The following is a 144,179-nucleotide window of genomic DNA, read 5'->3' as shown; positions in this document are numbered from 1 at the left end:
CATGTCGTGTAACTGCTCAGTAAGGGCATGTTAGAAAAACAATGAATAACCTTTTCATAATGCATTATAAACATATGTATAACACCTTAAACTATATATAATGCATTATAAATGTATGTTCATGCAATTATGACAGGGTATTCATAGAAACCTCTACATTGACACTAGACTGAGCTGTGCTGGCAATAAATAGCTATGTAATTGGTGATAATAATTGTGTGTGTGTGTGTGCGTGCGTGCGTGCGTGCGTGTGTGTGTGTGTGTGTGTGTGTGTGTGTGTGTGTGTGTGTGTGTGTGTGTGTGTGTGTGTGTGTGTGTGTATGTGTGTATGTGTGTGTGTGTGTGTGTGTGTGTGTGTGTGTGTGTGTGTGTGTGTGTGTGTGTGTGTGTCTGTGTGTGTCTGTGTGTGTGTGTGTGTGTGTGTGTGTGTGTGTTGCCAGTGGAGGTCAATAATTGATGGAGAGGGGGAGGGGGATAAGGAGGGGTGTTGGGGTTGACTGGAGGGTTGCCAGCCACCCAGTCCTGTCGATTCTGTAGATAAAACCAATGGGAGAAATCAAAAGCCGGATCTCATTGGGCAGAGCGGGAGGAGAAGGCCATAAAGAGTGAAATGAAGACTAATGGGGATATTATTGGCCCTGGAGATGGGACACAAATGAGAGGCTGCTGGGTGGGGTAAGAGGAGGCCGCGGGGCTGAGAGGAACAGGTAGGGACAGTGTAGGGGACAATGACTAATGACAGTCCTGTCCTATATTCAGGATACCCTCCTCCCTCAGTGAGCTACTGTAGGACGACCTCTCAGTCTGCTCCTCAGCTCGGATGGCCAACCCATCAACCACAGGCTCCACTAGCCTCCACAACAAGGCGGAGCACAAGGAGAAACCTCAGACGCAATGCTGTATATACACACACACGTTTTTACATTTACATTTTAGTCATTTAGCAGATTCTCTTATCCAGAGTGGCTTACAGTTAGTGCATTCATCTTAGCATAGATAGGTGGGACAACCACATACAGTCATAGAGAAAGTACATTTGTCCAAAAGTAGCTATCAGCAAAGTCAGAGGTAGTAAGAGGCAAAGTCAAGTGCAAGTGTTAGTTTGAGGGAGGTGCTGTGGGATTATTTTAGAGGGTCTTTGCAGTCGGAGGGTATCAGATATTTTCATATGATGGGCAGGGACTCTGCTTTCCTAGCTTCACACACAAACACACACACACACACACACACACACACACACACACACACACACACACACACACACACACACACACACAGAGACACACACACACACACATACACACACACACACACACACACACACACACACCTTCAAATGAGTCTGTAGGCACGCAACACACACTCTCTCAGAAATCTGTGGGACTGAAAGTGGCATTGTTTGAGACTGTGGCCTGGTCAGTGAGGACTATTATTGTCAGCTCAGGGTACTAGTCTGTTCTAACACAGAGAACCAGCCAGTGATCAGTACACTGAACACACCTCCACTCAGTCTCTCCAACCCACTGTTTTCATCACACTACTTAATTCTCCCCATCTGATGCAAATGCCCACAGTAAAATACCAACAAATGAATCTGAAATTGAGATTGTATTTTTCATTATGCCTTTCTACTCTACACGCAGATGGAAGGGCAAACGGCACTTAGTGTTTTCCAAGCGTTCATTCTGTTTTTACTCTTCATTATGGGTATATTTGTTTGAAAGGTACAATTCCAGTGTTTTGAGCGGTATGTGTTTCTGTCTCTGTTCTCAATAGTGTCTGTGCTCTGAGGGGAATAAAACACCACACACAGACAGAATGAACTAGGAGTGGCACATCAATCTGCAGTGAAAACTTGAGGTCAATAGAAGTGGCCCTCATACATAAATTACCTCGTTAATGTACAGCTAATCATCCAGGCAGACTAAGAGCCGGGCCGTGAGGCCGGTGGGGATGAGGATTTGGATACATAAACAATCAGCGTACAGTGATAGAGGTGTCTGTCTCTCAAGAGAAAGAGAGGCTGCCACAGCTGAAGACTGAGAGCTCAAACCAAATGCATGACAATGTACACACTTAAACAACAGGTGATTATGCACGGACACGCACACGTATCTACACATAGCACAAACGTGTGCAAACACTCTCCTTTCTTATTCTGTGTGCGAACAGGCACAGGGATAAGCACAGGCAAACGCACAGGCAAACACACAGGGGTGCACACAAACTATATCCCCACAGGGATAATACAGTCTTTATATTACACTTCATCATGCAGTGTGTGAATTCAGTGATGTATTCTGGATTCCTTATTGAGGATGACGTGTGCTGTAGATTTCATGTGGACCAATTTTGTTGAGGAAAAACACAGTGTAAATCAAGTGTGCAGGGCAAATTCCCAAAGTGCCTTCCCAACCCGCTGACACTGCAGTAAAGGGATGAGGTGCAGAGAGAGCCCCGGGGTACAGTGAAGGGATGAGGTACAGAGAGAGCCCCGGGGTGCAGTGGAGGGATGAGGTACAGAGAGAGCCACGGGGTGTAGTGAAGGGATGAGGTACTGAGAGAGCCCCGGGGTGCAGTGAAGGGATGAGGTACAGAGAGAGCCACGGGTGCAGTGAAGGGATGAGGTACAGAGAGAGCCCCGGGGTGCAGTGAAGGGATGAGGTACAGAGAGAGCCCCGGTGTGCAGTGAAGGGATGAGGTACAGAGAGAGCCCCGGGGTGCTTGGCAGACTGTCAATAGCAGTGTCAAACTCTCTTATTGGGGAGTTTTTACCACCAATCTGACGCGATGCAGACTCTCAACAGAGGAACTCAAAAGCCCAGATAGATGAGGCAGAGCCACAAAACTGCAACTGTAAATCTCTCACAGCTCTCTCTCTCTCACAGCTCTCTCTCTCTCTCTCACAGTTCGCTCTCTCTCTCACAGCTCACTCGCTCTCTCTCTCACAGCTCTCTCTCACAGCTCGCTCGCTCTCTCTCTCTCACATTCAAATATTTGGTGATTTGGACAATCAGTTGATGTTCACTAAATATGTTTTGGAAGAGAGGGTTTCAGAATCACCTACATTTTTTCACCTTATGCTTTCTGGTCACATAGCCAGGTAACCTGAGTGAAACACGGGCCTCAGGGTGAATGGGTTGTGTAGAAGCAACATCCAATCACAAAACCAATGTTTCACACAAAAAAATGCCATTATGATTCCTCCTCTCTAGACTCTCTTCTCTGAAATGGAGGTTTGATAACACATACACACTCACTCTCATACTCACATAAACACACGCACACACACACGCACACACACACAAACACATTCACACACACATTTCTCTGCGTCTCTCGTCCCATTTCCATGAATTATAATACTTAATCCAAAATGGAATAGAAATTGGTCAATGAAGCGATTATATAATGTATCATAAACGAAGGTAGAGAGAATAAATGATAATGAAAACATGAAAAACAACGGTGAGGCTGATCAAATTCATTCTGCTTTTTACATTAATGCATACATGTATTTACATAAACAACCAAGGCTTTCCATTCTATTATATTCTATAGAAGGATTTCAATTCAGGCACATCAGCATGCTCCAGTTCAAGGGCATTTCTGTCGTTGTTTTTAGAGAATGCATAAGTGGAATATTTCAATCTCTACTGATTTGTATACACATTTAGCCATCCACTCTACCCATCCATTTAGCCATCCACTCTACCCATCCATTTACCCATCCACTCTACCCATCCATTTACCCATCCACTCTACCCATCCATTTACCCATCCACTCTACCCATCCATTTAGCCATCCACTCTACCCATCCATTTACCCATCCACTCTATCAATCCACTCTACCCATCCACTCTACCCATCCACTCTATCCATCAACTCTACCCATCAATTTAGCCATCCACTCTACCCATCCATTTACCCATCCACTCTACCCATCCATTTACCCATCCACTCTACCCATCCACTCTACCCATCCACTCTACCCATCCATTTACCCATCCACTCTACCCATCCATTTACCCATACACTCTACCCATCCATTTACCCATCCACTCTACACATCCACTCTACCAATCCATTTAACCATCCACTCTACCCATCCATTTCCCCATCCACTCTACACATCCACTCTACCCATCCATTTAGCCATCCACTCTACCCATTAATTTAGCAATCCACTCTACCCATCCACTCTACCCAACCACTCTAGCCATCCACTCTAGCCAACCACTCTACCCATCCACTCTACACATCCACGCTACCCATCCATTTAGCCATCCACTCTACCCATCCACTCTACCCATCCATTCTAGCCATCCACTCTAGCCATCCACTCTACCCATCCATTTAGCCATCCACTCTACCATCCACTCTACCCATCCACTCTACCCATCCATTTAGCCATCCACTCTACCCATCCATTTAGCAATCCACTCTACCCATCCACTCTACCCAACCACTCTAGCCATCCACTCTAGCCAACCACTCTAGCCATCCACTCTACCCATCCACTCTACCCATCAATTTAGCCATCAATTCAGCCATCCACTCTACCCATCCACTCCACCTATCCATTTAGCCATCCACTCTACCCATCCATTTAGCCATCCACTCTACCCATCAATTCTACCCATCCACTCTACTTATCCACTCTACCCATCCATTAAGCCATCCAATCTACCCATCGACTCTACCCATCCATTTAGCAATCCACTCTTCCGATCCATTCTACCCATCCACTCTACTCATCCACTCTACCCATCCATTCTACCCATCCACTCTACTCATCCACTCTACCCATCCATTCTACCCATCCACTCTACTCATCCACTCTACCCATCCAATCTACCCATCCACTCTACCCATCCACTCTACCCATCCACTCTACCCATCCACTCTACCCATCCATTTAGCCATCCACTCTACCCATCCATACTACCCATCCACTCTACCCATCCACTCATCCACTCTACCCATCCATTTAGCCATCCACTCTACCCATCCACTCCACCTATCCATTTAGCCATCCACTCTACCCATCCATTTAGCAATCCACTCAACCATCAACTCTACCATCCACTCTACCCATCCACTCTACCCATCCATTCTACCCATCCAATCTACTCATCCACTCTACCCATCCAATCTACCCATCCACTCTACCCATCCACTCTACCCATCCACTCTACCCATCCATTTAGCCATCCACTCTACCCATCCATACTACCCATCCACTCTACCCATCCACTCATCCACTCTACCCATCCATTTAGCCATCCACTCTACCCATCCATTTAGCCATCCACTCTACCCATCCACTCCACCTATCCATTTAGCCATCCACTCTACCCATCCATTTAGCAATCCACTCTACCATCAACTCAACCATCCACTCTACCCATCCACTCTACCCATCCATTTAGACATCCAGTCTACCCATCCACTCTACCCATCCACTCTACCCATCCATTTAGCCATCCACTCTACCCATCAACTCTACCCATCCACTCTACACATCCACTATACCCATCCATTTAGCCATCCATTTAGCCATCCACTCTACCCATCCACTCCACCTATCCATTAAGCCATCCACTCTACCCATCCACTCTACCAATCCACTCTAGCCATCCACTCTAGCCATCCACTCTACACATCCACTCTAGCCATCCACTCTACCCATCCATTTAGCCATCCACTCTACTCATCCACTCTACCCATCCATTTAGACATCCAGTCTACCCATCCACTCTACCCATCCACTCTACCCATCCATTTAGCCATCCACTCTACCCATCAACTCTACCCATCCACTCTACACATCCACTATAAAATCCACTCTACCTATCCACTCTACCCATCCAATTAGCCATCCACTCTACCCATTCATTTAGCCATTCACTCTACCCATCCACTCTACCCATCCATTCAGCCATCCACTCTACCATCCACTCTACTCATCCACTCTACTAATCCACTCTACCCATCCATTTAGCCATCCATTCTACCCATCCACTCTAACCCATCCAGTCTACCCATCCACTCTAGCCATCCATTTAGCCATCCACTAAACCCATCCACTCTACCCATCCACTCTACTCATCCATTTAGACATCCACTCTACCCATCCACTCTACCCATCCATTTAGCCATCCACTCTACCCATCCAATCCACCTATCCATTTAGCCATCCACTCTACCCATCCACTCTACCATCCACTCTACCCACCCACTCTACCCATCCATTTACCCATCCACTCTACCCATCCATTTAGCCATCCACTCTACCCATTCACTCTACCCATCCATTTAGCCATCCACTGTACCCATCCAATCTACCCATCCATTTACCCATCCACTCTACCCATCCACTCTACCTATCCACTCTACCATCCACTCTACCCATCCATTTAGCCATCCACTCTACCATCCACTCTACCCATCCACTCTACCCATCCATTTACCCATCCACTCTACCCATCCATTTAGCCATCCACTCTACCATCCACTCTACCCATCCACTCTACCCATCCATTTACCCATCCACTCTACCCATCCATTTAGCCATCCACTCTACCATCCACTCTACCCGTCCACTCTACCCATCCATTTACCCATCCATTTACCCATCCACTCTACCCATTCATTTAGCCATCCACTCTACCCATCCACTCTACCCATCCATTTAGCCATCCACTCTACCCATACACTCTACCCATCCACTCTACCCATCCACTCTACCCATCCATTTAGCCATCCACTCTACCATCCATTTAGCCATCCACTCTACCCATCCACTCCACCTATCCATTTAGCCATCCACTCTACCCATCCACTCTACCCATCCATTTAGCCGTACACTGTACCCATCCAATCTACCCATCCATTTACCCATCCACTCTACCCATCCACCCATCCACTCTACCCATCCACTCTACCCATCCATTTAGCCATCCACTCTACCATCCACTCTACCCATCCACTCTACCCATCCATTTACCCATCCACTCTACCCATCCATTTAGCCATCCACTCTACCATCCACTCTACCCATCCACTCTACCCATCCATTTACCCATCCACTCTACCCATCCATTTAGCCATCCACTCTACCATCCACTCTACCCGTCCACTCTACCCATCCATTTACCCATCCATTTACCCATCCACTCTACCCATCCATTTAGCCATCCACTCTACCATCCACTCTACCATCAACTCTACCCATCCACTCTACGCATCCACTCTACCCCTCCATTTAGCCATCCACTCTACCCATCCACTCTACCCATCCATTTAGCCATCCACTCTACCCATACACTCTACCCATCCACTCTACCCATCCACTCTTCCCATCCATTTAGCCATCCACTCTACCCATCCATTTAGCCATCCACTCTACCCATCCACTCCACCTATCCATTTAGCCATCCACTCTACCCATCCACTCTACCCATCCATTTAGCCGTACACTGTACCCATCCAATCTACCCATCCATTTACCCATCCACTCTACCCATCCACCCATCCACTCTACCCATCCATTTAGCCATCCACTCTACCCATCCACTCCACCCATCCATTTAGCCATACACTGTACCCATCCATTTACCCATCCACTTTACCTATCCATTCTACACACCCATTCTACCCATCCATTTGCCCATTCACTCTACCTATCCATTTAGCCATCCACTCTACCCATCCATTTAGCCATCCACTCTACCCATCCATTTACCCATCCACTCTACCCATCCATTTAGCCATCCATTTATTATTAATCTGCTGTGCCCTCAACTTTGGAAGTATGGTAGGGATAATATATTTCTTATAGGCTATATGATAAATGGTATAGGGAAGCAAATACAGGAGAGAGAGAGAGAGATCAACACTCATCCATACACACAGTAAAGACATCAGTCGTTGTTCCCTTTCATGTTTGTGTCAAAGGAGATTAACACTGGTAGCCTACTATAGCAATCTAAGCCCTGACATTCATTCACACAGCTGCACCGAACGTGTTACATAACATCATCACAAAGTACACCATGTAACTATGTTATTCTATGCTAACATTTAGAGCTCTGTTTCACCATGTCAATATAGCAGAACATCATCTCCTTATTGCAGCCTGCCTGGCTGTCTCCTTCAGAGAACCGCAGCTGATCCAGTGTAGTGATGTGTAACCTAGCAGAGTGGAGAGAGCTAGGCACTGCCTGGAGTCACGTGAACACATTCCATTTGAATCAAAGACAGCTCTAAGTAGTGCAGAGCACTGAGCAGCAGCATAGCCTGTTGCCGTGGAGATTCGCTGTGCGGGCCCCTTCACTAGCGGATCAACGCAGAAGGGTAACATGGTTAAAGAAATAAAGAAATAAACGCAGCAAAAAGAAACACAATTTTCTGTTAAATCTTTGCAGATGAAATGACTAATGCCTCCCTCTCTGTCCTTCTCCCTCTATGTCTCTCTCTCTATTTATCCCTCTCTTCCTCCTTCTCCCTCTCCCTCTCTCTACCCTCTCTCTAAGAGAAGTACTTGTTTGTACCGCTGGGATCATTTAAAAGTATAATTTATTGATAATGAAGTGGGGAAAGCTTTGATATCGCAGAGCAAGGCGGATTAAGCAGACAGAGGAGAGCATGCTGTGCCACATTTTCAGCGGCTCCAAGTGTTTACTATACTAAATCTCTCTCTCTCTCTCCCTCTCTCCCCTCTCTCCCCCTCTCTCTCTCCCTTCTTCACACTCTCACTTCGTCCCTTTGGGATATTCATTCAGCTTTATGTCAAAATGTAATAATAGAGAGAAACACAAGATATTTAATGAATAAAGTAAACAAGATAGTAATACAATGTCTGCAAGGAGACCATACGTAGATTCCAGTACACAAGGCAATGCAGGTTAGCATGCAGTGATTGCTTAATGTCAGACGTGCTCACTCACCAACCCCAGTCATGTTCTCTGTCCCCAGGGGAAAGTAGAATGCTACTCTCAGCCAGGTTGTTATGTGTTATCCAGTCTCACTGTTATCCACACTAACACATTTGTTTATTAATTAATAAATAAAATGCAAATTAGGAGGCCTATTATCAAGCCAAACAAACACAAATACAAACACGGGGCTGAATAAAACGCGATATTCACAAAGTCAATTCTAATCCCGTAGAATGGTACTTTGCCAGTAGTGTATAATTCCTCCAGGCCTTTGAAGGTGTTAGACAAAATGGAGTATGGCACCTGGAGAATGGGAGTGATTATACAGTAACAGAATGAAATGTCACTCATGAAAACCTGTAATCCACAGAATGGCTTTTTACTCTTTTCATCTATTATAACTGTTATGGACACAGTCATAGGCCTACAGTACTATACACACTAGGCTACTCTGTTTCTACACATTAGGCTACTCTGTTTCTACACACTAGGCTACTCTGTTTCTACACACTAGGCTACTCTGTTTCTACACACTAGGCTACTCTGTTTCTACACACTAGGCTACTCTGTTTCTACACACTAGACTACTCTGTTTCTACACACTAGGCTACTCTGTTTCTACACACTAGGCTACTCTGTTTCTACACACTAGGCTACTTTCTTTCTACACACTAATCTACTCTGTTTCTACACACTAGCGTACTCTGTTTCTACACACTAGGGTACTCTGTTTCTACACACTAGGCTACTCTGTTTCTACACACTAGGCTACTCTGTTTCTACACACTAGGCTACTCTGTTTCTACGCACTAGGCAACTCTGTTTCTACACACTAGGCTACTCTGTTTCTACACACTAGGCTACTTTGTTTCTACACACTAATCTACTCTGTTTCTACACACTAGGGTACTCTGTTTCTACACACTAGGGTACTCTGTTTCTACACACTAGGCTACTCTGTTTCTACACACTAGGCTACTCTGTTTCTACACACTAGGCTACTCTGTTTCTACACACTAGGCTACTCTGTTTCTACACACTAGGCTACTCTGTTTCTACACACTAGGCTACTCTGTTTCTACACACTAGGCTACTCTGTTTCTACACACTAGGCTACTCTGTTTCTACGCACTAGGCAACTCTGTTTCTACACACTAGGCTACTCTGTTTCTACACACTAGGCTACTCTGTTTCTACACACTAGGCTACTCTGTTTCTACACACTAGGCTACTCTGTTTCTACACACTAGGCTACTCTGTTTCTACACACTAGGCTACTCTGTTTCTACGCACTAGGCAACTCTGTTTCTACACACTAGGCTACTCTGTTTCTACACACTAGGCTACTCTGTTTCTACACACTAGGCTACTCTGTTTCTACACACTAGGCTACTCTGTTTCTACACACTAGGCTACTCTGTTTCTACACACTAGGCTACTCTGTTTCTACGCACTAGGCAACTCTGTTTCTACACACTAGGCTACTCTGTTTCTACACACTAGGCTACTCTGTTTCTACACACTAGGCTACTCTGTATCTACTCTTCTCACTCTCTCTGCGTTAACCCCTTGAGTCCTTTCAAATAGAGAATGCTTATCAGTAGAAGTGAAAGGGGAAGTCCTGTAAAGTTTGCGAATGCATCCTGTGCCTTGATTTTCAACTCTTCTTAATAGACCCGGGTTCAAATGCTGTTAGAAATCATTTCAAATATTTTAGATGTGCTTGATTGAGCTTGCCTGGCGCAATGGAACCAATAGAGTAGTCGCAAAAGTGCAAACCCTGCCCACCCAGCAATCCAGGCAGGCTTAAGCAAACTCTCATAATATTTGAAAGATTTTAATAGTATTTGAACTAGAGGTCGACCGATTAATCGGAATGGCCGATTAATTAGGGACGATTTCAAGTTTTCATAACAACCGGAAATCGGTATATTTGGACACAGATTTTTTTTTTACACCTTTATTTAATCTTTATTTAGCTAGGCAAGTCAGTTAAGAACACATTCTTATTTTCAATGACGGCCTAGGAAAGGTGGGTTAACTGCCTCATTCAGGGGCAGAACGACAGATTTTCACCTTGTCAGCTCGGGGGATCCAATCTTGCAAAATTACAGTTAACTAGTCCAATGCTATAACCACCTGCCTCTCATTGCACTCCACAAGGAGACTGCCTGTTACGCGAATGCAGTAAGCCAAGGTAAGTTGCTAGCTAGCATTAAACTTATCTTATAAAAAACAAACAAACAATCAATCAATCATAATCACTAGTTAACTACACATGGTTGATGATATTACTAGTTTATCTAGCGTGTCCTGCGTTGCATATAATCTGACTGAGTATACAAGCATACAAGCATACAAGTATCTGACTGAATGGTGGTAGACAGCAGCAGGCTCGTAAGCATTCATTCAAACAGCACTTTCGTACGTTTTGCCAGCAGCTCTTCATTGTGCGTCAAGCATTGAGCTGTTTATGACTTCAAGCCTATCAACTCCCGAGATGAGGCTGGTGTAACTGATGTGAAATGGCTAGCTAGTTAGCGGGGTGCGCGCTAATAGCATTTCAAAAGTCAGCCGCTCTGAGACTTGGAGTGGTTGTTCCCCTTGCTCTGCATGGGTAACGCTGCTTCGAGGGTGGCTGTTGTCGAGCCCATGGAGGAGCGAGGAAAGGGACGGAAGCTATACTGTTACACTGGCAATACTAAAGTGCCTATAAGAACATCCAATAGTCAAAGGTTAATGAAAAACAAATGGTATAGAGGGAAATAGTCCTAGAATTGCTGTAATAACTACAACCTAAAACTTCTTACCTGGGAATATTAAAGACTCATGTTTAAAGGAACCACCAGCTTTCATATGTTCTCATGTTCTGAGCAAGGAACTTAAACATTAGCTTTCTTACGTGGCACATATTGCACTTTTACTTTCTTCTCCAACACTTTGTTTTTGCATTATTTAAACCAAATTGAACATGTTTCATTATTTGTTGGAGGCTAAATTGATTTTATTGATGTATTATATTAAGTTAAAATAAGTGTTAATTCAGCATTGTTGTAATTGTCATTATTACAAATAAATAAAAAATTTAAATCGGCCGATTAATCGGTATCTGCCTTTTTTGGTCCTCCAATAATCGGTATCGGCATTGAAAAATCATACTCGGTTGACCTCTAATTTGAACCCAGGTCTGCTTCTCATACAGTTAACATATTCATGCACTGTAAACATGAGCCCTGCCTCAAACACTCATGACAGAACCCGGTCTTACTCTGCTACAGTAAGGGTCAGGTGCAACATTGCAACCAACACAGGCTTGTACCACAGCCTTTGAGCAGAGACCTGCAAGTTAAACCTACAGACTCATCCTATAGTGACATTGCAGGGTAAGGAGATTCTAGTGAACTTACTAGAGCAATAAGGAGATTCTAGTGAACTTACTAGAGCAATAAGGAGATTCTAGTGAATTTACTAGAGCAATAAGGAGATTCTAGTGAACTTACTAGAGCAATAAGGAGTTTCTAGTGAACTTACTAGAGCAATAAGGAGATTCTAGTGAACTTACTAGAGCAATAAGGAGATTCTAGTGAACTTACTAGAGCAATAAGGCGATTCTAGCGAACTTACTAGAGCAATAGGGAGATTCTAGTGAACTTACTAGAGCAATAAGGAGATTCTAGGGAACTTACTAGAGCAATAAGGAGATTCTAGTGAACTTGCTAGAGCAATAAGGAGATTCTAGTGAACTTACTAGAGCAATAAGGAGATTCTAATGAACTTACTAGAGCAATAAGGAGATTCTAGTGAACTTATTAGAGCAATAAGGAGATTCTAGTGAACTTACTAGAGCAATTGATACATTTTAGCGCTGAATAAAAAACAGATGGAGATTTTTGGGGAAATATATTTTGTAGATAATCAAATGTTATCCATTTTATGTATGATAAGCTGATTTTGTTACAATGTTTAGAAAGAATGTATAATATTCTACATGTAATCACTTGTCATAGATAACCCTTAACTGGTGTTCAGCATGGCCAATCACATCAGTGTCCTGAGATGCATCCTGCTGTTGCTTTTGGCCATCGCTCTAGCCTCGGCTTTGAGAACATTGGATACGACCAAAGAGATGGAGGGACCCCACCCCCTCGCCACGGCCTAGAAGTCCTCCTCTGTTATGTCCAGACCTGCATCGACAACAACATTGTGTCTCTCTGTGACCCCAGGGAGGGAACATACGGGTTCCATATGTTCAAGAACTACAAACTGTTACTCCCCAAACTGAAAGACCAGAACCTGTACACCTACTACACCATTGGTAACCTCCATTCCCACGGTGCAGAGAACCTGCCCTATGAAGTGAGGCGGTACTACGACAAGGACAACCTCCTCAGCAACCAGGACAGGGTGTTGGTGAAGTACAACCAGAACAACAATCACATCGACAAGATCTACATCTGAGAGCACTACAAGGAATGCAAGACGTACATGATTGGGCCCAATCTTCTCTCCTCTCTCAGACAGCCCAGCTGGCTTGCATTGATATGATAGTATGAATATCAAATCTGAACATTATGCTATTGACTGTTGTTTTTATTGACACAAACCTGATGGCATTACTAAACCTGTAATACAGTGCCTTGCGAAAGTATTCGGCCCCCTTGAACTTTGCGACCTTTTGCCACATTTCAGGCTTCAAACATAAATATATAAAACTGTATTTTTTTGTGAAGAATCAACAACAAGTGGGACACAATCATGAAGTGGAACGACATTTATTGGATATTTCAAACTTTTTTAACAAATCAAAAACTGAAAAATTGGGCGTGCAAAATTATTCAGCCCCCTTAAGTTAATACTTTGTAGCGTCACCTTTTGCTGTGATTACAGCTGTAAGTCGCTTCGGGTATGTCTCTATCAGTTTTGCACATCGACAGACTGAATTTTTTTCCCATTCCTCCTTGCAAAACAGCTCGAGCTCAGTGAGGTTGGATGGAGAGCATTTGTGAACAGCAGTTTTAAGTTCTTTCCAAAGATTCTCAATTGGATTCAGGTCTGGACTTTGACTTGGCCATTCTAACGCCTGGATATGTTTATTATTGAACCATTCCATTGTAGATTTTGCTTTATGTTTTGGATCATTGTCTTGTTGGAAGACAAATCTCCGTCCCAGTCTCAGGTCTTTTGCAGACTCCATCAGGTTTTCTTCCAGAATGGTCCTGTATTTGGCTCCATCCATCTTCCCATCAATTTTAACCATCTTCCCTGTTCCTCTTGAAGAAAAGCAGGCCCAAACCATGATGCTGCCACCACCATGTTTGACAGTGGGGATGGTGTGTTCAGGGTGATGAGCTGTGTTGCTTTTACGCCAAACAACGTTTTGCATTGTTGCCAAAAAGTTCAATTTTGGTTTCATCTGACCAGAGCACCTTCTTCCACATGTTTGGTGTGTCTCCCAGGTGGCTTGTGGCAAACTTTTTATGGATATTTTTAAGAAACGGCTTTCTTCTTGCCACTCTTCCATAAAGGCCAGATTTGTGCAATATACGACTCATTGTTGTCCTATGGACAGAGTCTCCCACCTCAGCTGTAGATCTCTGCAGTTCATCCAGAGTGATCATGGGCCTCTTGGCTGCATCTCTGATCAGTCTTCTCCTTGTATGAGCTGAAAGTTTAGCGGGACGGCCAGGTCTTGGTAGATTTGCAGTGGTCTGATACTCCTTCCATTTCAATATTATCGCTTGCACAGATGTTTAAAGCTTGGGAAATCTTTTTGTATCCAAATCCGGCTTTAAACTTCTTCACAACAGTATCTCGGACCTGCCTGGTGTGTTCCTTGTTCTTCATGATGCTCTCTGCGCTTTTAACGGACCTCTGAGACTATCACAGTGCAGGTGCATTTATACGGAGACTTGATTACACACAGGTGGATTGTATTTATCATCATTAGTCATTTAGGTCAACATTGGATCATTCAGAGATCCTAACTGAACTTCTGGAGAGAGTTTGCTGCACTGAAAGTAAAGGGGCTGAATAATTTTGCACGCCCAATTTTTTCAGTTTTTGATTTGTTAAAAAAGTTTGAAATATCCAATAAATGTCGTTCCACTTCATGATTGTGTCCCACTTGTTGTTGATTCTTCACAAAAAAATACAGTTTTATATCTTTATGTTTGAAGCCTGAAATGTGGCAAAAGGTCGCAAAGTTCAAGGGGGCCGAATACTTTTGCAAGGCACTGTATGTCAACCAGATTTTATTGGTGATGTGTTTACTGTAACTTTCTGTTTCCTTTACAGACACGCTAGAGAAATACATTTTTACAGATAGAACATTGTGATTCTGAGTGCACTGAAATCAAGTTAAATTAGGTATGCTATAATGCAGGTCAGTTCAGCACATTGACCAATGTCCTTGTTCAATCATTCCTATTGATGTTGATACAAATGATGACTTACATGACTATAGAATGTAAACGTAATGTAACAGGGGGTATATTTTTATTGCTGTTGCTTTCTAGATTGTTTCGTACTAGTTCTTTACTTATACAATTTTAGAAGTGTTGATCACAGAGTGACAGTGGCGGTCGGTGCCTTTTAAGATGAGGGAGGACAATACTTATTTCTATTAAAGCATATTGAATGACTGTCATTCATATTCCATTCACCCAGCTCAATGTAAAATCGATAGGTTTAGGCTACGTACTACATGATACTCAAATTTTCCTTATACCCATCATGAGGTTGCTACAACCTAGCCTGTGAATGAAAGTTTACAACGTAGGTGCACAGGTCGAGAGAAATTTGAATATTCAAGGTGACAGACATTGACACATTCAATACCGCCTTCCACAATCTTGCCTGCATCTAGCTGATCTAGGGTGTAACCATTAGTCCAACAGTTGCAAATGAGAGTTTCTATTGGACAAATTCAGGTATGTTTATCCCTTCGTTTGTTTCCGTTTAAGAAATGTTTTTCAACAGAATCGGCAGAATGAATAAACCCCCGATCACACGCAAAAGCAGTTCACTTTCATAGCAGCCAGATCGTTGTATAAAGATCGTTGTATAATTCCCTTTCTCCTCCGCTCACCTTTTCCCTTCTCTTGTGTACTTCAGTGCACAACACATCAGCTGTCTGTGACCAGGTAAAAAAGCCTTTCCAAGCCAAACCTTCATGTTATAAAAGCTAACCACGACACACAGCCTACATCGTTGTCGCCATATTAGCTAATGTCAAGTCAACACCATAGCTACTAGAACTAATGCATTTGTAAACCCACTACAATCATGAAGTACAGTGTAGCAAGACGTTTAGCAGTTACACCGGCGGGCCCTGGTGGCAATAAATTAATACAACCAAAAGCTAACCTTGACTTAGCCATAGCCAGCTAGTTAACATAGCATCCTCCGAGTGTTTGAGTAGGCTAATCTAGCTAGCTAGATGATTTTCTAGCAAACTAAGTGAAAGTGAAAGTGAACAAAAATACTAAATATAGCTCTCTCTCTCTCACTTGCTTCTCCTTCATTTTTGAAGGAATTAATTCATTCAAAACTGTTCAACTATTGTCTTTCTCTCTCTTATGGGGTCAACTACTCACCACATTTTATGCAGTGCAGTGCTAGCTAGCTGTAGCTTCTGCTTTTAGTGCTAGATTCATTCTTTGATCCTTTGATTTGGTGGACAACATGTCAGTTCATGCTGAAAAAGCTCAGATAGTTTGGAGGATATCCTCTGGAAGTTGTCATAATTACTGTGTAAGTCTATGGAAGGGGGTGAGAACCACAAACCTCCTAGGTTTTGTATTGAAGTCAATGTACCCAGAGGAGGACAGAAATTATCTGTCCTCTGGCTACACCATGGTGCTACCCTATAGAGTGCTGTTGAGGCTACTGTAGTGTTTCAATCAATTATTTGGTGCCGCGAATATATGTAGTATATTTGTATCTAAAAAGGATGACTTTTTAAATATTTCACTGTTTTTATTTTTATGAAATTCACTGAGGACGGCGGTCCCCCCCATCCTCCTCTGAGGAGCCTCCACTGCTCTGTGCTCACCCAAGCCTGACACCACCCTGAAGGGGAAGTTTTAGTGGTGTTGTCTTTTGCAGTATAATACCAGCTCCTTTTACATATACCACTTAAGTTTAAAATAAACACTTCTCTATTCACCACTTTCTCCACTCACCCTAAGAATAATGGTCTTTCCCCAACATAGCTTAGAAAATCATCTTCGTGTGGCATTAGTTTCTGTTGTACAGAGAGAGAGAGAAGGATATAACAATTACTTGTTTATAGAGGATGAGAAATAGCAAGTTTACTGAAATGAATAAGGATAGCAGGAGATACAACCATGAGTAATGGTTTTAGTGTGAGACCACATGTCCATATGACTGTTTTAATGTCCCAGTACACAATATGTAGTGTAATAGTCTACTCAGGTCTGTGGATTGCTATCATAATCTCAGTACAGACCTTTGACCATTATCCAAACAGATATTGGCACAACTCTACATTTAACGTATTTCTGTATTTTACTAATAGACAACATTTGAGTTGAAAATGCTATCCTAGTTTTATAGACTGCTATTACACAATACAAGAAAGACTGTAATTTGATAAATTGTAGAACGAGGGAGAAACAGCCTTCTCTCTCTTGTAACCCTCTCTCTCTCTCTCTCCTACCAAGCTCCCTACACTCCTACAGTATCTCCAGACCTGAGAAAGCCAAGCTAAGCCAAGCCTCTACTTCTACTCATTCATCTTGAGCTCTGCTCTGTTGCCACAGGGAGGACAGCAATTTTGCAGGTGTACTTTTCCTTCAGGCCAAATTCAGATTTGATTTGATACTCCCACTGAGAATGTTATGGCGCTCCTGAAAAGAGCCATGGGAAAATAAGTCCAGTGTGGCCAGATAAGATAGATTTATAGGGGCTTCAGTGTATACAAAATGTTGAGGTGTTGTTGGGGCAGTGTGTGTGTGTGTGTGTGTGTGTGTGTGTGTGTGTGTGTGTGTGTGTGTGTGTGTGTGTGTGTGTGTGTGTGTGTGTGTGTGTGTGTGTGTGTGTGTGTGTGTGTGTGTGTGTGTGTGTGTGTGTGTGTGCTTGCCTGTGTGCTCCTATAAATGCATTGTGAATTATATTTATTGGTGAGATGTAAGAGTCCACACCATAAACAAACCCGACAGAATTAAATACACACACACACACACACACACGAGACAGATCAGTGATGTACTACATATTATATTCTTCTCTCATCGTCCCTGTGCCTCTGTCTCCCTTTTTGTTCTCTCTAAATGAGAATTAAATCAAGTCAGATTAAAGGCAGCGCTTGGAGGAGCTCTGATGTGTCTGTCCGTGCTTAACAGGAGACAGGTTTTTCTCTTTCTGCACTAGCTGCCTGGGCGGATGGGGGGAGTCCGTCTGACTCCGAGCAGCTCTTTGACAGAATTCTAAAGCGGCGGAATGAACAGATGTCTCCCAATGATTAATGTGCCTTTCTTCTTCTCCTCTGAAGAGCAGCGTGCCCGTGCATCTCTTACCCTCCTCTCTCTTCTCTATCTCTCTCTCCTCCTTCTTATAGTCACTCTGTAAAGCTAGTTTGCTCACTTACTTCTCTCTCTCTTTCTCTGCCCCCCTCTTGCTCTGTCTTTCCCCAAGTTCATCCTTCATAGAACTCTTATGCCTCTCTTTCTCTTAATCTTGTCTCACAGATATGAGGCCTATCAGAGGTGGGGTTATAGGGCCATGGAGTGATATAAATGTTTTTTTAATAGGTTAAATCATGGGTTACAGTCTTGGAGAGTTAGGAGATGTGTGGTAGGATGATATGAGGTGAGAGAATAACATGGCCTGAGATGGCTGTGGATAGTCATGTAGGTTGAGACTGCTTTGTTGAATAGAAATACACTGGGATGATGGTATGTCAGATCTGCATACATTTCCATAGGAAGGGGCAAATTACATAATGGTGAGAGAGCTATCCCAAAGCTTCCAGAGAGAACAGCACTGGACTGCTTCACTTCATAGATTTAGTTATATGCACATAGCGTGTTGGGGATATGGGGGTAGGCAGGACGTGAAGGACAGAGGATGGGTGAGGGCTCTTGGAATAAGACTGGTTAGTGTGTACTGACGATTAGACACGAAATCCAAGAAACAGAAACAAAAGAGGTAAGTCAGGCACTTCTCTCCTCAGAAAATAAAGTGCAGATTACCGGTGCAGGTAGGTTTGATGAGAGACTCACAGTGTAACCCTGTCCCCTACTGATTGTAGAGCAGACCTCCTAGTAATTGGATCGCCATCTCTAAGACAGTTCCCTTTTTCATCTCTGTTTCTTCACAAACCACATGACAACTTTTTCCATTTTCCAACCTTTTCCATTTTACAAGATGGCGCTGCAGTAGGATGTGTGTATCTGTCTTTGTCTTATCCCGTGTCTTATCCCATGTAAATAGCCAGTCTTTTTCGTATGTATCTTAATCTCACTTTCTATCTACAAACTAAATATACTTTCCTGCAACCCGCCTTACCCAATATGGTACGGATCTGCTATATTTATTCCTTATAACTGGATCTTCCATCAGGAGCTAGCCAGCTAACTAGCTACTAGTTTTGTTTGCAACGGCTAGCGGTCCTCTCCTTTTTCCCCCGTCATCAGCCAGCCTTAGCTCGGACAACACCTGCCAGTCTGCACAGCGCGATATCAAGCCAGAACATATCGGACTGCTTCTCTCTACCATATCACCAGATTCCTGCCGCTCTGGATCGTTACACCGGATCATTACTCCAGATCATCGCAGCTAGCTAGCTGCAAACAAGTGGCTACTGTTAGCTAACGCCTCTGTCCTGAAGCAAGCACCAGCTAGCTTGAGCTAGCCTTGAGCTAGGCCCATATACCTGCTAATTCTAGAGCTACAATACCTCCTTTGCCAATTGGCCTGGACCCTTTATTGTCGACATGGAGCTCCGCCATCACGACTGGACTGCTGACGTGATCGCCCGATGTGGTCTCAACAGGCTATTCTGTTACGATGTCGCCAAAGAATCATCTACTAGCCCCGGCCCACTAGCTTTTCTGAACGTTATGTCCCCTGCTCGCCTTGCATAGTAGTGACTACCGAACGGCCTCCTGACTCACCTATTGCTGCTATTTTTTATTTACTTGGCTACACAGCTGATGCCCCCTGGACTGTTTCAATAACACGGTACCTCATTTTGTTTACCTGTCGGCCCCAGCCTCGAACTCAGGTCCTAACTGACCCGCTCTGCCCATTCATCGCCATTTACCTGTTGTTGTCTTAGCTCTCCTGATCAAATCCATGATTGCTTTTTGCCTCTCTCTAATCTCAATATGCCTTGTCTACTGCTGTCTTGGCTAGTTTTTACTGTTTTATTTCACTGTAGAGCCTTCAGTCTCGCTCAAAATGCCTCAGATAGCTCTTTCGTCCCACCCTACACACATGCAGAGACCTCACCTGTCTTAACTTCCTCTCTAACTTCCTCTCTCCTCGTCACTCAACGCCTAGGTTTACCTCCACTGTACTCACATCCTACCATACCCTTGTCTGTACATTATACCTTGAATCTATTCTACCACACCCAGAAATCTGCTCCTTTTATTCTCTGTCCCCAACGCACTAGACGACCAGTTCTTATAGCTTTTAGTCATACCTTTATCCTACTCCTCCTCTGTTCCTCTGCTGATGTAGATGTTAACCCAGGCCCTGAAGCCCCCAGTTCCACTCCTATTCCTCAGGCGCTATCATTTGTTGAATTCTGTAACCGTAAAAGCCTTGGTTTCATGGATGTTATCATCAGAAGCCTCCTCCCTAAGTTTGTTTTATTCACTGCTTTAGCACACTCCGCCAACCCTGATGTCCTAGCCGTGTCTAAATCCTGGCTTAGCAAGGCCACCAAAAATTCAGAAATTTCCATCCCCAACTATACCTTTTTCCCGCAAAGATAGAAATGCCAAAGGGGGTGAAGTTGCAATCTACAGCAGAGATAGACTGCAGAGTTCTGTCATGCTATCCAGGTCTGTGCCCAAACTGTTCAAGCTTCTACTTTTAAAAATCCACCTTTCCAGAAATAAGTATCTCACTGTTGCCTCTTGTTATAGACCCCCCTCAGACCCCAGCTGAGCCCTGGACACCATATGTGAATTAATTGCCCCCCCATCTATCTTCAGAGATTGTACTGTTAGGTGACCTAAACTGGGATATGCTTAACACCCCAGTCGTCCTAAAATCGAAGCTAGATGCCCTCAATCTCACACAAATAATCATGGAACCTATCAGGTACAACCCTAAATCCGTAAACACGGGCACCCTCATAGATATCATCCTGACCAACCTGCCCTCTAAATACACCTCTACTGTCTTCAACCAGGATCTCAGCGATCACTGCCTCATTGCCTGCGTACGTAATGGGTCTGCAGTCAAACGACCACCCCTCCTCACTGTCAAATGCTCCCTAAAACACTTCAGCGAGCAGGCCTTTCTAATTGACCTGGCCCGGGTATCCTGGAAGGATATTGACCTCATTCTGTCAGTAGAGGATGCCTGGTTATTCTTTAAAAGTGCTTTCCTCGCCATCTTAAATAAGCATGTCCCATTCAAAAAATGTAGAACTAAGAACAGATATAGCCCTTCACTCCTTCACTCCAGATCTGACTGCCCATGACCACTACAAAAACATCCAGTGGTGTACTGCATTAGCCTTGAATAGCCCCCGCGATATGAAACTTTTCAGGGAAGTTAAGAACCAATACACACAGGCAGTTAGGAAAGCAAAGGCTAGCTTTTTCAAACAGAAATGTGCATCCTGTAGCACAAACTCCAAAAGGTTCTGGGGCAATGTAATGTCCATGGAGAATAAGAGCACCTACTCCCAGCTGCCCACTACACCGAGGCTAGGAAACACTGTCACCACTGATAAATCCATGATAATTCATAATTTCAATAAGCATTTTTCTATAGCTGGCCATGCTTTCCACCAGACTACCCCTACCCCAGTCAACAGCTCTGCACCCTCCACAGCAGCTTGCCCAAGCCTCCCCCATTTCTCCTTCACAAAAATCCAGATAGCTGATGTTCTGAAAGAGCTGCAAAATCTGGACCCCTACAAAACAACTGGGCTAGACAATCTGGACACTCTCTTTCTAAAATTATCCATCGGAATTGTTGCAACCCCTATTACTAGCCTGTTCAACCTCTCTTTCGCATTGTCTGAGATCCCTAAAGACTGGAAAGCTGCCGCGGTCATCCCCCTCTTCAAAGGGGGTGACACTCTAGACCCAAACTCATGCTGCCAAACATACCCTCGTAAAACTGACTATCCTACTGATCCTTGACTTTGGCGATGTCATTTACAAAATGCCTCCAACACTCTACTCAGCAAATTGGATGTAGTCTATCACAGTGCCATCCGTTTTGTCACCAAAGCCCCATATACTACCCACCACTGCGACCTGTATGCTCTCGTTGGCTGGCCCTCGCTTCATATTCATCGCCAAACCAACTGGCTCCAGGTCATCTATAAGTCTTTGCTAGGTAAAGCCCTGCCTTATCTCAGCTCACTGGTCACCATAGCAGCACCCACCCGTAGCACACGCTCCAGAAGGTATATTTCACTGGTCATCCCCAAAGCCAAATCCTCCTTTGGCCACCTTTCCTTCCAGTTCTCTGCTGCTAATGACTGGAACGAATTGCAAAAAGCACTGAAGCTGGAGACTTATATCTCCCTCACTAACTTTAAGCATCAGCTGTCAGAACAGCTTACTGATCATTGCACCTGTACACAGCCCATCTGTAAATAGCCCACCCTACTACCTCATCCCCATATTGTTATTTACTTTTTTGCTCCTTTGCACCCCAGTATCTCTACTTGCACATTCATCTTCTGCACATCTATCACTCCAGTGTTTAATTGCTCAATTGCAATTATTTCGCCACTAGGGCCTATTTATTGCCTTACCTCCCTAATCTTACTACATTTGCACACACAGTATGTAGACTTTTCTATTGTGATATTGACTGTGCGTTTGTTTATCCCATGTGTAACTCTGTGTTGTTGTTTGTGTCACATTGCTTTGCTCTTGGCCAGGTCGCAGTTGTAAATGAGAACTTCTTCTCAACTTGCCTACATGGTTAAATAAAGGTCAAATAAAAAAGGTCAAATAAAAAAATAATAATAATAACAATGGAGCATTACTCAAACATGTTCTTTTTTTAAAGGGGTTCAGACCTATTCAAATATTGTTATAATTTATAAGACCAAAACACACATAGAGAGACACACACAGAAAGATGCACACATTGTAGCCTATTCTACACTTTACATCTCTCTCTCTCTTTCTCCCGTTTCACTTTCTATCCATCTCTTTTGAGGCAGGCCTCTCGCAGCAGACATTTGTTTCCCCCTGCAGGTCAGTCTGAGTACGAGAATGTCAACTACACCGTCTCCTGGGGTAAAGACCATTAAAACGCATACTGCTTGGTAATTAATACCAGCCTATGGTAAAGGGCTCACATTAAATATTTACACTGTGGTTAATATTTTATATGGCAATTTTGTATTTAAATTGGATTGAATATTTAATATAAATACAGTGCTAAGTGAGGATGACTATTTTCTAAATATCCGTCCAGACATCCTACATATGGTTGCAGGAGTAAATAGAGGTATGACGGGCATACTGCACAGGGGTGGAACACACACAGACATTCACACACGCACTCACATGGACATACACACACTGTGCAGGTGAGTGAATGTTTAGTTTCACAGTCCACTCGCTTTGAATGAAATGTGCCTATAGACACTGACAGATACATAGCGCCATAAAACAAAGCTCAGCGGTTCCTCAAATATTAAATACTAAGACCGGGTTTTCCGCTCAGAGCTTTCTTCTGGCCCTGTAACAAACAGCGGGAGACAATTGCTAAATCCTTTGATGAGATTCCAAAGACAGTTTTCTTGGAAAATGTACAAATGAGGGTGATTCTAGATATACAGTCGTGGCCGAAAGTTTTGAGAATGACACAAATATTAGTTTTCACCAAGTCTGCTGCCTCAGTTTGTATGATGGCAATTTGCATATACTCCAGACTTTTATGAAGTGATCAGATGAATTGCAATTAATTGCAAAGTCCCTCTTTGCCATTCTAAATTAACTGAATACCAACAAAAAAAATTCCACTGCATTTCAGCCCTGCCACATAAGGAACAGCTGACATTATGTCAGTGATTCTCTCTTTAACACAAGTGTGAGTGTTGACTAGGTCAAGGCTGTGGATCACTCCGTCATGCTGATTAAGTTCGAATAACAGACTGGAAGCTTCAAAAGGCGGGTGGTGCTTGGAATCATTCTTCCTCTGTCAACCATGGTTACCTGCAAGGAAACACGTGCAGTCATCATTGCTTTGCACAAAAAGGGCTTCACAGGCAAGGATATTGCTGCCAGTAAGATTGCACCTAAATCAACCATTTATCGGATCATCAAGAACTTCAAGGAGAGCAGTTCAATTGTTGTGAACAAGGCTTCAGGGCGCCCAAGAATGTCCAGCAAGCGCCAGGACCGTCTCCTAAAGTTGATTCAGCTGCGTGATCGGGGCACCACCAGTACAGAGCTTGCTCAGGAATGGCAGCAGGCAGGTGTGAGTGCATCTGCACGCACAGTGAGACAAAGACTTTTGGAGGATGGCCTGGCATCAAGAAGGGCAGCAAAGAAGCCACTTCTCTCCAGGAAAAATATCAGGGACAGACTGATATTCTGCAAAAGGTACAGGGATTGAACTGCTGAGGACTGGGGTAAAGTAATTTTCTCTGATGAATCCCCTTTCAGATTGTTTGGGGCATCCGGAAACAAACTTGACCAGAGAAGACAAGGTGAGCGCTACCATCAGTTCTGTGTCATGCCAACAGTAAAGCATCCTGAGACCATTCATGTGTGGGGTTGCTTCCCAGCCAAGGGAGTGGGCTCACTCACAATTTTGCCTAAGAACACAGCCATGAATAAAGAACGGTACCAACACATCCTCCGAGAGCAACTATTGCCAACCATCCAGGAACAGTTTGGTGACGAACAATGCCTTTTCCAGCATGATGGAGCACCTTGCCATAAGGCAAAAGTGATAACTAAGTGGCTCGGGGAACAAAACATTGATATTTTGGGTCCATGGCCAGGAAACTCCCCAGACCTAAATCCCATTGAGAACTTGTGGTCAATCCTCAAGAGGCGGGTGGACAAACAAAACACCACAAATTCTGACAAACTCCAAGCATTGATTATGCAAGAATGGGCTGCCATCAGTCAGGATGTGGACCAGAAGTTAATTGACAGCATGCAAGGGCGGATTGCAGAGGGCTTGAAAAAGAAGGGTCAACAATGCAAATATTGACTCTTTGCATCAACTTCATGTAATTGTCAATAATAGCATTTGACACTTATGAAATGCTTGTAATTATAGTTCAGTTTTCCATAGTTACATCTGACAAAAATATCTAAAGACACTGAGGCAGCAGACTTTTTGAAAAAGTATATTTGTGTCATTCTCAAAACTTTTGGCCACGACTGTACAGTATAGACTGTAGAGATTAGTACAGATTTATCTGAAGAAAAATGTCAGGAATCCAGAGATTGTCCTGGATTTGTGTGTGTGGCGATGGGGAGATGTGAAGGAGTGAGTAATGTGAGGATCTCTCATCATTACTATGTGGGTTGTAGAGTACAGTAGCAGTGGCTCAAACCTCTCCCCAGGGACCTGAGGACCCCGGAACTAACTCACCTGATTCACCTAGTCAAGGGCTTGATGATTAGTTGACAATTTGTTTCAGGTGTGCTAGCTATGGAATAAGTCAAATATATGGAAAAGCTGGTGGTAGATGTTTGAGAACTCTTGCAGTACAGTGCAGGGGCAGGGGACGCCTGCCCTGTAGATATACAGTAGGTAGGTGTGTGGGGCCCGGCTGTCTCTCCTACGTTTTGACCCTCTGTCATTACAAAGCTGGAGGGAGATCTCCATCTATTTATCACACCGGATCATCAGCCAGTCCTTTGTGTTTTCCTATACCCATCTTCTTCACAGTGATAGCAGTAGGCAGACATTATGCGGTGTGCCCAGAGGGAAAATGATGAAGAGAATCCGCCAGGCTTGAGTGTTCTCTGCCAAAGTGGATGGGCAGAGAGAGCTAATCAATCATGGCTTGTTCAGTTAGAACGAGGATAAAGGAGGTGACGTCTGGAGGGACCGTTAGCCTTCTCACTCTGACGAGGCTCATTACTCCACAGCACATGTGGCGGGTGTCACATGTTCCTCTTTACTCTTTTTTCAAAGCTCTATGTACATTACAATGTGAATATTAACATGCTGGCTTAATGTCTGCCTTCATTTACATTTAACTAGATTCCATGACATTCTGTATAAACCCATCCTGGAGAGTTTGGTTCTGGAATTTTGCTGATATGTTCTCTCTGATACTATGACAGGAGAGCAGATACAGACCTCACATATAGACGTTGTAATCATGAGTCATTTTAAATGTATCATTCCAACGATGATATGATGGCTGCTATCAATATATGAGGGTTTTGATTTGTTAGAAAACACTTAAACCTCTCTGGGATATGTGGGACGGTAGCGTCCCACTTGGCCAAAAGCAAGAGAAAATGCAGAGCGCCAAATTCAAATAAATTCCTATTAAAATCAAACTTTCATTAAATTACACATGTAAGATGCCAAATTAAAGCTACACGTCTTGTGAATCCAGCCAACATGTCAGATTTCAAAAAGGCTTTTCGGCAAAAGCAAACGATGCTATTATCTGAGGATAGCACCTCCATAAACAAAAGAGAGAAAACATATTTCAACCCTGCAGGCACGACACAAAACTCCAATATGTCCCATAAACATCACAAATGGTCCTTTTGTTCGATTAATTCCGTCCATATATATCCAAAATGTCAATTTATTTGGCGCGTTTGATCCAGAAAAACACTGGTTCCAACTTGCACAACGTGACAACAAAATATCTCAAAAGTTACCTGTAAACTTTGCCAAAACATTTCAAACTAGTTTTGTAATACAACTTTAGGTATTTTTTAAAGTAAATAATCAATAAAATTTAAGACGGGATGATCTGTGTTCAATACAGGAAGAAAACAAACTAGCTTTCTGGTCATGCGCCTCTATCAAACAGTACACATGAAGTGACCCTCGTTCAAGATGGCAAAGAAATAACCTCAACCAATTTCTAAAGACTGGTGACATCCAGTGGAAGCGGTAGGAACTGCAAGAAGGTCCCTTAGAAATCTGGATTCCCAATGAAACCCATTGAAAAGAGAGTGACCTTAAAAAAAATTATCTGAATGGTTTGTCCTCTGGGTTTCGCCTGCTACATAAATTCTGTTATACGCACAGACATGATTCAAACAGTTATAGAAACTTCAGAGTGTTGTCTATCCAAATCTACTAATAATACGCATATCTTATCTTTTGAGGATGAGTAGCTGGCAGTTGAATTTGGGCATGCTTTTCATCCAAAATTCCAAATACTGCCCCCTATCCTAGAGAAGTTTAACAAACAATACAACAAGGTGTGCTTGTATACCTTTGTAGGAGCGGAAGAAAGGAAATCCAATCTGTTTCCCTCTTTCTGGGATGACCACTGCAAAGTCTCTCCCTCTCCCTCTCACTCTTTGCTCATAGGTGATTCTCACACTATCATTGTCTGGCAAACCTGGGGAAGTAACCAAAAGCCATCTCATTAATCAAATGTGCTCTGACCAGGGACAATCATGCAGGATTGAGGCATTGTAATCTCTCAAACTACAAAGTTCTGGGGAAGCTAATAGATTCTCTGTGAATTGTAATTCCATAAGACAAAAACAGGAAGTGGGGGTAGAGAAAAATGACACTCTTAAAATGTAAGTGAAGGTCATTCCAATTATCTGTGATGGAACTAGTCCCTTACAACGCCTCACACCCTTCACATCCCCTTATCTAAAGAATCAACAGACTATGTATGAATCAGAATTAATATGGGTGGGGGGCATAGGGTGGCATGGGAGGGCAGTAGAAACGGTTGTGCAGTTAGTAGTGTGACTCAGAGATGGAGAGAGAGATCCCAATGTCACCCAGTGACAGGAGAGGACAGCGCCTTCATTAGGGCGGTGAGTTGGCCTCGCATTTACATCAGAACCAGGGCAGACAAGAAGAGAGGAGAGCAGCCTCAGTAGTGCGCTAACCAGCATTCCCCTCCTAATCACTCACTCAGTTATCATAGTGAGACAGGTCCGGTGATTGTACTGAAGGCACTTGGGATGTCTATGTCTGTGCATTAAGCATTCATTTAACTGACCAGGGGGAAAGTGATGAGCGTCACATACTCGCTTGGATGTTTACTTTCCCCTAATTTCTGGTCTGTTCTCTTCTTACCCCTCCCTCTCAGTATTTATCAGGGCTGTCACGCAGCAGAGATGGCATGGCTGACGAGCGGGCTGAGAGGGAGGGACATGCCATGCGTCTCTGATTGCCTCCGGGGTTGCTAAGGTCATGTGTTATTGCATTGTTACCATAATATCATCTCTAATGTGACTCCCGGCCCCAGCCTCTATAGTGAAACTCATCATTCAGGGCCACTTGATATTTGCACTCATGTCTATAGCCAAAGAGCAATATTATGACCTGATTCAAGTGCTGAAGCTTGAGTACCATCCTGTAAATCAACCATGTCACTTAAGCATTAATATGTCCCTTTAATAGGGACAAAAAATAACATAGATCACACGGTATATACCTCTATTATACTAAATAAACCACTCCTAAGACTCTTTAGTTCTCTCCTCCTCAGAGTCCTCATTTGAGCACTGAGTTATCTCATCTACATGCAGAGACAGTATCCCCATCCCCAAAACCTTGCCATTCAAAGGCCCCAACTGCACTTAGCAATTTTAATTAAAAGTTATTTAATCCTTTCGGGACGTAATCACCTCAAATTAAGCTCTGCTTTTCTTTGTCTGAAATTGTCTTTGTCTCTGTTGGGTTGAGCAGTGAGAATACTTTGCCTCAGTAGAAGTATGTGTCAGGGAACCGTGGTGGGAGGGGAGGTGGTCCTGCCTTTCTCTCAGAAGACCTGTGTGTTAAGCATGGAAATGTCACTGAAACTAGAACAGGAAACGTGAAGGTTAGCATTTGCTATGGAATGACACATGTCATCCTGAAACACAACACCTGGTATCCTTGACAAAAGCTGATGAGAGAGAGAGAGAGAGAGAGAGAGAGAGAGAGAGAGAGAGAGAGAGAGAGAGAGAGAGAGAGAGAGATTAAATGGATCTGTCCTGACCTCTGAGAGAGAAAGGACAGTGAGGCGAGGAGGAAGGTGAGAACAGAGTTTAAATGGATCTGTCCTGACCTCTAAGGGAGTCTATTAGATTACCACTGATCTCTCATGGCGACAGCCCAGCCCATTCACAACTTCAGAGGACACGCAGAGAAGTATTCATAGCTCAACACTGCCCTCCAATGGAGTGAACTAAGATCAAATACCTGGAAACATAGTAGACCTTTTTTCCCCACTGACATTTAGGCTGGACTGCAATTTAGTAATCACTTTTCATTTATGATGCCAAGGGAGGCCTATGTATTTACTTACAATAGGCCTACCAGAGATTTGATTAAAAAAAAGTTCAACTCTATCCATTAATGCCTTGTTTCCGGGACAAATTTAATTCAGAATAGTCATCAAATATAACGTTTGTTGCTCCAACATACCTGTATCGGTGAGTTAATTTTCATTGCTTTGGTTAATTGTTTGGCCAGTGTCTGTTTCGCCTTTGGTTCAGACATGTTCTTAGATGCCACTGTTGAAATGAATGCTGTTTGCCGTTCATATTGTAGCGACCTTAACCCAACACCTAGCAACCTCATCAAGAAATTCAGACCTCTTGCCGTAATGGTTAAGGTGTTGGCTTGACAGTTGTTAGACTAGGGTTCAAGTCCCATTTGGGGCTACCTCTGATTTTGCTATATTGGTGTTAGAAGTGGGATGGTGCAATTGAGGCCATCGGAGAAGTGTGTAGAATTGGTATAGAGAAGTGTGCGGACACGCTCTCCCAAAGGAAAGGGGGTAATGTAGAGACCTTAACCCAACAACTAGCAAAGAGAAATGACGTCCATCATTATTTTAACACATGTAGATCAGTCAATCCGGAACATTTTAAGAAAAAATATGCAGTCGCAAAAACCATCAAACGCTATGATGAAATTGGCTGTCATGAGGAACGCCACAGGAAAGGAAGACCCAGAGTTACCTCTGCTGCAGAAGAACATTTCATTAGAGTGACCAGCCTCAGAAACTGCAACCCAAATGCTTCACAGAGTTCAAGTAACAGGCACATCTCAACATCAACTGTTCAGAGGAGACTGCGTGAATCAGGCCTTCTTGGTCGAATTGCTGCAAAGAAGCCACTACTAAAGAACACTGATAATAAGAAGAGACTTGCTTGGGCCAAGAAAAACGAGCAACGGACATTAGACCGGGGGGAAATCTGTCCTTTGGTCTGATGATTTTGGTCTGAGATTTTTGGTTCCAACTGCTGTGTCTTTGTGAGACGCAGAGTAGGTGGACGGATGATCTCCACGCGTGTGGTTCCCATCGCGGAGCATGGAGGAGGAAGTGGGATGGTGTGGGGGTGCCTTGCTAGTGACTGTCAGTGATTTATTTAGAATTGAAGGCTTACTTAACTAGCATGGCTACCACAGCATTCTGCAGAGATACGCCATCCCATCTGGTTTGAGCTTAGTGGGACAATCATTTGTTTTTCTGCTGTATCAGAGGACCTGGCCTCCACAATCACCTGATCTCAACCCAATTGAGATGGTTTGGGATGAATTGGACCGCAGAGTGAAGGAAAAGCAGCCAACAAGTGCATATATATAGAGAGAGTGTGAATATACAGTATATACATACATTTTCCTTAATAATGTTACTGTCCCCACTACACCAACAAATACTTAAATACATGTAATTTTGGACTTGAAACATTTAATTCAAATACTGTAGTATTCTATTAATTCCCGTGGAGGGTTTCCTGCTATGGAGGGAGTGCCAATATGGCCGACCGGTGGCTTCAAATCTGTTTTTAATACGATATAGACCTTTTGCACAATGTTAGCAACGCCCACTTCCACTCTACTTCCTACCGGATACATAACTTTCTGTCAGCCTGATTGAAGCCATACTAACCTCGAAGTCGATCGTTTTATCATTATCTCAGTATATTAATATAATCATATTTCGATAGCATTTTTTATCATTCTTGTTGAAAATTCTGTTTATGCGTTCAGTTAGGGATTTTTGTAATTTGATTATTGTCTTCTGTGTCTTTTCCTTGCCTCTTAGCTAGCTAGCTATTAACGTGCTAGCCTGTAAGGTGGCTAGCAATTAGCCAACGCCCCCCTCCCTTACCAACCATGACACTGTTTTACTCAATGCGCCTACAAGAGCTGCCAAAGATAACAGTGACGGATGTACATCGTCTGGCCAAGACAAGTAGCAAAGCACGACCTCCAAGTTGGAAAAGGAATTCAAACTTTGTCTCCAGTTACCTTTTCGACTATGAAGGCAGGCAACTTGGCTATACCTATCAGACCAGACAAGGACGTTTACTCAAAGCTGTAACGTAGTTTAAGACATGCTTTTTACAGTAGTTAGCTGACATTATGATTGCTCATTCTTTTTATTCCAAGCAGTTTCGAACAGGGACAAAGTGACAGGAGAGGTAAGCATAAGGGCTTGCTGCTACAGGTCCATGAGGAAAAATGAGAAACCACACAGTTTGAGTGTAGGGTGAAAAGTCAGCTGTTTGTGACACTACATGCTGGTTACACAGTCAGAGATTAAGCATAGTCTACATTGACAAGAAGTTCCTGTCAATGTAGATCTGCATTAAGAGGCATTGCTTAGTCTAGGACAAGGCTTAACCCATGTCTATGAAACCGTTCTTTGTGTAGTATTTGTAGAGATACTGGGGTGCAAAATAGCAAAAACATAAATAACAATATGGGGATGAAGTAGTTGGGTGTGCTATTTACAGATGGGCTGTGTATATGGACAGTGATCGGTAAGCTGCTCTGACAGCTGGTGCTTAAAGTTAGTGAGGGAGATATGAGTCTCCAGCTTCAGTGATTTTTTTTGGGCAATTTGTTCCAGTCATTGGCAGCAGAGAACTGGAAGGAAAGGCGGGCAAATGAGGTGTTGGCTTTGGGGATGACCAGTGAAATATACCTTTCTGGAGCGCGAGCTACGGGTGGGTGCTGCTATGGTGACGAGTGAGCTGAGATAAGGTGGGGCTTTACCTAGCAAAGACTTATAGAGGACCTGGAGCCAGTGGGTTTGGCGACAAATTTGTAGCAAGGTCCAGCCACGAGAGCATACAGGTCGCAGTGGTGGGTAGTATATGGGGCTTTGGTGACAAAATGGATGGCACTGTGATAGACTACATCCAATTTGCTGAGTAGAGTGTTGGAGGCATTTTGTAAATGACATCGCCAAAGTCAAGGATTGGTAGGATAGTCAGTTTTACCCACTCCAATTTGCATACCGCCCAAACAGAGACACAGATGATGCAATCTCTATTGCACTCCACACTGCCCTTTCCCACCTGGACAAAAGGAACACCTATGTGAGAATGCTGTTCATTGACTACAGCTCAGCGTTCAACACCATAGTACCCTCAAAGCTCATCACCAAGCTAAGGAACCTGGGACTAAACACCTCCCTCTGCAACTGGATCCTGGACTTCCTGACAGGCCGCCCCCAGGTGGTGAGGGTAGGTTGCAACACATCTGCCATGCTGATCCTCAACACTGGAGTTCCCCATGGGTGTGTGCTCAGTCCCCTCCTGTACTCCCTGTTCACCCACGACTGCATGGCCAGGCACGACTCAAACACCATCATTAAGTTTGCTGACTACACAACAGTGGTAGGCCTGATCACCGACAATGACGAGACAGCCTACAGGGAGGAGGTCAGAGACCTGGCCGGGTGGTGCCAGAATAACAACCTATCTCTCAATGTAACCAAGACTAAGAAGATGATTGTGGACTACAGGAAAAGGAGCATTGAGCACGTCCCCATTCTCATCGACGGGCTGTAGTGGAGCAGGTTGAGAGCTTCAAATTCCTTGGTATCCACATCAACAACAAACTAGATTGGTCCAAACACACCAAGATAGTTGTGAAGAGGGCACGACAAAGCCTATTCCCCCTCAGGAAACTAAAAAGATTTGGCATGGGTCCTGAGATCCTCATAAGGTTCTACAGCTGCAACATTGAGAGCATCCTGACCGGTTGCATCACTGCCTGGTATGGCAGTTTCTCGGCCTCCTACCGCAAGGCACTTCAGAGGGTAGTGCGTAAGGCCCAGTACATCACTGGGGCAAAGCTACCTGCTATCCAGAACCTCAGGCGGTGTCAGAGGAAGGCGCTAAAAATTGTTGTCAAAGATCCCAGCCACCCCAGTCATAGACTGTTCTCTCCACTACATAAGACTCCTGAACTATTTGCACTGTGTGCCCCCCCAACCCCTCTTTAACACTGCTGCTACTCTCTGTTTATCTTATATGCATAGTCACTTTAACTATACATTCATGTACATACTTCCTAAATTGGCCTGACACACCAGTGCTCCTGCACATTGGCTAACCAGGCTATCTGCATTTTGTCCCACCACCCGCGAAACCCTCTTTTTACGCTTCTGCTACTCTCTGTTCATCATATATGCATAATCACTTTAACGATACCTACATGTACATACTACCTCAATAAGCCTGACTAACATGTGTCTGTATATAGCCTTGCTACTCTTTTTTCAAATGTATTTTTACTGTTGTTTTATTTCTTTACTTACACACACACACACACACCTTTTTTTACGCATCATTGGTTAGAGCCTGTAAGTAAGCATTTCACTGTAAGGTCTACCTGTTGTATTCGGCACACGTGACAAATACACTTTGATTTGATTTGTATGTTTGGCAGCATGAGTGAAGGATGCTTTGTTGCGAAATAGGAAGCCGATTCTAGATTTAATTTTGGATTGGAGATACTTAATGTGAGTCTGGAAGGAGAGTTTATAGTCTAATCAGACACCTAGATATTGTAGTTGTCCACATATTCTAAGTCAGAACCATCCAGAATAGTGATGCTAGTCTGGCGAGCAGATGCAGGCAGCAATTGGTTGAAGAGCATGCATTTAGTTTTACTTGCATTTAAGAGCAGTTGGAGGCCACGGAAGTAGTGTTGTATGTCATTGAAATTCGTTTGGAGGTTTGTTAACACAGTGTCCAAAGAAGGGCCAGATGTATACAGAATGGTACTGTCTGAGTAGAGTCTGTCTGAGTAGAGGTGGATCAGAGAATCACCAACTGCAAGAGCGACAAAAGAGTCGGCCCGAGAGGTCCGGGCAACAGGCCCCCGATTTGACACACTGAACTCTATCTGAGAAGTAGTTGGTGAACCAGGCGAGGCAGTCATTTGAGAAACCAAGGCTGTTGAGTCTGCCAATAAGAATGCAGTGATTGACAGAGTCGAAAGCCTTGGCCAGGTCGATGAAGACGGCTGCACAGTACTGTCTTTTATCGATGGTGGTTATGATATCGTTTAGGACCTTGAGCGTGGCTGAGGTGCACCCATGACCAGCTCTGAAACCAGATTGCATAGTGGAGAAGGTACTGTGGGATTCGAAATGGTCGGTGACTTGTTTGTTAATTTGGCTTTCGAAGACTTTAGAAATGCAGGGCAGGATGGATATCAAATCAAATTTTATTTGTCACATACACATGGTTAGCAGATGTTAATGCGAGTGTAGCGAAATGCTTGTGCTTCTAGTTCTGACCATGCAGTAATATCTAACAAGTAATCTAACCTAACAATTTCACAACAACTACCTTATACACACAAGTGTAAAGGAATTAATAAGAATATGTACATAAAAATATATGAATGAGTGATGGCCGAACGGCATAGGCAAGATGCAGTAGATAGTACAGAGTACAGTATATACATATGAGATGAGTAATGTAGGGTATGTAAACATTATATAAAGTGGCATTGTTTAAAGTGGCTAGTGATACATTTATTACATACATGTTTTCATTATTAAAGTGGCTAGAGATGAGCCAGCATGTTGGCAGCAGCCACTCATTGTTAGTGATGGCTGTTTAATAGTCTGATGGCCTTGAGATAGAAGCTGTTTTTCAGTCTCTTGGTCCCCGCTTTGATGCACCTGTACTGACCTCACCTTCTGGATGATAGCGGGGTGAACAGGCAGTGGCTCGGGTGGTTGTTGTCCTTGATGATGTTCAAATCAAATCCTGTGACATCGGGTGGTGTAGGTATCCTGGAGGGCAGGTAGTTTGCCCCGGGTGATGCGTTGTGCAGACCTCACTACCCTCTGGAGAGCCTTACGGATGTGGGCGGAGCAGTTGCCTTACCAGGCGGTGATGCAGCCTGACAGGATGCTCTCAATTGTGCATCTATAAAAGTTTGTGAGTGTTTTCGGTGACAAGCCGAATTTCTTCAGCCTCCTGAGGTTGAAGAGGTGCTGCTGCGCCTTCTTCACCACGCTGTCTGTGTGGGTGGACCATTTCAGTTTGTCTGTGATGTGTACGCAGAGGAACTTAAAACTTTCCACCTTCTCTACTACTGTCCCGTCGATGTTGATAGGTGACTGCTCCCTCTGCTGTTTCCTGAAGTTCACGATCATCTTCTTTGTTTTGTTGACATTGAGTGTGAGGTTATTTTCCTGACACCACACTCTGAGGGCCCTCACCTCCTCCCTGTAGGCTGTCTCGTCGTTGTTGGTAATCAAGCCTACCACTGTAGTGTCGTCTGCAAACTTGATGATTGAGTTGGAGGCGTGCATGGCCACACGGTCATGGGTGAACAGGGAGTACAGGAGAGGGCTGAGAACGCACCCTTGTGGGGCCCCCGTGTTGAGGATCAGGGGGGTGGAGATGTTACCTACCCTCACCACCTGGGGGCGGCCCATAAGGAAGTCCAGGACCCAGTTGCACAGGGCAGGGTTGAGACCCAGGGTCTCAAGCCTAATGACGAGTTTGGAGGGTACTATGGTGTTAAATGAGCTGTAGTCAATGAACAGCATTCTCACATAGGTATTCCTCTTGTCCAGATGGGTTAGGGCAGTGTGCAGTGTGGTTGAGATTGCATCGTCTGTGGACCTATTTGGGCGGTAAGCAAATTGGAGTGGGTCTAGGGTGTCAGGTAGTGTGGCGGTGATATGGTCCTTGACTAGTCTCTCAAACGGAAGTGAGTGCTACGGGGCGGTAGTCGTTTAGCTCAGTTACCTTAGCTTTCTTGGGAACAGGGACAATGGTGGCCCTCTTGAAGCATGTGGGAACAGCAGACTGGGATAAGGATTGATTGAATATGTCCGTAAACACACCAGCCAGCTGGTCTGCGCATGCTCCGAGGACGCGGCTGGGGATGCCGTCTGGGCTGGCAACCTTGCGAGGTTTAACACGTTTACTCACGTTGGCTGCAGTGAAGGAGAGCCTGCAGGTTTTGGTTGCAGGCCGTGTCATTGGCACTGTGTTGTCCTCAAAGCGAGCAAAGAAGTTTAGTTTGTCTGGGAGCAAGACATCGTGGTCCGCAACGGGGCTGGTTTTCCTTTTGTAGTCCGTGATTGACTGTAGACCCTGCCACATACCTCTCGTGTCTGAGCCGTTGAATTGCGACTCTCCTTTGTCTCTATACTGACGCTTAGCTTGATTGATTGCCTTACGGAGGGAATAGTTACACTGTTGTATTCGGTCATGTTTCTGGTCACCTTGCCTTGATTAAAGGCAGTGGTTCGCGCTTTCAGTTTTGCGCAAAAGCTGCCATCAATCCACGGTTTCTGGTTGGGGAATGTTTTAATAGACGCTGTGGGTACAACATCACCGATGCACTTGCTAATAAACTCGCTCACCGAATCAGCGTATTCATCAATGTTATTGTGTGACGCTATGCGGAACATATCCCAGTCCACGTGATCGAAGCAATCTCGAAGCGTGGAATCTGATTGTTCGCACCAGCATTGAACAGACCTGAGCACGGACGCTTCCTGTTTTAGTTTCTGTCTATAGGCTGGGAGCAACAAAATGGAGTCGTGGTCAGTTTTCCGAAAGGAGGGTGGGGGAGGGCTTTATATGCATTGCGGAAGTTAGAATAACAATGATCCAGGGTTTTGCCAGCCCAGGTCACGCATTCAATATGCTGATAAAATTTTGGGAGCCTTGTTTTCAGATTAGGTCTATAATAGTTTTGGTCTAGAGTGTCTCTCCCTTTGAAGAGGGGGATGATTGCGGCAGCTGCGTGGGTGGGCAATTTGCTGCGTGGGTGCAGAGCTGTTGGCCGGAGTAGGGGTAGCCAGGTGGAAAGCATAGCCAGCCGTAGAAAAATGCTTAATTTAAATTCTCAATTATCGTAGATTTATTGGTGGTGACTGTTTCCTAGCCTCAGTGCAGTGGGCAGCTGGGAGGAGGTATTCTTATTCTCCATGTACTTTACAGTGTCCCAAAACATTTTGGAATTTGATTATGTAAGCACTGTTATGTTGGACGCATTAGATCACATTTAAACAAGGGCATATACCCTTAATAGAAAAGTTTAAACCCATACTGCTGTAATGAAATTAGTTGCTGTTGCGCCAGTCACTTCTGTTTGCTGGTCATGATACATGTTGAGTGATTTTATAGTCTAATCATTTTATTTTTATATCCCCATGTAGGTTGTAATGAAGCCCTCTGAGCCAGTAACAATTACACAACATCACTGTTCATGTGTTGATGGCAGTGCATTATGCAACCACAGTTGCATTACTATTCCAGTCTGCACACTATTCCAAGATGGGAACACCAATCGTCCCACCTGTGCACAGCTGGACAGATACCAAGCAGCAGTGGCATGCAGCCATGGACTAGGTTATGTTTATATAACTATACCACATATCAACATCATATGGTTATAATCACATCATAATGCTAATAAATGATTTAATGAAAACTTAAATTGTCTCATGATTAGATTTAGATTAGTGCCCTTGTACTGTCTTTTTACAGGGTCTGCAACCTGGGCCCATAGGCAAAATGACCATGACCAAGCCCAACAAAAAGTGTATGGCAGAAATAGGGATTAGTTGTGTATTCCCTAATAGCCAGTATAGTAGGTGGTCTTGTCCTATTACACTTTGACTATATACAATTATTTAATTTCAGGTGGTGTCAAGTATTGTTTAGATTTGCTAACCACAGCGGCTGCTTTGCAGAAGTACACTCTACAGTGCCCTTCTTGGAACGTTCCATAACCTCTCAGTTCTCCAGATAGAAGAGGCATACAAGTACTTTGACCCTCTATCCAAGCCATTGATCTGCTTTTAGTCAACTCCCACTTTGGAAAGGTACAGGTGGGGAGCCTCCTGTCTTACCAGCAGCCTCCAATCACTACGTGACCATAGTTCACCATAAGGAGACACCACCATTCCCTTCACTGCCCCTGGATGGCTACAGACTGGAGAGCAACTTTCAAGGCTTCACATAGTCTCTTCGGGTGAGAGAATACATAGAGATCCAGTGGTGTGCTCACTAATTAGAGAAGGGTGACTGGTACTACTTTTGTGTACATGCAAAATAAAGTTCTTAGGCAGGAAAGACTAAATAACAAGGGACAGGCTCCTTTATCTTTAAATTAATTTAAGAGAAACAAACCAATATCAGTGTCTTTGCAATTAATTAATCATTTAAAATATTTAGTTACATTTTTCTGTTCTCTTGTCACTGTAAATAAAAACTCTTAACATTTTGTTTGGAGGATAAGCAGAGGTGTTTTATCAATAAATGGACTACAGGGTGTTAGACAATGTGGATGGTCACAGCAAAAAAAAGGACAGATACATTGCAGTAGTAGCTCATTGCTCCTTGGCCCATGCCTTCACAAGAGGCCCACACTGGTAGTTTTGTAAGAAGGCAAGCCACAGCCCAGGTGCAGTTGATGTTTCCCATCAGTGACATGAGGATATCCTTGACATGGTAATATTCCACTGGAATAGCAAAGGTACTGCTCCCTTCTTCAGACGTCGAAGCCCACTAGAAGGTTCAATGAAATCTTATTTTCCTAACTTTCAATAAAGATGCCGCACCAATCTAATAACGTTAACGTCGTTAGCACTAACTTTTGCTAGCTAGCTAAAGAGACAGAACACAATCGAATTACAAAAATCACTAACTGAACAGATAAACTGAATTTTCAACAAGAATGATAAACGCTATATAAATATGATTATATTAATATACTGAGGTAATGATAAAAACTAGGCTAGTACTGTACGGCTACAATCAAGCTTACAGGAAGCTATATATCGGGTAGGAAGTTGAGCGGGAGTGGGCGTTGCTACGCTGTGCAAAAGGTCTATTAGTTGAAACTTAAACGTCTGCATATGAATGTTTTGCTCATCGATCCTTCAGAAGGAACAAACTTTCAGATTGACACAGACGGGAAATATGACAAAGCATTCCCGCGCTAAATAATACATTTTCTGATGCATGAATTAATTATGAATGGACGGATTTTAAAGGGGAAATCGATATACGAGCGATCAGAAGGATAATGGTGATTGGTCATTCTGTTATTGCCTCTGAATAGCCAACCAATGGGCTTAGAGGTCTCACCCGGTTGTTGTCGCGGGAACTTTATGGAGCTATGAACACAAAACACTTGTTAGCTGCTACTGTAGTGTAACAGTTTGTAAACCACCAGCCATGCATGTGTAGCTGGTTATACATGCATCACACTGACTAAATATTTCGGTGGAGTGCAGATAAGATAGCTAGCTAGAAGACACTGTTGCCAGCTATAGCTAGGTGGCTTACGCTTACTTAACTAAGCCAGCTAGCTAGGTGGCTAACGCTAACTAAAGCCAGTTAGCTAATCAGCTTAGATAGCTAGTTACCATGCTAGCTAGCTACAACCAAATCCTTTTTATAACTGCTACAACTGTCAAGGCTAGCTACCTAGCGAAATACACTAGCTAAATAAGCAAGCTCGCCAATATTGTGAAAAAGGGCAAGATACAGGTAGCTACCCTAGCTACTTACAGGTAACTAGCTAGTTACTTATCATCTTTATTTGGAATCATGGCACATCGACTGACGAAAGATGAGCTTGATGAACAGTTCGAGCAGTTTTTGAAAGAGGTGAGTTTAACGTTACTGCAGACACGATAGCAGCACTATGTCTGCAATTCTGTGTGTTCATAGCTAAAGTTACTCACTAATGACGGCCATTTATGTCCACACCAAAGATACTGATAACCAGCCTTTTCATCTGTGCCCATACTACTATTTATTCACCCAACCAACTAGCTAGATGGCTACTTTAACCTAGTCACCATTGAATTGTATTCAGTCTGTCTCAGATGACTCAGTGGATTTGGGTGGCAGTGCTATGCGCTCCAGTGTTCTGGACAGCTTGGGCAAAGCCTCTCAGAAACCACCACCAAAGAAGACATCAGCTGCCCCTGTGCCGTGGTGGCAGGAGGATGACAGCGAAGAGACACCTGGCAGAGGTAAGCAAAGCCAGGGATGTATAGGTTGATGTGCTTCAGTTCAGTTAGGATTCTCTCTCTCTGTGCGTGTGTGCGTGTCATTGGTTCATTCTCTGTGTATGTGTCTTTGTGCTTGCGTGTTTCATGACATGCTGAAAGGTTATATCTTTAGAGGGACACTGTGACTATGTGCTGATTTCTCATCTGCTCTGTAATTCCTGGAACATCTGTTGCATTTAATTTCAGCATCATAACATGTCCGTCATAACCTGTTCCCTGCTGCTACTCCCCTGATATTTATGGTTTGACTCCTTTCATGAGTTCATCTTTGATTGGTTTACATCAGTCGACTCTTCATGACACATTTGTATATCAGTCTTGTTGTTCTCTAGCTGTCCCCCCATCCCCCACCTTCTTCTCTCCTTTCTCTTACATCTCCTCTTTCCTTCCACCTGTCCCCAGCAGAGGCTGCCAAACGCAGGTTCACTAAACACAAAAAGCTCCAGCAGCAGGCTGTGGTGAAAACTCAGGAGGATGAGAGTGAGAGCAGCCCAATGAAAAGCACCCCTCAGGGTATAGGAATCACCACTGTAACCCCCTAGTTTCTTAGGGCCACCCAATGGCACATTGTCTCCCCATCATTGGTGTTAGTACAGTGACATGCTGCCAACCTTCACTTTTTCTCATTAGCTTTAGTCCTGCCCTCTAACCTCTCCTTTAATATATATATATTTGCCTTAGATCTTCTCTTCCTCCAAGCTAACCCTTAAATATTTCTAGCTCACATTTAGTAGTTCTCTCCTTTTGCCCACCTACTCTTTGAGGGTGTCCCTTTCACTGAGATCCTTTTATTTGTGTGTACAGAACATGATTCCTTTCTCATCTTTATCTACTCTCTTCCATTGGTTAGCTGTCACAGTGGAAGGCCCCACAAGGCCCACCCCCAAACCTCGCAGCAAAGCTCTGGATAGGCTCAGTCAGCTGGACCTGGTCCCTGGAGCCAATCAGGGTGCTTCTTCTCACATTGCTGCGGGGCTGGAAAATAACAGCCCAGAACACGACTCCTCCCACTCTGCCAGGCAGGGGAGCCCTCCCATGAACGAGAGCTCCCGTAATGCATCAGGAGAGAGAAGTCCTGAGGAGAGTACCTCTCTCCGCGACACACCAGTGGACAGTCACAGCAGTGATAGTGACTCACAGAGTCTTGAAGAGGGTAAAGTCGTAGTAGCTAGACTAGATACAAATCCCCAAAACCCTGGTAGACTAGTAGTTAGACTAGTATGGTATAATGGTAGTAGCTAGAGACAGATCCAAACCTGCTGCCCTGGCAGACTAGAAAGTAGAGGCTAGAAGTGGATATTCAACATCATATGACTGCAGTCTCGTGTTGCCACACTTCCCAGACCTGTATCCACATTACAAAGGTGGAAATCAAGGTTTTTATGACTTAAACCATGATCAACCATGATTTTTGTGAAATATGGATTTAAAACATTCTCTTTACTCTCTTTGTCTCCTTGTCACTAATTTTCATATTTATTCATTTTGTTTTCCTCTGCTAAGGGAACAGTGTAAATTAACAAATTAAATGCATAGCTTTGGAAAAAAATAAAGAACTTTCTGGACCTCAAGGGCAGGTGTTATGGTTAGTGGTGCTAAATCCGGTCGTGTTCTGTCACCGCCAGACAATTCAGTGTGTCGAGGCGAGCTGTGAGCAAACTATTTTACCGTTAGTTTCAGCACTTCATTTGGGCAAATTCTTTCACTAGTAAAATGACTCCCAACTGCTTTTACTAGTCTAACTCTGGAGAGCCTGACATTAGCTCTTGTTTTGTTTTTACCATAACCAGCTCTTGTTTTCCGTTCTGTAAATGTTGTTTGAATATTTCTGAGGATATGGAGCTTTTCTAGAGTACCCTCCCTCCAGTAGACTGACAGCAAGTGGTTGTGGAGCTGAGATCAAAGTTAGCTCTACTGCTCTGTCTTCTCTCTTCTGTGTGTGCTGTTCCCCTCTTAAATGGACTGCATGGCCTTTGAGGGTCTCTGCAGGCCTGTATACCCCAGGAAGTCAATCCCCTGCGAATGATAAAAGACAGAGCTAATGAGCTACATTACCATAGTGGAGTTTCAAACACGGCCTGGAATATTGACAGCTTGGTGTCCACATGGATGCACTCCTTTTTTCTTTTCTCTTTAAAAATGTATATATTAGCTGTCTGCTGAGCTGTCTGACCACAATAAGGCCAATACAACAACCACAGGTCCTTTTTCAATTCAGGAAGTAGCCTAAAGCAAGAGCAATTTCTGTTTCCTGTAATTACCTGAATTGAACGGTCCATTATTTTGTTGTTTTCCAGGATTGCTGAGATCTGAGAAGACGTTCTGTAAGTCTCTGAGAAGATCCCAGCCCATCCAGGAGGAGGAAGAGGAGCTGCAGCATCAGGGAGTAGAGAGGGGTTCGGAGGAGGAGGAGGGGGCAGAGCCTGTCATCTTCAGCAGAGACAGTCTGGAGCCTGAGGGTGAGTCTGCTCAGGAGGGCTGGATAGATACTCTCTCTATGATGTCACCAGATCTAGCTCAATCCATTGCTAACCTGACATCAGGGTAGTGACATGAAAGCAGCTTTACGTGCCAGCTTTAAACTATTTTACTTTCAACTCTTTGAAAGTAGCAATGGTTGAAACATGTCTGTCTGTGTCTGCCCGTGATTGTGTCTACCCAGACTCTGTGATGGCATCCGGACCAGGTCAGAACGCTGCAGTGGGTCTTGGTCTGGGAATGGACAGCCTGGAGGAGGAAGAGGAGAAGGCCCGCTTCTTTGCCCACCTGGAGGGAGGTGCGTCCTCCACCATAGACTACTCCAGACTCAACAAAGATCTGGATTCCACCAGCGCCTCCACCACCGCTACCACCCTCAGGTATCTATGACACTCCACGGAGCTCAGGGGGATGTTGTCTCTACACAATGGTCTCAGATTGGTTTTGCGTTTCCACTTTCGGGTGGTTAAGGTTAGGACTTTGTGAAGACAAGCTGATCCTAGATCTGTAACTAGGGGCATCTTCACTTCGGAGCATGACGCTCCGAGTCGCCCCAGGCCTAGCTGTAGCTGCCTTTTGAAGCCACTGCTGGGGTTGTCCCAAGGAGACCCTCAGTGTTGCAGACAGTGGCTAGGTAAGGTCATTACTGTCACTCCCAGCGTGTGATCTGTGAATGACACTTGTTCTGCTGTTTCTCCAGGAAGGCAGAGGCGGCTGTGGCTGGTGTCGATCAGAGAGCGGAGGAGAGAGCTATGGAGTCTGACCGACTCTCCCCAGGTAGGACAGATGATACACTCATAGAATTAGGAATTATAATAATCATTTAATAGGATCTCTATGCTCACACTACTCCAGACCCTGCTTGGTTCAATAGGTTTTATTTTCTTTCAAATACTTTGAAATTAAGGGGGGTTTGCACTTTTTGGACGATTCCGTTGGTTCAATTGCAACATGCAAGCTCAATCAATTGCCGTTAAGGTATTTGAAAGGAAACAAATCCTATTTGAACCCAGGTCTGTTGTCTGACAGAGTGCCACTGTAAATGACAAGTACTTGCACATACCTCATCTGCATGATTGTAGCTCATTAGTGAATCTGTCATTCTGTCTGTGCCTGCTGCAGCCTCCCCCCACTACAGTGAGGATGAGGACTTTGAAGATGAGGTCATTGAGGAGGTGAGACTAGGTTTTATGCGAGTCTGATTTGAAAATGTTGTCATTTAGTTCTAATAACGCTTTGTAAGGGAGTGATTTGAACCAGAGGTTTAAACCCGAACGTTGGTTGTAATTGCATCATTTAGAATTGCCCCATGATGAGTTGTAAGCAGGAGTCGTTTGTGCTGCTCACATGCTAATCACTCTGGGTTAAAAAAGCCACAGTTTATAAAGGTAATAAGGCATTCAGCAGTTATCCCAGCTCTCTCTCAAGAGGTAGAGTGAGAAGAAGGGGTCTTTAATGGCGGGTATGCCAGGTCTTGTCTGTGATTGGCTGAATATGTGGTGGGCGACTGACTGCATGGCTCTTCTGTTTTGCTCATCTCGTTTGTTCTCTCTCCCTTTTTCTTTCAGGAGCCTAAAAGGCCTGCCATGCTCACCAAAGGTATTATAAACCAACATCCATTTTTCTTTTCTGGGTCAGAGTGGGTTTTTAATTCAGCACCAGTATGTTTTTCATGATTTATTAGCCGTATGTACTGCATACACATGGTTTACACCGTCCAACAAAATGTTTACTGGCAGTTATCTTCTCGACAATGCAGCAACAATAATAAAATAGAAAAATACGAACCTAAAGTAAATGGCTCTGTAGAATAGAATTAACATTTTAGCATAAGTATAATACAGGAAGGCACAATATAGTCCAGTATTTACATGTGTTTTGGGGCAAGGGCCAATTGGGAAGCAAGTCATTAGTGTTTGTGTGTGTGTGTTAGTGCTGCACGATATACGAAACTTCGGTACTTTTTCGATACTAGAATTCTTGTTACTTTCGGTACTTCTGTCAAATGTGTCTCACGACGTCTACTGATTGAAAGAGGAAAGTCTGTTTCTATCAGCACAGCCGATGTTCCCTTGTAGCGCGAGAGCACTGTGCCTGCTCCTCTTACTCATTGCTAGCCTGTCCTGAGGAATCACTGCACTTATGCTGCACAGAAGTTAACACTTAAGTAATGCAACAAGGAGTTAACGCTCAAATAATGTCAGTGTTGAAACGGTTATTTACTGTTCACAAAACAATGTCCATTACAGGCTAGAACACTTTGCAATGCAAGAAGATACCGGTAGCTTTCAGCTTTGTAGGCTAACTTGCCTTGATAGCTTACAGCTGACGCTAAACATCAATTCACTACCCTGGTACCTTGTTTGTGATACGAAAATATTGCTGGCTTCAAAGCTGATTCTCCCCAAAAACGATTCATTCACGTCGTCTTCCCCACCTCACGTCTCTCCCAGTCAAGATCATTTTTTGCTCGAGCCTTATGGAAAGCCTTCTGTGTCTTTGGGTGTCAAAAAAGATACACGTCAGATTTTGACACGCAAATGCCGTTCCATAGAGCCTCGAACTGACTGTGTGTGTGTGTGTGTGAATGACGTCATGGGTCTTAAAAGAGACAGCCCACACTTTTCTAAAAGAAATGCAAATGTTGTTGATCAGTACAATAAAATAAATCCTGAAGGGAAACTAATTGTTTTTCATCTGTAGCCCAGGGAAATCAGCCAAAACAAGTTCAATAATTTAATACATGCACATACTCTTATTGCTTCATCTTATTGCTTATCCAGTTTAATTTTCTGTGACTGGCTAATACGCCTTCTGTTTTTGCTGTGGTATCGACTATCGTGATGGTATCGAGCATTGTGATACTAAACCTTGTATCGTGACAACACTAGTGTGTGTTGTGTACACAGTATGTATATACAGTGTCTCTGGTTCCTCTAACAGTACCCCTGTTTCGCAGGCATGTGATTTATTCCTGATGAATCATTTCCTGCTTTTATGACACTGTCCTCTATTCATTCAGTATTGAAACTGACCTACCCCTAAAATCAATATTCTATTTGTCCTGATCACATAATTTCCTGGTGTAAGTGTCCCTCCATGATTCTCTGGACTCGACCGGTGAACTCCTGCCCCCTGGAGCGGACAGTGACACCAACGGGGAACCAGGGAGGAACCAGGGAGCAGAGTCCATAGAGACGGCACTACCAGGTGAGACCAGACTAGACGTCAGGTCCTACTGGATGTAGCTATGTACCCCTAGACACTTATGTGGATTAGGCTTCATCTGTGTCAGTTTGGTGGCGGAGGATGATGGTGAACCTGGTGGTGTTCCTGTGTGGTCTGTGTAGCCCAGTCGTATGGCCAGAGTGGGGCCAGTGAGATGGAGGCTCTACAGGAGGCCTACAGACAGATCAGTGGCTCTCTGGAGGACTCAGACCATCATCACCACCCTTCATCACCAGTCAGGAGGGAGAGGAGGAGGAAGAGCAATCCTGTTCCTGTCTCTCCCTCTGTACCTGAGCTCTCCAGAGGAACACTACTAGCACCAGTCTCCACCACAGAGTCAGGTTGGTCAGTCTCCACCACAGAGTCAGGTTGGTCAGTCTCCACCACAGAGTCAGGTTGGTCAGTCTCCACCACTGTCTGTGGTGAACCTGTCAAGTAAATAGAATATGGTTTTCAATCGTAACTAACTGCAGATCCACACATGTCCATCCTTATTCATATCTGACAATATGGTACATTTTAAGTTGTAAGATTGTGTTGAGGTGTTACAAATGGACTTGAATTTCTGATTGATTCATGATTGATTGATTGATTGATTAACTTCGGTGTGTTTTCTCAGAGCTGCCCACTGCAGAGGAGCTGATGCGTCCCATCCGACCAGACAGCATAGATGACACAAGAGGCTTCACTCTGCAACCTGCTAGGTGAGTCTACAGCTGTCTGTCACAGGGCTGTAGTAGGGAAGGACAACCGACACTCTCTGGAAGGTACAGAATGGAGTGGATAGACGTTAACATGAGCTGCGTGTTCACAGTGGGACCCAGTTCACCCCAGAGAAGACTGGCCAGTCCTTATGCCATAGATCCCGTAAGTCAAGCCCAAGACGCTCAGCAGAGCCAGACACTCCTCCGGCCTCCCCAGGCCCCTGTCCCAGAAGCATCAGAGAGGAGGTACAGAGGCTGATGAAGCAGGATCAGGACAGCTCCTCCCCTGACCTGACTTCCACTAACCCCAGCAACAAGAGAAGCCAGCAGGTAAGGGCCGGGAACGGAGCCCTTGTTAATAAGCACTAAACCCTACCATACATAACCACACTGATTCAGGCGTTCACACCAACCTTGACTGTTTCCACATTACATAGCCATTGCTCTGACATTGCTCATCCTAATATTTTATATATTTCTTAATTCCATTCTTTTACTTTTAGATTTGTGAATTGTTAGTGACTACTACACTGTTTGGAAGACCAATAACATTTGATTTGCATCAAAGGTGATTATCATTTACAATGTAGACGGTGACATAGCAATGATTTGTATATTGACAGTATATTTTGCATAGGTTCCTGGACGCTCTACGGTAGCTGGTCCCTTCACATCCTCGTTGAGGAAGCCTTATGTTGCCCCTGGCAGAGGTAGAGTGGAGAGTAAACCATCAGCCGTGGCCACCAGGACCTCTGGAGCAAGGAAATCTGGTCCTACCAGACCTGGGGCTGTAGCCAAGCCTCCCTCTCCTCTAACCCAGAGGAAGCCTCTCAGCCAGACAACATACCAGAGCCTCAGCCCCCTCCTCTCAGAGACAGATAAAGGTAGGAGAAAAATAACTCCTCACACATTGACAACCAAAGCTAGTAGGTGTTGTGTAAATGTGCTTAAAAAAAGATATGTTGTAGAGTTAGAACTATATCTAAGTAGTATAGCACATAACAGTACTACAGTATAATACATAACACTAACATTTACCACATGTTGCTGTGTGGTTGTACTCCTGATCCAGACTAATGTTGCTGTGTGGTTGTACTCCTGATCCAGACTGTGGTGGTCTAAGGGTGAGCAGTGAGCTGGTGGCAGGGGTTCAGTCCTTCGCTGCCTTCCTCCAGCAACAACATCGGATGGAGACGAGAGGTCGCCAGGATACCAGTCACACGGTCTCCTGGGAAACCAAAGGTCAACAGGAAGCCAGCCAGACTCAGACTGAGTGTCCATCAGAGAGGAAAGTAAGTCAACATACTGGAGTAGTTTTTCAGTCTGTGGTGCATCAGTGTGCTGCAATTTCTTTTCAGGTAAGTATGGTATTTTTCTCCATTCACCTGGTCATATGATAGGGGTGTGACTTCTACTTTGTTACGTTATCTAACTCGGCTGATTGCTCCTTGCTCTATCATAAGTCTGATTGACTGATTTCAGTTTGGATCTTATGTAGTGTGTTCATACCTGGATGAATATAGTAGTCAATTATTGTTGCCTTCTTGGTGCCGAATTTCACAACATCTTTGTTTGTGCAATATTTTGGCCTTCAATACACATTCAAGTGCTAGCATCCATTATAAAAGACTCTGACCATGTGTTACCCCTCTGTCTGTCAGAGTGAGCCCAGGGAGGAGGGCAGGTCTGGGGAGGTGGAGGAGAGCCCCCTAGTGTCCAGGCTGAGACTGCAGCTAGCCCAGAGGGAGAGAGAGCTCCACACCAGAGAGGAAGAGCTACTGCTGCAGCATGACACAGAGGTCAGCTCACTGAGACAGGAGAACTACCTCCTGCAGAGCAAGGTAGAGGGACACACACACACACACACACACACACTCTATTACATTCACATGGACAGTCATATCTCTAAAGAGCATAGTTCCATCTGTTTGGCCACCTGTGACTTCCTACATCCTTCTATTGTAACAGAAAATAACATGTTCTCCATGACTGTCGGAACAGTTTAAAACCCCTACGTCAGCACTCCTGTTGCTATGGCACTGCTCATGTTATTTAGCTGCTTTGTGTGTCTGGCTTTTGTAATACTGTTATTCAAGCTATTGAATAAAGCAGTTGTGAAGGACCCAGCTGACACAGGAGCAAAATAAAATATTCCATTAAACAATAGCATGTTATCTAAGATATCTCTGCCATCCACTGAAGGCCAGTTAAATTAGCTCAAACTTTATTTTGTGAATTCAAAACTGTAGTAGATGCATACATCACTTGTGTGTTATTTGTGATGTGTACTTGTGAGTCTTGTCCCTTGTGTTTCAGCTGCACAGTACAGAGGAGGCCAACAGCAGGAAGAAGGGCCGGTTGGGTCGCGGTCTGGACGGGCCCTTGGACCCCCTCACGGAGGACAAACTCAGACTGATAGAGAAAGAGGTGAAGGAACAGGAGACCATCATCCAGGGATACCAGCAGGTCTGTACACTCTGTGATTGCTTGGCCGTCTCTCTTGGTCTTTACTCTTCCAGTCTGTGTTTTAAGGAAACAACACTTAAATATACTGCATTTGTTCAGAGCCAGGCTGGCGGTGACTCATTGGCTTTGAATCCATCCCAATTACCCGGAGTCTCTGTGACTGCAGAGGTTATATGTATACAGGCCACTGTTCTGGGTAATGGAATTCCTCTGTTCACTGACTTAATTCCAGGAGGGGGCGTGGGTTTGTAGCAGGCAGCACAGTTGGCCTTTTTTCCTCCAGATTGTGACCAGCTTAGAGATGTGACACTGTGTGACAATAACACTGTCTGATAACCTCTCATAATCACAGAGCCTACAGCCGAGCTCCTAGAATCAGTGGCTACAGTACACACACCACCAAGGTGGAACTGTAGCAGTTCTTAATTAGACATGCTGAATGCATTCCCTCATCTCACAGCTTCTAGTCGTATTCCTTTCTAGTTTGATCTTATGTCGGTTAAATGCGTAGAACCGGTATTTCTGATCAAACTAATTTACCCAGATGGGCCTATAGTTGAAACAATGTGATTCTCTCTCCTTGCGGTGTGTGTGGGTAACAGGAGAATGAGAAGTTGTACCTGCAGATGAAGGCTCTTCAGGCTCAGAGTAAACTCAATGAAGAGGCCATGTTCACAGAGAACCAGAGGCTGCTAAACGAACTGGCCCTTACCAAGTGAGTTGACTCATACATATGCACAGACACGTACCTATCCACGTCATTGAATGTTAACACTGACGCTTATTTATGCCCAGGGAGCAGATGAGCAACTCGCCGAGGACTGTGGGTAATGTAGGCTGTGTGGCCCATATTCAGCGCATCACAGAGCTGCTGGGCCAGATGCAGGCAGCACAGGTGAGTGTTCAGTCACACAACCACCTCTAAAAGGAAGGCCTTGATGTTGCTTTGGAGATTAAACAATCAACTCATCTTAAAAGGGAAAGACCAGTCTCACCTTTTGTGTGTGTGTGTGTGCGCACGCGCAGAGAACTGAAGAGAGACTAGTGGAGGAGACCCACAGGCTGAAGCAGGAGAAACAGGCCCTGGAGGTGGACCTTGAAATGATGAGGAAAGAGAGAGACCTGGCCAAAGCGCAGGTCGTCTACACCTCAGGTTAGTGCGTGAGAGACATGGAGGCTTAACTGTGGAATCAAACTTCTTGTTTCTACTCCCATAGGACAATGTTCCATGTTTCAAATCCAGTGACTTTTCCAGACGTGTGGTTTAAACCTCCATTAAAACTTCCCATTGTTGTGGTTGACAGTCAAGTGGAGCTCTGACATGCTTTATTGTCCTTGTCTCTGCCAGGGGATAAGAGCTTTGAGCTGCAGGTGGCAAAGGACAGGCATAAGGAGGAGGTGTGTGTTCTGAAGAAGAGGCTCCAGTGGTATGCTGAGAACCAGGAGCTGCTGGACAGAGACTCTGCCAGACTGAGGGCTGCCACCGCAGACACACACAAACTCACAGAGCAGGTAGGACCCCAAACGCACAGAGCAGGTAGGACCCCAAACGCACAGAGCAGGTAGGACCCCAAACGGACAGAGCAGGTAGGACCAACTCAACCTTATTTGAGAGTGTGTACTGTATTACTGTCATTTCCTGTAGGTCAGTATTTTGAATGAAACATTTGCTCCTCCAATCAGGTGGAAAAGCTGAAGATGGAGGTGGGGAAGAGAGCCAATCAGAATAAGACTAAAGAGAGAGCTGGAGACGCTAAGAGGATACAGGACCTAGAACGACAGGTGAGTCAGTTGAGAAATATTTCCTGTGTGTGCGTGCATGTATCCCTGAATAGCGGCATACCTCTCCTTTCTCTCGTGACTCATGCCATATTTCTGTTCCCCCTCTCCCAGGTGAAGGAGATGGAGAAGATTCTCAGACAGAGGAACCCTAACTCCCTCCCAGCGCTCATCTACGCTGCAGCCAACGCACCTGCAGTGGATGAGGATGGAGGGGCCAAGAGCTCCCCGCCCACTCAGACCAGGGCCCTATTGGAGCGGCGCATCCAAAGGCTGGAGGCGGAGCTAGAGAGCCGTGATGACGAGGCCAAACGCAGCCTCCGAGCCATGGAACAGCAGTACCAGCGGATTAAGGTCTGTTCATACTCTCAGCTGAGTGGCACTGTTATGTACTCATACAACCCTGTTACCATTCCCTGTCACTAACCCTCAGTCCTGTACCAATTAGCATTCTACACATACTTACAACGACTTAGTCACAACCGCTTCAAACTGCCACTTAGAACTACCTGAAGATGTTCATCCTCAACACAAAACACTCTGAATGTCCTCTCTCACACAAAGGAAAGATAAGAACAGGGTGATGAGTCCTCGCTGTTCCCCCAGTTATCTTCATGTCTTTTCAGAGAGGGGTCAGAGGGCAAGTTCCAACAGCCTTGTACAACACTTGAATTGACAGTTCTGTCCGACTCACGGTGGAGACCTTGGGGATGTCAGTGATTCATCCTCTGTATAATAGTTGTTATCATTTCCAAATGTGTGATGTCATTAGTCTTAATGTTTCATTAGACCAACACTGACCGGGGGGGGGGGGTTTTCTCAGGAGATGTGTTGTGAGATCAATAAATTGTATCAATGGAAATCAATCCCCTAAATATAAAAGTATACTAATTTACAGTGTGTGTGTGGTTGTAGCTCCAGTATGAGCAGCAGATCAGTGATCTGGAGCAGCGGTTAACCCAGAAACACCCGGTCCAGACCGGGTCACCTGGGGTCTGGCAGGCCCAGGTCTGCTCCCTGCAGCAGGAACTGGAGCTTCTGAAGGAGAACCATCAGAGTAGAGGGAGAACCCTACAGGCTGAGGTCCACTCCCTACAGGAGCAGCTCACACAACAGGCACAGGTAGGCCTGCCTTCTTGTCTACTTAGCCTACCTAAGAGGAAATAAGTCTCAGTAATTGATCCTGGGTAATTGTTTTACATGTATGTAATGTTACCTGGAGCAGGTGTATTTTATTTTAATTAATTAATTAATTAATCAGTCTACCACCGAGCCAGAGAGAGCCCCCCAACGCAGCCCGTCCCGGCACCAGCGCCAAGCAGAGACGGCCCTGGGGGTCCGGATAGAGAGACTCAACCAGGAGCTGTCAGCCAAGACCCGCAGCGTCCAGGAGCTGAGCCGCACCGTGGAGAGACTCCAGAGGGAGAGGAAGACCATGCTGTGTGGCCCTGGCCCCAGATCAGAGGGCCGTGTTGGGCCTGGGGAGGCCAGGCGGCAGGCGGCCGGATCCAAAGGACCCATGGTGGTGGCTACCCCAGGGGAGAGGGGAGGCACAGTGGGAGAGACTGCAACCTTCCCTCCCACTCAAGATGAGAAGGACTACCAGCCCACAGCGTTCTCTGGGAGCCACATCTCAGAGGTGCTGCAGGAGAGTGAGGGGTTAAGGCTGCAGCTGGAGCAGCTGGAGCTGCAGAGGGACAAGGAGAGGGTGGTACTGCAAGCTGCAGCCGAACAGGCCCAGGCCGAGCTGCGCAGGTATGTAGACACACACACACACACACACACTCGGTTTGAATGATTTATTTAGACCCACAATAAAACCTTTCAGTAAAAAGGACTCCAGTAATTCAGTAGTTGTACAGGTGCCAGACTCATTGGTAGAATGTTGTTCATTGATGGAGCTTCTATAAGGCTTTTCGCAATTGTGTACGAACACAGTTTCCTCCATACAGACATACTGGAATATTCCTGCAGAGCTTACAGCCATGTGCTCATTGTTGATCTTGTAATAAGAAGAAATAATACTTGATGACGTTTTAAGCTAAACGGTCTGATCTGTTTCATCAGCCTCATTGCTTTTTAAATTATGTGAAGCGGTTGTATTTATTTTGGATCTATCGTCCCAGAGTCTGTTTTGAAGACATTTTTCAAGCCCTGGAGGGACTTATTTTTTATAAAGGCATAGAAAGAATTTGGTTGTAATTGTAATGTTGCAATATTTTCTAAACTTCCAGAATGGCCAATCATCCTTCAGGAGAGCCTTAAAGGGGCAGGGTTGTATTTTGAGACCGGCTTTAACATGCAAGGAAGCCAATAGGCAGAGTCTAGCTTACATTTCTGTCTGATACTCTATGGTAAAGAAGGATGGTAATACATTTTGTTTTGTCAAGTAAAATGGTGTTACAGAGAGAAATTGGGGGGACAAGTAACCTAAGCTTTTGGACAAGTAACCTAAGCTTTTGGACAAGTAACCTAAGCTTTTGGACAAGTAACCTAAGCTTTTGGACAAGTAACCTAAGCTTTTGGACAAGTAACCTAAGCTTTTGGACAAGTAACCTAAGCTTTTGGACAAGTAACCTAAGCTTTTGGACAAGTAAAAACATCTGTCCCACTTGTCCAAAGGACAAATGGCTAATAAAGTTAATGTCAAGCCCTGCACCTAATGATCCGTTTTTCTCTGGCAGCCCTGCTGCAACCTGCAGCCCACACTAATGCACTTGTCCGAGACCACCAAAAATAAACTCCCAAAAAGGGCTCTCTGATCCGAGGCTGGTGGTAATTTATAGCTGAAGCCTAAATATATAATTGCAACACACTCATGCACTCAGAGAGATGTCAACATGATACTCAATCCCAAATAGACCCCTAATCCCTACACACTAGGCATGCATTTGATAGATGCTTTTGATGCCGTCCCATTCATCCATCCATTACATTGAAATAGTCCTCCGATTTTAAAGTCACACCACCCTCCACTGGTATGTAATATGCAACAGTGTATGGTGGTGTTTACAGGGGCCTCATTTTATAAACGTTGCGTTAATTTCGCACTAAATATTTGCGTAAGCCATTTCTGAAACGAATGCGTACGTATACAAATATTAAAATTCATGATCTTGGCATACTACATACATACATGCTTCCCAATAGAAATCAGACCAATCCTAAAACTGAACGCGTCGTGAACAAGCATTATAACTCCGCCTGGAAAACGCCAATCATTCACCTATTATGGTGACAATAACAGCCTTATTGTTCCAGTTCATTTGGAACTGTTGGAATTAGCCCAAAGCCGTTTCTAATGGAAATGGCAAACGTTTCTGCATCTTATTATACTTTCCTGTTTTTTTGTTTTTTATGAATGAGTGTCATCCCTTATTTGCACAAAATACTACTTGCCTCCTTGCAATGCATTACTTCAACCACTAGAAATTGTGTGTACGCATGGTCTAAAGTTTACGAGGAGGTAAGCTCATTCTCACGTCAACTTTAATTTTGTAAATGCCAACTTTTTGTCTGAATGCATGTTTTGTGGGTTTTTCTTGTACGTACGTTTTGTTGTAAATAAGGCCACAGGCGTGCTGACCACCAGAGGATTAGGGTTAGATGATATGTGATGGTGTGTCATGTTTCTACCTATCATGTAGGGTCCAGAGTCCTATACTACATACCTGGTTTGAGGAGTTTGTGTGAACTCTGAGTTCAACTCAGGATAACCTGTACTGTGAAAGTGGCCAGGTCCATTTCTAACAAACCTGCTCCAAGGCATTTATCCTGAATGAAGTGTCTGAGCCACGAGTTGAGGATTAATTCATTCAGATTCCCAACCTCTCGCAAAGATTACGTCATCCCTTTCGTTTGAGGAAGACGGCTGATTAATCAAATATTGAATCAATGTTTTTTGTTTAAAATGCTTCACATTACACATTTAGTAATGACAGAATGCATTTGAAACTTCATGCACAGTAAAAAAAAGTTGGTAATGCAATGATTTTATCAATAGGAGTGGGTGGGCTGGGAGGTGCTCATGCATTGATAAGCACACCGAAGACTACATTAACGATAAACAATCAAATGAAGAAGGCACTTCTAAAAGGGTCCTACTAATCACCCCAAAACAACCCAAACGTGCCTAAAACAGCTCTGGTCAAAAGCAGTGCACATTTAAAGGGACTAGGTTGCCATTCAGAACACAGACAGCGTCCCTGGTCATCTGGTGTTGGCAGCACCTTGTACCAACATCTGTATGCGCCAGCGGACAGGACACACTGATCTACATACTAATCACAGGTAATCTCATTGAAGGAGGATAATTGTTTCAGCAGGGTCGCAAAATTAGCATTACACAAGCTGAATGAAATGTAAAAGGCTTTGAAAATAAAATGCTTGGTATCTGCTCAGTGCTCTGTTGACATTTTAGAGAGATGCTTGTTTTTGTGAGAGATCTGAGAACAGGATTTTCGAATTTAATATGAAAAGCCTATACTAAAACGTGAAAATACTACATGTCATGTCTCAATCTATATCCATCTTACCTCCTATATTGTTTGATGTCCTGTGGATTTGAGAAAGAAAGATGACGAGTTCAGTGGGAAAGTGTGTGTGTGTTACTGTTTGTAGGTCGTAGTGAATGTGAAACCAGTTGTATCGTGCTGTATTGTGTTAAATGAGGAAGGGCAGCAGAGGTTTAGTAACAGCTTGGCCTGGCTGTTTCATGACATCACCATATGAATTATAATAAGCGTCACTAAAATACAGTCGACCAAGCCATTATTGACATCGAACTGAACATTTGGGTGGTTTTGTGTTGTTTTGGCTGCCAGTTTGTGGTTTTTGTGTATTTTTGGGTACCTGTTTGTGGTTGTTTTGTCTGATCGCATGTTTGTGGTAATTAGCACCATTTCTAAAAGCCTGTTTTACACCATATCCATTTTGATCTCTGCATAAATCAAATGTGGCACTGACTCGCCCATGGATTGATGTTTCAGCATTGTCTCAATGAAGAGTTCAGTGTTTGGCTAGCCACGTGCAATATGCACACAGTTACAAGCCTGCTAGAGTTGGTGGCAGGCGGACGAGCAATATTCGTCATACCGATTAATCAAATTATATAGCCGCCCTTACATCAGCTGATATATCAAAGTGCTGTACCCAGCGTAAAACCCCAAACATCAAGCAATGCAGGTGTAGAAGCACGGTGGCTAGGAAAAACTCCCTAGGAAGAAACCTAGAGAGGAACCAGGCTATGAGGGATGGCCAGTCCTCTTCTGGCTGTGCCGGGTGGAGATTATAACAGAACATGGCCAAGATGTTCAAATGTTCATAGATGACCAGCAGGGTCAAATAATAAATCACAGTGGTTGTCGAGGGTGCAGCAAGTCAGCACCTCAGGAGTAAATGTCAGTTGGCTTTTCATAGCTGATCATTAGGAGTATCTCTACCGCTCCTGCTGTCTCTAGAGAGTTGAAAACAGCAGGTCTGGGACAGGTAGCACGTCCGGTGAACAGGTCAGGGTTCCATAGCCGCAGGCAGAACAGTTGAAACTGGAGCAGCAGCACGGCCAGGTGGACTGGGGACAGCAAGGAGTCATCATGCCAGGAAGCCTGAGCTGGAATGTGAAGCTGGCGAGCTTTAGAAAACCCTGAGTAAATCTAGCTAACATCGTATTTACCCCTCTGGCGCGCGTTGGGTTAGAGGATGCTAAATGATTCATGGTGGTGTATCTACCTGTCCTGCAGGGTACAGCAGCATTCAGCAGAGCAGGTGTCCTCGCTCAGGGCTGACCATCAGAGGGAGCTGGAGAGCCTGCTTACCGGCCACGCCCTCGCCCACTCCTCCTCTAAAGTGGCCGAACTGACCAATCAGGTGACCGCGCAGGAGGTAAAGGCTCACATTGGACCAATCACATGTCAACTGAAAGTTATTGGTGGTGTTCCAGGTATAACGTATCAACTGGATAAATGGATTTGTTTTTATGAACCTTCAGATCATGGTTCAGCATCTGCGTGACCAGGTGAAGGAACTGCAGGGGACCAAGGATGCTCTGGCTGTGTCCAAGCTGAGGGAGGACACCCTACAGAACCAGGTATTTATCGTCCTCAACTTCATCAACACACTAGTGTTGTCACAATACTCATTATCACAGTACTTGAAGTGTCATAGCAAGGAAACAACACAAGGTGACTATTTCCTGGGGAAAGCACAACATTAATGCTTGTTTCATCTCTTTATAGCTGACAAGGCTGTTGGAGGAGCTGAAGCAGGCCAAGGAGTGTCACAGCCCAGAGCTCCGACACTTCACTAGCCTGGAGAGAAAGATCCACAGCATGGAGCTACGACACACTCAGAGGGAGAAAGAGCTCCAGCAGGTGAACACACACACACACAGAGGAAGAAAGAGCTCCAGCAGGTGAACACACACACACACACACACACACACACACACACACACACACACACAGAGGAAGAAAGAGCTCCAGCAGGTGAACACACACACACACAGAGGAAGAAAGAGCTCCAGCAGGTGAACACACACACACACACACACACACACAGGAAGAAAGAGCTCCAGCAGGTGAACACACACACACACAGGAAGAAAGAGCTCCAGCAGGTGAACACACACACACACAGGAAGAAAGAGCTCCAGCAGGTGAACACACACACACACACAGGAAGAAAGAGCTCCAGCAGGTGAACACACACACACACACAGGAAGAAAGAGCTCCATCAGGTGAACACACACACACACACACACAGGAAGAAAGAGCTCCAGCAGGTGAACACACACACACACACACACACACACAGGAAGAAAGAGCTCCAGCAGGTGAACACACACACACACACACACACAGGAAGAAAGAGCTCCAGCAGGTGAACACACACACACACACAGGAAGAAAGAGCTCCAGCAGGTGAACACACACACACACACAGAGGAAGAAAGAGCTCCAGCAGGTGAACACACACACACAGAGGAAGAAAGAGCCGCTGCAGGTAAATCCACCCACAGAAAGAACATTGAATAACACACAATGACCAAACATTAACACATATGCCCACGGTGCCATCCTGCAGGTGATAGGTCAGACTCGGCTGGTGGTGGAGGCTGAACAGCAGTCTGAGGTGGAGCGTTGGAGGAGGCTGGCTCAGGGGAAGACCCGGGAGCTGGAGGTCTTCCGTCTGGAACTGGACTCTATCCTGGACGTCTTGAGAGAACTTCAGAGACAGGGAGTGGTCATCCCTGCTCCGGACCAGGCTTCTGCTGTACCCTTCAGCTGGAGGACCTGAAACATGGGACATAGGCTCTTTCTAATTACTTACAAATCTGTCCTCATCTTGTCTGATCTGAAAGAATTGACCAGGCGAAAGCCAGCTTAATGATGAGCTTCCACTATATAAGTATTTTTTTGTTTAGTGCAGATAAAGGGGATTTGTAAGCAATTGAGAGCCAACTCACACATCATTTAGGAGAACCCATCATTGTGCTGAACAATCAGGTTATTTCTTTTTGTAGATTTGTATTTTTATACTTGATGATTTTAAATGTATTAAGTTATTCAATGTGTGTTACAAAATATGTTTATATTTTGTATAATTTCTTCCTGTGTGTTTTGAATTTGTAACAAGTAAAGCACAAAGATAAAACATCTCAAAGGTGACTAACACATTATTCAAATTCACACTTTGGAATTGGCCTATTGTTATCCCCAAGATGACTGTTATTGGTGACTCCAGTTGTGGGTTGTTGCTAAACATTAGCATATCATCAAAGCTCCTTAACATGTATTACCATAACATATGACAAGAAATAGGTGGCTGTAGTTATTCATGGCAGCGAAGCATTTTGTTAACCCAGCCCAGGTGTCACAATAATGTTAGGTTTATTCTTCCCTGTTCGAATCCTTAAAATTAGAGGTTTGAAACTGCATCAAACACATCAGGGATTTGAAAGTTCTATTCAAGTTTCTTTTTCACCTGGAGAATCATGTCAGGATGAGCCTGCAGGAAGGTTACCACATGAGGGAGGAGAATGTCTTCCCTGTAACACACAGCGTTGAGATTGCCTGCAATGACAACAAGCTCAGTCCGATGATGCTGTGACACACCGCCCCAGACCATGACGGACCCTCTACCTCCAAATCGATCCCGCTCCAGAGTACAGGCCTCAGTGTAACGCTCATTCCTTTGACGATAAACGCGAATCTGACCATCACCCCTGGTGAAACAAAACCTCAACTCGTCAGTGAAGAGCACTTTTTGCCAGTCCTGTCTGGTCCAGCGACAGTGGGTTTGTGCCCATAGGTGACGTTGTTGCTGGTGATGTCTGGTGAGGACCTGCCTTACAACAGGCCTACATTCCCTCAGTCCAGCCTCTCTCAGCCTATTGCAGACAGTCTGAGCACTGATGGAGGGATTGTGCGTTCCTGGTATAACTCGGGCAGTTGTTGTTACCATCCTGTACCTGTCCCGAAGGTGTGATGTTCGGATGTACCAATCATGTGCAGGTGTTGTTACACGTGGTCTGCCACTGCGAGGACGATCAGCTGTTCATCCTGTCTCCCTGTAGTGCTGTCTTAGGCGTCTCACGGACATTGCAATTTATTGCCCTAGCCACACCTGCAGTTCTCATGCCTCCTTGCAGCATGCCTAAGGCACGTTCACGCAGATGAGCGTTGACCCTGGGCATCTTTATTTTGGTGTTTTTCAGAGTCAGTAGAAAGGCCTCTTTAGTGTCCCAAGTTTTCATAACTGTGACCTTAATTGTCTATCGTCTGTAAGCTGTTAGTGTCTTAAAACCTTTTATAACTAGGGGGCAGTATTTTCATTTTTGGATAAAAATAATAAAAATTCCTGTTTTAAACTGGATATTTTGTCACGACAAGATGCTCGACTATGCATATAATTGACAGCTTTGGATAGAAAACACTCTGACGTTTCCAAAACTGCAAAGATATTGTCTGTGAGTGCAACGGAACTAATGTAACAGGCGAAACCCAGATAAAAATCCAACCAGGAAGTGCCCCATATTTTGAAACCCCTGCATGCCAATGACTCCTTATATGGCTGTGAATGGGCTACGAATGAGCTTACGTATTCCCCAAGGTGTCTACAGCATTGTGACATATTTTTATGCATTTATGTTGAAGAATAGCCGTAAGGGACCACATGATGGCTCCCGCAGAAAATCTTGCGTAAAGTACTGAGGTAGCCATTATTCCAATCGCTTGTAATGAGAAACCAATTGTCCTGACGGATATATTATCGAATAGATATGTGAAAAACACCTTGAGGATTGATTCTAAACAACGTTTGCCATGTTTCTGTCGATATTATGGAGCTAATTTGGAAAAAAGTTCAGCGTTGTAGTGACCGCATTTTCCGGTCGATTTCTAAGCCAAAGGTGAAGAACAAAAGGGAGCTATTTCGCCTACAAACATAATATTTTTGGAAAAAATGAACATTTGCTATCTAACTGGGAGTCTCCTGAGTGAAAACATCCGAAGTTCTTTAAAGGTAAATGATTGAATTTATTTGCTTTTCTTATTTTCGTGAAAATGTTGCCTGTTGCTAGCAGAGCCTAGCATAGCATTATGCCATGATAAACTTACACAAATGTTTGTCTAGCGTTGGCTGTAAAGCATATTTTGAAAATCTGAGATGACTGTGTGTGATTAAAAAAAGGCTAAGCTGTGTCTCAATATATTTCATTTGTGATTTTCATGAATAGGACAATTTTCCAGGGGTATTTATGTCCGCTGCGTTATGCTAATTAGTTTGAGGCGATGATTACGCTCCCGCATGTGGGATGGGTAGTATCAAGAAGTTTAACGACCGTTCCACAGGTGCATGTTCATTAATTGTTTAAGGTTCATTGAACAAGCATGGGTAACAGTGTTTAAACCCTTTACAATGAAGATCTGTGAGGTTATTTGGATTTTTACGAATGATCTTTGTTGAGTTTAGTTTTATTTAGTCACAACCTTCTATAGACTTGGCAGACGAGACTGATGTGACATGTAGGTAAAGCATTGACAGGAGCAACACATGGTATATAAAAAGTTATGTCTATGACAGTTTATAGTGAGGAACAGGTGTACTACAATAAGTACTGAACAAGGACAACACTCAGACTGCTGTTGAATTGAAAACCCAAGAGAAGAGTCTTGCCTTTCTGGTGCATTTTGGTTGTTGTATCAAATTCTCCTTACCTCTTCTGTTGTTGCCATCCCTTTATCTGATTCCTGCAAGGCCTCCACCACTATACAGGGTGACCGAGTGGCGCAGTGGTCTAAGGCACTGCATTGCAGTACTAGAGGCGTCACTACAGTTCCGGGTTCAATCCCGGGATGTATCACAACAGGCTGTCATCGGGGGTCCCATAGAGCGGCGCACAATTGGCCCAGCGTTGTCCGGGTTAGGGGAGGATTTGGCCGGGGTAGGCTGTCATTGTAAATAATATTTTTTTCTTAACTCACTTCCTAGTTAAATAAAGGTTATATTAAAAAAAAATACAACATTCTAATCAACTTGATGAAGCTGGACTTCCAGTTTAGCGTTGAGATGTGATGTCACGTTCTGGCTCTGCGTAGGCAACCTTGTTGACAAAAAGTAGCGCATATCACATATGTATATTTAACTCTGTATTGTTAATTAACATTAAATGTTTATATATTTTGTCTGTACAGTATTTTAGCCTGAACCAAATCTGAACAGAATGAAAATGTCAGGAGGTACAGGATCCATAATAATCCAGAATGTCCTCACAGTGGAGGTGGTGTGGGAAGCTGGAACCACAGCCTACTTAGGAGAGCTTGCACTGTACATGACTGGCACAACACAGAATGTTAGATTAGGACTTATTTGAACCTCCATGGTGGTTCCCCCAGTCAATCCCATGGGAACGACACTCCTCATCTAGGATGATTGGTGGTTCCCCTGGAAGTAGAGGGGACCTTAGTTCATCATGTGATGTGCGCTGTGGGGCCGATGACACTCCCCCTCCATGATGATTGGCGGCTCCCCCAGCAGCAGATCGTCCTCCTCCAGGGTGGAGCTGTGCTCGGAGTTCACAACGTTAGGGATGTTGAAGTGGGACAGGGACATTGCCTCTCTGTGGTCGGTCCGGTTCCCCCCCAACATGGCAGCCCCTTGCAGGGCACAGCTGACACCTACTTCCATCCCCACCACCACCCGCTCCTCTGGGCTGCCTGACCTGCCTCGCCCCGGCCCCTGGACCAGCCCTCTGGGTGCTCCCACAGCTCCTGCCCCAGCTCTAGGCCTGGACCCCCCCTGGGCCTGTTCCTCATTGATGTAGCAGTGGAAGAGGGAGCGGCTGAGGGTGGAGTCCAGTTGTAGGCATGGCCGGTTGTCAGGGTCTGCAGGGGGGCGGAGGTCCTCCACACAGCTGGTCAGACGAACACGCTTCTTACAGGGCTCAGCTCCTCTAGATGGGGGACATTTGAGGACCAAGAGTGTATTAGAAGAGAAATAGGTGTGACTACCTCAAAATTAAAAATAAGATGCCTTAATCAGAATCAAGGAGGATAGGGAGAGAGAAGAAAGAGACATGGATGGTAGGTAAGGGAGGAGAGGGAAGAAAGGACAGGGAGAGGGAAGAAAGAGACATGGATGGTAGGTAAGGGAGGAGAGGGAAGAAAGAGACATGGATGTAGGTAAGAGAGGATAGGGAGAGGGAAGAAAGACATGGATGGTAGGTAAGAGAGGACAGGGAGAGGGAAGAAAGAGACATGGATGGTAGGTAGATGGTATCATGTATTCCCTTTTGGGGCGTATGACTCTTCATTCATGCTCAAACAAACAAGTGTGGATTGAATAATCAATGCATGTTTGGAAAGAGCTGTGTGTTGCGTGTCCGTGCGCTAATTCTGTGTATATTGGCGCTCCTGTGTATATTGGCTCAACACTATATTCCTATCCCCTTAGCGGGTGTCTTTATTTTTTGGCTTTAGCTAAGCTCAGTATATAGCTGCATTGAAGCAGGGCAGAGAGAGAGGAAGAGAGAAAGCTGAGTAAATGGATGGCATGGCGTTGGACTAGAGCGCTGTGGTCAGCAGACCTGGGAGTTTAACAAGCTTGGCCCTGGTGGGGCCCCTTGAGGCCCCCTGACCTCCATTACTGAACACAGCAAGACAATTAGCTCCTCTACTCAGCAGCCAGCACTCATCAGCTCTCACATTCACTTAGGACCTAATAGGCTATGTTTAGTCAGGCAGCCCAATTAAAAAAATTTGCCCCAGTTATTGGCCTTTTGGCCAATCATATCAGATAATTTCACATCAGATCTTATTCAGAGCTGATCTAAATGATAAAACTACCAATTAGTGAAAATAAGATCAGAATTCGGATGCCTGTCTAAACGTAGCCATAAAGAAGAGAAGCCTGATGTGACCTCAACACGCCCATCCACACGCACACAACCATGCACACGCACACACACACACACTGGGCTACAATTGGAAATACAAGATTCAGGGAGACTGATGGGTACCATTTACTCTTTCATTTGTTGTTATAGTCACACACACATAAACAGATTTCCAGCCTTAACTAGTTGGTCCCATTAAATGCATTAACTGCCATCCTGCTTGCTGTGCTGTGGTCCTGCAATAGATAGAGCCTGGGAAGTATCAAAGTAGAGCAGCATGCTGATCAGTCACTGATCCCTGCAGGCTGTTTGTTTTCATCAGCAAGCCAGTGAGGTCTGTCTGGAAGGCAGTGAGGTTTGTCTGTAAAGGATCCCAGAGCTGAGCCTGGCAGAGATACACTCCAGAGGAACAGATACACAGACTCACGGGCAGCAAATGAGAGAGCCGTGACAGCTGCCACGTACACAGTCACAGGGATAAGGGTGGTTCAGAGAGCAGCATAAAACGTTCAGAAAGTTGAGTTGAGAAAGGGAGAGTGGTAAGAGAGAGAGAGAGGGGATGAAGCTTCAAGAGAAATAGAACTCAGACACCGCATGCAAACAGACTGCATCATCACATTGCCGTAAGATAATTTCTATGCAATTGTTGCAATCTATGCACGGCATCACCACAATCAGAATCACACAACATGGAAGTGTTATTAATTATCTTCCAGCCACATGTCAGGTGTGTAACAACAGGCTACATCCCACAACGGTATTATAAATCAAATCACCAATAGCAACATAATACATAAAACATGATAGGTAACACTTTATTTGACACCCAGAATCATAACAGGTTATGACAAGGTAGACCTGTTGTGTTATTTTATGGCTGGTTATGACACATACACAAGAGTGTCAAAACCCACAAAACCTACCACACGAGGCAAAACATTCCATTATACCATATGCTACTTGTCAACAGTGTTTTTATGTTATATATACAGTACAGTACCAGTCAAAAGTTTGGACACACGTACTCATTCAAGGGTTTTTCTTTATTTTTACATTGTAGAATAATAGTGAAGCCATCAAAACTATGAAATAACACATATGAATCATGTAGTAACCAAAAAAAGTGTTTTACAAATCTAAATATATTGATATTTGAGATTCTTCAAAGTAGCCACCCTTTGCCTTGATGACAGCTTTGCACACTCTTGGCATTCTCTCAGCCAGCTTCACCTGGAATGCTTTTCAAAGAGTCTTGAATGAGTTCCCACATATGCTGAGCACTTATTGGCTGTCTTTCCTTCACTCTGCGGTCCAACTCATCCCAAACCATCTCAATTGGGTTGAGGTTGGGTGATTGTGGAGTCCAGGTCATCTGAAGCAGCACTCCATCACTCTTCTTGGTCAAATAGCCCTTACACAGCTTGGAGGTGTGTTGGGTCATTGTCCTGCTGAAAAACAAAATGATAGACTCACTAAGCGCAAAGCAGATGGGATGGCGTATTTCTGCAGAATGCTGGGGTAGCCATGCTGGTTAAGTATGCCTTGCATTCTAAAGAAATCACTTACAGTGTCACCAGCAAAGCACCCCCAACACCATCACACCTCCTCATCCATGCTTCACGATGGGAACCATACATGCAAAGATCATCAGTCCACCTACTCTGCATCCCACAAAGACCAAAAGTCGCAAATTTGGACTCATCAGACCAAAGGACAGATTTCCACTGGTCTAATGTCCATTGCTCATATTTCTTTGCCCAAGCAAGTCTCTTCTTATTGGTGTCCTTTAGTAGTGGTTTCTTTGCAGCAATTGAACCATGAAGGCCTGATTCACGCAGTCTCCTCTGAACAGTTGACATTGAGATGTGTCTGTTACTTGAACTCTGTGAAGCATTTATTTGGGCTGCAATCTGAGGTGCAGTTAACTCTAATCCACTTATCCTCTGCAGCAGAGGTATCTCTGGGTCTTCCTTTCCTGTGGCGATCCTCATTAGAGCCAGTTCCATCATAGCACTTGACGGTTTTTGCGACTGCTTTGAAGAAACTTTCAAAGTTCTTGAAATATTCCAGATTGTCTTTTCTCTTTGCTTATTTGAGCTGTTCTTGCCATAATATTATGGACTTGGTCTTTTACCAAATAGGGCTATGTTCTCTATACCCCCCTAACTTGTCACAACACAACTGAATGGCTCAAACGCATTAAGAAGGAAAGAAATTCCACAAATGAACTTTTAACAAGGCACACCTGTTAATTGAAATGCATTCCAGGTGACTACCTCATGAAGCTGGTTGAGAGAATGCCAACAGTGTGCAAAGCTGTCATCAAGGCAAAGGGTGGCTACTTTGATTAATCTCAAATATTAACTATATTTTGATTTGTTTAACACTTTTTGTTTACTACATGATTCCATGTGTTATTTCATAGTTTTGATATCTTCACTATTATTCTACAATGTAGAAATTTGTAAAAAATAAAGAAAAACTCTTGAATGAGTAGGTGTATCCAAACTTTTGACTGGTACTTTATATATATTTATTTATTTATTAACGTTGTTAAATTATTATTGTAATTGCACACACATTGATGTCAGACATGCACCTACTCCAATGCTCTGTTGTTGACAGGGATGAATGCAGGAGCAGATTTCAGGAGCAGGACAATACACCCTCTTTTGGACTGATGACTGATATAAGGGCCTGTAAGTGATGGTCTTATCTGGCTTATATGACAATGATGGTCATAATGCTTCTTGACTTTGTCATAAAGTGTATTGTCTTAGTCCATGTAAAGTGACACAGGATGGTCATAATGCTTCATGACAGAGTCATAAAGTGTATTGTCTTAGTCCATGTAAAGTGACACAGGATGGTCATAATGCTTCATGACAGAGTCATAAAGTGTATTGTCTTAGTCCATGTAAAGTGACACAGGATGGTCATAATGCTTCATGACAGAGTCATAAAGTGTATTGTCTTAGTCCATGTAAAGTGACACAGGATGGTCATAATGCTTCATGACAGTGCCATAAAGTTGTATTTTCTACAAGTTATTTAAAATATGATGAAAAAAAATAACTGTAAAGAATTAATTACAACAAAAACAAAGGATATAAGAGACAAACTTTCAAATGAAAGGAAACTTTTTGACAGAAAAAAAACCTAATTTGAATAAATTTAGGTTCTCACACTCTTATGTGGGTGTCATAACCAGCCATAAAAAAACACAATATATGTCACAACAGGTGTAAATATGGGTCATGACAGTGTTATGACCATATTGTGACAAGTTATGTCAGCTCTTATGACATCATGACAGTGTTATGACCATATTATGACAAGTTATGTCAGCTCTTATGACATCATGACATGACAGTGTTATGACCATATTATGACAAGTTATGTCAGCTCTTATGACATCATGACAGTGTTATGACCGTGTAATAGTATGTTACGACACTGGGTGTTAAGTGAAGCGTTACCACATAATTGCATAAATGTATAAACATCATAAACGTTGACCTTGTAGTTTTTCAAGTAAATGTATTGACCTGTCAAAAAAATGTCTTGATGTTTCCCATAAACACATAGTTGAAAGCTCTTGTTCCACAGATGAGCTGCAGCGGTGCGGCTCGCCTACCATTGAAGTGATTGGACTTCCACCAGAACGCATTTTGTTTGTACAAGGCTAGAGAGAGAAACAGGGCTTTGTGGGAGGGGGACGAGAGGGAGGGACCACCAAGGGAGAGATCTCTGACTGAAAAGAAGAAAGAAAGAAGGATCAAAGCAGAGCGTACAGTCAGAAAAAAAAGAGGTAGCTGACAGAGAGAGAGAGAGAGAGAGAGAGAGAGAGCGCGAGAGAGAGAGAACAGTGTGCAAATGAGACATATGCTACAACCATGGATAAAAAGGAAGAGGGCTTCTGATAATCAGAATCCTTTACTAAGATGGCATCAAACATCAGAGTGCACTGAGACTGGGAGGGAGAATTGTCTCATGTACATAGAGGAAAACCAAGAGACACTCTGAACCAGGCGCTCTCTGTGGTGCTGAAGAAGAACTAACCACAGCCTGTGTAAGGCTCTGCCACTAACACACCTGGTGCTGTCCATGGTGCTGAAAGGAAAGTACCACAAAACTTGGAATATGAACAGCCACACTGCCAATGTTATTTACCTGGTGTAATAAATAATTGTGCATGCTAAGAAACTGTCCATGCTGCTGAACCACCACTAATAAGCATGGTGCTATCCATGGTCCTAAAAGCACTATGAAACTTGGAACATGGACCAGTCACACTGTCTGCCATTTACCTACTGTGGAAAATAATTGTGCACATGTTAAGAGACACTGGAAGTTGGTGGATTGCTAAGTAATTCATTTGATTGACATGTGATGGCTGGTTGATAAGGAGACTCACTCAGGATGTGGAGCTCCTGTCTTGGTGAGAAGCGTCAGGACAAAGAACATGAAGATGACAAAGACAGCCAGGCCCACCCAGAAGCCTATCACGATGGAGTCTGCAACACAACAAGACTTGATTGACAGCTCAAATATTTTTTTTTAGTTCCAATGTATAGTAGTAGGTCATTATATCTACAGCATGACAAAAACAACATTATTTTAAGCACAATGAGATGGAGAGGCGGGAAGAGAGAGAGGGGAGGGCTATGAAAATGTATTATGTCTAGACGGGGTGACATTGATTGGTGTATGTTATTCTAGAGGAAAAATAAAGTTATTGATTGTGTATGTGTCTAATGTTAAAAGACTGACACACATGCAGGCCAAAACAAGGAACCCCCTTACTCAGACACTCAGCACTGACATGCTTATATTACTCTGCAGGGTTTACAGTCCAAGGCAGTCCCCCCCTCCTCTCTCTCCATAGCTCTCATAAACCACACACACCCTCTACCTATTTGTCATTATGAAGAATATCTGCTATACTTAACTTTAACTTCTAGCCAGAAATATGAATGTGATGCAATGAGCCATGACAATTCTCACGTATAAATACATGCACACATGATTTAAGCACAGTTCATTTCTACAATAAAGTCATGCATGCGTAACGCAGAGAAAATGGGTGAAAGGGGTGGAGGGGCAGCACAGGACTGTAAACTGAGATCCTGTACTTACATCGGTGCGCTTTCAGTCCCTCGAACGAAACAGGCTCATCATCGTCGTAATATTCATACGTCCACTTGTAGTCCGGGTCCGGAGCGTTTCCGCCTGATAGATTTGAGTGGTTAAACTCAGACATCTCCAAATAGATCCAAGAGCGCAGGCAGACTAAAGAAAAACCAAAAAGGCGAACGTTAAGTGAGACAGTTTTAATCCCCAACACCAATAAAATAAAATAAATCTAGCGAAGTAGACGAGGATTTCTGGAATTGACTCTCCGTTCAATAACACGGTTATTATATGAGGCATACTAAACTTCACCACACGCAGCTATGTGCTTACACGGTGCGCTCTCTCTCTCTCTCTCTGGATTCGGAACGAGGGTGCGCCTGTCCATCGACATCATCTTGAATTGCTTTCGGACTCGTGCGCTTGGCTTGGATGCGCAGAGCAATAATGAGTGGGACGGTGAAATGGAGAGCGGTAGGTAGGATATGTGGCCTACACTTTTTTAGAAAAAAATGGACTGCGATGTGGAGTGATCTTATCCATCAATGAAAATATTTATGCAAAGGCACTAGTGGCTTTAAAGATGTTCTGGATCTGTGTTTTCGAATACTGTCAATAATCCATCATGTTCAAAGGTCAAACATATGCTATTGTATTGTCACGAAGCCAGAGTGAAATTAAAGCAGCAGAATCCAGTCTATTACTCATCTAAGGTTCAGCAGTTAATTAATCAGTGGATGTTTGAAAGGGATATTTCAGAAGAGACATTTAATTCATCACTATTTGTTTATCATTGTCTTATGTAGGGATTAAATATTCCCCAGGCAGTGAAGATGAACTGAATTGATGCACAATACACTATACAAGCAAGGGCTTTTGGAGATATTAAGCTGAATATGTTGAGCTGAAAATGGAACAATCACTTTAACATTGGTGTAGGCCTATCATTGAAGCGCATGTAAAAGATGCACAAAAAAAAAACAATTTGAAAAAGATCAATCTAGAAGAAAATATGTTTACACTGGGTAAACTCACATTGCAGTTACAGTAAGATAGCAATTTTCATTTTGAATGCTGAACCATAATGGCCTTGGGCTGATCATTATAGTACATTCTTAACCCTGGGGCAACTTGTCCATGCCTCTAGAGGGTCAAGACTAAAGAGAAATCCCTACGTCTGAAATGATCAACAGCATAACCTACCTAAGCAACTTCTCAAAGATAATGAGGAGACATTTATCAAAGCAGCCACATATACAAAACAGTTACTGTAGGCAATATGAAAGAAACACTTAGTAAATGCTCTGGTCCCCTTTTACAGTTCAAATATGCCAGCAGATTATAGACTATATCTGCCTAACATGGCTATTCTGGCTATTCTGTATGTGTGTAACCCTGTGTGATCTGCTGTGTGAATGGCAGGTCAGGTGTGCTATTCTATTGAGTCATCCTTCCAGACCTGCAGGCCAGTGTTTAGCTCTTATTAACCAGAGCTCAGGGAACAGAAACCACACACACACACACACACACACACTCTGCTACAGCTAATTGGACCACAGGACAACAGTACCATAAAATTGTACAATGCACCAGGGATATGGATCTCGTAGGTAAGCCCTGAGCTGAATATTTAATTAGATTCACAAAGAAATGGTGTGTTACATAACTAGTTATAGACTACTCTGTTAACCATGCTAGTTAAATATGACCTTCAGGAGAAAACATGTGGATCAGGGTTTTCTGGGCCGTTTTGATACTCTTTCATGACCAATAGCACATAGAGAATGATTGCACTGTAGGCGGCCTAGTAACCATTCTGACCTCTCCCTCTCATTATACGATTCTGGGTTTTGTTGTATCTGATACAATCAGTGTTTGATTGCTGATCCACAGGCGTCATCAGCGCAGTCCACCTCTCACTGGACTTTTCAACTCCTATCCAGGAACGCCCTGAACATGGTGCGTTGACAGTAATTGGCCAAATCACTGCTCACCTGTGGATGGCTTCCAGCTCGGTGCAGATCTTTTCTACCACAATAACTAGAAAAAGGCCTTTTCAGCAGCACTTACTAGGTGCTATAACGCAGATCTTCTGTCCCTTTCTTTGATGCCCAGAGCGGAAAGCAGTCTCCATGTTGATTAGGCAGGGAAGCCATGCCAGCCAAATTTAACTGGGTAAACCCAGACACTCCATACCTTCCCTCGCATCTTATCTGCCAGGATGTCATACTTTCTCTTCTTGTGCTGGTATGCTTCCACACACCTCTCTGAGGGTACTGTGAGTTCCACAGTCACCAGCCTTTTCTCCTTCATCATATGATGATGTCTGGATGGAGAGTGGTGACAGCCATGTCAGAGAGGAAGATCAGCTTTCTGTCTAGGTCAGCACGCATCTACCACAATCTTGCATCTTTGGCTTGTTCCAGGATCCTGTCCTTCCTGGGTCTGACTACTTCTGCTTCCCGTGGCCTGACTAAGTTGATGTGGTGGCCTTTGTTGGTGGGAGTCCTATTTTTCCTCTGTTGATTCTCGAGGATCATGGCCAATTCCCTTAAAACTTGGTCGTGCCTCCATCTGAATTTGCCTAGGGGGAGGGCAAGAGTACACTATGTTAAAACATTCTCCATGGTGCCAAGTTTGTTGCAGAGAGAGAGGTTTGGGTTTTCAGCGAGGCCCCACCTGTGTAAGTTAGTGAGGGACGGGAGCACGTCATAGACAGATCTGAACAGGAACAGGATTCTGTCGGGATCCATCCTCCACAGCTCACCCAAAGAGACTCCAGGCTCCCAACCTCACTGCTTTGGCCCTTCTCTGATCCTTCATCTGCCTGACTTCCTGCTGCACCAGGTGCCTCCTTTCAGTGGTGTTGGCTTTGGCCCAGCATGTGGTCTTCGTTGATTCAAGGCCCTGTCTATATTGGCAGATATTCCCCTCTTTTTGCCAGCAGCACACCACCCTGCATCCCACTGCTGGCTTGCCTCTGAAGCTAAGCAGGGTTGGTCCTGGCTGCTCCCTGGGTGCAAGACCAGATGCTGGTGGAAGTGGTGTTGGAGGGCCAGTACGAGGCACTCTTTCCTCTTGTCTATTAAAATATCCCAATGTCTCAGGGCAGTGATTGGGGACATTGCCCTGTGTAGGGTGCCGTCTTTCGGATGGGACGTTAATCAAGTGTCCGGACTCACTAAAGATCCCATGGTACTCATTGTAAGAGAAGGGGTGTTAACCCCGGTGTCCTGGGTAAATTCCCAATCTGGCCCTCATACCATCATGGCCACCTAATCATCCCCAGCTTCCAATTGGCTCATTCATCCCCCCTCCTCTCCCCAGTAACTCTTCCCCAGGTCATTGCTGTAAATGAGAATGTTTGCTCAGTCAACATACCTGGTAAAATAACATACCTGGTAAAATATACTACACAAATGTCACCTTGCTTCAGCCTGTTTGACGGCTTTGGTGGCAGACCACTTTCTTTGTGTCCTGAAATCAATCATGGCACCTTGTATTTTCAGGTCTTTGGGGTCCCTGAGGATCATCACCAGCCGGTCTTTACCACTTTGAATCCTACCAGTGATGAGATTGGTAGTTGAAGCTTTGCTATTCTACTGTACAGGCCCACACATGAGAAGCTCAGGGGCACGCCAAGCCATCTGCGTAGGTCTCGGTTCGCAATTCTCTCTAGTGCCTGTTGCTAATGAGGTGACCTCATACAGGGTTAGCGGCCAGGTAATTCGGGAGAGGACACTGTGCTGGTACATCCAGCACAGTGTACATGTGGTTCTTTTGTCCATTAGGGTCTAGTCAAATAACTTTCCCTGGCACTTGACGGGGTTATTGACGAATTATGGATTTTTCTCTCTCTGGATCGTCATGCTGAACCTGTCTGTCACCTTTCCTTGTCTTTCTGTCACCTTTCCTTATCACCATGCTTCTCGAATTGCAAGGTTTATTAATCAAAAGTAAAACATTACATTTAGTAAAATGTTTCAAGCATTCAGCATAGTTAAACATGATTACTGTCAGTTATTGTGAATCATTCTTTGCAACACAATACATTCAATAAACTGTTGAAACAAGATTAATTTTGTTACTCAGGGTTCCTTTGTTTCTCTGCTACAGAAAGAACAACAGGAAAACCTGCTTTAGCTATAGACCCATCATTTTAAGTGTTCAGCAAAGCCTCTCACCCTCTCCTGCTGGTCACAACTGCACTAAGCCAGAGGGGGAGTCGTGTCATCAAATACCTAATTCAGTGGGATGAGGCCTCAGGTGGAGTAAACCTTTCTTGTCTCCTCTGATAAAAGCCACTTCTTTTGAAGATGAGGATGTGTACTGGGGCTAGGCTGCTGTTTTGTGGAACTCACACATGGAGGGGATTGCAATTAAAAGACAAATGAAGCAGGGATCAAGCTCCACATCACTGGGGAGTGGTGGTCGTGTATTTCAAAATGATGAATAATTCTGTGTGTAATAGCTCACATGAACTCATGTCCAAAGTGGATCAGACATATCATTAAAGGAAGCAGCTCAATAAAACATGCATCTGGTCTAATGGATTCTCTCTAAAGATACTCTTCTCCACTATGTCACGTCAGCTGTACGTTGAAGTGGACGGATCTGGGGAGCACTAAACTGAATGTTAAGGGGCCAGTATTGATTGATTGGCCAGTATTGATTGATTGATTTTCTCCATAACAAACTTCTCTCTAACCCAGAAAAACAGATATAATTCACCATTTAAGTACCGGCGATACCAAAAGCTATATTTACATGTTCTTTGCTACATTGTTTCCACATTGCAGCAGCAGACAATGAGCCTACAAGGTTGACGCCTGGAGCAGTGATAAAAACACATTTTATATAAGTTAGTTCTAAAAATGTAATTAGTCAAATTAAATAAAAAGGATGTGAAGCACATAAAATAAAAAAATATAGGATATATAGATAGGATATATAGGATATATTGATAGGATATATTGATAGGATATATAGGATATATAGGATATATTGATAGGATATATAGGATATATTGATAGGATATTGATAAGATACAGTGGGACAAAAAAGTATTTAGTCAGCCACCAATTGTGCAAGTTCTCACACTTAAAAAGATGAGGCCTGTAATTTTCATCATAGGTACACTTCAACTATGACAGACAAAATGAGAAGGAAATAAATCCAGAAAATCACATTGTAGGATTTTTTATGAATTTATTTGCAAATTATGGTGGGAAATAAGTATTTGGTCACCTACAAACAAGCAAGATTTCTGGCTCTCACAGACCTGTAACTTCTTCTTTAAGAGGCTCCTCTGTCCTCCACTCGTTACCTGTATTAATGGCACCTGTTTGAACTTGTTATCAGTATAAAAGACTGTCCACAACCTCAAACAGTCACACTCCAAACTCCACTATGGAAGAAATCAACTGTGGGAGCAATTATTAGGAAATGGAAGACATACAAGCCCACTGATAATCTCCCTCGAAATGATCACAAGAACAGTGAGCAAAAATCCCAGAACCACACGGGGGGACCTAGTGAATGACCTGCAGAGAGCTGGGACCAAAGTAACAAAGCCTACCATCAGTAACACACTACACCGCCAGGGACTCAAATCCTGCAGTGCCAGACGTGTCCCCCTGCTTAAGTCAGTACATGTCCAGGCCCGTCTGAAATTGGCTAGAGAGCATTTGGATGATCCAGAAGAAGATTGGGAGAATGTCATATGGTCAGATGAAACTAAAAAATGACTTTTTGGTAAAAACTCAACTCTGAGTTGCATCCAAAGAGCATCCAAAGAACACCATACCTACTGTGAAGCATGGGGGTGGAAACATCATGCTTTGGGGCTGTTTTTCTGCAAAGGGACCAGGACGACTGATCCGTGTAAAGGAAAGAATGAATGGGGCCATGTATCGTGAGATTTTGAGTGAAAACCTCCTTCCATCAGCAAGGGCATTGAAGATGAAACGTGGCTGGGTCTTTCAGCATGACAATGATCCCAAACACACCGCCCGGGCAACGAAGGAGTGGCTTCGTAAGAAGCATTTCAAGGTCCTGGAGTGGCCTAGCCAGTCTCCAGATCTCAACCCCATAGAAAATCTTTGGAGGGAGTTGAAAGTCCGTGTTGCCCAGCAACAGCCCCAAAACATCACTGCTCTAGAGGAGATCTGCATGGAGGAATGGGCCAAAATACCAGCAACAGTGTGTGAAAACCTTGTGAAAACGTTTGACCTCTGTCATTGCCAACAAAGGGTATATAACAAAGTATTGAGATAAACTTTTGTTATTGACCAAATACTTATTTTCCACCATAATCTGCAAATAAATTCATAAAAAATCCTACAATGTGATTTTGTTTTCTAATTTTGTCTGTCATAGTTGAAGTGTACCTATGATGAAAATTACAGGCCTCTCATCTTTTTAAGTGGGAGAACTTGCACAATTGGTGGCTAACTAAATACTTTTTTGCCCCACTGTATATAGGATATTGATAGGATATGTAGTATATTGATAGGATATGCAGGATACTGATGGGATATGCAGGATACTGATAGGATATGCAGGATATGAATCAACAGACTCATTTGTATTTTCTTTCACCTATACAGTGAATGGAGGCTTGTAATGCCCAAGCCAGATCAAGCTATGCAGCAGCAGGTATTAGAGGTGGTGATGGTGAGTAATGTTAGTGGTGGAGGTGGCAGACGACAGATAGTGAGTGGCACTCCAGTCTCAAGCACCACTCTGTGTGTCAGGTACTGGTACTCTCCTCACCCCTACACAATTCTCCTCAGCTTTCAGTCAATCATAGAGCTGCTGCTGCCAGACTGGATAGGGGCTTTCTCACCTGTCTGGAACAACATGCTATTTGCACTACATATGTCATATAAGTAACACCAAATTCACTGAAATGTATCTGTAATGCCATTATAACAGATGTAGATAATGTGACCTCACCTCTCCATTATTTCCCTTGAAAGCAGCATAGAACATGCCCTCGCCCTGCGAAGCAACTTCCCCTCCAATGATGCTAACTAGTCAGTCCACCTATAATCAAACTCTAAAGAGAATTCCTAATGCCAAAGCTATTACACTCCCATTGACAGACTCGCTTTCTACACCACCTCCTGAAGGTAGATATCGTAAAGCTCATTGAGAATCAGAGCCAAACACAATCTTTTTCATCTATGGTGACCTTTGATTTTCCATCTGCCAAGACATGCCATTTCATTGGATTGCCTAGTGGGTGGGGAAGGACTGGCCACCAACATGATGCCATTTACTAAGATAACACTGTGTGTGTGTGTATAGAAGGTCCGGGGGGGGGGGGGAGAGAGAAACAGACAGACACAGAGAGAGTGACTGCAAGGTATTTTTCCTTGGATAATTACAGCTTTGCATATATCTTTACAATCATATACTTCCTGGTGTGGTTGTGATATCATTCCCCTGCACATTTGAATTGCCTCTTCCCTAAGGTGAAGTATTAATTAATGAACTGTAGTACATTTCAGCCAGAAACAACTGAACACAATACAACCAGGGCTCTGAATCTAAACACAACAAAAATGTTTAGTGCATCTTTTAATTTGCTTCAGGGCAGCTCATACGACTGACATGTTAGTTATAATGTGAATGATGTACAAAGCTGGATATGCATTAAAATAAGATGTGGTTAGATCAAGATTAGATGAGCTACAAAAACCAAGTGAAGCTCAATTTCTTTAAAAACCGGAACTCAACACATTTCAGTCATTGTTTCACCGGTCAAAAACAAACTGGTATTTTCATCAAGTACTTTTGATCCATAGAAGCTTGACTTATAGTATTGCACGTAGCATGGCCTTGAGTGGTACGTTGACAGGTGTGATCTTTGAAATGGTTATGTTCAGTGGTAAGAAATGCTGCAATTCATTTAGTGTGAAAACGGAACAAAATGACCATGACATTATGTACTTCGATGTTATTAAAAAGTAAACGCCACGCAGGGTAAGGTTTTTAAACGGCACCTTCCATACGATCTAGAGAGTACAAATTAGAGAAAAAAAACGGTGAAAAGTCCAAGATCGCATACATTCATGAAAATCTTCTCTAGATACCAATGTCCAATATAAAAGATTCTTCCTCCAAAACGACATTTCATGAAAATAGAACTTCAATTTCATGGGACATTTTGTTCCATTTTTACCCAGATTGACGTCTGAAAGGATACATCTAAAAGAGGCAGACGGACTGACTGCAGCTGGAAACGGCCAGATGAGAGCCCCTCTTATTAGGTTAATAGAGGAGCTACATCAGAGGGAGCACTCTTAGCATAGAACTCTGCAGGATTGACATAGTTCGGTCTGGCAGTTTGATGTTCCACGAGGAGAAATCACGATAGTTGGGGCCTTAACAACCTCATGTATTTCACAAGAGTGAGAAAGAGTCAAAAACGCACGGTCAGGGTTCCCGGATGCAGTTTACAATCATTTAATTGCATCAAACATCAAGCACTTAATCAGATCACTGTGGGCTTGAGGTATTAATGAATTAAATACATGAATAAAATGATATTTTTATTATATTGAATACATTTATGTAGGCGTGTTATGTATTGTGTAATGTATTCCCATTGGTATTCATCACCTACTGTGAGTACTACAACATCAACCTGTGAGAGAGAGAGGGGGGAGAAAGAGAGATAAAGAGAGAGATATAGAGAGGGAGAAAGAGAGACTGTAAATGTACTGATACTGAAGACTGGTCTGCTTAACTATCAGTCTCTCTCAAACAGAACCACAGGCTGCAGAACATACCAGATATAGCAGCAGCACAGCCAAAACAACTATCAGAATAATAATAACTCTCTGTAGGAGGATGTCTCATATGCCAACAGCAGGAAGGAAATTCTCATTACTTCTTCAACAAAAGGAAGATGTAATGATCAGAACTAAAAATTGAACGCTCACAAAGTCCTGCTTTTTTTTGGGGGGGGGGGGGCGACAGCAAAAATAACATCACAATGTAGCAGATGTGGGGACTGTGCAATAGATTGAGATACAGTATGTAAGACATGGTAGTGACCTCTCATAAACAACCCCAGACCCCCCCCCCTCTCTTTCTCGCTCTCTCTCTCTCATCAGAGCAGAGGAGTGCCCAAGGACAGGACAGTTCAAAGAGTTCTGGTACAGAGAGAGACAGACAGTGAGCTGATGATGTTGACCTGAGGGTTCAGTGCTGCTGGGTAATTGGCCATTCACCCTTTGTGTGTGATTCACCAGCAGTCACGTCCTTGGCGTCCAGAGAGAATGACTGTCCATCCGTGTTTCAAAGCACCAGAGAGAGTAAGACAGAGACACACAGAAATAGAGAGAGACAGAGCTGCTAACCACAGAAGTCAGGTCCATCAGTTCAGTCTACAGTGCATAGAAAGACATTGTTCCAAAAAACACATTGGCCGGCAGCCCAATAACATCTCTTCTCTCCCACACTCTCTCATAAATTGTGTCTCCTTTCTCTCAAACACACACACTTCTCTCTCTCTCACACACACACACGTTGTTCTCTCAATGTCCCGTTGGCACCTCAGGCTGTAATTTCTGAGACTGACACTCAGCCCTGGAAAACATGAATCTCCTCTTCACTGAAACAATGCTGTCTCACCAACCTGAGAAAGAGAGGAGGGAGATTGATAGAGGAGGAAGTTGAGAAACAATGAGAAGGTGAGAGGGGGAGTCAGACAAAGCCTAAATGTGGGAAAAGTTATCCAATGTTATACAAGTTAACTTCCTTGCACTACATAGTCTGAAATAGCTTGAATCTACTAAATTAACATAAAAACATACAGCATGACTTCTATATTTAGAAATGTTTTTCTATTTTTTTATTTAACTGGGCAAGTCAGTTAAGAACAAATTCTTATTTTCAATGATGGCCTAGGAACAGTGGGTTAACTGCCTTGTTCAGGGGCAGAATTACAGATTTTTACCTTGTCAGCTCGGGGACTCAATCTTGCAATCTTTCGGTTACTAGTCCAACACTCTAACCACTAGGCTACCTGCCGCCCGGCTAAATGCCTAACTGGAGTGTGTAGAGGGGTGTGGAGTGTCACTCACCCCACAGTCAGCTCAGTGAAGGCTGAGGGGCCACACACACACACAAAGACCTTTGACCCCTCAGGCCTAACCAGGAAGTCAGTCAGCATGGAGGCCTCAACCCGCCCCTTCCTGCCTGCCCACCCATCACACGGCTCTGACAGAATATACTCCACCTGGAACCTGGAACCATAGATTAGAGCAGAACAGAACCCATCACACAGCTCTGACAGAATATACTCCACCTGGAACCATAGAATGTAACAAACAAATGCATCTTCTGCCTATACACTATACTATATCTTCTGCCTACACTATACACTGAGTGAGCATAGAGATCAAGAGAGTGAACATTCTCTGTCTGCCTAGCAGCAAGACGACATGTCCAGTAACATGTATGTGTTAATGCTGCTTCACAGGTAATGGTTCACATGAGAATCTAGTCAATATGGTAATGATGGGGAGTGTTCACACACCATGAAGACATGCAATAATAGACATCTGAAGCGAGCAAGAACACACATACACACACACACGATCAGATTCACCACAGAGGGTCCGTCTTGCTGACATTAACGCAACCAGCCTCATAATGACCAGCCTCAATATGAACACACAGTAAAACACACACACACACACACACACCTCTCATCTTCAGCTGCGAGGCCGTCAAGTTCAGAGTGCCACAGGATGTCTCTTTCCTGTCTGTTGAAGAACATCAGCTTGGTTTTCCTAGAACACACAAAGATCTAACGCCGTCAGAACATCCTTGTCCTTTACAATGTTACACATCCTCAGAAAGAGAACAATGACAGCTTTGTCCTTTACAACGTATTCACATCCTCCGAAAGAGAACAATGACAGCCTTGCAATAGCACAGCAGTCAGAGTACAGCCTGGATCCATGACAGTGTATTTCACCTGAGTGAGCCCAGGTCCTGGAGAGCCAATCGGATCACCCGAGCCATCGGCGTGAACCCCGTGCCGGCTGCTAACAGGTAGAGGTGAGTGACCTCGCGCAGGAGGCGGAGACTGAACGGACCATCTGGGCTGCTGACAGACAGGTGGTCACCTAGGCAACCAGGGAAAAGGAGAGAAGGAAACCCATTAAGCTGATAAACCACACAAACACAAAAATAAGCAAAAACAGATAATACATTTAAAAAAAGGACTACAAATCAGGATAGCTTGAATAATGAAAACAGAACATTTCCTACCATCAGCTATCCATTTCCTCTTTCATGACGTTTCTCTTTGTACTGTACAGCTAGTCTTCGTTGTAATGGAGAATGTTTTTCTTCTTTAACAGACTGACTGGGAAATAAACATCCTCCATCTGTCCCAATGTTGCAGCTGGGCCAGCATCGCCAGGCAACCACACACATCACTCAACGCTAGCATATATTCAGGTAATGGGGGCCAGATGAGGACAATTACATAGCCTGAAGCCCTGTCAGTGAGCATAGTTTACACAGAAAGATAAAGAAAGAAGCCTCTATATTTCCTGTCTACTTCTGTGCAGATCGACTGGTAGGACAATTAATTTTCCAGGAAGAAGAAGGTGATTCCACTGTTAAGAGGACAAGACAAAGGCCAGGGAATCTGATTCATTGGAGGTGGAAAGGAAAGAAGGGTTATATTCTGGCACCCTGACTATGTAGAAGGCTGGACACTGAGAAGGGGTCGAGATGATAGATGGGATAAAACAACCTGTTTATGAGTTTTTAAATAGAAACTAATTACACCATCAATCCTGTTTGGGGGCTGAGCAATCTCCCCCTGTAATTGATTTATCTGAATAGTGCCTGCTACTGCTGATGTATGAATAAGAGAGGAGAGAGAGAGGGGCGAGAGAGGGGAGAGAAAGAGCGAGAGAGAGAGAGGAGAGAGAAAAGAGAAAGGGAGGTGACAAAATGATACAGGATGAGAGCGAGATGAGGAGAAAATATAGGGTCTAACTAGGGCTGTGACGATTATAGAATTTTAGGTAACGATTAATTGTCATGCAAATGACCACAGTTATTGTCATAATTGTCTTTTTTGTTGAAAAATGTTTTGAACTTGTACCGTATCTTTGAAAATGAGCTACGACTTACCTACTAAATACAACAGCATTGGTGACACCCCTATCTCAAAAACGAATGGTTTGGACCGCTTGGATCTTTTGGAAATTAAGCTTCTCCTCCCGACCGTGCCATTATGCTCGTAAAACGACTACCAAATGTACCCACTTCATGTAAAAATGCTATTATCTACTTGAATATAAAAGTTGATAATTGTCCACAATTGTTGGTTACACGAATATAATTGATAATTGTGCTAGCCCTAACTACTTGTAACATCTGACATTTAATAGTCAAAATACATAATGAGACTAGAATTGCAAAGTGCTACTATTAATCATAAGTATATCCCTAATCACAATGGTAAGAGTATAGTCCTCCCTGTGAATGTTAACGTCGTAATCATGTTATTACTAACGGTCATGTAAATGCAGTACCCGATCATAATCACAATCAATGCTTGTGTACTGCATTTTAAAGAATAAATGTTGTTAAAGGGTTTTTTGATTTTAAATCGACACAGAGGAGTCAAGAACTTCTGTCACCTAGTCTACTTGTGTACGCAGCAGAAAAACATGGAAATCAGTTTATGGTAAACAAAAGGTAATCTAATCAATCCTGGTTGGAAGAAAAATAACCTTCCCTCTGGTTTGAGACGTGCTATTTTTTTCCTTCATGTTGTTGCCTACCTTGCTCACTTATCTGAGATATTAATATTCCACAGGGTGGCTACACCACCTACAGACTGACGTATGCTGCTGTACATCTCACAAGCAAGCAATGAAAAAAGAAAAGTTACGTCAACTGATTTTGTGTACCGCCTACGTCTGCACATGGCAAGGTTGAAGTAGAAGCACGTTATAAAACAAATACACTTGACCTCTACATATGAATATTCCACTTACATATGAACACACACGTACATTTACACACACAAAAACAAACACAACCTACTCACTAACAACCGTAGATTTCTTTACTTTACTCTTATTATTATCTATCCGAATGCCGAGTCACTTTACACTCTGCCTTCATGTATATAACTACCTCATTTGTACCTTGTCAGCTCGGGGGTTTGAGCTTGCAACCTTCCGGTTACTAGTCCAACGCTCTAACCACTAGGCTACCCTGCCGCCCCATTGATGTGGTACTCCCTGTATATATCTCCACATTGATGTGGTACTCCTTGTATATATCTCCAAACATTGATGTGGTACTCCCTGTATATATCTCCACATTGATGTGGTACTCCCTGTATATATCTCCACATTGATGTGGTAAACATTGATGTGGTACTCCCTGTATATATCTCCACATTGATGTGGTACTCCCTGTATATATCTCCACATTGATATGGTACTCCCTGTATATAGCTCTAAACATTGATGTGGTACTCCCTGTATATATCTCCAAACATTGATGTGGTACTCCCTGTATATATCTCCACATTGATGTGGTACTCCCTGTATATATCTCCACATTGATGTGGTATTCCCTGTATATAGCTCCACATTGATGTGGTACTCCCTGTATATAGCTCCACATTGATGTGGTACTCCCTGTATATAGCTCCACATTGATCTGGTACTACCTGTATATATATCCACATTGATGTGGTACTCCCTGTATATAGCTCCACATTGATGTGGTACTCCCTGTATACAGCTCCACATTGATGTGGTACTCCCTGTATATAGCTCCACATTGATGTGGTACTCCCTGTAAACAGCTCCACATTTATGTGGTACTCCCTGTATACAGCTCCACATTTATGTGGTACTCCCTGTATACAGCTCCACATTTATGTGGTACTCCCTGTAAACAGCTCCACATTTATGTGGTACTCCCTGTATACAGCTCCACATTTATGTGGTACTCCCTGTATACAGCTCCACATTTATGTGGTACTCCCTGTAAACAGCTCCACATTTATGTGGTACTCCCTGTATACAGCTCCACATTTATGTGGTACTCCCTGTATACAGCTCCACATTTATGTGGTACTCCCTGTATACAGCTCCACATTTATGTGGTACTCCCTGTATACAGCTCCACATTTATGTGGTACTCCCTGTAAACAGCTCCACATTTATGTGGTACTCCCTGTATACAGCTCCACATTTATGTGGTACTCCCTGTAAACAGCTCCACATTTATGTGGTACTCCCTGTATACAGCTCCACATTGATGTGGTACTCCCTGTAAACAGCTCCACATTTATGTGGTACTCCCTGTATACAGCTCCACATTGATGTGGTACTCCCTGTATACAGCTCCACATTGATGTGGTACTCCCTGTATACAGCTCCACATTGATGTGGTACTCCCTGTATACAGCTCCACATTGATGTGGTACTCCCTGTATACAGCTCCACATTGATGTGGTACTCCCTGTAAACAGCTCCACATTGATGTGGTACTCCCTGTATACAGCTCCACATTGATGTGGTACTCCCTGTATACAGCTCCACATTGATGTGGTACTCCCTGTATACAGCTCCACATTGATGTGGTACTCCCTGTATACAGCTCCACATTGATGTGGTACTCCCTGTATACAGCTCCACATTGATGTGGTACTCCCTGTATACAGCTCCACATTGATGTGGTACTCCCTGTATACAGCTCCACATTGATGTGGTACTCCCTGTATACAGCTCCACATTGATGTGGTACTCCCTGTATATAGCTCCATTCTTGCGTATTTTATTTGATTCCTCTTTTGATCGTTACTATTTAAAAACAATATCTATATATATATAATAATTCAACTCTGCATCTTTGGAAATGGTTCGGAATGTCAATGTAAAGTCTACACCAGTTGTTATTTATCACATACACCGAATACATCTGAACAACCCACTTAGCTGTAACAGTGAGGTTTACTGGGGGCCTCAGACTTACCGATGTTGAGGTTGTTTAGGTGTGGAGTCAACACTCCATCTGGGTAGACTTTGATCATGAGGAAGATGTCAGTGGCTGCAGTCCCCTGTGTGGAGTCCAGTGTAGCTGGTACCAGTGTTTCCTCGACTGGCGTGTAGGGCTTCACCACCTCACTGTCTACACATATAGCATTAACATTAGCAATGAATTTCATGGGATGCTATGGGATTAGCGGTAGCCCAGATATAGTGTTAGTCAACTGTCTACACATTTCATAAAGCTTGTTTTTCTCTGGAGGCCAGGAAGGAGCTGGTACGATGTACATTACTGCCGGTTTTAGATTTTAGTGATGTTATATATACACACAGGCCTCAACCATTACCCTGAGAGCAACTGATTCAGTATAGCATGCGGCCCTCAGGTTCATTAATAATCAAAAACATTTAACACATCATTGTGATCTCTACAGCGCGGTTGGCTGGTCGTCATTGACATTGCGTAGGCTTAAACACTGGTATACACTGATTTATAAGGTCATATTGGGTAAAATGCCATTTTATCTCTGTTCTTTTTTAAAAATCAGATCAGTTACGGTCCCATTCTCATTTGCTTTTAACAGTACCAAGAATTAGAACAGGTCATGGTAGAAATAGTTTTAGTTACTCAGCTCTGTGGTCCTGGAATTCTCTCCTGAAATTTTAACCATTTGATGATCCAGTCACGTTGGTGGAGTTTAAACACTTGGTCGATGTAAATATCATAGAAGCGTGTAATTGTCTTTAGAACTGCTGGTTTTTAGTTGCGACCTTTGTGTTTCTTTACGTAATAGTTGTACTGTATATGTGTCTATCGTTTAGTTCAATGTTGTTTTGTCTGAAACGTTGTTCCCCCTGCTGCTGTTGGACCAGATCTCTCTTGAAAAAATAGATTTTATCTCAATGAGGAAAAACCTGTATAAATAGAGGTTAAATAAAAAAATTAAATGTAGCATAGCATAAGCCCGAGCAATGGACCGCATGGGCTGCTTTGGGATTAGCGCTTGCCTAGATGTAGCGTTAGCATTAGCATGGATCTAAAGGCTAGGCCTTACCTTGGATGAGGGACTTGAGGTAGATGTGTTTCCCAACCGGCACGTGCATGAGCGTCCCTAGAGGGAGTTGTAACCGGAACACCCAGGTGTCGTGTGTGACTGCTGTCTTAGAAACTAACATACACTCTCTGTAGAAGATGGCTACAGAGAGAGAGAGAGTGAATAACTAACATGTGATTTTGGTTAATAGGGGAATGTAATAAAATCAATTCAGAAGATAAGACAAATGGATAAACATCTCTTTGGATGTGTCTGAAATGGCATTCTGGCTCTTTCCTGACTTCCTCTCTCCTTGCCTCCTCAAAACGCATTGGAGGTGAAAGTCCAAGGTCCCTCCCCTCTTACATACTCCTCCAAAGCGTTTTGAGAAGAAGGTGAGGAGTGAGGCTGTGAGGAATCAAGGAAAGACGTATTGGAAAAGAGCCCCTATTCATACCTCGATCTTTCTTCCTGAAAAGTGAATCATGGAATTCCAGTGGTTCACCAAGCTCCTCCCACTTTCCTTTGGCCGCTTTACGCATGCTGACCTGAATCTTCCCCACAGCACACGCTGTGTGAACTGTACCAGCATAGTGAGTGAGTGAGTGAGTGAGTGAGTGAGTGAGTGAGTGAGTGAGTGAGTGAGTGAGAGGGGAAGAGGAGAGAAGGAGAAAGATGGGGAGGGAGGGATCGAGGGAGGGGGTTGGTAAACGTTAACAGTTAGTCAGCTTTAGCTTATGAAAATACATCAGACCATAAATGTTCTCCTTACCAGCAACGCTTCCATCTACTTCTTGGGCTAGACCTGAAAAAGAGAGACTCCTAGTGAATTGTTTACCAGAAATGTATAGAAATCAAATTCATCACCCATTTACAGAGATAGAGAAGGAAAGAGAGAGAGTAAGAGAGAGACAGATAGACAGAGGGGGATAGAGATAGACCGATAGAGGGTTTAGTGGAACTGGGCACAGTGTTTATTTCCTCTGGTTGACACAGTCAATATTTCCCTCCAACATTAATAAGCCAGTGATAAACACTGGAAACTAATTGTGTCAAGTCCTCTGGCAGGCTGGAACACAGATGGAGAAATAAACTCTGAAAGCACTCAATAAAATAATTACAGCCGATAATGGACTAGGTCTGTAATGGTCATGGAATTCTGGATGATGATAATTGGCCAGTCAAAATTACCATGGTCACAGTAACAACCGTTCGAATAGCAAACAATAATAAGAAAAAACATTTTTTGACACACATTTTCTCCTTCTCATCTCCGCTCCTGACTGCACATGCTGTATATTGCTGGGGGGGTCATTGCCTAGGCAACCGAAGACTCGTTTGCTACAACACCTTGCTTGTTTCAGCAAGGAGCAACAAAGTTTCATCATGTTGTTAATAGACCATGTTACACCAGACATGGACTCAACCGCACAAATGTCCGATCTTCTTTCAGCTGTTCGTCAACACCACAACAAAAAAATGTCATAAAAATGGTACATATATTTAAGGGGGTCTTCATCCGTTAAAGGGTAAAGGTAATTGTGCCAGCCCTAACTAGGGTACAGGATAGATAGCATTGTGACAAATGTCACAACAAAAACTGTAAAAAAAAAATACATATATTGTTTAAACGATAAGAGAAAATAAAATCATAAAACTATTCACAACGTAGATATGGTGCTGCGTATGGCCGCTAGGGGGCAATGCAGTTCAAACTAACGCAGTCATGGCAACCCATAAACCAAAAAATATCAACGAAACCATCGATGACTTCACCCCATTGTTTCCTATGAGAATGCTCAGTGGCGTATTTGAAGATCAGGAAGTGTATTTTCAGCAAGTCACCATCTTGCTGGAGATCTGACGAAGATGGCGGCTTGAACAGACGCCTTTTTACCGAGCTCCGTACCAAACTTCAGAAAGATTGTGAAAAAAAACTAGTTTACAGTTATTACTAAGATTTAAGAACTTTCCTGTTACTGGAATAATAATTGGATAATTTATTTTGGCATGTCCATGCAAAGTCGTGACAAAAAAAAGAAAGGAAGAAGTTAGCCGTTCTATTGCTAATCAACAAGAGAGAAACGTGCTTATAGACAACTGCCATAACTACGCTTGGCCTATGGATAATATCATGCTTTCGAATGCTGTTGAAGATGACGAATTCCCCTCTTTACCAGTTACTCCGTGCAAACCTCCACCCTCCAAAAACACCCAACATGAACTCTGACATCGTGGCTACCCTCTCATTACTCATCAACTCCAGATCTGACGCCATTGAGAAAATGGTAGGCGCGAACACCAAGGCTTGAAAAAGACTGGAGTTTGAATGTGGTGAAATCAAGGATGTGAAAACGAGAGTGGCAAAAGTTGAAAAAAGGTGGAAAAGAATAACAATGTCTACCATAGACGTCTCACTGATCTGGAACAATACACAAGATGGAACCTGAGGCTACGGCTTGCCAGAGGTGGAGAATGAAGATGGAACCTGAGACTCTATGGCTTGCCATAGGTGGAGAATGAAGATGGAACCTGAGACTCTATGGCTTGCCAGAGGTGGAGAATGAAGATGGAACCTGAGACTCTACGGCTTGCCAGAGGTGGAGAATGAAGATGGAACCTGAGACTCTATGGCTTGCCAGAGGTGGAGAATGAAGATGGAACCTGAGACTCTATGGCTTGCCAGAGGTGGAGAATGAAGATGGAACCTGAGACTCTACAGCTTGCCAGAGGTGGAGAATGAAGATGGAACCTGAGACTCTACGGCTTGCCAGAGGTGGAGAATGAAGATGGAACCTGAGACTCTATGGCTTGCCAGAGGTGGAGAATGAAGATGGAACCTGAGACTCTATGGCTTGCCAGAGGTGGAGAATGAAGATGGAACCTGAGACTCTACGGCTTGCCAGATGTGGAGAATGAAGATGGAACCTGAGACTCTATGGCTTGCCAGATGTGGAGAATGAAGATGGAACCTGAGACTACGGGTTGCCAGAGGTGGAGAATGAAGATGGAACCTGAGACTCTATGGCTTGCCAGAGGTGGAGAATGAAGATGGAACCTGAGACTCTATGGCTTGCCAGAGGTGGAGAATGAAGATGGAACCTGAGACTCTATGGCTTGCCAGAGGTGGAGAATGAAGATGGAACCTGAGACTCTATGGCTTGCCAGATGTGGAGAATGAAGATGGAACCTGAGACTCTATGGCTTGCCAGATGTGGAGAATGAAGATGGAACCTGAGACTACGGGTTGCCAGAGGTGGAGAATGAAGATGGAACCTGAGACTCTACGGCTTGCCAGAGGTGGAGAATGAAGATGGAACCTGAGACTCTATGGCTTGCCAGAGGTGGAGAATGAAGATGGAACCTGAGACTCTATGGCTTGCCAGAGGTGGAGAATGAAGATGGAACCTGAGACTCTATGGCTTGCCAGAGGTGGAGAATGAAGATGGAACCTGAGACTCTACAGCTTGCCAGAGGTGGAGAATGAAGATGTGCGAGGAGAGGCTATCCGCATCTGCCAAGAAGTTTTGCCGGCAGAGAAGAACAAAGTTGGTGATACCATCGACGTTGTGCATCGCCTCGGCAAAAAGCAACAGCAAAATGATTCAAGACCAAGAGGTATTATCATCTTCTTCACTGCCAGATTCTACAGGGATGCTGTCTGAAAAGCTGGTAGGAAGAACGCCTTCCTTCAGAGCCATGGTCTGCGTTTCGCCGAGCATCTCAGCCCAGAGGACATAGAAAGAAAGAACAGGTTGTGGCCAACGATCAAGAAAGCACGAAATGAGGGAAAGGCTGCTTACTTCGTCGGAGGACGAGGCTTCATCAACGGTTCAGAAATCCATATTCCTCCCTAAAATATCACCACAAGGAACAGGTTGATGGTTTCAGCCATGGTATTCTCATTTTCCTTATGCTGTTTACCTAACAAGCATCAGGTGACTATTTTTTCAAGGAATACTCAGGTACTTCAATGTATTAGTTTGTTCTTGTATGACCGGAAGTCCTATTTTGTTTAGTAACTTACGAAGAAGATTGAAAGTTGTATTTATTTTGTATGTATTCAGTAACTAAGATACTGTTTTAAAGGGCACACAGGTCTGCTCTGACTTTACACAGTTATTGTTCTATTTAGTTATTAATACTTATTTCCAAGTGAAAAAGGTCTTAGGAACATGATTATGTAAAATATTTTTTATTAAATTTTTTTATGTTCAGTTTTCATATGCACTTAAAATAGTAGGTAACCTTTGATTTAAATTATTAATTTGTATTTATTTCTCAGAATAGTTCCTGATTACACTAAAGAGGATTTTAGTCTCTCTTACTACAAGAACCCTTGGTTTGGTCTTGAACATAATTTTCAGTTGAGTTGAATTTCAAAGCCGGATAACGTCTAGCTCAATGTTTATGGAATAAGCTATTTTCACTTTAAAATTACTTAAATGGTGCTTGGTTCCTTATCGTTTACATTCACTGCTCCTACGTCTTTGACTCATCCTACTACAGTTTATACTTTTATATAATCTTTGTTGTTTTGTCTTTGTCTATAGTTTCTCTTAATGCTAGGGGGTTACCAAACAATGTGAAGCGCAAGGCCTTATTTTTTTATTTGCTAAACAATTTCGAACAGATTTTTGCTTTTTTCAAGACTCTCACTCAATTTCGGCTGATGCCAACTTCTGGAGGTCACAGTGGGGCAACGATATTTGGCTTTCCCATGGATCTGAACGCTCTGCTGGGGTCACTACAATGAAAAATACCTTTGGTGGTAATATTCTACACTCGGAATGTGACCCCTTTGGTCACTTTATTTGTCTTGTGATCATTTACAATGACATTACGCTCATTACTGTAAACTTCTACTGGTACAACACCAAACATGAGAATGATGAGTTACAATGACATTACGCACATTACTGTAAACTTCTACTGGTACAACACCAAACATGAGAATGATAAGTTACAATGACATTACGCTCATTCCTGTAAACTTCTACTGGTACAACACCAAACATGAGAATGATAAGTTACAATGACATTACGCTCATTACTGTAAACTTCTACTGGTACAACACCAAACATGAGAATGATGAGTTGCTTGAATCTATAGAGAAACATATACTTCATTGGTTATCTAAATGTCCCAATTCGTTATTATTGATAGGAGGGGACTTTAACATTACTATAGATAATTCAACTGATAGATGGCCCCCAGGTAGGCCAACCAATCAGAATGTGGGTTTAATACTTTTTATGGAAAAGTTTGATCTTACTGATATACGGAGAGAGAGGTTTCCAGCCGACAGATCATTCACTTGGAGTAACAAAACAGGTTCCAGACAATCCAGAATATATTTCTGGCTTATATCCAAATGTATTGATAGTGAGTGTGTTACTACAAATATTTGTACTACTCCCCTCACAGACCATAGGGCCATTTACATTGATATCAAAATATTTACCCCTGTACTAACCTTGGTAGAGCATCCTACTGGAAGCTAAATAGCTCATTATTAAATAATGATATAGTTACATTTGAGGTTAAAGATTTGCTCTCACACTTTTGGGAAAGGGCTTGTGAAGAAAAATCTTATTGCAAGAACTGGGAGCTCTTTAAATTGAGGTCTCCAAATACCTTAGAAAATATGGTAGTAATATTGCTAAGACCAGAAGAGCTGAGGAGGACAAGGTGATCATTAAGATAACTTCCCTTTCTCAGAGGTCCCCAGCTGACCTCTTGGGGGAGGAGAAGATGGAACTAATTGAGTTACAAAATAAACTGGATAATATATGAATTAAAAGCAGAATGAGCCTTTATTTGATCTAGGAAAAAATTGATTGAGGAGAGAGAACAGAATTCATCCTATTTCTTTAGACTTGAGAAATGTCACTAAAAATAACACTATCCATAAGTTAAACATTGATGGTGTTATTACAGATGACCAAAAATTAATTGCTAAAAACTGTAGCAATTTTTACAGTAAATTGTATAGCTCTAAGTACTGTCAGGAATCCACAGATATGTGTTTTAACTCACTGAATAATGTTCACTCTATCAGTGATATAGAATCTAAACCGTGTGATGAACCCATCAAAGTTGAAGAGATAGAGTCTATCAAACATCTAAAGAACAATAAATCACCAGGTGTTGATGGAATTACATCAGAGTTTTACAAATTATTTTCTGAACAAGTAGCTCCATTCCTATTTGAAGTCTTTTTAGAGAGTATTAAAAACAATGTTCTCCCTCCTACAATGAGTCAGGGGTTAATAACACTGATACCTTAAGTCTAAAAAATAAGAGCTGCTCATCGATAACTGGCGTCCAATTTGTCTTCTTAATAATGACTATAAGATATTAGCCTTACTACTTGCAAAAATAATTAAAGACGTCCTGGATGCAATCATTGATGAAACACAGTCTGGCTTCATGAGGAACAGACATATTTCTAACAATGTCAGACTAGTATTAGACATACTTGACTACTCAGACCTAATAACCGAGGATAGCTTCATATTATTTTTTGATTTTTATAAAGCATTTGACACTGTAGAGCATCAGTTTCTCTTCCACTCCCTTGAGAGACTTGGCTTTGGGGATTTTTTCTGTAAGGCTATTAAGACTCTCTATGCAAATGGTAACAGCACTATCAAATTGAAATATGGCACCTCACCTAGATTTGAATTAAAGAAAGGAATTAGGCAAAGTTGTCCTCTCTCCATACCTGTTTTTATTAATCATCCAACTTCTTGCAAATTCTTTAAATAATAGTCCTGTACAAGGTATTTCCATAACTGGTAAAGAAATTATTATAAGCCAGCTGGCTGATGATCCTTCACTGTCTGAAAGACGCTAACAAAATTCCCATATCGATCAATGTGATACAATCCTTTTCCAAAGCGTCTGGTGTATATCTTAACATTAATAAATGTGAACTCATGGCTGTCAAAGATTGTGTGACACCTTCATATAATGGTATTCCAGTAAAAGAAGAACTTACATATTTAGGCATAACCATTACAAAGGATCAAAAGTCTAGAGGCTTACTAAATTATAACCCTCTTATTAAAAATACCCAGAAGAAGCTAAGTCAATGGCTACAGAGGTACTTATCTTTAAAAGGTAGAGTCCTAATAACCAAGGCTGAAGGTATCACTAGACTAACATATGGCGCCCCATCTTTATATCTTGACAGTAAAATAAGCAAGGAGATAGACCAGATGCTTTTCAACTTTCTGTGGAGAAACCGTACCCATTACATTAGGAAAATTGTTGTAATGAACACTTATGAGAATGGTGGACTGAATTTTCTGGACTTTACTACTTTAAATAATAATTAAGATCAATTGGATAAAACAATTCCTAAGAAGACCCACTTCTATCTCAAATGTTATTCCTCATCATGTCTTCTCTACTTTTGGTGGCCTTAACTTCATGTTGTTTTGCAATTATAATATTGACAAAATTCAAGTGAAACTCTCTGCTTTTCATCAGCAGGTTTTCTTGTCATGGTCCTTCATTTATAAGCATCATTTTTCTCCACACAGATATTATATATGGAATAATTAGGATATATTGGATAAAAATACCTCTCTGTTTTTAGAATATTGGTTCTGAAATAATATCCTATTGGTGAGCCAACTTGTAAATGCAGAGGGTCTTTTACTCAGTTATAATCAATTCTTATCACTTTACAAGGTCCCTGTAACACCTAAAGATTTTGCAATTGTTTTAGAAGCCATTCCCTCAGGTGTTGCTCTGTTATTCAGGAACGTGTCAAGACCTGACCCTCAGAGCCTACCTTCTATTGACCCTGTTGACTCATCAGTTGGAAAGATTTGTTTCTCTTTTGGTCCATTCAACAACAGAGCGATACGAACCTTGTTTCAGCAGGATGTTGGATCTATACTTTATGTCATGCCTTATTAAAATTATTCATAAATATTATCCTGCCAACCACTATATGAAGAAGTTTAAGGAAAACATCAACTCAAATTGTTCCTTTTGTAATGACCACCCAGAAACAGTGTTGCATCTTTTTTGGCATTGTATTCATGTAAGAAAACTGTGGAAAGACATCAGTAGATTTATAATTGAACACATTTATGAAGATTTTACACTATTGTGGAGAGATGAACTGCTTGGATTCTTTACATACGATAGAATTAAACTGAAACATTTTTATGTAATTAATTTCATTATTCTTTTGGCCAAATTTCATATACACAAATGTAGATTTACAAACAAAAAAACACATTTTTCTTACCCGACAAAAAGAAATTGAACTGTATTTTAAGAGAGTTAAATACTCAACTAACAAAAAAGCTGTTAGAATTGTAAGTGCATGTATGTCCCTTGAGGTCCTTGTGTAATTGTAATGTGATATTGTACCCCCTAGCTCGATTGTCCATTGTTTATAATTTAAATATACTTGTGTTCCCTCATGTACTTACTGCTGCACCCTCAGCAGCGGTAGTAGTTTATGCCATTTTTAGGTTCTCTGCTGTGTGCCTCCATGTTCTCAGTAGTCAGTACATGGGACTTCATTTCAGGGCTGGGCCAAAATATCATATCACGTTTGACGGTACGCAGTTATTTTAATGTTTTTGAATAATACAAATTCTAAATATGCTTTATGAATAGTTAATGAACCTGGGGTGGCAACACAAATGATAAGTGATTCAATGGGTCTTTCTCCATTCTGAATGTTTTATACTGTTCAATCCAACTTCAAACTAAAATAATGTTAAGCATTTTCATACATTTCTGCATTTCCTGCACTTTTGTTATAATTTCCACCCTGTGCCATGCAAGAATGCATTATATGGGCAAAACAATATAGACCTAGTTAAATTGGTGAACTCCTGGAATAGAATGATTATAGTTGGAATTAGAGGTCGACTGATTAATCGGAATGGCCGATTAATTAGGGCCGATTTCAACTTTTCATAACAATCCGAAAATCTATCATTTTGGACGCCGATTTAAAAAAAAAAATTTTTACACCTTTTTTAATCTTTATTTAACTGGGCAAGTCAGTTAAGAACACTTTCTTATTTTCAATGACGGCCTAGGAACGGTGGGTTAACTGCCTTGTTCAGGGGCAGAACAACAGATTTTTACCTTGTCAGCTCAGGGATTCAATCTTCCAACCTTACAGTTAACTAGTCCAACGCTCTAACCACCTGCCTCACGAGGAGCCCGCCTGTTACACGAATGCAGTAAGAAGCCAAGGTAAGTTACTAGCTAGCATTAAACTTGATCAATCATAATCACTAGTTATAACTAACTATACATGGTTGATGATATTACTAGTTTATCTAGCGTGTCCTGCGTTGCATATAATCGATGCAGTGCGCATTCGCGAAAAAGGACTGTCGTTGCTCCAACGTGTACCTAACCATAAAGACCAATGCCTTTCTTAAAATCAATACACAGAAGTATATATGTTTAAACCTGCATATTTAGCTAAAAGAAATCCAGGTTAGCAGGCAATATTAACCAGGTGAAATTGTGTCACTTCTCTTGCGTTCATTGCACGCAGAGTCAGGGTATATGCAACAGTTTGGGCCGCCTGGCTCATTGCGAACTAATTTGCCAGAATGTTACGTAATCATGACATACATTGAAGGTTGTACATTGTAACAGGAATATCTAGACTGATGGATGCCACCCGTTAGATAAAATACGGAACGGTTCCATATTTCACTGAAAGAATAAACGTCTTGTTTTCGAGATGATAGTTTCCGGATTCGGCCGTATTATTGACCTAAGGCTCGCATTTCTGTGTGTTATTATGTTATAATTAAGTCTATGATTTGATAGAGCAGTCTGACTGAGCGATGGTAGGCCCCAGCAGGCTCATAAGCATTCATTCAAACAGCACTTTCGTGCGTTTTGCCAGCAGGTCTGCTGTTTATGACTTCAAGCCTATCAACACCCGCGATTAGGCTGGTGTAATGATGTGATATGAAATGGCTAGCTAACGGGGTGCGCGCTAATAGCGTTTCAAACGTCACTCGCTCTGAGACTTGGAGTAGTTGTTCCCCTTGCTCTGCATGGGTAACGCTGCTTCGAGGGTGGCTGTTGTCGTTGTGTTCCTGGTTCAAGCCCAGGTAGGAGCGAGGAGAGGTTCGGAAGCTATACTGTTACACTGGCAATACAAAAGTGCCTATAAGAACATCCAATAGTCAAAGGTATATGAAATAGCAAGAAAGTGCTCGTGACTCACGTGGTCGAGCAACTGCTCTCTCCTTGAGTGACAGGGGTCAGGGCTTGGTGTGGGAAGCAGCATGTATCAGGAGGGAGAAAAATGGCTCAAGTAGAAAACGATCAAAACTGACAGTACACGCGCCAGAGTTTCCCATCACATTTAAAAAAACCAAACACTGAAATACCGTTAAAAATCCAAACCGGTCCGTGCATAGTAAAATATGGTATACCGCCCATCCCTACCTTATGTCCCACTTCTCATCAACGTGGTGTTTCATTTCAGTGATGATGTAAGACAGCGTGTTCATACAGTAGATGTCCAACAATGTATTTCGCTGCGCCTGTGATAACTTCTGCAAATCTGTGTACGCGACCAATACACTTTGATGTGATATTGTTAATGCCACGGTTAATGCCACGTATGAGGTGTTTGACTTTGAGAGCTTGCGTTTTGTACTTGCAGAGCAATCATTGTACAATTTCTCCATCTGGGCCATCGCGGTTGTTCGATATGGCATCTTGTAGTCTGGTTCTAGATATGCCATTAGTGCATTGAAGCCGACATCCTCTACCATTGAAAATGGCTGCATATCAACTTCAATCATTTCTGTAATCAGCGCTGTGATTTTCTCACTCCGTCCCTTATCGCACTTCTTTCGTGTGAAGACTGAAGAGCCTGTCTAATGACTGTTGTTTGGGGCCTGCGCTGCTGCTGCCAGCAACGGTTCGGGTGTTAATTGGCGCACCGATCCCTTTAGCGGGATCATTTTCGTCAACAACCGCTGAATTGCAGAGCCCCAAATTCAAATTACTAGCTTTTTTAATAGGAGAGAGAGAGAAAAGTTCTGCTCCAAGCTGCTCGCGCATGCAAAACTCTGGGGATACACAGCTATCCACTGACGCGATGTGATCATTCTCGCTAATTTTTCAGAATAAAAGCCTGAAACTATGTCTAAAGACTGTTCACAGCATGTGGAAGCCACAGGGAAAGGAATCTGGTTGATATCCCTTTAAATGGAGGGTAGTCATGCAATGGAACAGAGAGATTTCAGAATAACAGCACTTCCTGGTTGGATTTTCCTCAGGTTTTCACCTGCAATATCAGTTCTGTTATACTCACAGACAATATTTTGACAGTTTTGGAAACTTTAGAGTGTTTTCTATCCCAATCTGCAATGTATATGCATATTCTAGCTTCTGGGCCTGAGAAATAGGCAGTTTCATTTGGGCACGGTTTTCATCCAAAAATCAAAATACTGCCCCCTAGTCTCAAGAGGTTTTAAGGTACCTCCCTTTCAGACGGTTAAGCATTGCACCTGTACTGCCACTGTTGCTCAATTGCACCTTGCAAAGTTTGCGTTTCATCACCTTCTCATTTAACTTCTCAAAGTATTGCCAAACAGGACTTTGCTGCTGTCACATCCCTGTCATTTTCCCAGCTGTTAACGACGATGAAGTTCAGAGCGCTTTATATCCGTGGCAAATCATTTGAAAGATGCATATCTCCACCTTCTAACGTTACAGCATTTTTGCGTTAGGTATGTTCCCTTTATGATGATGATCGGGAGCTGTTAGTGCTAGGTGTGATAACTGCACTGTGATTGACATTTCATGGGAGGAAATAAGAAAAATCTATAATAATAAACATCGTTTTTCTGTTAGCGATGCCAATTTGGTTTAAACGTTCACACCCCTAGTACAGGATGGTTAGGGAGAAAGAGAGAGAGTATGGCTGTAATAGATGGATAAAAGAAAGGAGATTGAAAGAGGTGGCTACGACAAGTCATGTCAGAAAACAGCTCCCTGTCATAGTGGACAGTCACAATGTTGTATCAAAGGAAGCTGCGACTTACGTTGACGCAGTATGTAGGACATTTTCCCCAGAAGAACTTCCACCCGTAGAACACCATCTTGCAGGTCAACTATGGTACAGCCAGAGCTGGGGAGCTGCGAGTGGAGAGAAAATAAGGGAGAAGAGGGAAAGAGAGAGAAAAGAGGGGGAGGTTTAAAGAACAACTACTGCCCATTCTGGCTCACATTTCACTCAAATCTTGGCATTTTAAAATTGCAAAGTGGGGATGTTTACCTTCCGTTTGGTGTAAACCACAATATTGACTGTGACATCAGTTTGAAACCAGTCATACCTAAAAAAAAACATGTACAGATACAGTATGTTCATTACCTTCTCACATCTATCTATCACCATTCTCAATATCATAACAGTTGTTCTTGTTGTTTTGTGAGTGTACCTGGGCCGGGCGTCTTTGGGTTGGGTTGGTGGCGGGGCGGCTGAGGGTTGCAGTGATGAGGAGGGTGAGGGAGGGGTGAGGAAAGCAGGAGGGAGCATGGAGGTGGGCAGAGGAGGGGGGGCTAGACCTGAGGAGAGAGAGAGACCAGAGTAAGGACTCTGATTTCAGCCACACAGGATATAGAACACCCACACACAAACACCAGACAGTACAGAACATTCGTGGGGGGGTTTCTGCACTATTCTTATTGTTATTTTGTACATTACCATTTAAATGAGTGATGCTGTCCTTTATCACAGACTGAGCTGTGGAGACAAATTAGAAAGGGTCAAAAAACATCCTGCATGAAAGAGAGACTACGGTGCATTAAAGTCCTGAGACTGAGGGATTGTGTGTTACTGTACCTTTGAGAGCAGTGCTGGCCTTCACAGCCATCCTCCCTACCAGACACTCCTTTAACATGGACTCATAGTTCACCCACCGGTGGACCTGCTCATATGGCCACAGATTCAGGGACAAAGGCAGACATGGAGAAAGTGAGCAAGAGAGCTTAGACACGCACGGCATCATAACACACATTATGTGCGTTAATGTTTTGAACTTTGGAGTTTTAACATGTGAACTTCCAAGGTAATCCTTTAACTCGGGAGAGTCCCATGAGAGCTGACCTGGTCAAAAAGGTCTGTTCCGTCTATCCCAGCTGCCTTCATCAGTTCCTCTTCTCCTCCAGGGTGGAAATCCATGTAGGGGCTCACATTATAAACCATGCCTGAGACACACACAGGAAATGTGTTTATTCACTAAATACTCACAAAGGGCAAAAAAAATAGCTAATTCGTGTAAGAAATGACCAGCATTGGAGGGATGGTTGCTCCCAAAAGTCTTCACCCAAAAGCCTAACTGAAGTATAAGATGTAATAATGTAAGAGGTGTGACAAGTTAGCGCCCTCTGCTGACAGAAACTAATGTCCAGTCTTATACACAGAGTATACCAAAAATTAGGAACACCTTCCTTAAATTGAGTTGCAACATTTTGCCCTCAGAACAGCCTCAATTTGTCGGGGCATGGACTCTACAAGGTGTCGAAAGCGTTCCACAGGGAAGCTGGCCCATGTTGACTCCAATGCTTCCCACAGTTGTGTCAAGTTGGCTGGATGTCCTTTGGGTGGTGGACCATTCTTGATACACACGGAAACTGTTGAGCGTGAAAAATCCAGCAGCGTTGCAGTTCTTGGCACAAACCGGTGCTCCTGGCACCTACTACCATAACCCGTTCAAAGGCACTTACATTTTTTGTCTTTTCCATTCAACCTCAATGGCACAAAGACAATCCATGTCTCAATTGTCTCAAGGCTTAAAAATCCTTCTTTAACCTGTCTCCCCTTTATCTACACCGATTGAAGTGGTTTTACAAGTGACATCCATAAGGGATCATAGCTGTCACCTGGTCAGTCTATGTCATGGAAAGAGCAGGTGTTCTTAATGTTTTGTATACTCAGTGTACAGTCAGTCTACATGTATGTGGGCCCACTCACAACGACAAATATAACAGTGAATTCAGCCAATACATTCAAATAAATGGTTATGAATGATTAAACTATGATTGAACTATGATTGAACTATACACATTGTAACGTATGTGTTGAGGGGGCTGTGCCCAGCCTCCAATTCTTTCTATAGAAAGCCTTCTCACAACAAAGACACATACCCTACTCAAAGACATTATCCCAACAAACACAACATTATCCCAACAAACACAACATTATCCTCTCAACAAAAAGTAATTATCCCACCAAATACAACATTATCATCCCCGACGGAGACATTATCACAACAAACACAACATTATCCTCTCAACAAAGAGTAATTATCCCACCAAATACAACATTATCATCCCCAACGGAGACATTATCCCAACAAACACAGCATTATCCTCCCAACACAAAGACATGGCCACGCTGTAGCTAGAAAGGGTCGCAGGGAAACATTGTGTATGAGAGGAGAAGGTATGTACACCACAGGGAACCTTCATTTGTGTATACAATCGCCAATAACTGTCTTATAGCCTACTGATATTAAATTGGTTAGCTAATGCCTTCATCACACATCCCTATGGGAGTGCTGATGAGTGCGATCAACAAATCTGAAAACATGAATAATAATGAGACATGATGATAATGTTATCAGCATACGGTTGTGTAATTCCATATTTTCTTCCTGTGTGCCAAGCATATGTGAGTGTATGAGTTTGGGTAAGAGAGAGAGGTATAAGGGAGGGAAGAGAGAAAGAGAGGCACACAAATGGAGGGAGGGCACCCCTATCCTGCTCTGAATAAGAAGAAGTGGACAGAGTCCTAGACACTAAAGCCTGCATAATCTTCCTTCATAGCAGCAAATGCAATTAAGCTTTATTACTCAATGTCCTTGGACAAATCAACCCACTCCATGACTACCAATGAGTGCCTTTAATCTCAATGACGCACATGTGGAAACGAGAGGATGAAATGTGTTAGATTCCTTATGAAAGTGATTCCTCACGAAACCCAGACAAAAAAAATTGCATGATTTTGGGGATTTTCACTCTATGTAATCCATATACAGTGCCTTCGGAAAGTATTCAGACCCCCTTGACTTTTTCCACATTTTGTTACGTTACAGCCTTATTCTAAAATGGATTAAATGCTTTTTTCCCTCATCAATCTACACACAATACCAGATAATTACAAAAACAGGTTTGTTGAAATGTTTGCAAATGTATTACAAATAAAAAACTGAAATATAACATTTACATAAGTATTCAGACCCTTTACTCAGTACTTTGTTGTAGCACCTTTGGCAGCGATTACAGCCTCGAGTCTTCTTGGGTATTACACTACAAGCTTGGCACACCTGTATTTGGGGAGTTTCTCAAGCTCTGTCTGTCAGGTTGGATGTGGAGCAACGATGCACAGCTATTTTCAGGTCTTTCCAGAGATGTTCGATCGGGTTCAAGTCCAGGCTCTGGCTGGGCCACTCAAGGACATTCAGAGACTTGTCCCGAAGCCACGTCTGCATTGTCTTGGCTGTGTGCTTAGGGTCTTTGTCCTGTTGGAAGGTCAACCTTCGCCGCAGTCTGAAGTCCTGAGCGCTCTGGAGCAGGTTTTCATCAAGGATCTCTTTTTGCTCCATTCATCTTTCCCTCGATCCTGACTAGTCTCACAGTCCCTGCTGCTGAAAAACATCCCCACAGCAATGTGCTGCCACCACCATAGGGATGGTGCCAGTTTTCCTCAGAGTGACCATCAGGTTCTTGTCATCTCCCTGACAAAGGCCCTTCTCCTCCGATTGCTTAGTTTGGCCAGACGGTCAGCTGTAGGAAGAGTCTTGGTGGTTCCATACTTCTTCTATTTAAGAATGATGGAGGCCACTGTGCTCTTGGGGAACTTCAATGCTGCAGATTGTTTTTGGTACCATTCCTCAGATCTGTGCCTCGACACAATCCTGTCTCGGAGCTCCACAGACAATTCCTTTCGACCTCATGGCTTAGTTTTTGCTCTGACATGCACTGTCAACAGTGGGACCTTATATAGACAGGTGTGTGCCTTTCCAAATCATGTCCAATCAATTGAATTTACCACAGGTGGACTCTAATCAAGTTGTAGAAACATCTCAAGGATGATCAATGGTAACAGGATGCACCCGAGCTCAATTTTGAGACTCATAGGAAAGGGTCTGAATACTTACGGAAATAAGATCTGTTTTTTGTTATTTTTTATACATTTGCAAACATTTCTACAAACCTATTTTCACTTTGTCATTATAGGGCATTGTGTGTAGATTGATGAGGGGGGGAAAAACTATGTAATCCATTCTAGAATAAGACTGTAACGTAAGAAAACACACTGTAATAGTTATTTGGAGGAAGAATTGTTGACATATATTTGACATTTGTATTTAAAACCATAATTGAGAAATTATTTATTAAAGTTGGCATATTATGACATTTTGTCCTAACTTAGGCTTCCTTTAAGACTCCATAATGTTACTTCTGTAGGTGCTACAAAGCAAAAATTTATGTCATATGAAGGTATACTGCCTTCTCTGTAAAATTAGTAGTATTTTTATTTCAATAACTTTTTCTTTACATTAACTCATGAATATTTAAAAATATAAACATGATATTGAAATTGGCAAATGTTTTAATATATGTTTGAACATAATATACTCTAGAGGCTTAGCAAAGTTCCAGAGTGGGATCTCTGCTACTTTAAGAGTTATGACCCATTTTTAAGCATTAACAAAATAGTGAATTGCAGAATGTGCAATGATACAAGTAGAAGGAGGGCTGTGATTGGTTACATTGCTGAACTATGCTAATTTAAAAAAGGGGCCATAACTTTAAAACTTGCAGAGATCCCAGTCTGGAACTTTGATAAGCCCGTAGAGTATATAATGTTCAACAATATATTGCATTTTTAAACATATTTTCTATATTCATGTTGTGTGATTAAATATTCATAAATGAATGTAAGACATTTGTTTGTGAAATCAAAATACTACTCATATTACAGAGCAAGTGGTAAAGCTTCATATGAAATACATTTTTGCTTTGTATTGCAGCATCTACAGGTTAAACATTATTGGCTATTAAAGGAGGCCTGGGTAAGGCAAAATGTAATAAATATGCCACCTTTGATGAACTATTTCTCAATTATGCTTTTAGATACAAATATCAAATACAATCCTTCCCTGAAAGGACTATTCTATGGATTACATTTAATGAAAATCCCCAAAATCATGTCATTTGTTTTGACTGGGTATCGTGGGGAATCACTCAATTAGGACTACGGAAGGTGGAGAGAAGAATTGTGTACAGATAGTATGTGGCTACTTGTGTGTACTTTTCACATTTATTTCCCTGAACAATTTAAGTAATACCACAGTTTCTCCAACTCAAGCCCTGGAAAGGCATTGAGCCCTTGACTAGTTAAATCTAGTGTTAGTACTGGGCTGAAACAAAAACCTGAAAAACACCATGACCAGTATTGTGTGTGTGTGTGTACAGTATAGGGCTAACTTGTGTAACCTCGTATGCAGGTCCAGCAGTCATCACGTGTGTTGTGTTTTTGCAGCTCCTCCTCCGTGACGTCTATAAGTCTGCCTCTCAGCCCTGTCAGGTCCCGGCCACTCTTAGCCACACGGATCCAGTCCATCAGACTGTGGCCAGGCTTCAATGCTACCTGAAACAACATGGAAAAACAGCCCTCACAGTCAGAAAAGGTGGTATCATGATAACACAGCCTTACAGTTCAGTAAAGTGGTGTCAAAGGGTGTGGTATGATGACAATCAATTTAAGGTTGACTTTGCATACAGGGTCTTCTAACTCAATATAAAATTGGACTACAGAACGTTCACATGGTAGGACCACAATAGTCTAATCCATTGATGGAACATCAACATTATGTATGATATATAGGCATGACTCTCACACAACAATCATGTCGTCAACTACCGGTACAGTACCTTGTTCCTGCCGGACTGACCGGCTGGAGCAACACGCTGCTGAGAGCTGGCTGCAGGGAACGACTGGGATGGGACGTTCAGCATCGCGACTCTTCGAAAGCAAGCCAAATTCCGGAGGAATCCTGTATAAGACGGGTCTTCGATTAACACGACAATAAAGGACCAACTCTTGGAGGTGTGAACCACTGTGAAATGATGTTTCCGTTGTGTCATAAGAAACACATTTCCTTGAAGTGACACTAGTTGAGTAATTTAGCTAACTATCTAGCTGACTGGCTAGCACCCCGGAAGAGCAAATTCACAACAAAACGCCCAAATATGTTCATAATATCAGACGTATGAAATAACCGGTGACCTAGATCTCGACCGAACCAAATGACACTTCCAAAACATTGTTCTTTCAAAAATATTTGACTATGTAAACAACACCTATTTGGCGTTGTCACTGTTAAAAACTACATTCCCGCGGTAGCTGCAGATGGTGTCGCAATATGATGACGAAATTGTCAAACCACTTAAAGTAAAACTGTATCCAAAATACCTAGAGCGCCATCTAGTGTAAGGATAAATCTCAACAGTCGCTCTGATACAGTACAAAGCGCTTTGAACAATTCCGAAGACGATGTAAATAAAGGTAAAATGGCACTCATATTTATGTTTTTATAGGGTATATTTTTGGCAATATAAATGTGAGTATTTGGAAATGCTAAATTATAACTTAGTACACGTAGCCTACCTGGTATGAAACCAGAGAAAAAAATGGTCACATTAGAAACATATTTCGCTCTTCCTCCATCTCCCTCCTCCTCGTCCTCTTCTGAATCTTCGTTGGAATGATTTAACATTCCAATATGTTAATAATTTCCATAGGACTACAGTTATTTTGTCACAATTCAGAAATGTGACTATCCCATGTATCACATGAGCCTTGTACGTACAATGGCCTACTGCAAAACAATATAAAAAGACGGTTTGAATGTATTTATATGACCAACCAGCGTCAGTGCAGGGATAGTTCTATGTCCCTACATAATCTGATTAGTCAAATCTCACTAAGAGGATTCCTAGATGGGAATAGTTTCTTCTTGACACGTGACTTCAAAATAAAAGTGCAGTGGGTTATAGGTTTGATGTGCGTCAGAAATTCAACAACATGCATAACAATCAATCTCAGATGAAAAATGTATTGTGGTAACCATGAGAAAGTTAATCTGGGAAACAGGCCTGTGTTTGATCATCTTCAACAATGTGTGAGCTGCCCCCATCACTTAACAGCCTGATGCAATCATTCATAGCTGACCACGGTGTGTTGTGCTCAAAGCTCCAAACACACACACACACACACACACACACACACACACACACACACACACACACACACACACACACACAGACTTACACAAACACACACACACACACACACACATTCGGTAGATGCGTGAGAGAGCTGCTGAATGGCTGGTTGGGCAGTAATGGAGGGAAGCTTGTGCTGACGAGAGCAACACCTGGAAACAGCAGGAGTTCAGGAAGGACGGACATGGGATGGGTAACAGACAGACTCGGCCAGGCCAACCGAAACCAGTTTCTCACACACACACACACACACACACACACACACACACACACACACACACACACACACACACACACACACACACACACACACACACACACACACACACACACACAAACACATGCAAGCTTGCTGTGCCTTTTGTCAGGTTTTATATAGTTGATACATTTTAGTATATAGTTAATAGACTTCATTTTGGGTAAGAAGTGTAGCCAATATTTTTGCTGTGCATACTTTTTTATTAGTGGAATGGTATTTGGCTTATATTAAAAGCATGGCGATAGTATTCCATAAGGTGGCAGTGCAACCATGAACCTGAGTCTCTCTGCTGGTACACTGTTCTGCAAGGTGTTCTGTAGGTGGCAGTAGATACTCACAGTGACAGGACACTATGGTTGACTAGCTGTTATGAAATCCTTTTCCTTTTTGTCACAAACATCTTGTTCTGAACATGAACATTCTGACAATATTCAGTCAGGCTTAGCTAAAGCAGATGACTTGATTTGGTGTAGGCCTAAAGGAGCAGTTGAGTTCTGTTTTTAGGTATTTTCCCAGGTAAAAGCCTATAGCATAAGACATTGTTGCTTAAAGAGAATGTGGTTTCAGATGGTTTCATCAGATACTGTAATCTCCGATTAGGACATGTCCATGTTTGCACCACGAATACACTTTTTACCCAGCCAGTGCAATATCTTTACCCATGATCCTCTCCTAAGTTACATGATGCTCTTAGACTGTAAATGCTCTTGATTGGACAAATAAACTCTCCACTAGAGATGATAGACGGAGAGACACCTGAGAGTATAAGTGCAAAGTAGCAGTGATTGTAATAGGTATTTATTTGTCTGCTTCAAATGTGCCACATTATTTTTCTGTTCCGCCCCTTCTCTTTCTCTCTCTCTGTCTCTCTCTCTGTCTGTCTGTCTGTCTGTCTGTCTCTCTCTCTCTTTCTCTCTCTCTCTCTCTCTCTCTGTCTCTCTGTCTGTCTGTCTCTCTCATTCTCTCTCTCTCTCTCTCTCCCTCTCCCTCACATCCCCCCTCTCTCTCTCTCTCTCTCTCTCTCTCTCTCTCTCTCTCTCTCTCTCTCTCTCTCTCTCTCTCTCTCTCTCTCTCTCTCCCACCCCATCCCCCACTCCCCTCTCTCTGTCCTCTCTGTCTCTACCACCCAGACCCGACCCAAGTGTAGCAGCACAGGGCAGATAATTACAATTTCAAAACCATTAGCCAGATCATTACCAGCTAATCCCCTGTTTGGTCTGATGAGTCACGCATTACATTTTCCACCATGCAGGCTGGACAGACAGCTTAGGGTCTCTCTCTCCCCAACATGGCCCTTCGCGTGTCTGTCTGTCTTCCGGGCCCTTTGCTAAGAGACCAAAGGGTCAAGGGTCCTCAGAGACACAGACAGGGAACCTAGAGCTAGATCTACAAGAATTAACATTCAAACTGTGAAAAAACCACCATACAAAATGATGTTTCCCTCTTCATTGGTTCATTCTCCTCTATTGAACAGTATGTTGTTGAGCAGCAAAGACGTGCCATGCTATATGGTAGAATATATACAGCAGCAGGCAGTTAGCAGAAAGCCTAGCGATGCACCCATCAGACTGTGTGGTGCCATCATCAGCAACGGGATCCAGCTAGCTAGTGCCGAGACTATGGTTTCCATGGCAACACTGACAAGTGACTGAGGTGGATTTCCAAGATTGGCGGCTGCTTTGCGCCAGTGTCCAAATATGGATAAACATACTGTCACTCATTGCTTCATTGTCTTTGTCTGGTGAAAGGTGAAAAACAGATCACTTTCTTCCCTCTATGTGTTCTGACTGTACGATGTCATTCTCAATCTAACGCTGTTATTGATATTTGCAAACTATCGTAAGCATTGACGGTGATGTGTGAAGGGTACATTTCAGTGTGGGGAAAGACGTGGCTGTGTGAGAAGACAGCACTGTTTCTTTAGATAGGTTAACAGAGCATTGTAGTCGTATAATTGCACATAGAATCCTGGGATTTCGATGATTGCAGTTCACTGATTTCGATGAGAAATGTCTCCTTTCTGACAGTGGTGTTAATGTGGCAGAGTGAAGGGGTGATAGCAGAATCCTCATTTGTTATTTGATTAACCTGTTCTACATGTAAATCTAGGTAAATCTACCTCAAATGTATTTATATAGACAACTGGGTAGCACGTTTTTTATAGTACAGAAATTCACAAGTACTAACTAAAAAAATACTTGTTAAAATGGTAATGACATTTCCCAACAGAAACAATCAGAAACAAATATAATATATGACCTAGAGCAGTGTTTCCCAAACTTTTTACAATTGTTATAGTCCCGTACCCCTTCAAACATTCAACCTCCAGCTGCGTACCCCCTCTAGCACCAGGGTCAGTGCACTCTCAAATGTTGTTTTTTTGCCATCATTGTGAGCCTGCCGGTGGTGGATGCCTCTCGGTGGATGCTGCAAGGTACCCAAGAGCCTCTCGGTGGATGCTGCAGTGTACCCAAGAGCCTCTCGGTGGATGCTGCAGTGTACCCAAGAGCCTCTCGGTGGATGCTGCAGTGTACCCAAGAGCCTCTCGGTGGATGCTGCAGTGTACCCAAGAGCCTCTCGGTGGATGCTGCAGTGTACCCAAGAGCCTCTCGGTGGATGCTGCAGTGGACCCAAGTGGCGTCGGGAGCAACTGCTTGCACGTGTGTTACCACTCCACTATGTCTCCCTGTCATGACTTTTGCACCATCAGTACAGATGCCAACACATCTTGACCACCAAAGTCTGATGGAGTTGATGTCACAAAGCTGTCCAGTACTTTAAATATATCCTCTCCTGTTGTCCTGGTTTCCAGTGGTTTGCAGAAGATGATGTCTTCCTTAATTTAGCCCCCATAAACGTAACAGACATATACCAGGAGCTGTGCCAGGCCAGCCACATCTGTTGACTCATCCAGCTGTAACGCATAGAATTCACTGGCTTGTATGCGAAGCAGTAATCATTTCAAAACATCTCCTGCCATGTCACTGATGCGTCGTGAAACAGTGTTGTTTGATGAAGACATTGTCTGACTAGTTTTTTGGGCCTTTCCCCCCAGAATTGTCCCAGTCATATCCGGGGAAGCAGGAAGAATTAAGTCCACAATAGTATGGGGCTTGCCTGTCCTAGCCACTCGGTATATAAGACCATATAAGACGCTTCTAGCCCCTTCTTATTAATGGTATCCGTTGATTTTATACATGTCGTACTACTCAAAGTCGTCTTAATTTTCGCTCAAAAAACTCCCATGGCTTATTTTTCAAATTGGCATGTTTTGTTTCTAAATGTCTGTGCAAGAGTGAAGGTTTCATTGAGTTGTGAGATAGTTATTTTGCACATATAACACACTGTGGCTGAGGAAAGGCACCACTCCAAATATAAATGAACCCCTAATCAATATAGTTCTCATCATATTTGCACCTTTTCGATGGTCCAATGTCCCTGTCTGTTGTTTGATGCTTTCCCGGGTTAGGGGACGGTAGCTCTTCGGCTGCATCAGATTCACAACTGCCAGTGTCCATGCTAGCTGGGCTAACAACAAATGTATAATTAATGATGCTAGCATTGGATGTGTTCGTGGAAGCAGAACAAGTTGTGTCGTCGACAGGTGCAGGTGTAGTACTGCTGGAAGTAACAGTACTCTATGGACACGGGCCTTACTTTTTTTTTTACCATTTATCAATTTGAAAGGAAATGGAATGAGCAGCAGCTATGTTTGCCTACATAAGGACCGGTAGTGGAATTCCCGCGAGAGAGTAATGGTTAATGTGACTGGATGTTAATTATTTGACAAGGCTACCTGTATTTGACAATTGTGTTATTTCGCTGAACACTAAATGGTTTAATTTTATTTCGGGCAGTGAAACGAGGCTACTCAGGTGAGATAAAAACAATCAGCCAAATGTATAGCCTGTTGGAAAATATAAATAGACTGTTTGAATTTATTTGTATTTATTTTTTAATCACATTTTTATTTGGTGTATCCCCGACGGCATTGCGCGTACATGGGAATACCTGACCTAGAATACATGGGAATACCTGACCTAGAATACATGGGAATACCTGACCTAGAATACATGGGAATACCTGACCTAGAATACATGGGAATACCTGACCTAGAATACATGGGAATACTTGACCTAGAGGATATGCATAGTGAGAAATGCTGAAAAATGTTGATTTCTCTTTTGATAGATCTCTCAGAGCCAGAAACCTGTCCGGATGTTTCATTGGCTCTCCTGTGCCCTGACTCTGATGGACCGCTGGCTGACTAGAACCTTTGAAGTGATTGTGTTCAGTCTGATTGGCCGATTGGCCGTGTCCAACATGGATTCATGGTTACACCGGGTCAACTCTCCATGAATCATCTCACAGAGTCGCGACCTATGACCTTCCACTGCCCAGCCAATGGCTTTGACCACAGCCCACTTAATCAGTTGCCATTCATTTATACATACATTTCTATTCATCCGATATGTGGGTTTTATGTGTGGATAAATCATGTCTTTGGTTATTTGTGTTGTTTGGCAGTGTTAGAATCTGTCAATGGAAATTAAGGTTCACTTTGTTTTTTTTCTTTTTTTTTCTTTTGTAACAGTATTTTTATTGGAATTTCACAATTTTCACCCATATTAATTAAGAGATACAACAACAGAGACAAAGCACACAAAAACAGCACTCACTTACACATACCTACGCATATATATATATATATATATGTATATATATATATATATACATACACACACATACATATACATACACACATGCATATACACATATATACGCGTACACACATACATACACATACATACATACCACACACACCCATACATACGTACACCATTTTCCTCTTCCCGCTCGGGGCTTCTCTCACACCATCCCCATCATTGCGTCTCTCAATACATACAAGGTTCACTTTGTTAAGAAACCATATTTGTCACATATGAATGTTCAAGTTTATTTAAAAAAAAACATGAACATTCATATTTTCACGTTCCATTTACCAGTCAAACAGAATCCCAAGGCCAGGAAGGAATGCATCTCACCATTGCTTCAGGGACCCAGTGATGTCACGGTGTCCTAATTGGCTTGACAATCCTCGTCCATCTTAGTAGGCCGAGGGGGAGTGGGGGAGGGAGAGAGTGAGAGAGAGTGAGGGGAGGAAAGAAAGAAAAAAGAAAGACAGAAAGAGAAGAAATGCCCCATGTCAGGATCCAGGGCTGACAGAACAGAAACACCCCCCTGAGAAAGACTCGGTTGGACAAAACCAACTGAGACCCCCATACCTACTCCATTCCACATCTAATGTTTGGTGTCTACCAGTGGGAAGGCTAGGGCCTGTCAGTCAAAACATTGAGGGCATGCCGCTGTTTCAAAACATGTGCTTAAAGGGTGTGAAGTTTAACTGCAGTGGGGCTGGAAGCAGCAGTAAAAGTCTCCTTGAAATTTAAGAGACAGACCTGCATCTAGCCCCCTCTCCTCTCTGGTACTGCAGGGGGCTGGATTTTTCTGAGAGACAGACCTGCATCTAGCCCCCTCTCTTCTCTGGTACTGCAGGGGGCTGGATGTTTCTAAGAGACAGACCTGCATCTAGCCCCCTCTCCTCTCTGGTACTGCAGGGGGCTGGATGTTTCTAAGAGACAGACCTGCATCTAGCCCCCTCTCCTCTCTGGTACTGCAGGGGGCTGGATTTTTCTGAGAGACAGACCTGCATCTAGCCCCCTCTCTTCTCTGGTACTGCAGGGGGCTGGATGTTTCTAAGAGACAGACCTGCATCTAGCCCCCTCTCCTCTCTGGTACTGCAGGGGGCTGGATGTTTCTAAGAGACAGACCTGCATCTAGCCCCCTCTCCTCTCTGGTACTGCAGGGGGCTGGATGTTTCTAAGAGACAGACCTGCATCTAGCCCCCTCTCCTCTCTGGTACTGCAGGGGGCTGGATGTTTCTAAGAGACAGACCTGCATCTAGCTCCCTTTCCTCTCTGGTACTGCAGGGGGCTGGATGTTTCTAAGAGACAGACCTGCATCTAGCCCCCTTTCCTCTCTGGTACTGCAGGGGGTTGGATGTTTATAAGAGACAGACCTGCACCTAGCCCCCTCTCCTCTCTGGTACTGCAGGGGGCTGGACGTTTGTAAGAGACAGACATGCACCTAGCCCCCTCTCCTCTCTGGTAGTGCAGGGGGCTGGATGTTTGTAAAAGACAGACATGCATCTAGCCCTCTCTCCTCTCTGGTACTGCAGGGGGCTTGATGTTTCTAAGAGACAGACATGCATCTAGCCCCCTCTCCTCTCTGGTACTGCAGGGGGCTGGATGTTTCTAAGAGACAGACATGCATTTCGCCCTCTCTCCTCTCTGGTACTGCAGGGGGCTGGATGTTTATAAGAGACAGACCTGCATCTAGCCCCCTCTCCTCTCTGGTACTGCAGGGGGCTGGATGTTTCTAAGAGACAGACATGCATTTATCCCTCTCTCCTCTCTGGTACTGCAGGGGGCTGGATGTTTGTAAGAGACAGACCTGCATCTAGCCCCCGCTCCTCTCTGGTACTGCAGGGGGCTGGATGTTTCTAAGAGACAGACCTGCCTCTAGCCCCCTCTCCTCTCTGGTACTGCAGGGGGCTGGATGTTTGTAAAAGACAGTCATGCATCTAGCCCTCTCTCCTCTCTGGTACTGCAGGGGGTTGGATGTTTCTGCTGTCATGTGTCACATCACATCAGCAACGCCATGTGACAGTTATGAGTGATACAAACTAGTGCACCAGAAAGCAGTTAGGATGGTCTTCTACTGTGTTCTGTCTACATTCATCATTGTTTAACTGCATGAGATTGTTTTTGCCTAATAGACCAGATTGACAGATAAAAAGGGTGAACACACACACACGCATTCAAGCACACACACACATTTACACACACATGAACACACACACAAACACACATACACACACAGTCTGTAGCCTTTAGGATGTGTGTGATGAGTTGAATAAACTGTTTTGTTTTGTCCTAATCCCTATAACCCAGACTTGTGTCTGCTGGCTCTGTGGAGATGAGAGATGTCACTCACTGCTGTAAGCTTCCTCTATCCTCTGACGCCACATGATCCTATCTTTAATGTACCTTATTTTTCTGTGTGTGTGTGTGTGTGTGTGTGTGTGTGTGTGTGTGTGTGTGTGTGTGTGTGTGTGTGTGTGTGTGTGTGTGTGTGTGTGTGTGCACTTGTGTGTGTATGTGTCTATGTCTGTGTTCATATAGCGAGTGTTTTTTGGCTGTACAATGTCTTTGGTGAGATTGAAATGAGTATTGAACACCAGTTATGCACGTTGGTCATGTCTAACAGCCTTTTACAGGTGCTGGGATATACTCAGCTCTGCTTAATGGTGCATTTAGCAGCTACAATAATTAACTCGGTGGAGGGACTGGATGATAAAGCACAAACTGTGAGACACACACAAACACATGTACGCACGTGCACACACACACACACACATGCATAAGTGAACACAAATACACACACACACACACAATAAAGCACAAATGCACGCCCACATATACAGCGGCTTGAGAAGTTATTCACCCCCCTTGGCATTTTTCCTATTTTGTTGCCTTAAAACCTGGAATTAAAATGGATTTTTGGGGGGTTTGTATCATTTGATTTACACAACATGCCTTCTACTTTGAAGATGCTTTTTTTTAAATTGCGAAACAAACAAGAAATAAGACCAAAAAAATTCAAACTTGAGTGTGCATAACGTTCTCCCCCCAAAAGTCAATACTTTGTAGATCCACCTTTTGCAGCAATTACAGCTGCAAGTCTTTTGGGGTATGTCTCTATAAACTTGCCACATCTACCCATTGGGATTTTTGCCCATTCTTCAAGGCAAAACTGCTCCAGCTCCTTCAAGTTGGATGGGTTCCGCTGGTATACAGATTCTCAATTGGATTGAGGTCTGGGCTTTGACTAGGCCATTCAAAGACATTTAAATGTTTCCCCTTAAGCCACTCGAGTGTTGCTTTAGCAGTATGCTTAGGTTCATTGTCCTGCTTGAAGGTGAACCTCCATCCCAGTCTCAAATCTCTGTAAAACTGAAACAGATTTCCCTCAAGAATTTCTCTGTATTTAGCGCCATCCATCATTCCTTCAATTATGACCAATTTCCCAGTCCCTGCCAATAAAAAACATCCCCACAGCATGATGCTGCCACCACCATGCTTCACTGTAGGGATGGTGTTCTCGGGCTGATGAGAGGTGTTGGGTTTGCCCCAGACATAGCGTTTTCCGTGATGGCCAAAAATCTAAATTTTAGTCTCTTTGACCAGAGTATCTTCTTCCATATGGTTGGGTAGTCTCCCTACTTGCCTTTTGGTGAACACCAAACGTGTTTGCTTATTTTTTCTTTTAGCAATGGCTTTTTTTCTGGCCACTCTTCTGTAAAGCCCAGCTCTGTGGAGTGCATGGCTTAAAGTGGTCCTATGGACAGACACTCCAATCTCCGCTGTGGAGTTTTGCAGCTCCTTCAGGGTTATCTTTGGTCTCTTTTTTGCCTCTCTGATTAATGCCCTCCTTGCCTGGTCCATGAGTTTTGGTGGGCGGCCCTCTCTTGGCAGGTCTGTTGTGGTGCCACATTCTTGACATTTTTAATAATGGATTTAATGGTGTTCCGTGGGATGTTCAAAGTTTCTGATATTTTTTTATAACCCAACCCTGATCTGTACTTCTCCACAACTTTGTCTCTGACCTGTTTGAAGAGCTCCTTGGTCTTCATTGTGCCACTTGCTTGGTGGTGCCCCTTGCTTAGTGGTGCTGCAGACTCTAGGGCCTTTCAGAACTGGTGTATATATACTGAGATCATGTGACACTTGGATTGCACACAGAAATACTTTATTTAACTAAATATGTGACTTCTGAAGGTTATTGTTTGCACCAGATCTTATTTATATGCTTCATAGCAGAGGTGGTGAATACATGTGCACTCTTTCCATGTATTAAATTTTAAGTAATTTTTTTCATTTCACTTCACAAATTTTGACTATTTTGTGTATGTCCATTACATGAAATCCAAATAAAAATCCATTTAAATTACAGGTTGTAACGCAACAAAATAGGAAAACGCCAAGGGGGATGAATACTTTTTCAAGGCCTTGTACACACTGTGAAACTACATATTGTCTGACGAGTATTTTTCTCCGCTCATACAGGAGTAAAAAAGGCCTAGGGAACTAATTTGGTGGGGATTTATCGGGGGGGCTGCAGCACCCTCAGCACCCCTATTACCCACGGTTATGTCTTCATTAGTCTTAGATGTGGCGTGGACAATTACAGGCTATTAAAATATCCAACATGACAAGTTAAACTTTATTGTTCATGTTTCTTTCATTTGCAGCATAAAAACTTTATTTTTACCTTTTATTATTTATTATTTAATTTTACCTTAATTATCCTTTTGTTTCAAGGACTTAGTCTAAAATTACACCATTGGTTATTTTTCCTTGACAGTGTTCTCATTAATGACCAACAACAAGTGATTAAAGATATTATGTACGTGATATAGGGAACACTAATAATCAGTCCAGTAGGATAGCAGATAGGCTTAACCTTTTCATATTTTTATTCAATTCAACACTTTCGGCTAATTCATGTATTTGGATCAGACCCAGCTGTGTGAAGGGGATCGTGCCTGGGCTCTGATATCCCTCATAAAGACCATATGACCTAATAATTACCCTGCTAACGATATCATCATCCATCCCCCGCGCCACTCCCTCCGCCACACACCGCTAATCTCCTTCAAAAACAGAGAGAGATACCATGTACTGTGTCAAATCACCTCAGGTAAATGATGTCTCGTTAAAATAACTCAGGGCCGAGGGTAGAACTAAGTGGACCACAACCAGTAAAGGCAATTGTTTGACCTCAGTAGTTTTCGAATTGGATTCCTGTAGAAAAAAAATGAAACTTTGGATTCAACTTTTGTTCGTTTAACTGGAAACCTTGCGAAGCCTTTTGTTTTTTGTAACTCTTTGACTTGAAGCTCTGTGCGGCCTGCTGTACTTGGCTAAAGCCTAGTTCATTAAGCTTCATGAGTTAGTTGGGAGCCTAAAACAGCGGTTCCAGCTGTGATGGTTCCCCACATTACAGAGCCCCACGGACCTCTTCTGCTGTGATTAATTACTAAAATAATGATTCACTTAGTAGCCTCTGCTCCCACTCAGCTCAAATGATTCCCCACTGGAGCCAATCCCCACATAACGTTCTGCCATAAGTTTGAGTCAAATGTAAAATAATTTGCATGTAAATGCATCAAATGACTGCAGCTGGAAGTGCTGGCGTGTGTTGTTCAACCAGATCAGATCCTCTAGACTAGGTCACCATTTTGGATCTTCTTTTACAATATTTTTTAAAAAGTGTGTGTGCATATGTGTGTGTGTGCCTACGTGTGGCATCATGGTTTCTCCTACCTCTCCTCGGCACAGTGAGTAACATGACCACTCAGGTATGTCTGGTTCTCACCTTCGTGTTTAATCTTAGCAAACACATCCTAAATAGATCTCTACTATCCCTAAAGACACACTCTCTTCTCACAGCCCATCACTTCTCCCCTCTCTTAAAGAAGACAGTTGTATTATGTCAGCCGGTAATAAAGTCTCTGATAAGTACATGGCTTGTGTTTACTAACAAGTAAAGGTGAAATTTAACACCTATCTTTAAAGTAAATATGCACACTCCTGCTCCCACACATCACATACTGTATCTCAGAGAGAGGGGGGGGGGACTGATAGAGAGTGGGAGTGAGGGACAGAGAGAGAGAGGGGGGGGACTGATAGAGAGTGGGAGAGAGAGAGAGAGAGAGAGAGAGAGAGAGAGAGAGGGAGAGAGAGAGAGAGAGGGGGGACTGATAGAGAGTGGGAGTGAGGGGGAGAGAGAGAGAGGGGGGGGACTGATAGAGAGTGGGAGGGAGAGAGGGGGGGGACTGATATAGAGTGAGAGGGAGGGGGAAAGAGACAGGGGGGACTGATGGAGAGTGATAGAGAGAGAGAGAGCGAGAGAGAGAGAGAAAGAGAGAGAGAGAGAGAGAGAGGGGACTAATAGAGAGTGGGAGGGAGGGAGAACGAGAGATGGGGGACTGATAGAGAATGGGAGAGAGAGAGAGAGAGAGAGAGAGAGAGAGAGAGAGAGAGAGAGAGAGAGAGAGAGAGAGAGGGGGGGGGGGACTGATAGAGAGTGGGAGGGATGGAGAAAGAGAGGTGGGGGACTGATAGAGAATGGGAGAGAGAGAGAGAGAGAGAGAGAGAGAGAGAGAGAGAGGGGGGGGGGGGGGGGGGACTGATAGAGAGTGGGAGGGATGGAGAAAGAGAGAGGTGGCCAGGCTCAGGTTGTGAATGCGGGGTAAACATGCTGACAGTGTGAGCACAGCTGGGAGTGCTTAACTCACACTACCTCCCTGCATAGAGCCCTGCATTGTTCCACAGGCGCCTCTGGCTCTTTTCCTCCTGATAATTACACCTTATTTCACTTAAAACAAGCCTCCAACAAACCAACACAAAAACACTTGCCTTTTCTCTCCTCTCGCCTGTTACATTGCCTTCATTTTCTCTCCTCTGCATCTCCCTCTCTATAAATCTATGCAAGAGAAGAGTGTTTAATCTATGTAAGATTGTACGTTCATGAGCTAACATGTCCAAACTTAGGTATGCTGTGCCACAATACATTTTTTTAACCGGCTGAGCTAAAGCCTTGGTATTAGCTCTGGGTGCAAATGCAAGGTTACTCATCACACATCACACACAGTTTGATATATTTGATACCATTCCACTAATTCCGCTGCATCCTCCCTAATTAAGCTGCCACCACCTTCCTGTGTCACACAGGCTCTTCTCCCAACCATCTATGCTACACTTACACCCCTTCCCCCAACTATAGATATATACAACACTAAATATATCTATATCTTAGTTTGGAACTAGCAACAAAGCAGCACGACTCCATCAATGTCCTGACAGAGTGAATGAATAGTTGAATCCCCTATAGAGACAACCTGTTGTCCCTCTCATCTCACCACAACACACACATGGCCTCGGCTCACAGGTCACCAAATTGGATGACATAGCTTAAATCAGCTCATCAAACTGAGGGAAATGAGGCCAGTCTCCATGGTATCATATATTGATTGAATGAGACCATCAGCGCTTAAAATGTCTTCACTCTTTACTCGAAACATCATTCCACCACCACCAGTGAGCTTAAGAGAAGTGGGAGGTACAGTATTTTGACAGAGATAATCATGATTGCAAGCCAATATCAGTCAGGCCTCCATGTTGCTTATTATGCATATATCATGTAACCAGAGTTAAAGAGGAGACCCAGGTGTTGACGGAAAGACACCTGTATTTTAAAATGTGTTGATGGACACCAGTGTGCCAGGCTGGCACAGAGCCAACATGCCAATGCCATCTGTCTCCTCTTCTTCTTTCCTCTCTTCCTCTTCCTCATCCTCCTCTCCAATCATCTCCTGGCCAATAAATGTCAATATGAGACAGGCAGACAGATTAATCCCATACACACAAACACATGAACATGTACACACACACACACACACACACACACACACACACCTCAGCTCAACAGCAAACACATGCTTTGCTAATCAGCTTAGCATTTAAAACTGACTGTCTCTTTCTCCTTTTCCCCCACCCCCTTCTTTCTCCATCTCGCTTTCTCTCTCTTCCTCTCCTCCCACTCAATCTCTCCCTCTCCCCTTTCTCCCCCTTCCCCATATATATCAGCCCCAATCAACTACACTTTCTCTCTCTTTCTATCCCCTTCTGCCCCCTTCTCTCTCAGCCCTCCCTCCTCCCCATCCCTTGGAGGAGGATTGATATCTAATTATGTCAGGTCACTCGTCCAGATGGACCCATCGCCCGTCCTTTTGTATCCCCCCTCACCACTCCCACAGGCCCTCTGACCTCCTACAGCATCGCCCTGGAAACCAACCTGTCTGAGCTAGCTAGGTCCCCATGGGCAGAGTGTGAGCGGGAGGGGGGATGAGACCCTTGGGTTTACTCAGGGAAGAGATGCAGAGAAGGGTGGATAGGGGGAGAGGAGGAGAGGAATACTTGGTATTCCAGGCCGATCTCATGGCTGGTTAAGCTGCATGAATAGATGTAGCTGGCAGGGAGGGTGGCCACGGATGTGTCTCTCTCTCTATCTCTCTCTTGATCTCTCTCTCTCTCTTGCTCGATCTCCATCTCTCTCTCTCTCTTCATCGCCATCTCTCTCTTTCTCCTTAGGTCTCTCTCTCTTTATTTCTCTCTCTTCCTCTTTCTCTCTTTTCTCTGCTCTGGTGCCAGACAGATGGTTCAGTACACAGACAACAAGCATTTGTTTGAAGAGCTTCAATAACTCCACTAATGTGAAAGAGAATAAAGCGATAGTGAATAGGACATTATGTAGGACATCATATTGCAGGGTTGGGAATATGTCGGTCTCTGTGGTGATGTTTTAAACAACCGCCCCCAACCAAGACACATATAGTACAGTGAAGACAGTTATATATTTGATTTGTTGATAGTATAACCTTGATGCCTTGATTTTATTGAAACTGGTAGATGTATGATTTTCTTTATGGTTTTCAGATGGTGGGTAATTTCTTCCAAAGGTCTAGGACTTTGAAACTAACATTGACTCTCCACTAATTGTGTTCTCCCCTGAGACGCTGAAACACAGCAATCCATTTTAGGGCAGTAACCACTTGTCATATGCATTCAATTACCCATTAAAGAATTGAGTATTGAAGTTGTAATTTGTAATTTGTAGGGCAGCATACTGATCTCCCACACTGCACTGGGCTAATCATACCCTGACTGACCTCTCACACTGCACTGGGCTAATCATACCCTGGCTGATATCCCAGGATCCATTTGTGCTGATGTTTGGCTGTCCATGCCAGTCCAGACTGCCAGCCATAGTTGGGAACCGTTGTGTACCAAAAAACTACATTTCCAGCAACCAAATTTCCAAGTTAGAGTTTCAGTTTAACCACTTAAGGTTTGTCATTGATGTCATTGTACAGTAAGCTGCATTTTGTCATTGATGTCATTGTAGAGTAAACTACATTTTGTCATTGATGTCATTGTTGAGTAAGCTCCATTTTGGCCTTGATGTTTAGTTAAAGCACACATTTCAGAAAGATTAATTGTCACCTGACATGAAAAATTAAATGTCTTTACTATTAGGATGCTATACGTATTTACAGCACACTTCAGCTGTTGGTTTGTTTTTCAAGCCCTTCATGGATCGTTATTGATGTGTATATCAGGCTGGGTAAGAGAGATGCCAGAGTCATAAATCAAAGCCCACCAACAATCTCAGAGCCAGGAAGGAGGGCAGAAATCAGAGAGCAAACGTTACCCAACTCATCACAGCACTTAGTGTGTCCGCTCTGATGCAATCGCGTCTACTACATATCTCAATACTTTTATACGCATTCATAAGCATATATAAAAGCTTCATGAAAGTTGTTATACATTCTTATCAATGTGTACTGTACCGAATCATCTCAAATTCTCAATATATTCCCAACAACCAATACATAAACCGCATATCCTGTAAATCTGTGCTATGCCTCTTTGATTTTAAACACAGGCATTATGAGGACAAGCTTATTTACTGCCTGAGAGGAAAGAACAGAAAAATAAATAACAGCAAACAGAAGTCTGGATGAAGAGATGAAAACCGTCATTATGGTTTGTCGGGTTTCTCTCGCTTCACATCCGTCCGTTGCACTCATTTCCAAATGTCAAAACACACACTTTTCTAAGACACTCGAAGAAAATAACAAAAAGAGCAGATTTCTAAACCAACGGTGTATTATATACAGCCACTTGGATGGTGGAGGGGCTTTCCTGCCAAGGTTGAAATTTCCATTGCTAATATGAACTTTGCTTATAATGTTAGCTAGCATCGCTTCCTCAGCCTCTCGTTATTGTTTTTCCACTAAAGTAAAGCAAAGCCGCGAAAATTCCTGGGCAAATATAAACTTTGCTTAAGTACTTATATGACTGTTTTCTCTCTCCCATATGGCGGCCAAAGGCACAAAGCCTCAGAGAGAATACAAAGCCCTCACTGCTCCGCTAAGCCCATCCCCACCCACGGACAAAAGACCCAGGGCCTTCAAAGGATCTGGGAGCCTTTAACCAGTTAACAGGAGTCGGACGAGTTGGACCATCAGTGTTTGGAGAATGCTTTGCTTCACAAAACCTTTCAGAGATCATTCAGCTTTTCCTGCTGACTCCCACTCCATTGAAGGGAGAAAATTGACAAGATGAACTCCCTGCAAATATACTGTGCCCATTTTGTAAATAGCCCATCCAACCAACTACCTACCTCATCCCCATATTTGTTTTTGTTTTGCTCTTTTGCACACCAGTATTTCTACTTGCACATCCTCATCTGCTCATCTATCACTCCAGTGTAAATTGCTAAATTGTAAATACTTCGCCACTATTTGCCTATTTATTGCCTTACCTCCTTACTTCATTTGCACACACTGTAAACAGATTTTTCTATTGTGTTATTGACTGTACGTTTGTTTATCCCATATGTAACCCTGGGTTGTTGTTTGTGTTGCACTGCTTTGCTTTGTCTTGGCCAGGTCGCAGTTGTAAATGAGAACTTGTTCTCAACTGGCCTACCTGGTTAAATAAAGGTGAAATATATATATTTTTAAATGTTGTTCTGTACTCATTCTCTCTCACTCTCTTCCCTTTGTTCTGTCTCTCTTGTAACTTCCCTTGGAGGGTAAGTCATTATCCCTTTGTGAGATTGAAATGAAACAAGCTGAAATGAATCTTAAACCTGTTGTTGTTGGTAAGAGTCTGAAAACCAACTGAAGTGCAACTAAACCCCATGCTGATACAGAGAAATGTAATTTTCAGATGGAAATGTATTTCCCTCCTAGTCATCTACATACAGTGTGTGTATACTACAAGCTACACATACTAGGCTACACACACACACACACACACACACACACACACACACACACACACACACACACACACACACACACACACACACACACACACACACACACACACACACACACACACACACACACACACACACACACACAGCACTGTGGCTGAACATAGAGTAATTGCTGGGGAGAGATTTAAGATGTAAAGCCTGACTGCTGCATGTGTCTTTATGACAAGAGTGTGAAGTGTTATCATTAGTAATGTGATTAACACCTTCTCAACAGGGGTGGGCTGGGTGAGCTGGGCTGGGGTAGGTTAGGGGGAAGAGGGTGTGTGTGTGGATGTGTTTGTGACCATGTGTGCTTTCTCAGTTGCATCTCTCCTTCTTTTTTATTTTCTTTCATTCTCTCTTTCTACTCTTTATATCTCTCTCTCTCCAAGACAATTCCTTGTTGGCAAAGAACGCATTCTGTCAATATTTAGTAAATATGGAGAAGTCTATGGCCAAATCTCTCAAAGTGTATTTGCTTCTCTCACTGATTAATTTATCTGTCCTCAACTAATGTTGTTTCAACCTTCTATTTCTTTCTCTTCCTCTTTCCCTCTGTCTTTCTCCGTCTCACTGTCTTTCTCTCACATACTGTAACTTGCAGTGTAACTTCTATATAGCATAGAATTACAATTAGTATTCCCCCTTCCTCCATCCTTACCTCCCTGTGAGTGTCTATAATTACCCTGTTAATATATTACTGCACAGCATCGATTACCTGGCTAATCTGATCCCAAGCCTGCCATTGATTCTTGAGCTGTGAGCAGCCCGACAATAAGCACTTTGAGCTGAGGGCCGCTCAATAGCGCTCCCACAATGGGCTCTCTCACTCAGCTAATAGGCTAAAACAAGCCAAACATTTTGGTTTCCTACTCAACAAACCAATGAAGAGTATGGGAGCTGAATGCAGATGACTTTCTTAAACCTCTCGAGTGTAGGGGGCAGTATTTTGATGTTTGGATGAAAAACGTACCCAAATGAAACTGCCTATATCTCAGGCCCAGAATCTAGAATATGCATATACTTGTCAGATTAGGATAGAAAACACTCTAAAGTTTCCAAAACTGTCAAAATATTGTCTGTGAGTATAACAGAACTGAGGAAAATCCAAAGAGGAAGTGCCTTCTATTTTGAAAGCTCCCTGTTCTATTGCATGCCTTCCCTCTATTTAAAAGGATATCAACCATATTCCTTTTCCTATGGCTTCCACATGGTCTGAACAGATTTTAGACATAGTTTCAGGCTTTTATTCTGAAAAATGAGCGAGAAAGATCACATCGAGTCAGTGGATGGCTTTTTCGAATTTTCGTCTGCCCGTCATGACCTGCACGAGCCTGTGAATTTCTGAACAAAACTCGCCAACCAAATGGAGGTATTTTGGATATAAAAATAATCTTTATGGAATAAAAGGAACATTTATTGTGTAACTGGGAGTCTCGTGAGTGCAAACATCTGAAGATCATCAAAGGCAAGCGATTCATTTTATTGCTCTTCTGACTTTCGTGATCAATCTACTTTGCTGCTAGCTGTTTGTAATGTTTTGTCTACTGAGAGAGATGTCCTTACATAAACGCTTGGTTTGCTTTTGCCGAAAAGCTTTTTTGAAACCTGACATGCCAGATGGATTAACAGCAAGCTAAGCTGTGTTTTGCTATATTGCACTTGTGATTTCAGGAAAATCTAATATTTTTAGTAATTTAATTTGAATTTGGCGCTCTGCAATTCAGCGGATGTTGACGAAAATGATCCCGCTAAAGGGATGGGTGCGCCAAGAAGTTTTAACAAGCAGTTTTTTTCTCTCCCTCTTCTATCCCTCTCTCTCTACGCCTCCTATTGCACTCCTCTCCTCATCTTCTTTCTCTATTCATTTCCTTTTTTCTCCCTTTCCCTCTCTCCTTCCCTCTCCCTCTCTCTTTCTCTCCAAATCTTTCTCTCTCCCTCCATCTCTCCTTATCCTTCTCTCTTTCTCCATCTCTCCCATCTCTCTCACACTCTCTCTCTAGCTCTCCCTCTTTCCCTACACACTTAGAAAAAAAGGTGCTATCTAAAACTTTAAAAGGTTTCTTCAGCTGTCCGCATACGAGAACCCTTTGAAGAACCATTATTGGTTCCAGATAAAACCCTTTTGGGTTCTATGTAGAACCCTTTCCACAGAAAGGGGTTCCACCTAGAACCAAAAAGGATTCTACCTAGAACCAAAACGGGTTCTCCTATGGGGACAGCAGAATAACCCTTTTGGAACCCTTTTTTCATAGAGTGTATCTCTCATTCCCTCTCTCTCCTTCTTTCCCTCTCTATCTATCTTTCTCTTTATCCCTCCCTCTCTCTTTTTCCCTCTGTCCCTCTTTCCTTCCTTCCTTCTCTCTCTCCCTCTTTTAGTCCGAGGCCCATCTGAGGGCCAGCTGGCTTGAAACAGCTGAAGCTCATAAATCACAGCAGAGAGGCAGAATTCCATACGCCACGTTGGCATGCGCTCTGTCAGCCATGAAATAAAGATGTAGTGGAGCAGGGGGTCAAAGGATATTACCCCCCACTAGCACCATCGTATACCCCCTCTTTCCACCTGCATGATGACATCCTCTCCCCAGGAAGTCGATCTGAGTCTCACATCCCTGTGGTTAGGTTTGTGTGGTCCCCACTAGCCTTCCATAATTCACAGCTTGTAACACCTCAGCAGTCTCCGTGTTCTCTTGTCCTCCCACCACAGTCCCCCCACCCTGAACTCTCGGTCCTGGGTCCGGACTGGGCCCTGCCGCCCCCCACCCTCCTCTCCCAGAAAAGCGGACAGGTCACCCTGTGGCTGACAGAAACCTGACACTCAGCCAGAGTGTCTGTAATGATGTCAAACACACCAGGGCTATGTGGCCTCTGTTAGGAACATATCAGTCACAAGTAGGGAACAGGGACACACATCTTTATGACTGCCTGTCAGTACTAACATACAGGACCCACATGCTCACACAGACACACAGACACACACACACACAGACACACACACACACACACACACACACACACACACACACACACACACACACACACTGACACACACACACACACACACACACACACACACACACACACACACACACACACACACACACACACACACACACACTGACACACACACACACACACACACACACACACACACACACACACACACACACACACACACACACACACACACACACACACACACACTGACATAAACACCAACGTCCAACACCATAAACCAACGTTATGTATTTTTGTTTTTCAATGTGTCATGCTGTATGTGTTGACATGTTTATCCCAGGCCTCTTCCCTCCCCCTGAACACAACTCTCCAGCATGTCATCATGACACACACACTAATTCAGGAACAAGCAAGACATGGATTATCCAGATATCCTCCATGTGATTCCCATGTGCTCCAGTAGCTCAGGCAGCCATGATGAAGTCTGGGCAGCTGGTCAGCCAGCCACAACAATAAAGCCTTTCACATAGTTACACTACACTACATTAACACACACTTTCCTTTTAGTTTTCCTCTTAAATATTTATTCCTTTTACTCTTCTCCTTTTACTACCTCAAACTTCTTTTATAAAACGTTGACTAAAAACAACGCCATATGGCCATGAATTGATAGATCTCCATCAATACACACACCAGACTCATTTGTGTTGGTGTACACATTAATTAACGTATTGCATGTAACCTGGATATTACACTTTCTATGTCTTGATGTGTTCATGTTTTTTGCATCACTTTTTCAACAACTGCTCCAATGAACCCTTCCATGGTGTAGAATATAATACTAATTATAAACTGATGGTTCAAGCCCTGAATAATGATTGGTTGATTACTAAATAAACACTGATGTATTTCTTACCTTCAATTCAAATTTCTCCCAACCCTCTCTCTCTTTTACCCCTCCTCAATCTCCCTTTCCCATATTCTCTCTCTCTCTCTCTCCTCCCTCCCTCCACCTCTCTCTCTCGCTCTCTCCCTCTCTCTCTCTCTCTCTCCCCCTCTATCTCCCCGCCCTATCTCTCAATCTCTGTCCCCCCCTCTCTCTCCCCTCTCTCTCTTCCCTCTACCCCCCCCCCCCCCCTCCTCTATCTCTGAATTCAATTCAATTCAAAGGGCTTTATTTGCATGGGAAACATATGTTTACATCTCTCTCTCTTTGTGTGTCTGTCTTTTAATCTGTCTCTCTCTGTCACTGTATTTTTCAATTTCAATTTATGGGGCTGTATTGGCATGGGAAACATAGGTTTACATTGCCAAAGCAAGTGAAATAGATAAAAGTGAAATAAACAATAAAAAATGAACAGTAAACATTACACTCACAAAAGTTTCAAAATAATACACTTCAAATGTCCTATTATGTCTATATACAGTGTAGTAATGATGTGCAAATAGTTAAAGTACAAAAGGGAAAATAAATAAACATAAATATGGGTTGTATTTACAATGGTGTTCTTCACTGGTTAACCTTTTCTTGTAGCAACAGATCACAAATATTGCTGCTGTGATTGCACACTGTGGTATTTCACCAAATAGATATGGGAGTTTATCAAAATTGGATTTGTTTTTTGAATTCTTTGTTTGTCTGTGTAATCTGAGGAAAATATATGTCTCTAGTATGGTCATACATTTGGCAGGAGGATAGGAAGTTAACAAGGATCAGGCTAAGACCCAGATGCAGACTCAGATGCGGACCCAGATGCAGATAGTGCGAGTCTCAGAGTTTATTATAGTACAAGACGTAGACAAAAGGTAGGTCAAGGCATGTAAAGAGTTGTAATCCAAATCAGAGTCAGGCAGGCAGGACAGCAGGCAGGATCAGGACAGCAGGCAGGCAGGATCAGGACAGCAGGCAGGCAGGATCAGGACAGCAGGCAGGCAGGATCAGGACAGCAGGCAGACAGGATCAGGACAGCAGGCAGGCAGGATCAGGACAGCAGGCAGGCAGGATCAGGACAGCAGGCAGGCAGGATCAGGACAGCAGGCAGGATCAGGACAGCAGGCAGGCAGGATCAGGACAGCAGGCAGGCAGGATCAGGACAGCAGGCAGGATCAGGACAGCAGGCAGGATCAGGACAGCAGGTAGGCAGGCAGGACAGCAGGCAGGCAGGATCAGGACAGCAGGCAGGGAGGCAGGCAGGCAGGCATGCAGGACAGCAGGATCAGGACAGCAGGCAGACAGGATCAGGACAGCAGGCAGGCAGGATCAGGACAGGCAGAAGGGTCAGAACTGTGAAGACTAGGAAAACCAAAAACTAGAGTACAGGAAACACTGGAACAGGCTGGTAGGACTTGACAGGACAAGATGAACTGGCAACAGATAAACAGAAAAGGCAGGTATAAATACTCAGGGCATAATGAGGAGAGATGTGAGACACCTGGTGGGGGGTGGAGACAAGCACGAAGGCAGGTATAAATACTCAGGGCATAATGAGGAGAGATGTGAGACACCTGGTGGGGGGTGGAGACAAGCACGAAGGCAGGTATAAATACTCAGGGCATAATGAGGAAAGATGTGAGACACCTGGTGGGGGGTGGAAACAAGCACGAAGGCAGGTATACAGTGCCTTGCGAAAGTATTCGGCCCCCTTGAACTTTGCGACCTTTTGCCACATTTCAGGCTTCAAACATAAAGATATAAAACTGTATTTTTTTGTGAAGAATCAACAACAAGTGGGACACAATCATGAAGTGGAACGACATTTATTGGATATTTCAAACTTTTTTAACAAATCAAAAACTGAAACATTGGGCGTGCAAAATTATTCAGCCCCCTTAAGTTAATACTTTGTAGCGCCACCTTTTGCTGCGATTACAGCTGTAAGTCGCTTGGGGTATGTCTCTATCAGTTTTGCACATCGAGAGACTGACATTTTTTCGCATTCCTCCTTGCAAAACAGCTCGAGCTCAGTGAGGTTGGATGGAGAGCATTTGTGAACAGCAGTTTTCAGTTCTTTCCACAGATTCTCGATTGGATTCAGGTCTGGACTTTGACTTGGCCATTCTAACACCTGGATATGTTTATTTTTTAACCATTCCATTGTAGATTTTGCTTTATGTTTTGGATCATTGTCTTGTTGGAAGACAAATCTCCGTCCCAGTCTCAGGTCTTTTGCAGACTCCATCAGGTTTTCTTCCAGAATGGTCCTGTATTTCTTCCCATCAATTTTAACCATCTTCCCTGTCCCTGCTGAAGAAAAGCAGGCCCAAACCATGATGCTGCCACCACCATGTTTAACAGTGGGGATGGTGTGTCCAGCTGTGTTGCTTTTACGCCAAACATAACGTTTTGCATTGTTGCCAAAAAGTTCAATTTTGGTTTCATCTGACCAGAGCACCTTCTTCCACATGTTTGGTGTGTCTCCCAGGTGGCTTGTGGCAAACTTTAAACGACACTTTTTATGGATATCTTTAAGAAATGGCTTTCTTCTTGCCACTCTTCCATAAAGGCCAGATTTGTGCAATATACGACTGATTGTTGTCCTATGGACAGAGTCTCCCACCTCAGCTGTAGATCTCTGCAGTTCATCCAGAGTGATCATGGGCCTCTTGGCTGCATCTCTGATCAGTCTTCTCCTTGTATGAGCTGAAAGTTTAGAGGGATGGCCAGGTCTTGGTAGATTTGCAGTGGTCTGATACTCCTTCCATTTCAATATTATCGCTTGCACAGTGCTCCTTGGGATGTTTAAAGCTTGGGAAATCTTTTTGTATCCAAATCCGGATTTAAACTTCTTCACAACAGTATCTCGGACCTGCCTGGTGTGTTCCTTGTTCTTCATGATGCTCTCTGCGCTTTTAACGGACCTCTGAGACTATCACAGTGCAGGTGCATTTATACGGAGACTTGATTACACACAGGTGGATTGTATTTATCATCATTAGTCATTTAGGTCAACATTGGATCATTCAGAGATCCTCACTGAACTTCTGGAGAGAGTTTGCTGCCCTGAAAGTAAAGGGGCTGAATAATTTTGCACGCCCAATATTTCAGTTTTTGATTTGTTAAAAAAGTTTGAAATATCCAATAAATGTCGTTCCACTTCATGATTGTGTCCCACTTGTTGTTGATTCTTCACAAAAAAATACAGTTTTATATCTTTATGTTTGAAGCCTGAAATGTGGCAAAAGGTCGCAAAGTTCAAGGGGGCCGAATACTTTCGCAAGGCACTGTAAATACTCAGGGCATAATGAGGAGAGATGTGAGACACCTGGTGGGGGGTGGAGACAAGCACGGAGGCAGGTGAAACAGATCAGGGTGTGACAGAAGTGCAGCTCAGTTTAAACCACATTTTGTGGGCAGTGTGCACATAGCCTGTCTTCTCTTGAGAGCCATATCTGCCTACGGCGGCCGTTCTCAATGGCAAGGCTATGCTCACCGAGTCTACATAGTAAAAGTTTTCCTTAATTTTGGGTCAGTCACAGTGGACAGTTATTCTGCCACTGTGTACTCTCTGTTTAGGGTCAAATAGCATTCAGTTTGCTCTGTTTTTTTGTACATACTTTCCAATGTGTCAGGACATTATCTTTTTGTTTTCTCATGATTTGGTTGGATCTAATTGTGTTGCTGTCCTGGGGCTCTGAGGCATCTGTTTATGTTTGTGAACAGAGCCCCAGGACCAGCTTGCTTAGGGGACTCTTCTCCAGGTTAATTTCTCTGTAGGTGATGGCTTTGTTATGGATGGTTTGGCAATCGCTTCCTTCTAGGTGGTGGTAGAATTCAACGTCTCTTTTCTGGATTTTGATCATTAGCGGGTATTGGCCTAATTCTGCTCCGCATGCATTATTTGGTGTTTTACATTGAACATGGAGGATATTTTTGCAGAATTCTGCATGCAGAGTCTTAATTTGGTGTTTGTCTCATTTAGTGAATTCTTGGTTGGTGAGCGGACCCCAGACCTCACAACCGTAAAGGACAATGGGTTCTGTAACTTATTCATGTATTTTTAGCCGGATATTAATTTGTATGTTGAATTTTATGTTCCTTTTGATGGCATAGAAGGTCCTTCTTTCTTTGTCTCTCAGATCGTTCACAGCTTTGTGGAAGTTACCTGTGGCACGGATGTTTAGGCCGAGGTATGTATCGTTTTTTGTGAACTCTAGGGCTATGGTGTCTAGATGGAATTTGTATTTGTGGTCCTGGCAGCTGTACCTTTTGTGGAACACCATTTTTTGTCTTACTGAGATTAACTGTCAGGACCCAGGTCTGACAATATCTGTGCAGAAGATCTAGGTACTGCTGTAGGCACTTCTTGGTTGGTGACAGAAGCTCCAGATCATCAGTAAACAGTAAACATTTGACTTCAGATTCTAGCAGGGTGAGGTGCTGCAGACTGTTCTAGTGCCATCGCCAATTAGTCGATACATATGTTGAAGAGGGTGGGGCTTAAGCTGCATCCCTGTCTTACCCACCCAGCCCTGTGGAAAGAAACATTTGTTTTGCCCATTTTAACTGCCCACTTGTTGTTTGTGTACATTAATTTTATAATGTTGTATGTTTTCCCCCAACACAATTTGTATAGCAGTGTCACTCCCTGACCATAGAGAGCCCTTGTTTCTCTATGGTGTAGTAAGTCAGGGCGTGATGAGGAGGTGTTCTAGTTAAAAATGTCTATGTTGGTGTTTTGGTTTGGATCCCAATTAGAGGCAGCTGGTAATCGTTGTGGAGCTCCACGCACCAGGTCTCCAGTGCGCCTCCACAGCCCAGTACGTCTTGTGCCAGCTCACGGCACTCGTCGTGCGGAGTGTGTCATCGTTCCGGAACAATTTGTGCCAGCTCTACGCACCAGGTCTCCAGTGCGCCTCCACAGCCCAGTACGTCCTGTGCTAGCTCCCCGCGCTCACCGTGCGGAGGTTGTCATCTGTTCGGTACCAGTTGTGCCGGCTCCACGCACCAGGTCTCCAGTACGTCTTCCCAGTCCGGTACGTTCTGTGTCTCCTTCTTGCACTCGCCCTGAACTGTGTGTCCCCAGTCCGGTACGTTTCACAGTCTGTAACCTCCTGAGACGGTCCACAGTCTGGAACCTCCAGCAACGGTCAACGGTCTGGAACCTCCAGCAACGGTCAACGGTCCGGAACCTCCAGCGACGGTAAATGGTCCAGAACCTCCAGCGACGGTCAACGATCCGGAACCTCCTGTGCCGGTGCCCAGTCCAGGCATGGACTGTCACGCCCTGACCATAGAGAGCTCTTGTTTCTCTATGGTGTAGTAGGTCAGGGAGTGATGAGGTGGTGTTCTAGTTTAAAATGTCTATGTTGGTGTTTTGGTTTGGTTCCTAATTACACTCAGCTGGTAATTGTTGCCTCTAATTGGGGATCATATTTAAGTTGCTGTTTTTCCCACCCGTGTTCGTGGGAAATTATTTCGTATTTATGCACCACGTAGTCACGTTTCGTTGGTCCTTTATTTGTTTTTGCTCGAAGTTTCACTTGATAATAAAGATGTGGAACTCTACGTACGCTGCGTCTTGGTCCGTCTCTACACATGATCGTGACAAGCAGACCCTCATGCCAAATTGAGCCAAAAGAAGACTTTTGCCTTTGTTTTGTTTGTTTGTCAATTAGGGTATGCAGGGTGAATATGTGGTCTGTCGTACGGTAATTTGGTAAAAAGCCCATTTGACATTTTCTCAGTACATTGTTTTCACTGAGCAAATGTACAAGTCTGCTGTTAATGATAATGCAGAGGATTTTCCCAAGGTTGCTGTTGATGCATATCCTCCGGTAGTTCTTGGGGTCAAATTTGTCTCCTCTTTGTGGTTTGTGGTGATCAGTCAATTGATCCAAATATTGGGGAAGTTGCCAGAGCTGAGGATAACGTTAGAGTTTTAGTTCAGCCAACTGGAACTTGTTGACTGTATATTTGATAATTTCATTGAGGATACCATCAAGACCACAGGCCTTTTTGGGTTGGAGGGTTTGTATTTTGTTCTGTAGTTCATTCAAAGTAATTGGAGAATCCAGTGTGTTCTGGTAGTCTTTAATAGTTGATTCTATGATTTGTATTTGATCCTGTATATGTTTTTGTTCTTTGTTATAGAGCTTAAAAGATTGGATAAGTGGTTTATCCAAACATCTCAATTTTGGATAGATACAGTGGCTTGCGAAAGTTTTCACCCCCTTGGCATTTTTCCTATTTTTTTGCCTTACAACCAGGAATGAAAATAGATTTTGGCGGGGTTTGTATAATTTGATTTACACAACATGCCTACCACTTTGAAGATGCAACATATTTTTTTATTGTGAAACAAACACGAAATAAGACAAAAAAACAGAACTTGAGTGTACATAACTATTCACCTTAACTATATACCACCATAACTATTCATTTGCAGCCCATTCAGGGTTATATTTGGTCTCTTTGTTGCCTCTCTGATTAATGCCCTCCTTGCCTGGTCTGTGAGTTTTGGTGGGCGGCCCTCTCTTGGCAGGTTTGTTGCGTTGCCATATTCTTTCAATTGTTTTTTTTCATGTGTTCTCCGTGTTCAAAGTTTCTGATATTTTTTTATAACCCAACCCTGATCTGTACTTCTCCACAACTTTGTCCCTGACCTGTTTGGAGAGCTACTTGGTCTTCATGGTGTTGCTTTCTTGGTGGCGCCCCTTGCTTAGTGGTGTTGTAGACTCTGGGGCCTTTCAGAACAGGTGTATTTATACAGAGATCATGTGATAGATCATGTGACACTTAGATTGCACACAGGTGAACTTTGTTTAACCAATTATGTGACTTCTGAAGGTAATTGGTTGCACCAGATCTTATTTAGGGGCTTCATAGCAAAGGGGGGTGAATACATATCCACACACCACTTTTCAGTTTTTATTTTATTTTATATTTTTTGAAACAAGTTAAAAAAAAAAAAAATTAACTTCACCAATTTGAACTATTTTGTGTATGTCCATTACATGAAATGCAAATAAAAATCTATTTAAATTACAGGTTGTAATGCAACATCATAGGAAAAACGCCAAGGGGGATGAATACTTTTTAAGGGCACTGTAACTCTGTGTTGTTTGTTTTTGAGTTTTTCAATTTTCCCAGAAGTTGTTAGAGTCTATGGCTTCTTCAATTACATTGAGCTGATTTCTGACGTGCTGTTCCTTCTTTTTCCGTAGTGTATTTTTGTATTGTTTTAGTAATTCACCGTAGTGAAGGCTTAGGCTCGGGTTTTCTGGGTCTCTATGTTTTTGGATGGATAGCTTTCTCAATATCCTTCTTAGGTTTTTGCATTCTTCATCAAACCATTTGTCATTGTTGTTCATTTTCTTAGTTTGTCTGCTTGAAGTGTTTAGATTTGATAGGGAAGCTGAGAGGTCAAATATACTGTTTAGGTTTTCTACTGCCAAGTTTACACCTTCACTGTTACAATGAAACATTTTGTCCAGGAAATTGTCGAGAAGGAATTGAATTGGTTGTTTTTTTGGTAGATTTCCACACTATTTTCCTTCCATTTTTAGCATTTCTTAAAATATCTTGATGCCTCATGAATGAGCAAAGCTCTGTTCAAGAAGTATGAGATTTTGCTGTGATCTGACAGGAGTGTCAGTGGACTGACTGTGAATGCTCTAAGAGACTCTGGGTAGAGGTCAGTGATAAAGCAGTTGCAGTACTACTGCCAAGAGATGAGCTATAGGTGTACCTACCACAGGAGTCCCCTCGAAGCCTAACATTGACTATGTACATACCCAACATCCAACAGAACTGCAGGAGTTGTGACCCATTTTGTTGATTATGTTGTCGTAGTTGTGTCTAGGGGGGCATATGGGGGAGAGAATGCTGTCACCACCAGGCATGTGTTTTTCCCCCTGTGTACTGAGGGTGTCAGGTTTTGTCCAGTTTGGGCATTTAGGTCGCCACAGACTAGTACATGTCCCTGGGCCTGGAAATGGTTGATCTTCCCCTCCAGGATGGAGAAGCTGTCATCATTAAAGTATGGGGATTATATTGGGGGGATATAGGTAGTGCACATGAGGACTTTTTTCTCTGTTGAAATCATTTCTAGCCAGATGTTCCTGTTTTGACTAATTGAATAGAGTGGGTTTGGTCTGCTCTATATCAAATTAGCATACTGCCTGAGTCTCTTCCCTGTTTCACACCTGGTAGTTTGGTGGATGCGACTACCAGCTCTCTGTAACCTAGAGGGCAACCAGTGGGTCCGTCTCCTTTATACCATGTTTCTTGTAGGATTACAATGTCTGTATTTCCAATTTCTTTGAAGAAGTCTGGGTTCCTGCTCTTTAAACCAAAGGCAGATAACCTCAGACCTTGTATATTCCAGGCTGTATTTTTCTCTGTCTGTCATTGTTTGTCCTCCTGCCCCCTGGTCAGTGAGAGGGGTCAAATGTGAAAAGGATAGGTCCATGTTTGTCCAGTTGTATTGTCTCTGCTGGCCCTGGTCTGTCTCACCTAAACTCTCTGTCTACAGACTCACTCACAGGATGTGCTGCCAGGGTCACAGCCCAAACACCCTATCACTGTGTGTGTGTGTGTGTGTTATGTGTAAAGTTGGACATGTGTACAACTCACACGTATACAGAACATAAACACCAACTTTCCTTTCGTTTTTTTCCTCTTAACACTTTCTTCTTTTAACTCCCTCACACACACTTCTCACTCATACACCCACAGCTGTTCTGCTTCCTCTGTCTAATCTGTAGAGCAGAAACATCAATGGGCTAGGAACAGGAACAGCACAATGGCTCCAAACACATCAGGCCTCTCTGTGTTTTAATGGACTGTGGCCATTGGTCTCCGGTGGAGGAGCTGTCTGTCTGTGTTCTGTTTTGTCTGAGAGGTTTAACTCCACACTGTAAAACCTGAGGTGGATTTCTCCGACCTAAGACCCTTTGACGAGGAACAAAAGAAAGCCTCGTCGTGGAGATTATTCCATTAGGTCAAGACCCGCCTTGGCCACCCACGGCGTAACACACACACACGCACACACACGCACACACACACACACACACACACACACACACGAATGCATGCATACACGCACACAGAGACACAAACACATATACACACACTGTAACCGTCATATCGGTGAGGACGTCAACGTTAAACCAGCCCAGCAGGCAGTGGACGTGACCACATAATTACCGGATAGATACTGAACACTGTTGGCCAGGTGCTGCGTTTCACCCAGATTAGTGAGGGTTTTATTTTACCAGAAATAATATATCTTTGAGGGGGGGGGGGGGAGTGAGACAGTGACAGATAGATATGAAGAGAGTCTGAGACCAAATGAGAGAGAGAGATACAGTAATACACTGACAATTTACACACAAAAAAATCACACTTTAAACAGATAGAGGAAAAAGGAATGAGAGAGAAAATTACATTTCAATGAGAAAGACAAAGACAAAAGGACAGAGAGATTGACACTTCAATTGACACTTTTGTTTATTATCTAGTTAACTTACTTTGGCAATGATAACATATGTTTCCCATGCCAACAAAGCCCTTAAATTGAATTAAATTGAATTGAGAGAGAAACACTGTGAGACAGCAGTAAGAGGAGACTGTGTACGCCTTGTTGGCACTAGCCCTGTTGGCTCTAGCCCTGTTGGCTCTAGCCTTGCGACTCGTTTCATGGAATGGAACAGCCCTGATAAAATACTGTGTGACAGTTTTATTGTGACTGGTGCCTCCCTCAACATGAATTTCCTTCACTCTGACACACAGCTGTTATTTAGACAGCAATTAACAATCTCTGCATCGCCAAGGCGATTTGATACGACTCAGCAGCGAGGAGGGGAAGGGGCTGGTGTGATGAACGTAAATAACAGAGTTTAATGAGACCTTCTGATTTTGATAGCGGCAGAAACATAAAACATATTCCCTACATCTGTGCAGTCAATCACAGCCCATGTAGGCAGAGTGGAACATTGCAGCTTCTTTTACAGGTGACATTAAAGGGGCCAGGATAGCCTGGTGTGACAGCCTTACAGAGCCTGATAGAGTGTCTGGGACACAAAGGCATGTAGGACACACCTGTAGGACAGCGATGCTATCATTGGGAGCCCTGCCAACCCTCTGACCCTTCAAGCCCATGTGTTTGGAAGAGATGCAATCATACTACTCTTAGAAAGGCAGCCATTGGCATCAATTCATCCCCCCTCCACCACCTCCTCCACCTCCACTTCACACACCCAGAGTGTTTCTCTCTACATCACAGGCATCCACCTGCCCCCCATCACCTCACGACAGGGGTAAACAAGCTGCTGGTATCTAAATAAGGTTACATCTGCCACTCCAAGTGTAGGAGGATGAAAAATAAAGAGGTATTTGCCCACAGCAGCAGACCAGAAAAGATCAATCCATCTGAAACAGTAGCCTGTGCCTGGAGCCAGTGGACCATTGGGAAGCTGAGTTTGAGACATGGTGAAAGGAACAGGACTGTGAGTGCAGCCAGCACCATTCATCGATTTACCTGGAATGGAACCTAAATTAGAAGTGTGTGTGTGTGTGTGTGTGTCAGCTTGCGCACAAGAGAGAGTGAGAGAAGGAGGAGTCGGGTTAGATGGCAAATAGAGAGGTCATTGACAGCGAGATGGGGGTTGGGAGGGTGGAGAGACGAGAGTGAGAGATGGACAGATAGAGCATAGGATGGGGGTGTGTATGCTCTACAAGGAGGAGGAGGTAGAAACAGGCAGATAGCGTAGAGTCAGGGGTGGATGGGTTGTGTGTCTGTGTGTCTGGCAGACAGGTGAGGTGAGTGATAGTTTTATGTCTCTATCCACTGGCCGAGAATCTGTCAGGTTTGTCGCCCAGGGAGTACGCAGAGTCGAGGCTGCTGTATCAATGTCACTCAGAAGTGGGGAGGGAGAGTGGGAGTGGGAGGTGGGAGCTGGTTTGAGGAGGGAAAGGGATAGAGGACCACAGGGGTAGCAAGGTGGGGCTTCAAGTCTTCACTCCGGACTCACAGCTGCCCACTCACTTACTCACTTACGCCGGGGGGGGGGGGGGGGGGGGGGGGGGGGGAAGCAAAGGAAGGAAGCAAGAGTTACATTACCTGAAACACATTACATACCACATAATCTCAGTGGTAATTCTATATAAGGATATTAATGTATGTGACTGGGATGAACATGAACATGTCAACAGCTGTACGATTGTAGACATGCAAACGTGTGTGTGTGTGTGTGTGTGCGTAAAGTGTAGAGTTTGGGGAGGTCACCCTGCGGGACACTAGGCTCCTCCCCCCTCAGTCCTCTCAGTAATGCAGACTGGCAGTCTGGACTGGGGCATGAGGGATCTGTTCTGGGGTCAGCTTCCCCTGCTGACCTTTTTAACACCTCACAGCCCCCAGAAAGCATCGGGACAAAAGTTACTTTTGAAAGAGTCCCGGAGCGCAGTGGAAGCGTGCTCTGAGGGACTAACACAGTAGAGATCTACAGCATGTTAGGAATCCACCAGCAGTTAGACTCCCAGTTTCACCCAGCAGGCTCCCCCTGCTGCCACTGACTATTCCTCTGTCCCTGTGTCTTACACCTCCATCTCCACGGTGCCGTTAGCGCAGACTCAATGCTGCCGTTAGCTCAGACTCAATGCTGCCGTTAGCTCAGACTCAATGCTGCCGTTAGCTCAGTCTCAATGCTGCCGTTAGCTCAGTCTCAATGCTGCCATTAGCTCAGTCTCAATGCTGCTGTTAGCTCAGTCTCAATGCTGCCGTTAGCTCAGTCTCAATGCTGCCGTTAGCTCAGTCTCAATGCTGCCGTTAGCTCAGTCTCAATGCTGCCGTTAGCTCAGTCTCAATGCTGCCTTTAGCTCAGTCTCAATGCTGCCTTTAGCTCAGTCTCAATGCTCCCGTTAGCTCAGTCTCAATGCTGCCGTTAGCTCAGTCTCAATGCTGCCGTTAGCTCAGTCTCAATGCTCCCGTTAGCTCAGTCTCAATGCTGCCTTTAGCTCAGTCTCAATGCTGCCTTTAGCTCAGTCTCAATGCTCCCGTTAGCTCAGTCTCAATGCTCCCGTTAGCTCAGTCTCAATGCTGCCGTTAGCTCAGTCTCAATGCTGCCGTTAGCTCAGTCTCAATGCTCCCGTTAGCTCAGTCTCAATGCTGCCTTTAGCTCAGTCTCAATGCTGCCTTTAGCTCAGTCTCAATGCTCCCGTTAGCTCAGTCTCAATGCTCCCGTTAGCTCAGTCTCAATGCTGCCTTTAGCTCAGTCTCAATGCTCCCGTTAGCTCAGACTCAATGCTGCCGTTAGCTCAGTCTCAATGCTGCCGTTAGCTCAGACTCCCACTGACCCACTTGGATTAGATAATTTCTTATAACCCTCACATAGAAGGAAATTGCACTATATTTTGCATTTTGCAAATAAGATCTTGAGGAACAGTGTAATTTCCATTACGGTCCATATCCACCTGTGGCCTCCAGCCAGCCAGAGAGATGACCAAGGACCTGCTGGGGGAACACTAAAGAAATAAACACACTCATCCCATCCAAACACCAGCCAGCCCTGTCTGACAAAACACTGGCAGAGTCTGCAGACACAGGCTGCTGAGGAGGTTTGAATGTGAGAGAGTGTGTGTGTTGGGTCGACATGCTCCCCCTGAGGGTATTGTTTTCAGTAGCAGTGTGGGTTGTGGAGAGGGCCTGTCCTGTTACGCAGAGGCCTGGTCCTGTGAGAGGTCTTGTTAGCACAATAAGCAGTGGCCAGGGAATCCAGGGGCAGTGTGTTTGCCCAGGTGGGAGCCCCTACTGTCAGAGCAAGCATAAATCTACCAGGGTCAGGAGAGGGTGTCTGTGTGTGTGTGTGTGTGTGTGTGTGTGTGTGTGTGTGTGTGTGTGTGTGTGTGTGTGTGGGAAAGCTTGTAGAGGGGCACAGACAGTCTGACCCGAGAGAGAGGAGCATGTCTGGGCTATGGGTTCACACTGAGGCAGGGGGAGACATGGAAAGATACTGGAGGTGCCAACTGGAGGTGCTCTACATGCCAACTGGAGGTGCTCTACATGCCAACTGGAGGTGCTCTGCAAGCCAACTGGAGGTGCTCTTCATGCCAACTGGAGGTGCTGTACATACCAACTGGAGGTGCTCTGCATGCCAACTGGAGGTGCTCTGCATGCCAACTGGAGGTGCTCTGCATGCCAACTGGAGGAGCTCTGCATGCCAACTGGAGGTGCTCTGCATGCAAACTGGAGGTGCTCTGCATGCCAACTAGAGGTGCTCTATATTCTAACTGGAGGTGCTCTACATTCTAACTGGAGGTACTTTACATGCCAACTGGAGGTGCTCTGTATTCTAACTGGAGGTGCTCTACATTCTAACTGGAGGTACTTTACATGCCAACTGGAGGTGCTCTACATGCCAACTGGAGGTGCTGTACATACCAACTGGAGGTGCTCTGCATGCCAACTGGAGGTGCTCTGCATGCCAACTGGAGGTGCTCTGCATGCCAACTGGAGGTGCTCTGCATGCCAACTGGAGGAGCTCTGCATGCAAACTGGAGGTGCTCTGCATGCCAACTAGAGGTGCTTTGCATGCCAACTGGAGGTGCTCTATATTCTAACTGGAGGTGCTCTACATTCTAACTGGAGGTACTTTACATGCCAACTGGAGGTGCTCTATATGCCAACTGGAGGTGCTCTGCATGCAAACTGGAGGTGCTCTGCATGCCAACTAGAGGTGCTCTGCATGCCAACTAGAGGTGCTTTGCATGCCAACTGGAGGTGCTCTATATTCTAACTGGAGGTGCTCTACATTCCAACTGGAGGTACTTTACATGCCAACTGGAGGTGCTCTGCAAGCCAACTGGAGGTGCTCTTCATGCCAACTGGAGGTGCTGTACATACCAACTGGAGGTGCTCTGCATGCCAACTGGAGGTGCTCTGCATGCCAACTGGAGGTGCTCTGCATGCCAACTGGAGGAGCTCTGCATGCCAACTGGAGGTGCTCTGCATGCAAACTGGAGGTGCTCTGCATGCCAACTAGAGGTGCTCTATATTCTAACTGGAGGTGCTCTACATTCTAACTGGAGGTACTTTACATGCCAACTGGAGGTGCTCTGTATTGTAACTGGAGGTGCTCTACATTCTAACTGGAGGTACTTTACATGCCAACTGGTGGTGCTCTACATGCCAACTGGAGGTGCTGTACATACCAACTGGAGGTGCTCTGCATGCCAACTGGAGGTGCTCTGCATGCCAACTGGAGGTGCTCTGCATGCCAACTGGAGGTGCTCTGCATGCCAACTGGAGGTGCTCTGCATGCAAACTGGAGGTGCTCTGCATGCCAACTAGAGGTGCTCTGCATGCCAACTAGAGGTGCTTTGCATGCCAACTGGAGGTGCTCTATATTCTAACTGGAGGTGCTCTACATTCCAACTGGAGGTACTTTACATGCCAACTGGAGGTGCTCTACATGCCAACTGGAGGTGCTCTACATGCCAACTGGAGGTGCTCTACATGCCAACTGGAGGTGCTCTACATTCTAACTGGAGGTATTTTACATGCCAACTGGAGGTACTTCACATGCCAACTGGAGGTGCTCTATATTCTAACTGGGGGTGCTCTACATTCTAACTTGAGGTACTTTACATGCCAACTGGAGGTGCTCTACATTATAACTGGAGGTGCTCTATATGCCAACTGGAGGTGCTCTACATGTCACTGGAGGTGCTCTACATTCTAACCTGAGGTCCTTTACATGCCAACTGGAGGTACTTTAAATGCCAACTGGAGCTGCTCTACATGCCAACTGGAGGTGCTCTACATGCCAACTAGAGGTGCTCTGCATGTCAACTGGAGGTGCTCTGCATGCCAACTGGAGTTGCTCTACATTCTAACTGGAGGTACGTTACATGCCAACTGGAGGTGCTCTACCTACCAACTGGAGGTGCTCTGCATGCCAACTGGAGGTGCTCTACCTACCAACTGGAGGTGCTCTGCATGCCAACTGGAGGTGCTCTGCATGCCAACTGGAGGTGCTCTGCATGCCAACTGGAGGTGCTCTGCTTGCCAACTGGAGGTGCTCTGCATACCATCTGGAGGTGTTCTGAATGCCAACTGGAGGTGCTCTGCATGCCAAGTAGAGGTGCTTTGCATGCCAACTGGAGGTGCTCTATATTCTAACTGGAGGTGCTCTACATTCTAACTGGAGGTGCTCTGCATGCCAACTGTAGGTGCTCTACCTACCAACTGGAGGTGCTCTGCATGCCAACTGGAGGTGCTCTGCATGCCAACTGGAGGTGCTCTGCATGCCAACTGGAGGTGCTCTGCTTGCCAACTGGAGGTGCTCTGCATACCATCTGGAGGTGTTCTGAATGCCAACTGGAGGTGCTCTGCATGCCAACTAGAGGTGCTTTGCATGCCAACTGGAGGTGCTCTATATTCTAACTGGAGGTGCTCTACATTCTAACTGGAGGTACTTTACATGCCAACTGGAGGTGCTCTACATTCTAACTGGAGGTGCTCTGCATGCCAACTGGAGGTGCTCTGCATGCCAACTAGAGGTGCTTTGCATGCCAACTGGAGGTGCTCTGCATGCCAACTGGAGGTGCTCTACATGCCAACTGGAGGTGCTCTATATTCTAACTGGAGGTGCTCTACCTTCTAACTGGAGGTGCTCTACATTCTAACTGGAGGTACTTTACATGCCAACTGGAGGTGCTCTACATTCTAACTGGAGGTGCTCTACATGCCAACTGGAGGTGCTTTACATTCTAACTGGAGGTGCTCTACATGCCAACTGGAGGTGCTCTACATTCTAACTGGAGGTACTTTACATGTCAACTGGAGGTGCTCTACATTTTAACTGGAGGTGCTCTACATGCCAACTGGAGATACTCTACATTCTAACTGGAGGTACTTTACATGCCAACTGGAGGTGCTCTACATTCTAACTGGAGGTGCTCTAAATGCCAACTGGAGGTGCTCTACATTCTAACTGGAGGTACTTTACATGCCAACTGGAGGTTCTCTACATGTCAGCAGCACACCACCCTGCATTCCACTGCTGGCTTGCTTCTGAAGCTAAGCAGAGTTGGTCCTGGTCGGTCCCTGGATGGGAGATCAGATGCTGCTGGAAGTGGTGTTGGAGGGCCAGTAGGAGGCACCCTTTCTACTGGGATAAAAAACATGTAAAAAAAATATCCTAATGCCTCAGGGCAGTGATTGGGGACATTACCTTGTGTAAGGTGCTGTCTTTTGGATGGGATGTTAAACAGGTGTCCTGACTCTCTGTGGTCACTAAAGATCCCATGGCACCTATCGTAAGAGTAGAGGTGTTAACCCCAATGTCCTGGATAAATTCCCAATCTGTCCCTCATACCATCACAGTCACCTAATCATCCCCAGTTTACAATTGGCTCATTCATCTCCCCTCCCGTGTAACTATTCCCCAGGTCATTGTTGTTAATGAGAATGTGTTCTCAGTCAACGTACCTGGTAGAATTAGGGATTCAAAAATACATGCCAACTGGAGGTGCTCTGCATACCAACTACATAGTACATGTTGTAGTTTTCAACCCTCCATAGTACATGTTGTAGTTCTCAACCCTCCATAGTACATGTTGTAGTTCTCAACCCTCCATAGTACATGTTGTAGTTCTCAACCCTCCATAGTACATGTTGTAGTTCTCAACCCTCCATAGTACATGTTGTAGTTCTCAACACTCCATAGTACATGTTGTAGTTCTCAACACTCCATAGTACATGTTGTAGTTCTCAACCCTCCATAGTACATGATGTAGTTCTCAACACTCCATAGTACATGTTGTAGTTCTCAACCGTCCATAGTACATGTTGTAGTTCTCAGCCCTCCATAGTACATGTTGTAGTTCTCAACCCTCCATAGTACATGTTGTAGTTCTCAACCCTCCATAGTACATGTTGTAGTTCTCAACCCTCCATAGTACATGTTGTAGTTCTCAACACTCCATAGTACATGTTGTAGTTCTCAACCCTCCATAGTACATGTTGTAGTTCTCAACCCTCCATAGTACATGATGTAGTTCTCAACCCTCCATAGTACATGTTGTAGTTCTCAACCCTCCATAGTACATGATGTAGTTCTCAACCCTCCATAGTACATGTTGTAGTTCTCAACTCTCCATAGTACATGTTGTAGTTCTCAGCCCTCCATAGTACATGTTGTAGTTCTCAACCCTCCATAGTACATGTTGTAGTTCTCAACCCTCCATAGTACATGTTGTAGTTCTCAACCCTTCATAGTACATGTTGTAGTTCTCAACCCTTCATAGTACATGTTGTAGTTCTCAACACTCCATAGTACATGTTGTAGTTCTCAACCCTCCATAGTACATGTTGTAGTTCTCAACCCTCCATAGTACATGTTGTAGTTCTCAACCCTCCATAGTACATGTTGTAGTTCTCAACCCTCCATAGTACATGATGCAGTTCTCAACCCTCCATAGTACATGTTGTAGTTCTCAACCCTCCATAGTACATGTTGTAGTTCTCAACACTCCATAGTACATGATGTAGTTCTCAGCCCTCCATAGTACATGTTGTAGTTCTCAACCCTCCATAGTACATGTTGTAGTTCTCAACCCTTCATAGTACATGATGCAGTTCTCAACCCTCCATAGTACATGATGTAGTTCTCAACCCTCCATAGTACATGATGTAGTTCTCAACCCTCCATAGTACATGTTGTAGTTCTCAACCCTCCATAGTACATGATGTAGTTCTCAACCCTCCATAGTACATGATGTAGTTCTCAACCCTCCATAGTACATGTTGTAGTTCTCAACACTCCATAGTACATGTTGTAGTTCTCAACACTCCATAGTACATGTTGTAGTTCTCAACACTCCATAGTACATGATGCAGTTCTCAACCCTCCATAGTACATGTTGTAGTTCTCAACACTCCATAGTACATGTTGTAGTTCTCAACCCTCCATAGTACATGATGTAGTTCTCAACCCTCCATAGTACATGTTGTAGTTCTCAACCCTCCATAGTACATGTTGTAGTTCTCAACACTCCATAGTACATGATGTAGTTCTCAACCCTCCATAGTACATGTTGTAGTTCTCAACACTCCATAGTACATGTTGTAGTTCTCAACACTCCATAGTACATGATGTAGTTCTCAGCCCTCCATAGTACATGATGTAGTTCTCAACCCTCCATAGTACATGTTGTAGTTCTCAACACTCCATAGTACATGTTGTAGTTCTCAACCCTCCATAGTACATGATGTAGTTCTCAGCCCTCCATAGTACATGATGTAGTTCTCAACCCTCCATAGTACATGTTGTAGTTCTCAACCCTCCATAGTACATGATGTAGTTCTCAACCCTCCATAGTACATGATGTAGTTCTCAACACTCCATAGTACATAGTTTAGTTTTCAAACCTCTCACTCTGACTCTTCTTTGTCTCCCAGTCTCTCTCTCTCAACTGACTGACAAAACATTATCTGAGCACAGGTGCAGCGTGGGCAAAAGGAACTAATCATATGAAACATGTTACTGTAATAACGAGGTGTTAAACCTCCTCGTGTTTACATCCTCCCTCCAGAAGCACAACAGGAAACATTAACAGGTTTTGCCCTCTGGTATCAGTGAGAAACTAACTACTAACACATAAAGTGTGAAACTAATGTGTCATTATCAGGGAATACATTCAAACCATGCTTTAACCCCTATTAACACACTTCCTGCTCTTCACAAATGGTTAACTTTACACATAAACAGCTAATAACTGGCCATTTAAACAGGGGGTTTTCTGCACATTTACAGTGTTTTAGTGTATTGGAATGTGTTGGCTGAATGGTAGAGTTTGAACATTTAACTGCAGCGAAGCAGTGCAGGTCTTCTCTGCTGCCCTTGACTGAGGAAGAGGTCAGACTGTGTTTTCACTGTTAAACGGAGCCTGAGGGGATGACTTCACAGGACAGGAGAGAACCCTTCTCTGTTCTGCCTATTCTCTGGGCATTGATGTGTGTGAGTGCGTGCGTGAGTATGTGTGTGTTAGTGTGTGTGTTTGTAATCCTCCTGTCCATGTACACAGCTGGTAACAAGGTGCAGGAGGATTGCAGCTGGGGGACCAAGACAGCGTAAACATGGCCTCACCTCTCTTCTCCTCTCTCTCCTCTCTCGTCTTCCTCCACCCCCTTCTCATTGCTCTCTTGTATCCCTCTGCTTTTCTTCTCTCTCTCACCTTCCCCTCAATCGACACTCTCTCTCTCTCTCCTTCCTTCCTTCCTTCCTTCCTTCCTTCCTTCCTTCCTTCCTTCCTTCCTTCCTTCCTTCCTTCCTTCCTTCCTTCCTTCCTTCCTTCCTTCCTTCCTTCCGTCATCCCTCCCTCCTCCCTCCCTCCCTCCCTCCCTGTCGACTCACTCTCTTCCCTCTCTCTCTCTCTCGCTCTCTTGCTCTTTCACTCACTCTCTCTTTCTGTCTCTCTCTCTCTCTCTTCTCTCTCTCTCTCTCTCTCTCTCTCTCTCTCTCTCTCTCTCTCACCTTCCCCTCTCAACTCTCACTCTTCCCTCTCCTCTCTCTCTCTCTCTCTCACCTTCCCCTCTCCCCTTTCTTTCTCTCTCTCCTTTTTTCTCACTGTAACATGGCAGGATAAACAGATGCCATCACATCTGGAATGGATCTGCCAGAACCTTAATTGACTTGCAACATGGTTGTTTGCCTTCCACACAAGATGCATTACTTTCTTTCCAAATTCCATCCACCAGATTCAAGAAGCACACTGGTTCCAGATCTATTAGTGCCGCCTTGTCAGTGGTG

At 43.6% G+C, this 144,179-nt stretch overlaps 3 protein-coding genes across 5 annotated transcripts; 1 reads left to right on the top strand and 2 right to left on the bottom strand.

The window, feature by feature from the left end:
• Positions 1–38,940: 38,940 nt before the first annotated feature.
• On the top strand, positions 38,941–58,921 carry cep162 (centrosomal protein 162). Of its 2 annotated transcripts, XM_036970566.2 has the most exons (28): positions 38,941–40,196; positions 40,408–40,567; positions 41,457–41,759; positions 42,904–43,065; positions 43,269–43,464; positions 43,785–43,861; positions 44,207–44,259; positions 44,653–44,683; positions 46,175–46,294; positions 46,435–46,653; positions 46,932–47,016; positions 47,127–47,346; positions 47,654–47,900; positions 48,124–48,308; positions 48,678–48,857; positions 49,333–49,482; positions 50,085–50,197; positions 50,278–50,377; positions 50,509–50,635; positions 50,831–50,994; positions 51,166–51,264; positions 51,376–51,615; positions 52,177–52,383; positions 52,523–53,016; positions 57,000–57,141; positions 57,248–57,346; positions 57,495–57,629; positions 58,343–58,921. In XM_036970566.2, the coding sequence occupies exons 1-28, from the start codon at positions 40,137–40,139 to the stop codon at positions 58,553–58,555; spliced, it is 4,581 nt and encodes a 1,526-aa protein (XP_036826461.2). In that variant the 5' UTR covers positions 38,941–40,136; the 3' UTR covers positions 58,556–58,921. The 2 variants fall into 2 exon arrangements, with proteins under 2 accessions (XP_036826461.2, XP_036826462.2); XM_036970567.2 differs by lacking the exon at positions 41,457–41,759 and having other exon boundaries at positions 39,376–40,196.
• Positions 58,922–62,143: 3,222 nt separating this feature from the next.
• Positions 62,144–68,916, bottom strand: LOC100653482 (melanocortin 2 receptor accessory protein 2; the record flags this gene model as incomplete). The annotated part of the gene is given in 3 exon segments (NM_001246353.1): positions 62,144–62,711; positions 68,071–68,170; positions 68,793–68,916. Coding segments are annotated over 3 exon segments (714 nt in total).
• An 8,415-nt stretch (positions 68,917–77,331) lies between these two features.
• cyb5r4 (cytochrome b5 reductase 4) lies at positions 77,332–103,378 on the bottom strand. 2 transcript variants are annotated; one of them, XM_021592635.3, is made up of 16 exons: positions 102,845–103,378; positions 102,407–102,560; positions 98,010–98,110; positions 97,746–97,830; positions 97,608–97,646; positions 97,342–97,468; positions 97,179–97,236; positions 96,946–97,039; positions 85,649–85,681; positions 85,334–85,456; positions 84,898–85,038; positions 83,829–83,984; positions 79,783–79,933; positions 79,508–79,594; positions 78,884–79,045; positions 77,332–78,435 (listed from the first exon to the last, which is right to left on the bottom strand). In XM_021592635.3, the coding sequence occupies exons 1-16, from the start codon at positions 103,055–103,057 to the stop codon at positions 78,381–78,383; spliced, it is 1,779 nt and encodes a 592-aa protein (XP_021448310.3). In that variant the 5' UTR covers positions 103,058–103,378; the 3' UTR covers positions 77,332–78,380. The 2 variants fall into 2 exon arrangements, with proteins under 2 accessions (XP_021448310.3, XP_090086812.1); XM_090230686.1 differs by having other exon boundaries at positions 78,884–79,115; positions 79,509–79,594.
• Between the last annotated feature and the right edge of the window lie 40,801 nt (positions 103,379–144,179).

Source organism: Oncorhynchus mykiss, chromosome 3 (assembly GCF_057628025.1).
Source record: "Oncorhynchus mykiss isolate SJ-2025 chromosome 3, ASM5762802v1, whole genome shotgun sequence".
Classification (NCBI taxonomy): domain Eukaryota; kingdom Metazoa; phylum Chordata; class Actinopteri; order Salmoniformes; family Salmonidae; genus Oncorhynchus; species Oncorhynchus mykiss.
This window is presented reverse-complemented; position numbering and strand designations above follow the sequence as displayed.

Coding starts and splice junctions, on each gene's coding strand:
- cep162 (XM_036970566.2), top strand. CDS start 40,137: ATGGCACATCGACTGACGAAAGATGAGCTTGATGAACAGTTCGAGCAG. Junction 43,862..44,206: donor GTCTGACCGACTCTCCCCAG/GTAGGACAGATG, acceptor TGCCTGCTGCAG/CCTCCCCCCACTACAGTGAG. Junction 57,142..57,247: donor ATCAGGTGACCGCGCAGGAG/GTAAAGGCTCAC, acceptor ATGAACCTTCAG/ATCATGGTTCAGCATCTGCG.
- cyb5r4 (XM_090230686.1), bottom strand. CDS start 103,057: ATGACACAACGGAAACATCATTTCACAGTGGTTCACACCTCCAAGAGT. Junction 97,237..97,341: donor CCCAAAGACGCCCGGCCCAG/GTACACTCACAA, acceptor GTTTTTTTTTAG/GTATGACTGGTTTCAAACTG. Junction 78,436..78,883: donor TTCACTGAGCTGACTGTGGG/GTGAGTGACACT, acceptor TCTCTTTCTCAG/GTTGGTGAGACAGCATTGTT.